Genomic DNA, 144,179 nt, shown 5'->3' on the forward strand with positions numbered 1-144,179 from the left:
GTGCCATCATGGATAAAAAAAGAAATCCTAAAAACAAGAAGCTCGGCAGGAAACCCAAAAAGGGGGCTGCGCAAAAATAAGAGCAAAAGACCCGCTAGGAATCCCACGAAAGGGTAACCTAGGCAAAAGTTAGGGTTGCAAAAATAAACAAAAACAAAGGTTCGCTAAGACACCACAAAAGGGTGTTTTAGGCAAAAATGAGGACAATCAAAAAGCGAAAATAAATCCATGATGGTACCATGAACCGAATTCAAAAAGAAAGGTTCAAGGGAAGCTATTTAAGTTGTCAAATCACAACGTCAATAACAAGATTTTCTTAACTTCATAAGTGTTTAATCAAACAAGCCTAAACACGTAAGCCTACCTTGGCCAGCCATTCTTACAAAAACCATTTTTGAAAAAATAATCCCCTCTAAAACACAAACTCCTGAACAAAAAATATCTTTCCTTTCTTTTCTCTCTTGTCCCAAACGATTTTAGAATAATCTAGTGGAAACATGGAGATATAGTGGTCAATAGGAGGGTTGACATGTCTTCTAAAGGAAGGAAAGGATCACTTGGTTGATGACACCAATCTCGATATAACACGCATCATTCCTCGGTTACATAAATTGGCAGCGCACAGCCCGTCTAGAGGAATGGCAAAATCCAAGCAAAGAAACGCATCGGTTAATTCTTTTGAAAAAATAAATCAAATAGAATTAGGTGCATCATACCGCATACATGCATACAGATGATAGGTGTACTGGAAGATCACTTATTCTCTGTTTATTGAAAAAACCAAAAATCAAAAAAAAAAAATCAAACTTCAGAAAAAACAATGCGCCCATACCATGTTCAGTACACCCATACTAAAATCAGGGTTATGAACAAATTTTCAACTCAATACGGGCGTACCGAAATGAATACGGCAGCATTGGCCATAACGTCCCCACCAATACGGGCGTATTGAATTCAATACAGCCCGTATTGGCCCATTCTCATTCATCACAACATCTTCATTCCTCTGCATACTTCATCTGTGAGTGTGTTTGAGATCCTTCCGTACAGAAAAAGCCAAAAATCAACAAAAAAGGCAAAAATACAGAAAAAGCCGAAATCAACAAAAAAGGCAGAAATTCAGAAAAAAAAATAAATCGTACAGAATAATTGAGCCTGGAGAGGCTTGCCGAAATAATACTCCCCAATCGTACAGAATAACTGAGCCTGGAGAGGCTTGCCGAAATAATACTCCCCAATCGTACAGAATAACTGATCCTGGAGAGGCTTGCCGAAATAATACTCCCCAAGAGACATCTCAGCTTGCACTCTTGGGCTGAACAGAAAATCAATAAATCGTACAGAATAACTGAGCCTGGAGAGGCTTGCCGAAATAATACTCCCCAGAGACTTCTCAGCTCACACTCTTAGACCAAATCCCCAGTAAGAGCTATCAAAGCAAGATCAGTAAGATCCCCCAATGGAAGCAATGATCATCCAAACGAAATATCCGAGTCAAAGGACTCAGACTTCCTCAGTGGAAGATAGCTTTCCAACTCGAGCGACGAGTGAAGCTAAGCCTGAAGAGGCTTTCTAAATAATACTCTGGGATACATAAGATCTTCAATCCCCATTTCGCCTACTCAGAGGCACTCCTTCAAAAAAAAGAAAAAAATAAAAAACATCAACAACCATTCCCCAAGCGGAATCCGACACTCAGCCGAACACCAAACATCAAGATAATTCGCCTACTCAGAGGCACTCCTTCAAAAAGAGAAAATAAAAAAAAAGATCAATAATCATTCCCCAAGCGGAATTCGGCGTTGAGCCAATCATTGTACGTCAAGATGATCCGGCTAACAGAAGAGGCTAATCAAAATTAACGACAGAATCCCCCAGCGGATAACAGCCTACGCAGAGGCAATAAAACCAGAAAATCAAAAAGAGTCACCCGAATAAGGATAACCGGGATACTCCACCACCGTCGAAAGGACGTCAGCCAACCATAAGGCACCGCTCACATCAGAAAGAGCATCTTTGTGTCTGCACCCCCAAGGAATCAGAAATTCCCCAGTGGGCACCAACTACGCAATGGAAAGTTGGGACACAAGAACCTATGAGTAACTGCACATCCCCTTGACGGATCCCTGCGTTATCTAGCCCTCAGTGGCACAAAAATCAAAAACAATCGTCGAAGCAGCATCGTGGACTGTGGAGACAAAATCATCACAACAGAATCCCCCAGCGGATAACAGCCTACGCAGAGGCAACAAAACCAGAAAATCAAAAGAGTCACCCGAATAAGGATAACCGGGATACTCCACCAACGTCGAAAGGACGTCAGCCAATCATAAGGCATCGCTCACCTCAAAAGGAGCATCTTTGTGTCTGCACCCCCAAGGAATCAGAAATTCCCCAGTGGGCACCAACTACGCAATGGAAAGTTGGGACACAAGAACCTATGAGTAACTGCACATCCCCTAGACGGATCCCTGCGTTATCCAGCCCTCAGTGGCACAAAAATAAAAAACAATCGTCGAAGCAGCATCGTGGACTGTGGAGACAAAATCATCACAAATCCCTGGAGAGGGCAAACTCACACTGCCAACGTCGTCAGAAACACGGAGGCAGACCCTGGGGAGGGCAAACCGCAGACCCTGGAGAGGGCAAACTCACGCTACCAAAGTGACTAGAAGCACGGAGGTACGTAACCCTGGGGAGGGCAAACCGCAGACCCTGGAGAGGGCAAACTCACGCTACCAAAGTGATCAGAAACACGGAGGTATGCAACCCTGGGGAGGGCAAACCGCAGACCCTGGAGAGGGCAAACTCAGCTACCGAGGTTGTCAGAAACACCAAGGTAGAGCCTGGAGAGGCGGTACTCACGCTACCCCCGTCGTCAGAAACACGGAGGTATGCAGGTTCCAGCTCGAGCGACGAGTGAAGCTAACCCTGGAGAGGGCAAACTCACGCTACCAAAGTGATCAGAAACACGGAGGTATGCACCCCTGGGGAGGGCAAACCGCAGACCCTGGAGAGGGCAAACTCAGCTACCGAGGTTGTCAGAAACACCAAGGTAGAGCCTGGAGAGGCGGTACTCACGCTACCCCCGTCGTCAGAAACACAGAGGTATGCAGCTTCCAGCTCGAGCGACGAGTGAAGCTAAGCCTAGAGAGGCGGTACTCAGCTACCGAGGTTGTCAGAAACACCGAGGTATGCACGAGCCTGGAGAGGCGACGACTAATACTCAACCTGGAGAGGCTACTCAACAATTTTCCACCGGAAGACACTACAAGTCAGAAGGATGGCTCATTCCCCGGACAATTGGGTCAACTCCTTTACTTGTCAACCGGTACACCAAAAGGCCGTTTGACTAAGTAAAGGGGGGGGCAGCTGTAGACCCCTAAAATTGTCCGGGTCGGAAATAAGACTCGAAGACTCTCGAAGACCGAAGGAAAGTCAGCCAGAAGGACTCCTGGAAGACCCTGGAAGACCCTAGGATGATTATTCGTAGGTTTAGAAGTCTTAGAGTAGCTTAAAATAAAGATGTGGGAGGATTGAAGCTCAATACGGCCTCCTAGAAGTTCAGTACGGCCGTACTGAACAATTTGAACTACAATACGGCCGTACTGAAACCAATACGGCCATACTGAAGTTTTTGAACTTCAGTACGGCCGTACTGAAACCAATACGGCCGTATTGAAGTTTTTGAAACTTCAGTACGGCCGTACTGAATTCAATACGGCCGTACTGTAGTTCAAATCTTCAGTACGGGCCGTATTGATGTCAGAGGCCGTACTGCGCCTCACTCCTATATATAGGACGTCATTTGGACGTCATTCCACACATTTGGACACCTTTTGGACTCTCTTGTTGAGAATTCTGGGGTTTTTGAGCAGTGTTCTGCCCTAGAAGTCTCTCCGAGAGCCGATCCGACGAAGTTCTTGAGTTCTGAGCATTTTGCTTGAGGATTCGAACTAGTCGAAGGGAAATCTTTCTGATTTCCATAGTAAAAATTAATTTTTAGGGAAGGAGCGAGCAAGCGTGTAGTGGGAAGGAGTGCCAAAAAGCCTCCTATTATTTGAATATATAAAAGCACGCTTCAAAGGTTTCTTCTTCAAAATCCTTCCTTTTACTGCTTTCTGATTGTTGCATCGCATGTTTAAATTATTCATCATGTAAATATTCCGCTTATAATCGTTTCTAATAAATAGGGGTAATTTAGTAATTTTACACTGTTATTTATGAAATAATCCGTCATAGGGAACCCGAAAGGGGCGTTGTGGGGTGCTAACACCTTCCCCGCACGTAACCGACTCCCTTACCCAACTCTGGTTGTAATGGCCAAGGTTGAATTGCCAAAAATAATAGATAAAACATATTATCATACAAGTGAGGGGTAATGAAGTAATTTTAAACTATCATTTTAGAAATAATCCATCACTAAATGGGACTGACTCTCGAGGCTTCCCCAGTGGAGTCGCCATCTGTCGCCACCCGCCGAAACGGACCTTGGCATTCGCGACGATGGTTGGACTCTTTTTAAACGTTTGAAAAAATGATGGATTGTTAGAACGACTTATTCTCAAACTGAGACCTCACCGAACTAACAATTTTATTAAATGATTCACCAATCCATGTTAATCCCAAGCGGGACCCTCCATGGATTAGTGGTTTTCGCAAAAAGAAGGGTTCTTGGAGTCGCCACCAATGTTTTACTCAAAACATTGGAAAAAGGGATAAGGCAATTGATTTTCGCAAATCAACCTTGGCCATTACAACCAGAGTTGGGTAAGGGAGTCGGTTACGTGCGGGGAAGGTGTTAGCACCCCACAACGCCCCTTTCGGGTTCCCTATGACGGATTATTTCATAAATAACAGTGTAAAATTACTAAATTACCCCTATTTATTAGAAACGATTATAACCGGAATATTTACATGATGAATAATTTAAACATGCGATGCAACAATCAGAAAGCAGTAAAAGGAAGGATTTTGAAGAAGAAACCTTTGAAGCGTGCTTTTATATATTCAAATAATAGGAGGCTTTTTGGCACTCCTTCCCACTACACGCTTGCTCGATCCTTCCCTAAAAATTAATTTTTACTATGGAAATCAGAAAGATTTCCCTTCGACTAGTTCGAATCCTCAAGCAAAATGCTCAGAACTCAAGAACTTCGTCGGATCGGCTCTCGGAGAGACTTCTAGGGCAGAACACTGCTCAAAAACCCCAGAATTACTCAACAAGAGAGTCCAAAAGGTGTCCAAATGTGTGGAAATGTCTGGAATGACGTCCAAATGACGTCCTATATATAGGAGTGAGGCGCAGTACGACCTCTGACATCAATACGGCCCGTACTGAAGTTTTGAACTACAGTACGGCCGTATTGAATTCAGTACGGCCGTATTGGTTTCAGTACGGCCGTACTGAAGTTCAAAAACTTTAGTATGGCCGTATTGGTTTCAGTACGGCCGTATTGTAGTTCAAATTGTTCAGTACGGCCGTACTGAACTTCTAGGAGGCCGTATTGAGCTTCAATCCTCCCACATCCTTATTTTAAGCTATTCTAAGACTTCTAAACCTACGAATAATCATCCTAGGGTCTTCCAGGGTCTTTCAGGAGTCCTTCCGGCTGACTTTCCTTCGGTCTTTGAGAGTCTTCGAGTCTTATTTCTGACCTGGACAATTTTAGGGGTCTACACACACAAGGAATTTCTGGTCACAAATTGCTAAGAAACAAATAGCAATTGAAGTTTACAAAAATTGACTCTAGAACATGTTAGGTCTAACAACATGCATTGGAATCATTTTATGAGCACTCTAAGAATTATTAATGTTAAACCAGAAATGACACCATATATGAACAGAGGTTAACACATTTATATTCAAAAATGAAAAGGCACAACAAGGATTTAATGACAAGTAAAACAACTACACATGACTCTAAGACAAAACTTGAAGATTAAGAAATGAAAAATGTTTGTATTCTTGTTTCTTTTTAGGAGTTTCTTTTTAGTCCGAAATTAATAGGAGTCCAATGGAAGATAAAAGCAGTCCTAAAACATTTAGAAAGACATACAAAGAATACCTAAGGCACACACAAAGATTGATTCACAAGAATTTAGAACATGAACCAAAAACAAACAAGACAAAGTGAGTGTGTTCTATAGATTTATGGATGTGACACAAGAACCACTCAAGGCACACAAACACAAGACAACAAAAGGAAATACATGGAGGAACAATATAGACACATTTTTATATGTTTTTGGACGAACAAGAATGAAAGAAAAAAGCTCAAAAACGAATTTACCAAGGAGACCTAGCTCTTGATACCAAATGATGGAAACTTGTTTGGAGAATCCGGATGGATGTGAATCCTCTTCAAGTTCCTCCCTAGATCTTCGGCTCCTTGATCCTTCCTAAGCTTGGCTAAGGTCTCTTATGGAGGAGGAGGCCTTAGAACCACCAAGGTTTGGTGGAGAACTCTCCCAAGAGGCGCCACTCCTTGATGATGAGATAAGCCTCTTCAATTCTCGCCACACTCTTCTAGTGAAGGGATAAGAGAATTGGATGAATATCAAAGAGGTTTAGGGACTTTTAGAAGAGAGAAATCTGAACAATATTTCAGAAATGAAATCTCAATACATCCAAAAATGTTTTACAATGAAGGAAAAACGAAAATATAGGAGTAGGAAGCTTGGATAGTAAGCTAGTCGTAACCATGGTTCACTAGGAACCATGGTAAGGTCTAGCTAACCACCCATGGTCTAGAGGCTTGGAGAGCAAGCTCCTCACTTAGCTTGCTTGGTAAGCTAGCTAAGGAGAAGCTTGTGCTTCAAGCTTCCAAGCTTGAGAAGAACCAAGCTATTTGGCCAAGTGTGAACACAAGTGTGAACACAAGTGTGAACACAAGTGTGAACACAAGTGTGAACACATCTAGGTGGGCGGCTCTTTGGACTTAATTTACTCCAACCGGTTTTGAAATTGATAATTTGTTTTAGTTAGGTTCATCCAATGTGAATGGAACCTAGCTAAATCAAATCTATGAAAAATTAGGATTAAAATGAGTCCAATATGTAAATTTTAGCCTAGGACCACCTTTTGGCTAAATTGCTAGTAACACTCTCTAGCTTGCTAATGGCACTCTCTAGCTTGCTAATGCCACTCCCAATCGTACTACTAGAAAACTAAGAAAAGAATGTATTTCTAGGTTAGGTTAAATGGAGTCAAAGTGCCCAAGTAACCTACCCTAGAAACAATATATAATAGCTACTAAAAAGGAAATAAAGTGCCTCACAAATACAAAGGCAAAAATACACCTATACAAGTATCTACTATATACAAGGTACAAGAAATCAAACTATACAATGTATTTACAATAGATACTATGAGACTAACAAGAGGAATCATACTCAATACTCATATTGAGCATATGTCTAAGAAGCACCTCCTCTCTAGAAGCCTCCTCTAGCCTCCTAACCATGGACCTAGTTAAAGGCCCAATGGTCTTCAAGTGTGAGCATCCTTGGATCACCCTTCACCCTTCTTGGTCATACCTTTTCCAAAGGGATCATTGGGGATTAGATTTCCATCAAGTGTTCTTTTGCTAAATCCTTTCCAGGCTTAGTCCCTTCCATTGGGGGTATTCTTTAGCTGAAGTATTGTTTATCTAAAGCCTCTTCAGGTATGGTGCATTCCATTGAGAGATATTTTTTGGTTTTTCGAGTATCGTTTGGGTTGAAGCCTCTCTAGGATTGACATACACTACTAGGGATTAAAAGCCGAATGATGCCTGTTGATGAGAAGCGGGGATACTCCCAATGCCCCTGGTGTTGACAACTATGTCTTTGTCAAGCGATTATCCAAATTGAGATCATACATTTGAGGTGTAAGTATTCTTTGACTAAAGCCTTTTCAGGCTTTGTCTGTCTATTGGTGACGTTTAGCGCGTGAGTTTTGTTTAACTAAAGCCTCTCTAGGCTTGGTAGGTGCTGTTGGGGAATAGGTTACTCTTTAGCCGAATCTTGCTCGCATGGGTCTTGGTTACCCGATTGTCAATCTGTCTTAACTAGGGATATGAGAAACTTTGCCCTTTGTTAAGATCTCAGATATATGATAGCCCACTTGGCCATTAATCTTTTCTTGGCTATGTTGTTTAGATAATGGAAATCGGTGCCATATGGGGATACCCTGGATGCCCCCCTAATGCTTTGCCTCTGATAGGCTAGTCTAGCTAAAACTGTGCAACTTGAAATGTGAGTATTCTTTCCCTAAAGCCTCTCCAGGCTTGGTCTATTCCATGGCGAGAAATCTGTAGTCGAGTATTCTTTGATTGAAGCCTCTTTATGCTTGATCTATACAATCATGTACACTGGGGATTTTAACTGAGTATTATTTACCAAAGCCTCTTAGGCTTAACTTGAGCTTACTAGGGATGTTGGTGAACTGAGTCACTTCCCTATGTGATGGACCATGTGCCAAGGGTCCAATCACTAGAGCTATGGCCAAGAGCATACAGGAAGAGTTGGACAACTTGAAGACCAATGGGCTTTCTAAGCCCAAGGTACTCTTCATTTGGACTACTCTATCATGAAGAGAAGCCATAGTTCTAATTGTATATAACTTGTACATAGTTTCCTTGTATAAGCCTATTTTTGCCTTTGTTTTGTGAGGCACTTTATTTCCTTTTATTTTTCATTGTATATTGTTTCTAGGGTAGGTTACTTGGAGCTTTCACTCCATTTAACCTAATTTATAAGTACACTTTTTTTATAATTTTTTAGTAGTAGAAGTGGGGTGGCATTTAGCAATGCTTGAGGGTGTGACTAGTAATTGGGCCAGAATTTGGCCTAGGAAAAATTTTACATATTGGACTCATTTTGCTCCTAATTTTTCATAGATTTGATTTATCTAGGTCTCATCATTTTTGGATGAACCTAACTAAACCAAATCAAGCATTTTTAAAATAATCCAAGTGAGCAAAATGGACCATGGCCGCCTAGCTTGCCTATTCCCTCTCTTTGGTCGAATTTCTCTTCTCCCTTCAAGGCTTTGAGAAGCTTGTGCTACAAGCTCCTCCTTAGCTTGCTTCTCAAGAAAGCTAAGTCAGAAGCTTGCTCCACAAGTTTCTTAACTAGCTTGGACGGTCAAGCAACCCAACCATGGTTCCTAGTGAACCATGGTTAAGGTTAGCTGGCTCCTTAAGCTACCTACTTCTATAAAATCCTAGTTCCTTCTATTGTAATCACTTTTGACATATATGAGAAATAGAATTCAGAAATTCTCTCTCAACTCAAGAGTCAAAACCGTGGAGAATCCTCCTTCTCCTAGAAGCTTCACAAAGGAACTTCTCCTTTGTGCTTGGTTCCTCAAGTTTCTCTCATTCTAGAGAAACCGAACCTTCCTTTGGTTGCATCTTCAAGCTTTGAAGCTTGAACCTCCTTCATTCATCCATTGGCGTGAAGAACCTCAAGAGAAGAAGGGACTTGGACGGTTCATTCTTGAAGAAACATCAATCTTCTTCAAGAGGTTCAATCATTTTTGGTATCTAGAGCCTTGGTGCTCTTGAGGTTATGTGTCTCTTTTCCTTACCTTGAATCCGTGTTGTTTCTTCCTTGTTCTATGTCAAATATTTTTTTTTCTGTTTGGATCTAGATTTAATTCATACTTTGATGGATCCTATATGTCACATGAGAGTTAATTGATTCATGTTTTTCTTGTTCCTAAATCCTTGAATCAATTCGGTTTGTGCTTAGGTTTCCTATACTTGTACGTTTTTGTTTTTGCTTGAGTCTTCTCTATTCCATAACATGAGTCCAAGACAACATTATATAGCATTTTTTTTTGCTTTTGAATCAAATGTTTTATCTAGAGTCATGCGTAGTCCTTTGTATGTCATAAATTCCTAGACTAGGTTGTTGAACCTTAATTTTTGTGTTGATTTTGTGTCTATTGTGGTGTGGTTTGTATGTTGTTATTCTTGTGCCTATTTATATATGCTTTTGTTTTACACATTTGAATTCCTAATTTTCTATTAGTTCTAGCAAATTTCTTAGAGTTAGGTTTCCATTATGTTTCCTTAAAACGTTTGTCAAGAAATTTTTCTAAAACACTTTCCTATTAGGTTTTCCTTGAATCTCTTATGTGGTTGAAACTTGTTCATATTTTGTGCTTTAAAAATAGAGGAAAAACATAGGTATTAGGTGTATAAAAGTTAAAGAAACTTCAAGAAAAGGTTTACCTAAAATTTCTTAACAAAGTAGTGATTAATTGTGAGCACTTGTGACACACACACCTATTTACCTCTTGTTTGTATTACTTGTGTATCAACTTTTGTTTACCTAAATCTGAGAGTCACATGTGATAAGAAAAAGGAATTAAACTCCTATGATTAAAAGAAAAATAAAGTGAAAAGAAGTTACCAAAAGAATTACAAAAAGAAAACAAAAGAAAGAACAATGAAAGAGCCAAAGGAGTTGAAAAACTAGTGTTGTTTGCTCTCAGTTTGCCTATGTTGCTATGTTCTAAAAAATTTCCATCCATGAACACTTGAGATTGTGTCTTATTTTTTTTTGTAATCTTAGATTTTATTTTGTAATATACTCTAGTGACATTTATAGGAGTGGAAGGCATCTAGGGTTTCATTTGGAGATTGCATCGCTGAAAATGCAATGCCAAATGCACACCAAATGAAATCCAAATTAACCCTAAATGCAACTTGGTGGCCAAGGATGGAATCTTTGGGTTTAGTTAGGCTACATCTAGGTGCATGATAATACCATGCAACCTTTGCCCTCCACTTGGGCCTAAGCCTTCCCAAGTCCAAAATAGGTCCAATAATCACCAAAAATGAATCTAGCCCTTTTCTCACCCTAATCAAATACCTTAGCCCAAAAAATAAAATCCTATGATCTAAAGCACCCCAAAATACAAGGGTTAAATGAGAAATACAAGTAAAATAAATCCTGTCTAAGATACCCAAAATCCAAGGGTGAAAATGGGAAAATTAAAGATAAGGGTAAAATAGGAATAAAAATAAAGTCTATGATAACAAGGCTTAGGAGTATGATCAATATGAGAAGCATGTCTTTAGGGTCCCACATAAAGTTCCAAGGATGGTCTTCAATCATCCCCTCCTTCTTGAGAAGGATTTGACCTCAAATCTTTAAGCTCATCCAATCCATGGGTCCCTTCAAAAGATGTGAGACCACAATTAGGGAAATAAACTAATGAAACTTAGCTATGCAATCCTTAAGTACACAATTTGTTGAATGAAAGTGTTAGGGGTATTTGAGGAAGCAAAAAGGCTTCACCAACCAAGCACTTTAGGCAAATTTGAAAAATTTAGTGACCCCATGCCATTCATTCATCAAACCATCTAGCTTAGGGATAGGGTGCCTATACTTTATTATTGATGGCTTTCTAAAATTGGTGCACATCCTCTATTTCCATCTTTCTTTGGCACCAAAAGAATGAGGATGGCACAAGGGTTAAGGTTCTCTTGAACCTAGCCCTTCTTTTTCTTCCAAGGGAGAATTTTTTTCTTTTCTTTTCTTTTTCTTTTTGTTTTTTCTTTTCTCCTCTTCATCTTTCTTAGCTTTTAATTTGAGTTGGTCCTCATTCACTTGAAAAGGTGATAGAGGCCACCACACAAACTTCTTACCCAAGTGTTGGAAACTTATTTTATTTGTGAGGCCATAATGGATTATTTTCTTGTCAAATTGCCATGGACTCCCAAGCAAGATATGACTAACCTCTAATGGCACTATGTCACACAAAACTTATTCTTTATATTTGCCAATGGATATTGGTATGCTTGCTTGTTGGTTAACTACAATACCTCTTTCCTCATTGATCCATTGCATTTTATAAGGTTTAGGATGAGGTTTTGTAGTTAAGGCTAGCTTATCAACCAATCTAGTACTACAACAATTGGAAGTAGACCCACTATCTACAATGAGAGAACAAGTGTTTTCTAGAACCTTGCATTTGGTTTGAAACAAGTTCTCTCTTTGAAATTGGTCAATTTCACTAGATTGATTGTTAAGGAGTCTTCTAACCAATAATAAGTCTCTTTAACAAGGCAAGATTTCTTCCTCGGAATCTATGGCTTCTTCTTCACTACTAGAGGAAGATGAAGTAGCTTCATCAAGGCTACTATAATGATCTTGGGCATTTAAAATCATAGTTTTCTTTGTAGGACATTGAGAAACAATATGTCCTCTTCCAAGACACTTGAAGCACTTAATTTCACTTGACTTAGATTCTTTGAAAGGTGCTTTGAAAAATGATTTTTCTTTTTATTTTTCTTTTTCTTTTTCTTCTTTTGGATAAGGTAGGGAAGAGTGGCCCTCCTTCTTAAAAATCATGGAATAAGAGGGAGTGGAGTCTTTTCAAAAAGATTTTCGCTTAAGTTGATGCTCCACCTTTGAGCAAAGTTGAACAAGTTCATTCAAATCTCTATAAGGAAAAAGTTCAACTTTGTCTCTTATCTCAAGATTAAGACCACTTTGAAATCTAGAAATGGTGGTTCTTTCTTCCTCCCTAATCCCAACCCTCATCATTAGAAACTCCATAGTTTGCATATATTCTTCCACACTAGATGACCCTTGTTTTAATCTTTGAATCCATAAGTTCTCGATCATAGTATGGAGGAATATGCCTCCTTCTCAAGGCACTACGGAGCTCATTCCAATATTGGATTGGGGTCTCATGATTTATTCTCCTTTCTTTTTCTAAGGAGGTACACCAATACATGGCATGCCCTTGGACGCTAAGGGTTGCCAAAGAAACCTTCCTTTCTTCACTCACTCCATGGCAAGAAAATAATTGTTCAACTTTCATTTCCCAATCTAAATAGGTTTCAACATTGTCTTTGCCATGGAATGGGGGAAGAGTGATGTTTGGTTCATTATTGGAAGACTCCCTATGTCTATGTTGTCTTGGGGGTCTTCGATAGTAATCATCATTGTGATGACTACTATAAAAGCTCTCACTTGGAGGTTAGGTATGATGCCCTTCCTCCTCATGTATGCTTGTAGGCATGTGGACCTCTTTGCCTTTTGAGGATTTAGGAGAAAAGACTCTTGGTCTTGATCCACTAGTCTCTCCTCCCACAACTAACCTAGCAAGCAACCTTTTTATTTCTTCATTGTTTTTCTCATTTTCTTTTTCTCTTCTTCTCAATTCTTCCTCTCTTTTTATATTTTCTTCCTCTTTTTTTCTCAAGTATTCTTTTAATTTTCTAAGCTCATCCCTAACACTAGACCTAGTACTATGTGACACCCTTACTACCCCAACACATATATAATATAATTTATTTAAGAAGAATAAAATTTCAAAGGGTTCGTAAAAGGGTTCACATAAAACTTCAAAACTGTTCTTTCTTCAATTTATGAAAATGACTGAAAATTAAATCTTGAAAGGTAAAATTTAAGAGTTTACAATTTTAAAATCATTTATTACAATACCAAATCCATATAAATATTCTGTCCTAGAAATCCTCTACCCCGATGTCACACTATCAGAGCATTCCCATAATTTAACTGTTGGCATTCTAGATGCCACTCGTAGCCGGATCTTCTTCACCTAAAATATCCACGGTTTATACGGTGAGAAAAGAAAATATCTATATGCAAAGTACATACAAACACATCACAATATAATCTCATCATAATTCATTATTTAATATAATATAATATATATATATATATATATATATATATATATATATATATATATCAATCATTCATCATCTTCACATCTCAATTCACATTTAACATATCTCATTTCACATACATATCTCAATCCATCATAATCCACACCAATTATACAATTTACAACATCATTTCCATATTCATAATTCATGTTAATCTTACAATTAACAATATCATATCCACATCTATAATTCACACCAATCTTACAATTAACATTATGCCAAGACCTCGCCACATCTGACACAAGTGATACGGGTTAATTGCCTCCCACACAAAACCAGGGTCACGCCCTCCCTGTAGCATCACTTACCCAGGGGCCGTGCCATCCCTAGTTATTAAGGAGTACGCTCGTCCCTGAAGCATCACCTACCCAGGGTTCGTATCATCCTTGATCATCCGGGAGTACGCTCGTCCCTAAAGCATCAACTACCCAGGGTTCGTATCATCCCTGATCATCCAAGAGTACGCTCGTCCCTGAAGCATCAACTACCAGGGTTCGTATCATCCTTGATCTTTTAGTGTGAGGAACCACAATCACATTACAATCCACACAATATCTTGCAATTAACCCTATGTCAGGGCTGCCATAATTGACATAAGTGGTGTGTGTTAACTGTCTTACTCATCCCACACCATGCTAGGGTCACGCCCTCCCTGTAGCACCACTTACCCAGGGGCCGTGCCATCCCTAGTCACTGATGTGAGGCTCCACAATCACAATCGTAATCACATCCATACAACATCTCATCTCATAATTCAAATTCACATCACGTACACAATTCCACCTCACATACACAACAGATAAGCCCAACAAAATAAGGGTTTACATACACCTCAAGCAATTCACATCTAAATCACCAATTTTTATCAAGTAATATAGCAATAACATTCATAATATAATGCTCAACAGAATTACCAATTTAATATAACTTTAACATAAACAATAAAACCCCCAATTCTTTCAAAACCTAACTCACAGGCACTTTTCTACAGTTTCGTTCTCCCTCTCAGATCATCATTCTTACAAATTAAATATATATTTCTATTCCTCAACACATACAGAATCTAATGGTATCATTAATTTCTCAAACAGAAATATTTCAATTTTTCCAAAACCTAGCCTACAGGCACTTTACTATAATTTCGTTCTCTCTCCCAGAGCATCATTTTTACAAATAAATCATATATTCATAATCCTAAATTCATACAGAATCAAATAAGACCAATAATTCTCCAAACAGAAATAATTATAAAATTGCTCATAATCCTAAAGGATTCTTCCTCTACCCAATTCCCTCATGTAACTCTACATATAAATAATTCCCTTTTTCCCCCGTACCTGGATAAACAACAGTTGAAACTACAACAGGGATCTCTTGATCTCCTCTTCTAAGTGCCCCCATGGTCTTTAGAGAGAAGAAGAGGGGAAGAAGAAAGAAAAGAAGAGAATAGGAAGAGAGAATGAGAGATGTGAGAAAATGAGAGGTAAGGCCTCCTATTTATAGGAATCTTCCTCAGGTAACCCGTAACGGCCCGTTCCAAAAGTGGAACGGCCGTTCTGGACCCTCCAGAACCAAGCAAAAATCTCAACTGGAACGGCCTGTTCCAAAATCGGAACGGCCCGTTCCAAAACCCAGCAGAACGGCCTGTTCTACTTTTAGAACGACTCGTTCTCCAACCGGAACAGCCCGTTCTCCAACCGGAACGGCCCGTTCTCAACTACATTTTTTAGGCAAATTCTTTATTCCGGAACGGCCCATTTCACTTTCGAAACGGCCCGTTCCAGGCAACGAATTGGGCCCACGGCCCAGTAAAAATTTGGGCTGTTACAATACTCCCATCCTTTAAGAAATTTCTTCCCCGAAATTTTTGCAATGGTAGACTCCTCGCTTCTTACTTTCTAATTCTTATGCAACCTCACTACCTTATTGATGTACAACTCTATCACTTTCACCAAAGGATATCTAAGGATAAAACAAGTAAATTTGGTGAGCCTATCCACTAAAACACAAATAGAATCGATCTCTTAAGCGTCTCAGACAAACCTACAATTAAAGTCTATCCACTCACCATTACAGTTCCAAAATGGGACGTCTAAGTGCTACACAAATTCCTAAAGACTTCTTGCATACTAAACACGAGCATACAATTTCTCTACTCCTCTCTTCACCTTAGGCCACCATGCTTCCGCTGCACCACTCTGATACATCCCCTAAGGTCCCAATACATCTCAGTAGCTCCTAAATGAATGTCCTTCCTCTAAAATCATTTTTCTTAATTGAAGGTTACTAAGCACTCAAATTTGTTCTTGCACCTCGAAACAACATCGATTCTACTCAGAAAAGTTATCTATACTCCTACCAATCTTTTCCACTTAGTTCTCTAAGAAAGGCTCTAACTCCTAGGCTTCTCTAATCTCATTCATTAATTCACTAGTCACTTTCAACATAATCAATTCAATGCTCCTAAGGATAATCTCACACACAAAGCATAAGTCTCTAAATTCTTCAATCAAATCCAACCCTTAAATCATCATAAATGATATACCAGAGGTCATCATAATCAAGGCATCTGCCACAATATTGGTTTTACTTCTATGATCATCTTTAAAGATTAAGCACCTAAGCGTAAGTTCACTAGGTATACATATCAGATCTCTAATTTCACCACTCCATCTACACCCAAGTCAAACTCTTATCCATCACCTTATCCTATAGCGTCATATCTTGTCACCAAAATTATGCCTCTCCAATTTTCTTCAACAATCCATTCATTACTCAAGTCATACTTAGTCTCACACTACTAAGGGTAACCTTATAAGCCAAACTTAAATCTCTAATTTGAGCCAAAAGGATTCATCTCTCTAATCATAAGGAAAGATAAATATAAAGGTTCCCTACACAAAACATCGGTCACCACAATGACTTTACTCAAATAACAACTAAGTTTGAAATATTAGTCCTCCAGAAAGTTAAACTATCTCTTTTGTCTAATAATTAACTCCTCCAGTCAACAGATAATTAAGGCTCTAATTATCAATAAATACCTCAAGCTTAGAATCATAAAGGCAGTATCTCTAAATATTACAACTGCTAACTTAAAAAAAATCATAGGTAAGGTAATTCCTTTAATGAGTTTTCAATTGCCTAGAATCACAAGCTACTACCTTTCCTTCTTGCATCAACACTCCACCCAAACCTATCTTAGAAACATCAACCCATACTACAAAAGGCTTACTAAGATCGGCCAATGCTCACACTAGTGCACTAGTCAATCTTTCCTTAAGAATTTGGAAACTACTCTCACACTTACTATCTCACACAAAAATAACACTCTTCTTACTCAATTTGTTCAAAGGTAATGATATCTTAAAAAGTTACTCAATCAATATCCAACAACAATGAGCTAATCCAAGAAACTCATAACCTCGCTAATAGACACAAGTATCTCTCACTTAAGCACAACTTCTATCTTAGATAGATCTACGTTTTACCTCCACAAGAAATTACATGGCTTAGAAAACTCTTCTCATACAACCAAAATTCATACTTAGATAACTTAGCCTAAAGCTATCTTGGATAAATCCTCACTCTCAATTCCAATTTGATGATAGCACACCTTAAGGTCAACCTTACTGAACACCCGCTAATTGATCCATAAGGTCATCTATCCTCATATCAACATACATTCATATCAAATCATATTAGGATACCTATTTAAACCTTCATATATATCCTTCCCAATCATATATATATGAATCTATCACTATTTTACACCATATAACATGTGCATGAACTTAACTTTACCACATAGCATCATACAACCTTTAACAACCTTACAATCCACATGACAACACCTAAGAACATCATAACAAAATCATTTTTATCCTTGCATTGCCTAGTAACTCAAAAACATCATGATAACATATACCTCCCTTCAACAATGACAAAGCAAATGACACATAAAGAGTTATACTCATCAAAATGATCTCAAACCTATTTCAAAAGAAATCTAAGGGAATAAGTTATAACTCTTATGAAGTCATAAGACTAAAAAAAATCATCTTCTTAGCAAAAAATTCAAAAACCATAACAAATATATTCAGCGCTTACAACTAGACTTTTGATCACCAAAGCAGATATAACTGAAGTTCTAGACCTCTGTTTTATCTTAATCCAGTTCCATTGAAAATATAATATCCAAAGCCACCACTTTCATGCAGACCACAAAATCTAATTCTATCAATACGATACTCATATTGGCACAACGAAACTGCAGCGAAAATATCCCTTATACCATACAGCGATAGTGTACTAACATTCCACAAAATACCTCAACCATTCCAAACTCACTCCTCAACTTCATATTCAAGCTTTCTACTACAATCCTTGATGGAGGACCATCCTTGGTACTTCATGTGAAACCCATCGCATGGTTCATGACCAATTTGAGAAGTATAGAATTTTATTACTTTATTCCAAATTTACCCTTGTACTTTGGGGTATTTTAGTCATAGAATTTATTTTCTTGTATTTCCAATTTTACCCTTGTATTTTGGGGTGTTTAGGACTTAGAATTTATTTTCCCTTGTATTTCCTATTTTACCCTTGTATTATGGGGTGCTTTAGATGATTAGGGTTTTTAATTTTGGGCTAGGGTGTTACATGAGGAGGTGACGCATTTTTTTTGGTGATCTTGGACCTATTTTTGGTGTTAGAAAGGCTTAGGCCCAAGTGGAGGGCAAAGGTTGCATGGTCTTATCATGCACCTAGATATAGCCAATCTAAACCCATAGATTCCATCCTTGGTCACCAAGTTGCATCTAGGGTTATTTGGCATTTCATTTGGAGTGCATTTGCCTTATGAATTTCGGCCATGCATGTCCCAAATGAAACCCTAGATGCCTCCCCTCCTATAAATACCCAACACCCCACCACTTGTAAATACTTTGGAATATATGAATTTGAGTGAGCCTTTTTGTGCCTCAAATCTTCTCCTTAGTCACTAGGTTAACTTTGGCTAACCTTCTCCTATCTCCACCCTTGGAGAGTGAGAACCCTAGAGTGGCCTCCATTTACCTTTGGAGTGAGCCAACCTTGTGAGCACCAAACACCTTAACCCTAAACATTTCCGCCAACCATCTATACCTCACGCCTATCTCCCTTTCCCATCAAAGTCATCCTTTTCTCTACCCTTTGGTGAGCCTAGATCAAGGGCAAGGTCTTCCCTTTCATACTCTACTTCAACCATGGAAGGAGGAAGCCATCAAGTGGTATCTAGAGCCAAGGATCATCAAGGGTAAAAACATTGTCTTCCTAGTCTTTTGTCATTTTCTTTGCATTCGGTTTTTGCCTTGTTTTCTTTGCCTTTCTTTGTTTGGCCGAATGCTTTGGGTTCATATTCTTGCTTCTTGTGAACCTTCCTTGAACACTTTAAGTTTCCATTGTTAGGTTTGTCATGCTTTTCTATTTTTAGGTTGAGTCTCATATGAACATGCTTTTTATTTTTGAATCCACCTTGTCGCCACCCGCCGAAACGGACCTTGGCATTCGCGACGATGGTTGGACTCGTTTTTAAGTTTTCGAAAAATGGTGGATTGTTAGAACGACTTATTAACTAACAATTTTATTAAATGATTCACCAATCCATGTTAATCCCAAGCGGGACCCTCTATGGATTAGTGGTTTTCGCAAAAAGAAGGGTTCTTGGAGTCGCCACCAATGTTTTACTCAAAACATTGGAAAAAGAGATAAGGCAATTGATTTCAAAAATCAACTTTGGCCATTACAACCAGAGTCGGGTAAGGGAGTCGGTTACGTGCGAGGAAGGTGTTAGCACCCCACAACGCCCCTTTCGGGTTCCCTATGACGGATTATTTTATTAATAATAGTGTAAAATTACTAAATTACCCCTATTTATTATAAACGGCTATGAATAAGATATCTACATGATGAATAAATTAAACATGCGATGCAACAATCAGAAAGCAGTAAAAGGAAGGATTTTGAAGAAGAAACCTTTGAAGCATGCTTTTATATATTCAAATGTTAGGAGGCTTTTTGGCGTTCCCTCCCACTACACGCTCGCTCGCTCCTTCCCTAAAAATTAATCTTTACTATGGAAATCAAAAAGATTTCCCTTCGACTAGTTCGAATTCTCAAGCTAAATGCTCAGAACTCAAGAACTTCGTCGGATCGGCTCTCAGAGAGAATTCTAAGGCAGAACACTGCTCAAAAACCCCAGAATACTCAAGAAGAGAGTCCAAGAAGTGTGAAAAAGTGTGAAATGACGTCCAAATGACGTCCTATATATAGGAGTGAGGCGCAGTACGGCCTCTGACATCAATACGGCCCGTACTGAAGATTTGAACTACAGTACGGCCGTATTGAATTCAGTACGGCCGTATTGAAGTTTCAAAAACTTCAGTACGGCCGTATTGGTTTCAGTACGGCCGTACTGAAGTTCAAAAACTTCAGTATGGCCGTATTGGGTTCAGTACGGCCGTATTGTAGTTCAAATTGTTCAGTACGGCCGTACTGAACTTCTAGGAGGCCGTATTGGGCTTCAATCCTCCCACATCTTTATTTTAAGCTACTCTAAGACTTCTAAACCTACGAATAATCATCCTAGGGTCTTCCAGGGTCTTCCAGGAGTCCTTCCGGCTGACTTTCCTTCGGTCTTTGAGAGTCTTTGAGTCTTATTTCCGACCCGGACAATTTAAGGGGTCTACAGCTGCCCCCCCTTTACTTAGTCAAACGGCTTTTTAGTGTACCGGTTGCGAAGTAAAGGAGTTGACCCAATTGTCCGGGGAGTAGGCCATCCTTCTGACTTGTAGTGTCTTCCGATGGAAAATTGTTGAGTAGCCTCTCCAGGTTGAGTATTAGTCGTCGCCTCTCCAAGCTCGTGCATACCTCGGTGCTTCTAACAACCTCGGTAGCTGAGTGTAGACCCCTAAAATTGTCCGGGTCGGAAATAAGACTCGAAGACTCTCAAAGATCAAAGGAAAGTCAGCCAGAAGGACTCCCAGAAGACCATAGGATGACTATCTGTAGGTTTAGAGGTCTTAGAGTAGCCAAAAATAAGAAAGTGGGAGGTTTGGAGCTCAATACGGCCTCCCTGGAGTTCAGTACGGCCGTACTGCACATTTTGTACTACAATACGGCCGTACTGAAACCAATACGGCCGTATTGAAGTTTCTGTATTTCAATACGGTCGTACTGAATTCAATACGGCCGTATTGAAGTACAAAAACTCAATACGGGCCGTATTGAACCCAGGGGCCGTACTGCGCCTCATCCCTATAAATAGGACGTCATTTGGACGTCATTCCACACTTTTCCACACAGTTTTGACTCCCTCCTTGAGTATTCTGGGGTTTTTGAGCAGTGTTCTGCCCTAGAAATCTCTCTGGGAGTCGATCCGACGAAGTTCTGGAATTCCGAGCATTTAGCTTGGAGATTCGAACTTAGTCGAAGGGAAATCTTTTGGATTTCCATAGTCAAAAATTATTTTTAGGAAGGAGCGAGCGAGCTTGTAGAGGGAGGGAGTGCCAAAAAGCCTCCTAGACTTCATTGATATATAAAAAGCACGCTTCAAGAGGTTTCTTTTCTAAAAATCCCTTCTTTTACCGCTTTCTGATTGTTGCATATTTAAATTTATCATCATGTAGATATTTAATTTACAATCGCTTATAATAAATAGGGGTAATTTAGTAATTTTGCGCTATTATTTAATAAATAATCCGTCATAAGGAACCCTAATGGGGCGTTGTGGGGGTGCTAACACCTTCCCCACACGTAACCGACTCCCTTACCCAACTCTGGTTGTAATGGCCAAAGTTGATTTATAAAATCAATTGCCTTAAATCTTTTTCCAATGTTTTGAGTAAAATATTGGTGGCGACTCCAAGAACCCTAATTTTTGCGAAAACCACTAATCCATAGAGGGTCCCGCTTGGGATTAATATGGATTGGTGAATCATTTAATAAAATTGGTAGCTCGACAAGGTCTCAGTTTGAGAATAAGTCGTTCTATCAATCCACCACTTTTCAAAACATTAAAACGAGTCATGACCATCGTCGCGATTGCCAAGGTCCGTTTCGGCGGGTGGCGACAGATGGCGACTCCACTGGGGAAGCCTCAAGAGTCAGTCCCATTTAGTGATGGATTATTTCTAAAATAATAGTTTAAAATTACTTTATTACCCCTCACTTGTATGATAACATGTTTATCTATTTGGCTTTAATAACTGTTGTTTGTTTAATTTTCCGCAATTGTTTGAAATAAAACCTGCACACAAACCTTTGCACACAACAGTTCCCTCTATACCCGGGGGCATGAGTGGTAAGCCATAGGGAGTGGATGTTAGTACGGCCGGTTGTCGAATGGGTCTATAGGTGCCCGTAGACCGTTGTCGGAAAACATCACTCAAGGTGATAACCACGAACTCGAGTCCGACAGTGCGTTGGAACTTTCCATCGACTTACGACGAGAGGAATTGGGTCCCTATAATGGGGGCACCTTGGGGGCCTCAGACCGGTGAGAACAGTTAGAACCACCTTGAATATGCACTTTTCTGCAGGATACCCCTACCTCGTGATTCGCTCGTGACTGTTCGTGGATGAGTGAATTGTTTGTGTATAGGTTTATGTGATATTGTTTGTGCATTAATAAAACCTCGTGATAAGGTCTAAAGAATAATCCCCATGCATGAAAAAACCATGACATGAGAGGAAAAACCATGTGCGAAAATATAATAAAAGTGAGGAGCATGTGCATCATTACCAATAAGACATCATGCATCCTCACAAACCATGCATTTTAGGTTCACCAATACCTCTTGACATGAGTAAAAGAGACCCATAATTATCGAGATTCTCCGTTGGGGAGGGATCATAAGTCAAGGAGGGTGGTAACACTCTGTTTTAAAAAGGCAGCGCCTTAAAAATGGAGGGTTATCAAGCTCATGTCAAGAGCGTATTCATTCCATAAAATAAACTAATTAAGCATTCATTTTAGAAAGTGGCTGGTCATCTCTCTGTCCTCACGCGCGCGCAGAAAATCAAGAAGATGGACGCGTTGGAGGAACAAAATAAGAAGCTTACAGCCGAGCTCTCACAGCTCAAGGAGAAAATGGCACAAATGATGGAACTCATGCGTCATCAAAACATGAATGGGGCTCACCACAGTGACCATGAGTCCCATCATGAGGAGGATCATGAGGAAGAACAAGACCCTCCGCGAGCTGTACCCCTTGGGGCGGGGATTACGATTAGAGAGCCTGAAATTTCAAAAGACCAATTCTGCGCTCTAGAAGATCGGCTGAGGGCTATGGAGGGGCATGATTTTGATATTAAAGATGCCGCCGACATGTGCTTAGTGAGGGACATCCAATTCCCTCCCAAATTCAAAGTGCCAGATTTCCCAAAGTATGTGGGATCGACTTGCCCCAAAAGTCATCTCACCATGTATTGTCGAAAGATGGCTGCATATGCCACTAACGAAAAGCTCTTAATTCATTGCTTCCAAGAGAGCTTGGCTGACACCGCACTCAACTGGTATATGCAGCTGGATGGAAATCAGGTGTGTACATGGAGGCAGTTGGCCGACGCCTTTCTCAAGCGCTATAAGTATAACATCGACCTAACACCCGATAGGTCCGATCTCCAAGCCTTGAGTAAGAAAAATGATGAATCCTTCAAGGCGTACGCCCAACGATGGAGGGAGTTGGCGACACAAATAGAGCCCCCGCTGTCGAATAAGGAGACGGTGTCCCTATTCATAAACTCGTTGACCGGTCCCTATTATGACAAGATGATAGGGAACACGACAACACTCTTCTCGGACATCATCACCATTGGCGAAAGAGTGGAACAAGGGCTGAAAAGTGGGAAGCTAGCTGGGCTTTCCCAATCATTTGAAGCCAAGAAGACCTACGGGAAGAAGAAGGAGGGAGGAGTCAATGCCGTAAATATTTCTTCATCTTCTTCCACTTCGAAGTCAGGAAAGTCGCAATACAACCCTGTGAAGAAGTTTGATAAACTTCCGACCACATATAGCGACCTCCTGCCGAAGCTAGTGGAAGCACGTCTTCTAGCTTACGTTCCACTAAAGAAGATTGATCCACCTCATCCCTATTGGTACAAAGCGCAAGACAAATGTCTATACCATTCGGGGGCATCGGGGCATTCAACGGAGAAATGTAGAGCTCTCAAAAATAAGGTCCAAGACCTTATCGATCCTGGGTGGATCACTTTTGATTCAACAGCGCCCGACGTGAGCAAGAATCCTCGGCCAAAGCAGGAATAGAGAGAAGAACAAGCCACGATAGGGCCCCTTCACATTTCTCTTTTAGGGACTCATGATCAGTACCCGAGATCATGAGAACCTTTTCATGTAAATAAGGGTTTTTGTACAGTTTTAATACATATCAATAAAGAGGCATTTTTCACATATCATTCTCTCTTTTGTTCTTTTCTCTCTTTCCTCATTAACATTAATAATTCTAAACCTAAACAGAACCAATAAAATAATTATGTCTGTAATTGTTCGCTCTGACCGGGATCCGAAAGTTAAGGATGAATGGGTTGAGTTGGACAGTGATGAGGAGGCCATCTCTCCGGATCTGCAAAGACTGCTAGATCAAGAAGCTCGTCTACTCCAACCGTATCAAGAAGAATTGGAGACCGTGAATTTGGGGCAGGGTCAAGAGTTGCAAGAGGTCAACATTGGGACCCATATCAGTGATGAAATAAGGACACATGTTTCCGCTATGATTATAATGAAATCATTCTTTTTGCTTCTTTTCTTGCTTATAATAAAATTCTAAACCACATTATTTTTAACCCTGTTTGAATAAACATGAATGAGGTTAAAATCATCTTAATAATAATAAACCCACGTCATTTTTATGTGGAAGTGTGTGTGACAACTTGGAGCACCTTCCCTTGGCCTCGACAAGTGCCATCATGGATAAAAAGAAATCCTTTATAATAAAAGAAGCTCGGCAGGAAACCCAAAAAGGGGGCTGCGCAAAAATAAGAGCAAAAGACCCGCTAGGAATCCCACAAAAGGGTGACCTAGGCAAAAGTTAGGGTTGCAAAAATGAATAAAAACAAAAGTCCGCTAAAACGCCACAAAAGGGTGTTTTAGGCAAAAATAAGGACAATCAAAAAACAAAAGAAATCCATGATGGTACCCCGAGCCGAATTCAAGAAAGGTTCAAGGGAAGCTATCTAAGTTGTCAAGTCACAACGTCAATAAACAAAGATTTTCTTAACTTCATAAGTGTTTAATCAAACAAGCCTAAACACATAAGCCTACCTCGGCTAACCATTCTTACAAAAACCATTTTTGAAAAATAAATCCCCTCTAAAACACAAACTTCAGAATAAAAGTATCTTTCCCTTCTTTTCTCTCTTGTCCCAAATGATTTTAGAATAATCTAGTGGAAGCATGGAGAAATAAATCATCACTGATAATGGATCTAATCTGAACAACAAAATGGTGGAAGAACTGTGCCAAGAATTCAAGATCCAACACCATAACTCTTCCCCATATCGGCCAAAGATGAATGGGGCAGTCGAGGCAACCAATAAGAACATCAAGAAAATAGTGCAAAAGATGGTTGTCTCATTTAAAGACTGGCACGAGATGTTACCCTTCGCTCCTCATGGCTATAGGACTTTAGTACATACATCTACAGGAGCTACTCCATTCTCCCTCGTTTATGGGATGGAGGCAGTTCTACCCGTCGAAGTCGAGATACCTTCTCTAAGGGTAATTGTAGACCCCTAAAATTGTACGGGTCGGAAATAAGACTCGAAGACTCTCAAAGATCAAAGGAAAGTCAGCCAGAAGGACTCCCAGAAGACCATAGGATGACTATCTGTAGGTTTAGAGGTCTTAGAGTAGCCAAAAATAAGAAAGTGGGAGGTTTAGAGCTCAATACGGCCTCCTTGGAGTTCAGTACGGCCGTACTGCACATTTTGTACTACAATACGGCCGTACTGAAACCATTACGGCCGTATTGAAGTTTCTGTATTTCAATACGGCCGTACTGAATTCAATACGGCCGTATTGAAGTACAAAAACTCAATACGGGCCGTATTGAACCCAGGGGTCGTACTGCGCCTCATCCCTATAAATAGGACGTCATTTGGACGTCATTCCACACTTTTCCACACTTCTTGGACTCTCTCCTTGAGTATTCTGGGGTTTTTGAGCAGTGTTCTGCCCTAGGAATCTCTCCGAGAGCCGATCCGACGAAGTTCTTGAGTTCTAAGCATTTTAGCTTGAGAATTCGAACTAGTCGAAGGGAAATCTTTTTGATTTCCATAGTAAAAATTATTTTTTAGGAAGGAGCGAGCGAGCTTGTAGAGGGAGGGAGCGCCAAAAAGCCTCCTAAACTTCATTGATATATAAAAAGCACGCTTCAAGAGGTTTCTTCTCTAAAAATCCCTTCTTTTACCGCTTTCTGATTGTTGCATATTTAAATTCGTCATCATGTAGATATTTAATATATAATCGTTTATAATAAATAGGGGTAATTTAGTAATTTTGCGCTATTATTTAATAAATAATCCGTCATAGGGAACCCTAATGGGGCGCTGTGGGGGTGCTAACACCTTCCCCACACGTAACCGACTCCCTTACCCAACTCTGGTTGTAATGGCCAAAGTTGATTTATAAAATCAATTGCCTTAAATCTTTTTCCAATGTTTTGAGTAAAATATTGGTGGCGACTCCAAGAACCCTAATTTTTGCGAAAACCACTAATCCATAGAGGGTCCCGCTTGGGATTAATATGGATTGGTGAATCATTTAATAAAATTGGTAGCTCGACAAGGTCTCAGTTTGAGAATAAGTCGTTCTATCAATCCACCACTTTTCAAAACTTTAAAAAGAGTCCAACCATCGTCGCGATTGCCAAGGTCCGTTTCGGCGGGTGGCGACAGATGGCGACTCTGCTGGGGAAGCCTCGAGAGTCAGTCCCATTTTGTGGTGGATTATTTCTAAAATAATAGTTTAAAATTACTTCGTTACCCCTCACTTGTATGATAACATGCTTTATCTATTTGGCTTTAATAACTGTTGTATTTTTAAATTCTTGCAATTGTTTGAAATACAAACTGCACACGAACCTTTGCACACAACAGTTCCCTCTATACCCGGGGGCATGAGTGGAAAGCCATAGGGAGTGGATGTTAGTACGGCCGGTTGTCGAATGGGTCTATAGGTGCCCGTAGACCGTTGTCGGAAAACATCACTCAAGGTGATAACCATGAACTCAAGTCCGACAGTGCGTTGGAACTTTCCATCGACTTACGACGAGAGGAATTGGGTCCCTATAATGGGGGCACCTTGGGGGCCTCAGACCGGTGAGAACAGTTAGAACCACCTTGAATATGCACTTTTCTGCAGGATACCCCTACCTCGTGATTCGCTCGTGACTGTTCGTGGATGAGTGAATTGTTTGTGTATAGGTTTATGTGATATTGTTTGTGCATTAATAATAAACCTCGTGATAAGGTCTAAAGAATAATCCCCATGCATGAAAATACCATGACATGAGAGGAAAGACCATGTGTGGAAATATAATAAAAGTGAGGAGCATGTACATCATTACCAATAAGACATCATGCATCCTCATAAACCATGCATTTTAGGTTCACCAATACCTCTTGACATGAGTAAAAGAGACCCATAATTATCGAGATTCTCCGTTGGGGAGGGATCATAAGTCAAGGAGGGTGGTAACACTCCGTTTTAAAAAGGCAGCGCCTTAAAAATGGAGGGTTATCAAGCTCATGTCAAGTGTGTATTCACTCCATAAAAAAAATTAGATTAAACATTCATTTTAGAAAGTGGCTGGTCATCTCTCTGTCCTCACACGCGCGCAGAAAATCAAGAAGATGGAAGCGCTGGAGGACCAAAATAAGAAGCTTACTGCCGAGCTCTCGCAGCTCAAAGAACAAATGGCGCAAATGATGGAGCTCATGCGTCATCATAATGTACATGGGTCTCACCACAGTGACCATGAGTCCCATCATCATGAGGAGGAGGAGCACGAGGAAGAACCTCCACGAGCTGTACCCCTTCGGGCGGGGATCATGATTAAAGAGCCCGAGGTTTCAAAGGAACAATTCCACGCCCTAGAGGATCGGCTAAGGGCTATGGAGGGGCATGACTTCGATATTAAAGATGCCGCCGACATGTGTTTAGTGAGGGACATCCAATTCCCTCCTAAATTTAAAGTGCCGGATTTCCCAAAGTACGTGGGATCGACTTGCCCTAAGAGTCATCTCACCATGTACTGTCGCAAAATGGCTGCATATGCCACAAATGAAAAGCTCTTGATCCATTGCTTCCAAGAGAGCTTAGCCGATACTGCGCTCAATTGGTATATGCAGCTAGATGGAAATCTAGTACATACATGGAGGCAGTTGGCCGACGCCTTTCTCAAGCGCTATAAATACAACATCGACCTAACACCCGATAGGTCAGATCTTCAAGCCTTGAGTAAGAAAAATGATGAATCTTTCAAGGCGTACGCCCAACGATGGAGGGAGTTGGCGACACAGATAGAGCCCCCGCTGTCGGATAAGGAGACGGTGTCCTTATTCATCAACTCGTTGACTGGTCCCTATTACGATAAAATGATAGGGAACACAACGACACTCTTCTCGGACATCATCACCATTGGGGAGAGAGTGGAACAAGGACTTAAAAGTGGGAAGCTGGCTAAGCCTTCCCAATCATATGAAGCTAAGAAGGCCTTCGGGAAGAAGAAAGAGGGAGGAGTCAATGCTATAACCATACCCTCGGCTACTTCCACTTCGAAGTCGGGTAGATCGCAATTCACTCCTGTGAAGAAGTTTGATAAACTTCCGACCACTTATAGCGATCTCCTGCCGAAGCTAGTAGAAGCCAAACTTCTAGCTTATGTTCCACCAAGGAAGATCGACCCACCTTACCCCGATTGGTATAAGCCACAAGACAAATGTTTATACCATTCGGGGGCACCAGGGCATTCAACAGAGAACTGCCTAGCTCTCAAACACAAGGTCCAAAGCCTTATTGATGCTGGGTGGGTCACTTTCGATTCGACAGCGCCCGACGTGAGCAAGAACCCTCTGCCAAAGCAGGAGTAGAGAGAAGGGCAAGCCACAATAGGGCCCCTCCTTAATTTTCTTTTTCTTTTTGGGACTCATGATCAGTACCCGAGATCATGAGGACCTTTCATATAAATAAGGGTTTTGTACATTTTACATATATCAATAAAGAGGCATTTTTCACATATCACTCTCTCTTTTGTTCTTTTCTCTCTTTCCTCATTAACATTAATAATTCTAAACCTAAACAGAACCATTAAAATAATTATGTCTGTAATTGTTGGCTCTGACCGGGATCCGAAAGTTGAGGATGAATGGGTTGAGTTGGACAGTGATGAGGAGGCCATCTCTCCGGATCTGCAAAGACTGCTAGAACGAGAAGCTCGCCTACTCCAACCGTATCAAGAGAAATTGGAGACTGTGAATTTGGGGCAGGGCCGAGAGATAAAAGAGGTCAACATTGGGACCCATATCAGTGATAAAATAAGGACACATGTTCCCGCTATGATTATAATGAAATCATTCTTTTTGCTTCTTTTCTTGCTTATAATAAAATTCTAAACCACATTATTTTTAACCCTGTTTGAATAAACATGAATGAGGTTAAAATCATAATAAACCCGCATCATTTTTATGTGGAAGTGTGTGTGACAACTTGGAGCACCTTCCCTTGGCCTCGACAAGTGCCATCATGGGTAAAAAGAAATCTTTTAAAATAAAAGAAGCTCGGCAGGAAACCCAAAAAGGGGGCTGCGCAAAAATAAGAGCAAAGAACCCGCTAGGAATCCCACAAAAGGGTGACCTAGGCAAAAATTAGGGTTGCAAAATAAACAAAAACAAAAGTCCGCTAAAACGCCACAAAAGGGTGTTTTAGGCAAAAATAAGGACAATCAAAAAAAAAAAAAAAGAGAAATCCATGATGGTACCACGAGCCGAATTCAAGAAAGGTTCAAGGGAAGCTATCTAAGTTGTCAAATCACAACGTCAATAAACAAAGATTTTCTTAACTTCATAAGTGTTTAATCAAACAAGCCTAAAGACATAAGCCTACCTTGGCCAACCATTCTTACAAAAACCATTTTTGAAAAATAAATCCCCTCTAAAACACAAACTTCAGAATAAAAGTATCTTTCCCTTCTTTTCTCTCTTGTCCCAAATGATTTTAGAATAATCTAGTGGAAGCATGGAGAAATAAATCATCACTGATAATGGATCTAATCTGAACAACAAAATGGTGGAAGAACTGTGCCAAGAATTCAAGATCCAACACCATAACTCTTCCCCATATCGGCCAAAGATGAATGGGGCAGTCGAGGCAACCAATAAGAACATCAAGAAAATAGTGCAAAAGATGGTTGTCTCATTTAAAGACTGGCACGAGATGTTACCCTTCGCTCCTCATGGCTATAGGACTTCAGTACGTACATCTACAGGAGCTACTCCATTCTCCCTCGTTTATGGGATGGAGGCAGTTCTACCCGTCGAAGTCGAGATACCTTCTCTAAGGGTAATCATGGAAACAAAACTTTCCGAGGTAGAATGGGTTCAAAGCCGATACGACCAGTTGAACCTTATCAAAAAGAAACGGCTGAACGCCATATGCCATGGTCAAGCCTATCAGAGGAAGATCAAAAAGGCTTTTGACAAGAAAGTCCACCCTCGAGTCTACCATGAGGGAGAGTTGGTAATGAAGAAATTGCTACCAACTCAAAAGGACAAAATCGGAAAGTGTGCCCCAAATCACGGAGGACCATACGTGGAAAAACGAGCCTTCTCAGGAGGAGCATTGATCCTCACAGACATGGATAGAAAAGAACTTTGATACCCAGTCAACGCTGACGTGGTAAAGAAGTACTATGCTTGAAGACGTTGCTTGCATAGGCCCGCTAGGATGAAAACCCAAAAAGGGCGTCCTAGGCAAAAGTTAGGGCAAAATAAAAAGCCCGCCAGTACAAGGGTACTAGGCAAAACAAAGGTGAATTTATCCCCGCTAGGATATGTCCTAGGCAAAAATTAGGGGCAAAAGAATAAGATACAAAAACAAAGCAAGCAACGATCACTTGAATCGAAAACTGAAAGGCGGCTCAAGTGATTATCTTCTAGAAGCAAGCGTCTTGCAGCATCTACACTCCTGGCTCAGGCATCTCACCCGAAGAAACTAGGGGAATGTAAAGAGCAACAATTACAGATATAATTGTTAAGCCCAATGTATATAGCCTACCCTGGCCAGCCATTCTTCAGAAATTCCTTCTGTATATCTTTCTGTAAAAACACTTGTGAATATCAATAAAATATCTATTCATTTTCTCTTCTCTCTTGACCATATGATTATGCCTATAAAATTGGTATTTCATAAAAATTGTACGAAATTCCTTTAATAATCAGTCAATAAAGAAAATTGGAGGGGTTCCTATAAAATCCGTAATCTCCTGTGAAAAAGGCTCACAAAGATATTCCCTCACGTCGACGATAGAAATTCCTCCAAGAAAAGGAGGATAGGGAGAGCCATCTATTTAAAAAAAAAAAAAAAAAAAAAGCATTAATAAAATAATCAAACTTGCATTTGTGCATCACACACACATTAGTTGCACATTCAAAGACCTTATCATGAGGCAATTGCATAAAATAGAAAAATAGAAAAATTGCTTGTGTATGACAACAGTCAACAGAAAAGGCCAAAAAAACGACAAAAAGGCAAAAATACAGAAAAAGCCAAAAAATCGACAAAAAAGGCAAAAATATAGAAAAAGCCAAAAATCAACAAAAAAGGAAAAATACAGAAAACCCAACAAATTGTACAGAATGACTGAGCCTGGAGAGGCTTGCTGAAATAATACTCTCTCAGAATAACTGAGCCTGGAAAGGCTCGCCGAAATAATACTCTCTCAGAATAATTGAGCCTGGAGAGGCTTGCCGAAACAATACTCCCTCTTAGGATAATTGAGCCTGGAGAGGCTCGCCGAAATAATACTCTCTCAGAATAACTGAGCCTGGAGAGGCTCGCAGAAATAATACTCTCCAGAGAAACCTCAGCTTAAGCTCATGGAACAAATCCCCAGCGAGAGCTATCAAAGCAAGATCGTCAAAATCCCCAATGGAAGCGCGATCATCCAAGCAAAATATTCAGTCAAAGGACTTGAAACTTCCTCAGTGTAAGATAGCTCTCTGACTCAAGCGCTGAGTGAGGCTAAGCCTGCAGAGGCTTCCTAAATAATACTCTGGGATACATAAGATCCCCAAATCCCCAGTCGCCTACTCAAGAGGCACCCCTACAAAAGGAGAAAAATAAAAAAAATATATCAATAAATATTCCCCAAGCGGAATTCGGCATCCAGCCAAACACCGAACATCAAGATGATTTGCCTAACATAAGAGGCCAGTCAAGAATTGAATGACAGAATCCCCCAGCGGATAACAGCCTACACAGAGGCTACAAAAATCAGAAAATCAAAAGAGACACCCGAATAAGGATAACCGGGATACTCCACCGTCGTCGAAAGGACGTCAGCCAATCATAAGGCATCGCTCACATCAGAAAGAGCATCTTCGTGTCTACACCCCAAGGAAACAGAAATTCCTCAATGGGTACCAACTACGCAATGGAAAGTTGGGACACAAGAACCTATGAGTAACTGCACATCCCCTAGACGGATCCCTGCGTTATCCAGCCCTCAGTGGCACAAAAATCAAAAACAATCGTCGAAGCAGCATCGTGGACTGTGGAGACAAACTTATCTCAAAACCCTGGAGAGGGCAAACTCAGCTGCCCATGTTGAGAGGCAACACCCTGGAGAGGGCAAACTCACCCTGGAGAGGGAAAACTCACCCTGGAGAGGGCAAACTCACCCTGGAGAGGGCAAACTCAGCTGCCCATGTTGAGAGGCAAAACCCTGGAGAGGGCAAACTCACCCTGGAGAGGGCAAACTCAGCTGCCCATGTTGAGAGGCAAAACCCTGGAGAGGGCAAACTCACCCTGGAGAGGGCAAACTCAGCCACCCTGGAGAGGGCAAACTCACCCTGGAGAGGGCAAACTCACCCTGGAGAGGGCAAACTCACCCTGGAGAGGGCAAACTCAGCTGCCCATGTTGAGAGGCAACACCCTGGAGAGGGCAAACTCACCCTGGAGAGGGCAAACTCACCCTGGAGAGGGCAAACTCACCCTGGAGAGGGCAAGACTCACGCTACCAAAGTGATCAGAAGCATTGAGGTATGCACAAGCCTGGAGAGGCGACGACTAATACTCACCCTGGAGAGGGCAAACTCACCCTGGAGAGGGCAAGACTCACGCTACCAAAGTAACTAGAAGCGCGGAGGTATGCACGAGCCTGGAGAGGCGACGACTAATACTCACCCTGGAGAGGGCAAACTCAACCTGGAGAGGCTACTCAACAATTTTCCCACCTGAAGACACTACAAGTCGGAAGGATGGCTTATTCCCCGGACAATTGGGTCAACTCCTTTACTTATCAAACGGTACACCAAAAGGCCGTTTGACTAAGTAAAGGGGGGGCAGCTGTAGACCCCTAAAATTGTCCGGGTCGGAAATAAGACTCGAAGACTCTCAAAGATCAAAGGAAAGTCAGCCAGAAGGACTCCCAGAAGACCATAGGATGACTATCTGTAGGTTTAGAGGTCTTAGAGTAGCCAAAAATAAGAAAGTGGGAGGTTTGGAGCTCAATACGGCCTCCTTGGAGTTCAGTACGGCCGTACTGCACATTTTGTACTACAATACGGCCGTACTGAAACCAATACGGTACGGCCGTATTGAAGTACAAAAACTCAATACGGGCCGTATTGAACCCAGGGGCCGTACTGCGCCTCATCCCTATAAATAGGACGTCATTTGGACGTCATTCCACACTTTTCCACACTTCTTGGACTCTCTCCTTGAGTATTCTGGGGTTTTTGAGCAGTGTTCTGCCCTAGGAATCTCTCCGAGAGCCGATCCGACGAAGTTCTTGAGTTCTAAGCATTTTAGCTTGAGAATTCGAACTAGTCGAAGGGAAATCTTTTTGATTTCCATAGTAAAAATTATTTTTTAGGAAGGAGCGAGCGAGCTTGTAGAGGGAGGGAGCGCCAAAAAGCCTCCTAAACTTCATTGATATATAAAAAGCACGCTTCAAGAGGTTTCTTCTCTAAAAATCCCTTCTTTTACCGCTTTCTGATTGTTGCATATTTAAATTCGTCATCATGTAGATATTTAATATATAATCGTTTATAATAAATAGGGGTAATTTAGTAATTTTGCGCTATTATTTAATAAATAATCCGTCATAGGGAACCCTAATGGGGCGCTGTGGGGGTGCTAACACCTTCCCCACACGTAACCGACTCCCTTACCCAACTCTGGTTGTAATGGCCAAAGTTGATTTATAAAATCAATTGCCTTAAATCTTTTTCCAATGTTTTGAGTAAAATATTGGTGGCGACTCCAAGAACCCTAATTTTTGCGAAAACCACTAATCCATAGAGGGTCCCGCTTGGGATTAATATGGATTGGTGAATCATTTAATAAAATTGGTAGCTCGACAAGGTCTCAGTTTGAGAATAAGTCGTTCTATCAATCCACCACTTTTCAAAACTTTAAAAAGAGTCCAACCATCGTCGCGATTGCCAAGGTCCGTTTCGGCGGGTGGCGACAGTAATCATGGAAACAAAACTTTCCGAGGTAGAATGGGTTCAAAGCCGATACGACCAGTTGAACCTTATCAAAAAGAAACGGCTGAACGCCATATGCCATGGTCAAGCCTATCAGAGGAAGATCAAAAAGGCTTTTGACAAGAAAGTCCACCCTCGAGTCTACCATGAGGGAGAGTTGGTAATGAAGAAATTGCTACCAACTCAAAAGGACAAAATCGGAAAGTGTGCCCCAAATCACGGAGGACCATACGTGGAAAAACGAGCCTTCTCAGGAGGAGCATTGATCCTCACAGACATGGATGGAAAAGAACTTCGATACCCAGTCAACGCTGACGTGGTAAAGAAGTACTATGCTTGAAGACGTTGCTTGCATAGGCCCGCTAGGATGAAAACCCAAAAAGGGCGTCCTAGGGAAAAGTTAGGGCAAAATAAAAAGCCCGCCAGTACAAGGGTACTAGGCAAAACAAAGGCGAATTTATCCCCGCTAGGATATGTCCTAGGCAAAAATTAGGGGCAAAAGAATAAGATACAAAAACAAAGCAAGCAACGATCACTTGAATCGAAAACCGAAAGGCGGCTCAAGTGATTATCTTCTAGAAGCAAGCGTCTTGCAGCATCTACACTCCTGGCTCAGGCATCTCAGCCAAAGCAACTAGGGGAATGTAAAGAGCAACAATTACAGATATAATTGTTAAGCCCAATGTATATAGCCTACCCTGGCCAGCCATTCTTCAGAAATTCCTTCTGTATATCTTTCTGTAAAAACACTTCTGAATATCAATAAAATATCTATTCATTTTCTCTTCTCTCTTGACCATGTGATTATGCCTCTAAAATTGGTATTTCATAAAAATTGTACGAAATTCCTTTAATAATCAGTCAATAAAGAAAATTGGAGGGGTTCCTATAAAATCCGTAATCTCCTGTGAAAAAGGCTCACAAAGATATTCCCTCACGTCGACGACAGAAATTCCTCCAAGAAAAGGAGGATAGGAAGAGCCATTCATTTAAAAAAAAAAAAAAAAAAAAGCATTAATAAAATAATCAAACTTGCATTTGTGCATCACACACACATTAGTTGCACATTCAAAGACCTTATCATGAGGCAATTGCATAAAATAGAAAAATAGAAAAATTGCTTGTGTATGACAACAGTCAACAGAAAAGGCCAAAAAAACGACAAAAAGGCAAAAATACAGAAAAAGCCAAAAAATCGACAAAAAAGGCAAAAATACAGAAAAAGCCAAAAATCAACAAAAAAGGCAAAATACAGAAAACCCAACAAATTGTACTGAATAACTGAGCCTGGAGAGGCTTGCCGAAATAATACTCTCACAGAATAACTGAGCCTGGAGAGGCTTGCCGAAATAATACTCTCTTAGAATAACTGAGCCTGGAGAGGCTTGCCGAAATAATACTCCCACAGAATAACTGAGCCTGGAGAGGCTTGCTGAAATAATACTCTCTCAGAATAACTGAGCCTGGAGAGGCTCGCCGAAATAATACTCTCTCAGAATAATTGAGCCTGGAGAGGCTTGCCGAAACAATACTCCCTCTTAGAATAATTGAGCCTGGAGAGGTTTGCCGAAATAATACTCTCTCAGAATAACTGAGCCTGGAGAGGCTTGCCGAAATAATACTCCCACAGAATAACTGAGCCTGGAGAGGCTTGCTGAAATAATACTCTCTCAGAATAACTGAGCCTGGAGAGGCTCGCCGAAATAATACTCTCTCAGAATAATTGAGCCTGGAGAGGCTTGCCGAAACAATACTCCCTCTTAGAATAATTGAGCCTGGAGAGGCTCGCCGAAATAATACTCTCTCAGAATAACTGAGCCTGGAGAGGCTCGCAGAAATAATACTCTCCAGAGAAACCTCAGCTTAAGCTCATGGAACAAATCCCCAGCGAGAGCTATCAAAGCAAGATCGTCAAAATCCCCAATGGAAGCGCGATCATCCAAGCAAAATATTCAGTCAAAGGACTTGAAACTTCCTCAGTGGAAGATAGCTCTCTGACTCAAGCGCTGAGTGAGGCTAAGCCTGCAGAGGCTTCCTAAATAATACTCTGGGATACATAAGATCCCCAAATCCCCAGTCGCCTACTCAAGAGGCACCCCTACAAAAGGAGAAAAATAAAAAATATCAATAAATATTCCCCAAGCGGAATTCGGCATCCAGCCAAACACCGAACATTCAAGATGATTTTCCTAACAGAAGAGGCCAGTCAAGAATTGAATGACAGAATCCCCCAGCGGATAACAGCCTACACAGAGGCTACAAAAATCAGAAAATCAAAAGAGACACCCGAATAAGGACAACCGGGATACTCCACTTACGTCAAAAGGACGTCAGCCAAACATAAGGCATCTCTCAACTCAGAGAGAGAGCATCTGTGTCTACACCCCAAGGAGTCAGAAATTCCCCATGGGTACCAACTAAGCAATCCAAGTTGGGGCACAAAAACCTATGAATGACTGCACATCCCCTAGACGGATCCCTGCGTTATCCAGCCCTCAGCGGCACAAAATCAGAAAAACAAACCGTCGAAGCAGCATTGTGGACTGTGGAGACAAACTTATCTCAAAACCCTGGAGAGGGCAAACTCAGCTGCCCATGTTGAGAGGCAAAACCCTGGAGAGGGCAAACTCAGCTGCCCATATTGAGAGGCAAAACCCTGTAGAGGGCAAACTCAGCTGCCCATGTTGAGAGGCAAAACCCTGGAGAGGGCAAACTCAGCTGCCCATGTTGAGAGGCAAAACCCTGGAGAGGGCAAACTCAGCTGCCCATGTTGAGAGGCAAAACCCTGGAGAGGGCAAACTCAGCTGCCCATGTTGAGAGGCAAAACCCTGGAGAGGGCAAACTCAACTGCCTCATGTTGAGAGGCAGGGCCTGGAGAGGCGATACTCAACTGCCTCATGTTGAGAGGCAGGGCCTGGAGAGGCAATACTCAACTGCCTCATGTTGAGAGGCAGGGCCTGGAGAGGCGATACTCAACTGACTCATGTTGAGAGGCAGGGCCTGGAGAGGCGGTACTCAGCTACCGAGGTTGTCAGAAACACTGAGGTATGCATGAGCCTGGAGAGGCGACGACTAATACTCAACCTGGAGAGGCTACTCAACAATTTTCCACCGGAAGACGCTACAAGTCAGAAGGATGGCACATCACGCGGACAATTGGGTCAACTCCTTTACTTGTCAGCCGGTACACCAAAAGGCCGTCCGACTAAGTAAAGGGGGGGCAGCTGTAGACCCCTAAAATTGTCCGGGTCGGAAATAAGACTCGAAGACTCTCAAAGATCAAAGGAAAGTCAGCCAGAAGGACTCCCAGAAGACCATAGGATGACTATTTGTAGGTTTAGAGGTCTTAGAGTAGCCAAAAATAAGAAAGTGGGAGGTTTGGAGCTCAATACGGCCTCCTTGGAGTTCAGTATGGCCGTACTGCACATTTTGTACTACAATACGGCTGTACTGAAACCAATACGGCCGTATTGAAGTTTCTGTATTTCAATACGGCCGTACTGAATTCAATACGGCCGTATTGAAGTACAAAAACTCAATACGGGCCGTATTGAACCCAGGGGCCGTACTGCGCCTCATCCCTATAAATAGGACGTCATTTGGACGTCATTCCACACTTTTCCACACAGTTTTGACTCCCTCCTTGAGTATTCTGGGGTTTTTGAGCAGTGTTCTGCCCTAGAAATCTCTTTGGGAGTCGATCCGACGAAGTTCTGGAATTCCGAGCATTTAGCTTGGAGATTCGAACTTAGTCGAAGGGAAATCTTTTGGATTTCCATAGTCAAAAATTATTTTTAGGAAGGAGCGAGCGAGCTTGTAGAGGGAGGGAGTGCCAAAAAGCCTCCTAGACTTCATTGATATATAAAAAGCACGCTTCAAGAGGTTTCTTTTCTAAAAATCCCTTCTTTTACCGCTTTCTGATTGTTGCATATTTAAATTTATCATCATGTAGATATTTAATTTACAATCGCTTATAATAAATAGGGGTAATTTAGTAATTTTGCGCTATTATTTAATAAATAATCCGTCATAGGGAACCCTAATGGGGCGCTGTGGGGGTGCTAACACCTTCCCCACACGTAACCGACTCCCTTACCCGACTCTGGTTGTAATGGCCAAAGTTGATTTATAAAATCAATTGCCTTAAATCTTTTTCCAATGTTTTGAGTAAAATATTGGTGGCGACTCCAAGAACCCTAATTTTTGCGAAAACCACTAATCCATAGAGGGTCCCGCTTGGGATTAATATGGATTGGTGAATCATTTAATAAAATTGGTAGCTCGACAAGGTCTCAGTTTGAGAATAAGTCGGTCTATCAATCCACCACTTTTCAAAACATTAAAACGAGTCATGACCATCGTCGCGATTGCCAAGGTCCGTTTCGGCGGGTGGCGACACTGAGTACCGCCTCTCCAGGCTTAGCTTTGCTCGCCGCCCGAGCCAGAAGCTGCATACCTCCGTGTTTGTAACGACGGGGGTAGCGTGAGTACCCGCCTCTCCAGGCTTAGCTTCGCTCGACGCCCGAGCCAGAAGCTGCATACCTCCGTGTTTGTGACGACGGGGGTAGTGTGAGTACCGCCTCTCCAGGCTTAGCTTCGCTCGACGCCCGAGCCAGAAGCTGCATACCTCCGTGTTTGTGACGACGGTGGCAGTGTGAGTTTGCCCTCTCCAGGGTTAGCTTCGCTCGACGCCCGAGCCAGAAGCTGCATACCTCCGTGTTTGTGACGACGGTGGCAGTGTGAGTTTGCCCTCTCCAGGGTTAGCTTCGCTCGACACCCGAGCCAGAAGCTGCATACCTCCGTGTTTGTGACGACGGTGGCAGTGTGAGTTTGCCCTCTCCAAGGTTAGCTTCGCTCGACGCCCGAGCCAGAAGCTGCATACCTCCGTGTTTGTGACGACGGTGGCAGTGTGAGTTTGCCCTCTCCAGGGTTAGCTTCGCTCGACGCCCGAGCCAGAAGCTGCATACCTCCGTGTTTGTGACAACGGTGGCAGTGTGAGTTTGCCCTCTCCAGGGATTTGTGATGATTTTGTCTCCACAGTCCACGATGCTGCTTCGACGGTTGTTTTTTTTTTTTTTTTGATGCCGCTGAGGGCTGGATAACGCAGGGATCCGTCTAGGGGATGTGCAGTTACTCATAGGTTCTTGTGTCCCAACTTTCCATTGTGTAGTTGGTGCCCATTGGGAAATTCTGTTTCCTTGGGGATGCAGACACAAAGATGCTCGTTCTGATGTGAGTGATGCCTTATGATTGGTTGACGTCCTTTCGACGTTGGTGGAGTATCCCGGTTATCTTTATTCGGGTGACTCTTTTGATTTTCTGATTTTTGTTGCCTCTGTGTAGGCTATTATCCGCTGAGGGATTCTGTCGTTGATTTTGATTAGCCTCTTTTGTTAGGCAGATCATCTTGACGTTCAATGATTGGCTGAATGCCGAATTCCGCTTGGGGAATGATTATTGATTTTTTGGATTTTCCTTTTTTGGAGGAGTGCCTCTGAGTAGGCGAATGTGAATTGAGGATTTTATGTATCCCAGAGTATTATTTAGAAAGCCTCTGCAGGCTTAGCTTCACTCTTCGCTTGAGTTGGAAAGCTATCTTCCACTGAGGAAGTCAGAGTCCTTTGACTCGGATATTCTGTTTGGATGATCATGCTTCCATTGGGGAATTTTGCTGATCTTGCTTTGATAGCTCTTATTGGGGATTCGACCCAAGAGTGCGAGCTGAGAAGTCTCTGGGGAGTATTATTTCGGCAAGCCTCTCCAGGCTCAGTTATTCTTTGATTTTTGGATTTTCTGTTCAGCCCAAGAGTGCAAGTTGAGATGTCTCTTGGGGAGTATTATTTCGGCAAGCCTCTCCAGGCTCAGTTATTCTGAGAGAGTATTATTTCGGCAAGCCTCTCCAGGCTCAGTTATTCTGAGAGAGTATTATTTCGGCAAGCCTCTCCAGGCTCAGTTATTCTTTGATTTTTGGATTTTCTGTTCAGCCCAAGAGTGCAAGTTGAGATGTCTCTTGGGGAGTATTATTTCGGCAAGCCTCTCCAGGCTCAGTTATTCTGAGAGAGTATTATTTCGGCAAGCCTCTCCAGGCTCAGTTATTCTGAGAGAGTATTATTTCGGCAAGCCTCTCCAGGCTCAGTTATTCTGTACGAGTATTATTTCGGCAAGCCTCTCCAGGCTCAGTTATTCTGTACGAGTATTATTTCGGCAAGCCTCTCCAGGCTCAGTTATTCTGTACGATGCGGTTGATTTTCTAAATCTTTTGCCTTTTTTGTCGAATTTTGACTTTTTCTGTATTTTTGCCTTTTTTTTCGTTTTTTGGCTTTTTCTGTTGACTGCTGTCATACACAAGCAATTTTTCTATTTTTCTATTTTATGCGATTGCCTCATGATAAGGTCTTTGAATGTGCAACTAATGTGTGTGTGATGCATAAAATGCAAGTTTAATTATTTTGTTAATGTTTTTAGAAAAATGAATGGCTCTCCCTATCCTCCTTTTCTTGGAGGAATTTCTGTCGTCGACGTGAGGGAAGATTTTTGTGAGCCTTTTTCGCAGGAGATTACGGATTTTATAGGAACCCCTCCAACTTTCTTTATTGACCGATTATTAAAGGAATTTCATACAATTTTTAAGAAACACCAATTTAGAGGCATAATCACATGGTCAAGAGAGAAGAGAAATGAATAGATATTTTATTGATATTCACAAATGTTTTTACAGAAAGATATACAAAAGGAATTTCTGAAGAATGGCTGGCCAGGGTAGGCTATATACATCAGGCTTAACAATTATATCTGTAATTGTTGCTCTTACGTTCCCTTAATTGCTTCGGGTGAGATGCCTGAGCCAGGAGTGTAGACTCTACAAGACGCTTGCTTCTAGAAGATAATCACTTGAACCGCCTTTCGGTTTTCGGTTCAAGTGATCGTTGCTTGCTTTGTTTTTGTGTCTTATTCTTTTGCCCCTAATTTTTGCCTAGGACATATCCTAGCGGGGATAAATTCGCCTTTGTTTTGCCTAGCACCCTTGTACTGGCGGGCTTTTTATTTTGCCCTAACTTTTGCCTAGGATGCCCTTTTCGAGTTTTCATCCTAGCGGGCCTATGCAAGCAACGTCTTCAAGCGTAGCACTTCTTTACCACGTCAGCGTTGACTGGGTATCAAATTTCTTCTCCATCCATGTCTGTGAGGATCAATGCTCCTCCTGAGAAGGCTCGTTTTACCACGTATGGTCCTTCGTAATTTGGGGCCCCACTTTCCGATTTTGTCCTTTTGGGCGGGTAGCAACTTCTTCATTACCAACTCTCCCTCATGGTAGACTCGAGGATGGACTTTCTTGTCAAAAGCCTTTTTGATCTTCCTCTGATAGGCTTGACCATGGCATATGGCGTTCAGCCGTTTCTCTTCGATAAGGTTAAACTGGTCATATCGGCTTTGAACCCATTTTGCCTCGGAAAGTTTTGCTTCCATGATTACCCTTAGAGAAGGTATTTCGACCTCGACGGGTAGAACTGCGTACTGAAGTCCTATAACCATGAAGAGCGAAGGGTAACATCTCGTGCCAGTCTTTAAATGAGACAACCATCTTTTGCACTATTTTCTTGATGTTCTTATTGGTTGCCTCGACTGCCCCATTTAACTTCGGCCGATATGGGGAAGAGTTGTGGTGTTGGATCTTGAATTCTTGGCACAGTTCTTCCACCATTTTATTATTCAGATTAGATCCATTTTCAGTGATGATTTATTTCTCCATGCTTCCACCAGATTATTCTAAAATTGTTTGGGACAAGAGAGAAAAGGAAGGAAAGATATTTTTGTTCTGAAGTTTGTGTTTTAGAGGGGATTTATTTTTCAAAAATGGTTTTTGTAAGAATGGTTGGCCAAGGTAGGCTTATGTGTTTAGGCTTGTTTGATTAAACACTTATGAAGTTAAGAAAATCTTTGTTTATTGACGTTGTGATTTGACAACTTAGATAGCTTCCCTTGAACCTTTCTTGAATTCGGCTCGTGGTACCATCATGGATTTTTTTTTTTTTTTCTTTCATTTTTGCAACCCTAACTTTTGCCTAGGTCACCCTTTTGTGGGATTCCTAGTGGGTCTTTTGCTCTTATTTTTGCGCAGCCCCTTTTTTGGGTTTCCTGCCGAGCTTCTTTTATTTTAAAGGATTTCTTTTTATCCATGATGGCACTTGTCGAGGCCAGGGGAAGGTGCTCCAAGTTGTCACACACACTTCCACATAAAAATGATGCGGGTTTATTATTATTAAGATGATTTTAACCTCATTCATTTTATTCAAACAGGGTTAAAAATAATGTGGTTTAGAATTTTATTATAAGCAAGAAAAGAAGCAATGAGAAAGAATAAAGTATGATTTTATTATAATCATAGCGGAAACATGTGTCCTTATTTCATCACTGATATGGGTCCCAATGTTGACCTTTTTTTATCCCTCGGCCCTGCCCCCAAATTCACAGTCTCCAATTTCTCTTGACACGGTTGGAGTAGACGAGCTTCTTGATCTAGCAGTCTTTGCAGATCCGGAGAGATGGCCTCCTCATCACTGTCCAGCTCAACCCATTCATCCTCAACTTCCGGATCCCGGTCAGAGCGAACAATTACAGACATAATTATTTTATTGGTTCTGTTTAGGTTTAGAATTATTAATGTTAATGAGAGAAAGAGGGAAAAGAACAAATGAGAGAATGATGTGTGAAAAATGCCTCTTTATTGATATGTATAAAAAACTGTACAAAAAAAAACCCTTATTTACATGAAAAGGATCTCATGATCTCGAGTACTGATCATGAGTCCCAAAAAGAAAAATGTGGAGGGGCCCTATAGTGGCTTGCTCTTCTCTCTACTCCTGCTTCGGCAAAGGGTTCTTGCTCACGTCGGGCGCTGTCGAATCAAAAGTGATCCACCCAGCATCGATAAGGTCTTGGATCTTATATTTGAGAGTTCTACAGTTCTCCGTTGAATGCCCCGGTGCCCCCGAATGGTATAGACATTTGTCTTGCGGATTGTACCAATCGGGGTAAGGTGGATCAATTTTCCTCGGTGGAATGTATGCCAGAAGATGAGTTTGTATTAGCTTCGGCAGGAGGTCGCTATATGTGGTCGGAAGTTTATCAAACTTCTTCACAGGGTTGTACTGCGACTTTCCTGACTTTGAAGCGCAGGAAGATGAAGAGATAGTTACGGCGTTGACTCCTCCTTCTTTCTTCTTCCCAAAGGTCTTCTTGGCTTCAAATGATTGGGAAGGCCCAGCTAGCTTCCCACTTTTCAGTCCTTGTTCCACTCTTTCTCCAATGGTGATGATGTCCGAGAAGAGCGTTGTCGTGTTCCCTATCATTTTGTCATAATAGGGACCGGTCAACGAATTTATGAATAAGGACACCGTCTCCTTATCCGACAGCGGGGGCTCTATCTGTGCCGCCAACTCCCTCCATCGTTGGGCGTACGCCTTGAAGGATTCATCATTTTTCTTACTCAAGGCTTGGAGATCGGACCTATCGGGTGTTAGGTCGATGTTATACTTATAGCGCTTGAGAAAGGCGTCGGCCAACTGCCTCCATGTACACACCTGATTTCCATCCAGCTGCATATACCAGTTGAGTGCGGTGTCAGCCAAGCTCTCTTGGAAGCAATGAATTAAGAGCTTTTCGTTAGTGGCATATGCAGCCATCTTTCGACAATACATGGTGAGATGACTTTTGGGGCAAGTCGATCCCACATACTTTGGGAAATCTGGCACTTTGAATTTGGGAGGGAATTGAATGTCCCTCACCAAGCACATGTCGGCGGCATCTTTGATATCGAAATCATGCCCCTCCATGGCTCTCAGCCGATCCTCGAGAGCGTGAAATTGTTCTTTTGAAACCTCGGGCTCTCTAATCATAATCCCCGTCCCAAGGGGTACAGCTCGTGGAAGATCTTGCTCTTCCTCATGATCCTCCTCATGATGGGACTCATGGTCACTGTGGTGAGCCCCGTGCATGTTTTGGTGACGCATGAGTTCCATCATTTGCGCCATCTGTTCCTTGAGCTGTGAGAGCTCGGCTGTAAGCTTCTTATTTTGTTCCTCTAACACGTCCATCTTCTTGAGTTTCTGCGCGCGCGTGAGGACAGAGAGATGACCAGCCACTTTCTAAAATGAATGCTTAATCTAATTAGTTTATTTATGGAATGAATACACACTTGACATGAGCTTGGTAACCTTCCATCTTTAAGGCGCTGCCTTTTTAAGACGGAGGTTTACCACCCTCCTTGACTTATGATCTCTCCTCAACGGAGAATCTCAATAGTCATGGGTTTCTTTTACTCATGTCAAGGGGTATTGGTGAGCCTAAAATGAATGGTTATGAGGATGCATGATGTCTTATTGGTAATGATGCACATGCTCCTCACTTATATTTTCACACATGGTCTTTCCTCTCATGTCATGATATTTTTCATGCATGGGGGTTATTCTTAGACCTTATCACGAGGTTTATTATTAATGCACAAACAATGTCACATAGACCTATACACAAACAATTCACTCATCCACGAACAGTCACGAGCGAATCACGAGGTAGGGGTATCCTGCAGAAAAGTGCATATTCAAGGTGGTTCTAACTGTTCTCACTGGTCTGAGGCCCCCAAGGTGCCCCCATTATAGGGACCCAATCCCTCTCTTCGTAAGTCGATGGAAAGTTCCAACGCACTGTCGGACTCGAGTTCATGGTTATCACCTTGAGTGATGCTTTTCGCCACCAATGTTTTACTCAAAACATTGGAAAAAGAGATAAGGCAATTGATTTCAAAAATCAACTTTGGCCATTACAACCAGAGTCGGGTAAGGGAGTCGGTTACGTGCGAGGAAGGTGTTAGCACCCCACAACGCCCCTTTCGGGTTCCCTATGACGGATTATTTTATTAATAATAGTGTAAAATTACTAAATTACCCCTATTTATTATAAACGGCTATGAATAAGATATCTACATGATGAATAAATTAAACATGCGATGCAACAATCAGAAAGCAGTAAAAGGAAGGATTTTGAAGAAGAAACCTTTGAAGCGTGCTTTTATATATTCAAATGTTAGGAGGCTTTTTGGCGCTCCCTCCCACTACACGCTCGCTCGCTCCTTCCCTAAAAATTAATCTTTACTATGGAAATCAAAAAGATTTCCCTTCGACTAGTTCGAATTCTCAAGCTAAATGCTCAGAACTCAAGAACTTCGTCGGATTGGCTCTCGGAGAGAATTCTAGGGCAGAACACTGCTCAAAAACCCCAGAATACTCAAGAAGAGAGTCCAAGAAGTGTGAAAAAGTGTGAAATGACGTCCAAATGACGTCCTATATATAGGAGTGAGGCGCAGTACGGCCTCTGACATCAATACGGCCCGTACTGAAGATTTGAACTACAGTACGGCCGTATTGAATTCAGTACGGCCGTATTGAAGTTTCAAAAACTTCAGTACGACCGTATTGGTTTCAGTACGGCCGTACTGAAGTTCAAAAACTTCAGTATGGCCGTATTGGGTTCAGTACGGCCGTATTGTAGTTCAAATTGTTCAGTACGGCCGTACTGAACTTCTAGGAGGCCGTATTGGGCTTCAATCCTCCCACATCTTTATTTTAAGCTACTCTAAGACTTCTAAACCTACGAATAATTATCCTAGGGTCTTCCAGGGTCTTCCAGGAGTCCTTCCGGCTGACTTTCCTTCGGTCTTTGAGAGTCTTCGAGTCTTATTTCCGACCCAGACAATTTTAGGGGTCTACACACCTAAGTTTTGTCATCCTATGTTTCCTATATCTTGTCTACAAAAAAAAAAAAAAAATTCCATCTATGTGCCAAACACTTTGCATGAATACATGAACCAAAAATACCATATTGCATGACATATAGTGGGCGTGACATTTAGCTACCATCTAGGAGTCATTCATGCATGCTATTTAGTTCTAGCATGTTCCTTGAGTTTCTTTGAGTTTCCATGTGTAAAATGCTTCCTTGCACATGCATATAAATTGCTGCCCAGTTTCCTTGCATTCTCACTTGATTTAGTCAACATTCTAAGCCTAAAGAAACCCTAAAAGAATCTAAGAGGTGTGCTGAAAAATTTTGTGCAAACAACTTGTACTAGATAGTACAAATCATTTTCCACTCAAAAGATACCCTAAACACCTCTAAAATCACGCCACTTGTCCTCCTCTCTCTCTTCTAAAATTTGACCTAATTTTCACCACCCACAAGTGCAAAACCTAAGCAACAAATGGGCTGAACATTAAAAAAAAAAATTTGGACCCAAGGAACATCAAACAAAAGTGACGTGAAAAAATAGAACAAAAAAAAAGTATCAAAAAAAATTTGGACCAAAAAGGACTTGTTGCTAGACTTGTGGACTTGGACCCTTTACCTAAGCATTTGGGAGTTGGACTTGTGACATTTTGACCTTATTTTGGGACCTTAATATTGGCTGGACCGAATCCTCTAAAAGACTTAATCAAGTGAGCTAAAACACTAATCCATTCTAGTACCTTTCTAGGACTACTCTTTTGTGTGCTTCCTTTTTGTGATTGAGTCTTAATTTTAGTTTGTCTTTTCTTTGGCCTCTTTTGTTTTGTCTTCATCAATTCCCTCTGAGTTTAGCCTTCCTAATTGTGCTTTTTCAGTTTTATTTTCTTGGACTCTTGCTCTTGGGTTGGTTTCATTTTGTTTGTAGGTGAAGAACCACTCTAGCAAACTTTCACACCTTTGGTGGATTTGAGTGGAGGAGTGAACCGAATCCAAACCTAGTCTTTGGAGGGAGATACACCAAAACAAAAGGAGTGTCTAAACACTTGGAGAGGACTAACAAGTTTGCTCTTTGTGAAGGAACCCCAAGTGGAGGAGTTTGAAGACCAAGACTTTTGTTTTTCATAATTTTTGCTTGAATTGTTATTTTCGGCCTCTTGTGTTCTTTGGCCTTGTTTTCATTCTTTTGGTTTGTAATTGGCCATTCTTAAACCTCTTCATTTTGGTTTAGCTTCGTGTAGTTGAAGGTGATTTGAAAACCTTCACCTAGGACTTTGACTAGACTATGCTTTAAGTGCTTTCCTTTTGCATGTTTTAGAGCTTTTGGTAGTATAATTGTTAGGTTTTTTTTTATCTTTACTCCAATTTACGTTTAGAAGGCTTGCTTTGCCTACTAGGGGTAACGTGCACACACACACCTTATTTTTGTGCCAACTTGTTTTGTGAGAAAAGTGGAAAGGGCTTAGTGATTTTTACTTGAGAAGGCTTGGTTTTTAAGTGATTCCTAGTAGTCCACCTCCCTTTGAAAGTTCACTTTGTACACTTAGGCCTTTTCCTACCTATCTTGCACTTTGAAAACCTTTTGTGAAAACCTTTTTATCACTCACTCTTTGTGAAAACTTTTTCAAACCTTTTGAAAAACAACTTTTTGAAAACCTTTTTGGATCAAAGATGAGTGATCATTCTAGTGTCCATGGTCATAATTCTCATAGTACTAGTTCTAGTGTTAGGGATGAAATTAGGCAACTCAAAGAGTACCTAAGAAAAAAAGAAGAGGAAAATATAAAAAGAAAGGAAGAATTGAGAAGAAAAGAAAAAGAGTTTGAAAGAAATAATGAAGAAATAAAAAGATTGCTTGAAAGACTAGTTGTGGGAGGAGAGGCTAGTGGTTCAAGACCAAGAGTCACTTCTCCTCAACCCTCAAGAGGAAAGGGGCATATGCATTCAAGTTTTCATGAGGAGGAAGGGCATTATACCCAACCTCCAAGTGATACCTTCTTTAGTAGTCATCACAATGATGATTACTATCAAAGACCCCCAAGACACCACAGACATAGGGAGTCTTCCAATAGGGAACCCAACATCAATCTTCCCCTATTCCATGGCAAAGATAATGTTGAAAATTATTTGGATTGGGAAATGAAAGTTGAACAACTTTTCTCTTGCCATGGAATAAGTGAAGATAAGAAGGTTTCTTTAGCAACCCTTAGCTTCCAAGGGTATGCTATGTATTGGTGGACCTCCTTAGAAAAAGAAAGGAGAATAAATCATGAGCCCCCAATCCAATATTGGAATGAGCTCCGTAGTGCCTTGAGAATGAGGCATATTCCTCCATACTATGACCGAGAGCTTATGGATAAGCTTCAAAGATTGAAACAAGGGTCCTCTAGTGTGGAAGAATATAGGAAATCTATAGAGTTGCTAATGATGAGGGCTGGGATTAGGGAGGAAGAGAGGACCACAATCTCTAGATTTCAAAGTGGTCTTAATCTTGAGATAAGAGACAAAGTTGAACTTCTACCTTATAGGGATTTGAATGAACTTGTTCAACTTTGCTCAAGAGTGGAGCATCAACTTACAAGAAAACCTTTTCGAAAAGACTCCACACCCTCTTATTCCAAGATTTTTAAAAAGGAGGGCCACTCTTCCCAACCTTCTCCCAATGAAGAAAAAGAAAAAGAAAAAGAAAAACCATCTTTTAAGGCATCTTCCAAAGACACTAAAATAAGTGACATCAAGTGTTTCAAGTGTCTTGGCCGTGGGCACATTGCTTCACAATGTCCCACCAAGAAAACCATGCTTTTAAAAGGCAAAGATCACTATAGTAGCCTTGATGAAGCTACTTCCTCATCTTCAAGTGATGAAGAAGAAGTTTTAGAATCCGAGGAAGAAATCTTACCTTGTGAAGGAGACTTATTGTTGGTTAGAAGGCTCCTTAACAATCAATCTAGTGAAATTGACCAATCACAAAGAGAGAACTTGTTTCAAACAAAATGCAAGGTCTTAGAAAGTACTTGTTCTCTCATTGTCGATAGTGGGTCTACTTCTAATTATTGTAGTACTAGATTGGTTGATAAGCTAGCCTTAACTACAAAACCTCATCCTAAACCTTACAAAATGCAATGGATCAATGAGGAAAGAGGTGTTGTAGTTAACCAAAAAGCAAGCATACCAATCTCTATTGGCACATATAACGAAGAAGTTTTATGAGACATAGTGCCATTAGAGGTTAGTCATGTCTTTCTTGGGAGGCCATGGCAATTTGACAAGCACATAATCCATGATGGCCTCACCAATAAAATAAGTTTCCAACACTTGGGAAAGAAGTTTGTGTGGTGTCCTCTATCACCCTCTCAAGTGAATGAGGACCAACTCAAACTAAAGGCTAAGAAAGATGAGGAGGAGAAAAGCAAAAACAAAAACAAAAAGAAAAGAAAAGAAAAAAAGAATTTTTCCTTTGAAGACAAAGGGCTAGGTTCAAGAGAACCTTAGCCCTTGTGCCATCCTCTTTCTTTTGGTGCCAAAGAAAGATGGCAATAGAGGATGTGCACCTTTTTTTAGAAAGCCATCATTGAATAAATGGCACCCAATCCCTAAATAGATGATTTGGTGAATGAATTGCATTGGGCCAATAATTTTTAAATGGTGATGCCTCTTTGGCTCCCTCCTTTCCCTAGCACTTTCATTCAACCAATTGTGTACTTAAGGATTGCATAGCTAAATTTTCGTATTTTACTTCCCTAATTGTGGTTTTACATCTTTTGAAGGATCAATGGAATGGAAGAGCTTAAAGATTTGAAGTCAAATCCTTCTCAAGAAGGAGGGGATGATGGAGGACCATCCTTAGTACTTCATGTGAAACCCATCGCATGGTTCATGACCAATTTGAGAAGTATAGAATTTTATTACTTTATTCCAAATTTACCCTTGTACTTTGGGGTATTTTAGTCATAGAATTTATTTTCTTGTATTTCCAATTTTACCCTTGTATTTTGGGGTGTTTAGGACTTAGAATTTATTTTCCCTTGTATTTCCTATTTTACCCTTGTATTATGGGGTGCTTTAGATGATTAAGGTTTTTAATTTTGGGCTAGGGTGTTACATGAGGAGGTGACGCATTTTTTTTGGTGATCTTGGACCTATTTTTGGTGTTAGAAAGGCTTAGGCCCAAGTGGAGGGCAAAGGTTGCATGGTCTTATCTGTAGACCCCTAAAATTGTCCGGGTCGGAAATAAAGCTTGAAGACTCTCGAAGACTGAAGGAAGATCAGCCAGAAGGACTTCCAGAAGGCCCAAGGAGGGTTCTCTATAGGTCTAGAGGTCTTAGGATAGCTAAAATAAGAAAAGTGGGAGGAAAGAAGCCCAATACGGCCTCCCAGAGGTTCAGTACGGCCGTATTGAACATTTTGAACTTCAATACGGCCGCACTGAACTCAATACGGCCGTATTGAAGTTTCTGGACTTCAATACGGCTGCATTGAATTCAATACGGCTGCACTGAACTTCAATACGGCCGCACTGAACTTCAATACGGCCGTATTGAAGTTTTTTGAACTTCAATACGGCCGTATTGAATTCAATACGGCCGTATTAGTTCAAAATTTCAATGTTGACCGTATTGACCCTCATAAACCGTATTGAGCCTCTTCCCTATAAATATGACGTCAATGGGACGTCATTTCACACTTTCACACTGAGTTTTAACCCTCTTCTTGAGTATTCTGGGTTTTTTTTGAGCAGTGCTCTGCCTAGAAATCACTCGGAGAGTTGATCCGACGAAGTTCTTGAGTCACGAGCCATTTGCTTGAGTCTCGAACCTAGTCGAAGGGAAATCCTCCGGATTTCCATAGTTAAAATTTTCTAGGAGGGAGCGAGCGGGCTTGTAGAGCGAGGGAACGCCAAAAAGCTTCCCAGTTTTACTTGAATATAAAAGCACGCTTCAAAGGTTTCTTCTTAAGACCTTCCTTTTACTGCTTTCTGTGTGCATATTTAAACTGTCATCATGTAGATAGTTAATTTATAATTGCTTAGAATAAATAGGGGTAATTTAGTAATTTTGCACTATTATTTTTTTAAATAATCTGTCATAGGGAACCCGAAAGGGGCGCTGTGGGGTGCTAACACCTTCCCCACGCGTAACCGACTCCCTTACCCAACTCTGGTTGTAATGGCCGAAGTCGATTTTTGAATCGATTGCTTTAAATTTCTTTTTCCAATGTTTTGAGTAAAACATTGGTGGCGACTCCATCAACCCTTCCTTTTTATGAAAACCGCTAATCCATGGAGGGTCCCGCTTGGGATTAACATGGATTGGTGAGCCTTTTAATAAAATTGCTCGTTTGACGAGGTCTCAGTTTGAGAATAAGTCATTCTAGGAATCCATATTTTTAAACAAATAAAAGAGTCCAACCATCCTTCGCGAATCCAGAAAGCCCGTTTCGGGCCGGTGGCGACAGATGGCGACTTCACTGGGGAAGCCTCGAGAGTCAGTCCCATTTAGTGACAGATTATTTTTAACAAATAATAGTTAAAATTACTTTATTACCCCTTGTTTGTATGATAACATGCTTTATTTATATGGCTTTAATAACTGTTGTATGTTTAATTTTCCGCAATTGTTTGAAATACAAACTGCACACGAACCTTTGCACACAACAGTTCCCTCTATACCCGGGGGCATGAGTGGTAAGCCATAGGGAGTGGATGTTAGTACGGCCAGTTGTCGAATGGGTCTATAGGTGCCCGTAGACCGTTGTCGGAAAGCATCACTCAAGGTGATAACCATGAACTCGAGTCCGACAGTGCGTTGGAGCTTTCCATCGGCTTACGACGAGAGGAATTGGGTCCCTATAATGGGGGCACCTTGGGGGCCTCAGACCGGTGAGAACAGTTAGAACCACCTTGAATATGCACCTTTCTGCAGGAAACCCCTACCTCGTGATTCGCTCGTGACTGTTCGTGGATGAGTGAATTGTTTGTGTAAATGCTTATGTGCAATTGTTTGTGCATTAATAAAAAACCTCGTGATAAGGTCTAAGAATAAATCCCCATGCATGAAAATGCCATGACATGAGAGAAAAGACCATGTGTGAAAATATAATAAAAGTGAGGAGCATGTGCATCATTACCAATAAGATATCATGCATCCTCATAAACCATGCATTCTAGGTTCACCAATACCTCTTGACATGAGTAAAAGAGACCCATAATTATCGAGATTCTCCGTTGGGGAGAGATCATAATTCAAGGAGGGTGGTAACACTCCATTTTAAAAAGGCAGCGCCTTAAAAATGGAGGGTTATCAAGCTCATGTCAAGAGCGTATTCATCCCATAAATAAACTAATTAAAATATTCATTTTAGAAAGTGGCTGGTCATCTCTCTGTCCTCACACGCGCGCAGAAAATCAAGAAAATGGAAGCATTGGAGGAGCAAAATAAGAAGCTCACAACCGAGCTTTCACAGCTTAAAGAGCAGATGGCGCAAATGATGGAACTCATGCGTCAACATAATGTCCATGGATCAAGCCACAGTGACCATGGGTCCCATCATGAGGAAGAGGAGGTGCATGAAGAAGAGCCTCCACACGCCATACCTATTGGGGCTGGAATTATGATTAAAGAGCCCGAAGTTTCAAAGGAACAATTCCACACCCTAGAGGATCGGCTAAGGGCTATGGAGGGGCATGATTTCGATATTAAAGATGCCGCCGACATGTGCTTAGTGAGGGATATTCAGTTTCCTCCTAAATTTAAAGTGCCAGATTTCCCGAGATACGTGGGATCGACTTGCCCCAAGAGTCATCTCACCATGTACTGCCGAAAGATGGCTGCATATGCCACAAACGAAAAGCTCTTGATCCACTGCTTCCAAGAGAGCTTGGCTGATACCACGCTCAACTGGTATATGTAGCTAGATGGAAATCTGGTACACACATGGAGGCAGTTGGCCGACGCCTTTCTCAAGCGCTATAAATACAACATCGACCTAACACCCGATAGGTCAGATCTTCAAGCCTTGAGTAAGAAAAATGATGAATCTTTCAAGGCGTACGCCTAACGATGGAGGGAGTTGGCAGCACAGATAGAGCCCCCGCTGTCGGATAAGGAGACGGTGTCCTTGTTCATCAATTCGTTGACTGTTCCCTATTATGACAAGATGATAGGGAACACGACAACACTCTTCTCGGACATCATCACCATTGGCGAAAGAGTGGAACAAGGGCTGAAAAGTGGGAAGCTAGTTGGGCTTCCCCAATCATTTGAAGCCAAGAAGACCTTCGGGAAGAAGAAAGAAGGAGGAGTCAACGCTGTAACCATTTCTCCATCTTCTTCCACTTCGAAGTCGGGAAAGTCGCAATACAAGCCTGTGAGGAAGTTTGATAAACTTCCGACCACATATAGCGACCTCCTGCCGAAGCTAGTGGAGGCGCATCTTCTAGCTTATGTTCCACCAAGGAAATTTGATCCACCATACCCCGATTGGTACAAACCACAAGACAAATGTCTATACCATTCGGGGGCATCGGGGCATTCAACGGAGGACTGTAAAGTTCTCAAATATAAGGTCCAAGACCTTATTGATGTTGGGTGGGTCACCTTCGATTCGACAGCGCCCGACGTGAGCAAGAATCCTCTACCAAAGCAGGAGTAGAGAATGGCAAGCCACGATAGGGCCCCTTCATATTTTTATTTTCTTCTTTTAGGGACTCATGATCAGTACCCGAGATCATGAGAACCTTTTCATGTAAATAAGGGTTTTACAGTTTTGTACATATCAATAAAGAGGCATTTTTCACATATCATTCTCTCTTTCGTTCTTTTCTCTCTTTCCTCATTAAAAATTCTAAACCTAAACAGAACCAATAAAATAATTATGTCTGTAATTGTTCGCTCTGACCGGAATCCAAAAATGAATGGGTTGAGTTGGAGAGTGATGAGGAAACCATCTCTTCGGATCTGCAAAGACTGCTAGAACGAGAAGCTCGCCTACTCCAACTCGTCAAGAGAAATTGGAGACTGTGAATTTGGGGCATGGCCGAGAGATATAAGAGGTCAACATTGGGACCGATATCAGTGATGAAATAAGGACACATGTTTCCACTATGATTATAATAAAATCATTCTTTCTCATTGCTTCTTTTCTTGCTTATAATAAAATTCTAAACCACATCATTTTTAACCCTGTTTGAATAAACATGAATGAGGTTAAAATCATCTTAATAATAATAAACCCACATCATTTTCATGTGGAGGTGTGTGTGACCACTTGGAGCACCTTCCCTTGGCCTTGACAAGTGCCATCATGGGTAAAAAGAAATCTTTCAAAATAAAAGAAGCTCGGCAGGAAACTCAAAAAGGGGACTGCGCAAAAATAAGAGCAAAAGACCCGCTAGGAATCCCACGAAAGGGTAACCTAGGCAAAAGTTAGGGTTACAAAAATAAACAAAAGAAAAGGTCCGCTAAAACGCCACAAAAGGGTGTTTTAGGCAAAAATAAGGACAATCAAAAAAACAAAAATAAATCCATGATGGTACCATGAACCGAATTCGAAAAGAAAGGTTCAAGGGAAGCCATCCAAATTGTCGAATCACAACACGATTTTTTTTAACTTCATAAGTGTTTAATCAAACAAGCCTAAACACATAAGCCTACCTTGGCCATCCATTCTTACAAAAACCATTTTTGAAAAATAAATCCCCTCTAAAACACAAACTTCAGAACAAAAATATCTTTCCTTTCTTTTCTCTCTTGTCCCGAAAGATTTTAGAATAATCTAGTGGAAGCATGGAGAAATAAATCATCACTGAAAATGGATCTAATCTGAACAACAAAATGGTGGAAGAACTGTGCCAATAATTCAAGATCCAACACCATAATTCTTCCCCATATCGGCCAAAGATGAATGGGGCAGTCAAGGCAACCAATAAGAACATCAAGAAAATAGGGCAAATGATGGTTGCCTCATTTAAAGACTGGCACGAGATGTTACCCTTCGCTCTTCATGGTTATAGGACTTCAGTACGCACGTCTACAGGAGCTACTCCATTCTCCCTCGTTTATGGGATGGAGGCAGTTCTACCCGTCGAAGTCAAGATACCTTCTCTAAGGGTAATTATGGAAGCAAAACTTTCCGAGGTAAAATGGGTTCAAAGCCGATACGATCAGTTGAACCTTATCAAAAAGAAACGGCTGAACGCCATATGCCATGGTCAAGCCTATCAGAGGAAGATCAAAAAAGGCTTTTGACAAGAAAGTCCACCCTCGAGTCTACCATGAGGGAGAGTTGGTAATGAAGAAATTGCTACCAACTCAAAAGGACAAAATCGGAAAGTATGCCCCAAATCACGGAGGACCATACGTGGAAAAACGAGCCTTCTCAGGAGGAGCATTGATCCTCACAGACATGGATGGAAAAGAACTTCGATACCCAGTCAACGCTGACGTGGTAAAGAAGTACTATGCTTGAAGACGTTGCTTGCATAGGCCCGCTAGGATGAAAACCCAAAAAGGGCGTCCTAGGCAAAAGTTAGGGCAAAATAAAAAGCCCGCCAGTACAAGGGTACTAGGCAAAATAAAGGCGAATTTATCCCCGCTAGGATATGTCCTAGGCAAAAATTAGGGGCAAAAGAATAAGATACAAAAAAAGCAACGGTCACTTGAATCGAAAACCGAAAGGCGGTTCAAGTGATTATCTTCTAGAAGCAAGCGTCTTGCAGCATCTACGCTCCTGGCTCAGGCATCTCACCCGAAGCAACTAGGGGAATGTAAAGAGCAACAATTACAGATATAATTGTTAAGCCCAATGTATATAGCCTACCCTGGCCAGCCATTCTTCAGAAAATCCTTCTGTATACATTTCTGTAAAAACACTTGTGAATATCAATAAAATATCTATTCATTTTCTCTTCTCTCTTGACCATGTGATTATGCCTCTAAAATTGGTATTTCTAAAAAATTGTATGAAATTCCTTAATAATCGGTCAATAAAGAAAATTGGAGGGGTTCCTATAAAATCCATAATCTCCTGCATAAAAGGCTCACAAAAATATTCCCTCACGTCGATGACAGAAATTCCTCCAAGAAAAGGAGGATAGGGAGAGCCATTCATTTTTCTAAAAACATTAAATAATAAAACTTGCATTTGTGCATCACACACATTAGTTGCACATTCAAAGACCTTATCATGAGGCAATTGCCTAAAATAGAAAATAGGAAAAATTGCTTGTGTATGGCAGCGGTCAACAGAAAAAGCCGCAAATCAACAGAAAAGGCAAAAATACAGAAAAAGCCAAAAAAATGACAAAAAAGGCAAAAAATACAGAAAAAGCCAAAAACGACAAAAAAGGCAAAAGATTTAGAAAATCGATCGCCTCGTACAGAATAACTGAGCCTGGAGAGGCTTGCCGAAACAATACTCATACAGAATAACTGAGCCTGGAGAGGCTTGCCGAAACAATACTCATGCAGAATAACTGAGCCTGGAGAGGCTTGCCGAAACAATACTCCCACAGAATAACTGAGCCTGGAGAGGCTTGCTGAAATAATACTCTCTCAGAATAATTGAGCCTGGAGAGGCTCGCCGAAATAATACTCTCTCAGAATAATTGAGCCTGGAGAGGCTTGCCGAAATAATACTCTCGCATAATAATTGAGTCTGGAGAGGCTCGCAGAAATAATACTCCCTAGAGAAACCTCAACTTCCACTCACGGGCCAAATTCCCCAGTGAAAGCTATCAAACCAAGATCAGCAAAATTCCCCAAGGGAGGCTTGATCATCTAAACAGAATATCCAAGTCGAAAGGACTTAAACTTCCTCAGTGGAAGGTAGCTTTCCAACTCAAGCAATGAGTGAAGCTAAGCCTGAAGAGGCTTTCTAAATAATACTCTGGGATAAATAAACTTTAAATCCCCACTCGCCTACTCAGAGGCACCCCCTCAAGAAAAATCACAAAAGACAAATAATCATTCCCCAAGCGGAATCCGGCACTCAGCCGAACACCAAACATCAAGATAATTCGCCTACTCAGAGGCACTCTTTCAAAAAAGAAAAAAAAAAAAAAAAAAAAATCCAAAAGATCAATAACAATTCCCCAAGCGGAATTTGGCTTTTCAGCCAAATCATTGAACATCAAGATGATATGCCTAACAGAAGAGGCTAATCAAAATCAACATCCAGAATCCCCAGCGGATAACAGCCTACACAGAGGCTACAAAAATCAGAAAATCAAAAGAGATACCCGAATAAGGATAACCGGGATACTCCACCAACGTCGAAAGGACGTCAGCCAATCATAAGGCATCGCTCACATCAGAAAGAGCATCTTTGTGTCTGCACCCTAAGGAATCAGAAATTCCCCAATGGGTACCAACTACGCAATGGAAAGTTGGGACACAGGAACCTATGAGTAACTGCACATCCCCTAGACGGATCCCTGCGTTATCTAGCCCTCAGCGGCATCAAAATAAAAAACAACCGTCGAAGCAGCATCGTGGACTGTGGAGACAAAATCAATGACAAAATCCCCAGCGGATAATAGCCTACACAGAGGCAACAAAACCAGAAAAACAAAAAGAGTCGCCCGAATAAGGATAACCGGGATAAGGATAACCGGGATACTCCACCACCGTCAAAAGGACGTCAGCCAACCATAAGGCACCGCTCAACTCAGAGAGAGAGCATCTGTGTCTACACCTCAAGGAGTCAGAAATTCTCCATGGGTACCAACTAAGCAATGCAAGTTGGGGCACAAAAACCTATGAGTAACTGCACATCCCCTAGACGGATCCCTGCGTTATCCAGCCCTCAGCGGCACCAAAATCAAAATCAAACCGTCGAAGCAGCATCGTGGACTGTGGAGACAAAATCATCTCAAAGCCTAAGAGGCAATACTCAACTACCCAGTTGTCGAGAGCACCGAGGTATGCACAAGCTTGGAGAGGCAATACTTAGCTACCTAGTTGTCGAGAGCACCGAGGTATGCACAAGCCTGGAGAGGCCATACTCAGCTACCCAGTTGTCGAGAGCACCGAGGTATGCACAAGCCTGGAGAGGCAATACTCAACTACCCAGTTGTCGAGAGCACCGAGGTATGCACAAGCCTGGAGAGGCAATACTTAGCTACCCAGTTGTCGAGAGCATCGAGGTATGCAGAAGCCTGGAGAGGCGGTACTCAGCTACCCAGTTGTCGAGAGCACCGAGGTATGCACAAGCCTAAGAGGCAATACTCAGCTACCCAGTTGTCGAGAGCACCGAGGTATGCACAAGCCTAAGAGGCAATACTTAGCTACCCAGTTGTCGAGAGCACCGAGGTATGCACAAGCCTGGAGAGGCGGTACTCAGCTACCCAGTTGTCGAGAGCACCGAGGTATGCACAAGCCTGGAGAGGCGGTACTCAGCTACCCAGTTGTCGAGAGCACCGAGGTATGCAATGAGCCTGGAGAGGCGACGACTAATACTCACCCTGGAGAGGGCAAACTCAACCTGGAGAGGCTACTCAACAATTTTCCACCGGAAGACGCTACAAGTCAGAAGGTTGGCACATCACTCGGACAATTGGGTCAACACCTTTACTTGTCAGCCGGTACACCAAAAGGCCGTCCGACTAAGTAAAGGGGGGGCAGCTGTAGACCCCTAAAATTGTCCGGGTCGGAAATAAAGCTTGAAGACTCTCGAAGACTGAAGGAAGATCAGCCAGAAGGACTTCCAGAAGGCCCAAGGAGGGTTCTCTATAGGTCTAGAGGTCTTAGGATAGCTAAAATAAGAAAAGTGGGAGGAAAGAAGCCCAATACGGCCTCCCAGAGGTTCAGTACGGCCGTATTGAACATTTTGAACTTCAATACGGCCGCACTGAACTCAATACGGCTGTATTGAAGTTTCTGGACTTCAATACGGCTGCATTGAATTCAATACGGCTGCACTGAACTTCAATACGGCCGCACTGAACTTCAATACGGCCGTATTGAAGTTTTTTGAACTTCAATACGGCCGTATTAGTTCAAAATTTCAATGTTGACCGTATTGACCCTCATAAACCGTATTGAGCCTCTTCCCTATAAATATGACGTCAATGGGACGTCATTTCACACTTTCACACTGAGTTTTAACCCTCTTCTTGAGTATTCTGGGTTTTTTTGAGCAGTGCTCTGCCTAGAAATCACTCGGAGAGTTGATCCGACGAAGTTCTTGAGCCACGAGCCATTTGCTTGAGTCTCGAACCTAGTCGAAGGGAAATCCTCCGGATTTCCATAGTTAAAATTTTCTAGGAGGGAGCGAGCGGGCTTGTAGAGCGAGGGAACGCCAAAAAGCTTCCCAGTTTTACTTGAATATAAAAGCACGCTTCAAAGGTTTCTTCTTAAGACCTTCCTTTTACTGCTTTCTGTGTGCATATTTAAACTGTCATCATGTAGATAGTTAATTTATAATTGCTTAGAATAAATAGGGGTAATTTAGTAATTTCGCACTATTATTTTTTTAAATAATCTGTCATAGGGAACCCGAAAGGGGCGCTGTGGGGTGCTAACACCTTCCCCACGCGTAACCGACTCCCTTACCCGACTCTGGTTGTAATGGCCGAAGTCAATTTTTGAATCGATTGCTTTAAATTTCTTTTTCCAATGTTTTGAGTAAAACATTGGTGGCGACTCCATGAACCCTTCCTTTTTATGAAAACCGCTAATCCATGGAGGGTCCCGCTTGGGATTAACATGGATTGGTGAGCCTTTTAATAAAATTGCTCGTTTGACGAGGTCTCAGTTTGAGAATAAGTCATTCTAGCAATCCATATTTTTAAACAAATAAAAGAGTCCAACCATCCTTCGCGAATCCAGAAAGCCCGTTTCGGGCCGGTGGCGACATTATCATGCACCTAGATATAGCCAATCTAAACCCATAGCTTCCATCCTTGGTCACCAAGTTGCATCTAGGGTTATTTGGCATTTCATTTGGAGTGCATTTGCCTTATGAATTTCGGCCATGCATGTCCCAAATGAAACCCTAGATGCCTCCCCTCCTATAAATACCCAACACCCCACCACTTGTAAATACTTTGGAATATATGAATTTGAGTGAGCCTTTTTGTGCCTCAAATCTTCTCCTTAGTCACTAGGTTAACTTTGGCTAACCTTCTCCTATCTCCACCCTTGGAGAGTGAGAACCCTAGAGTGGCCTCCATTTACCTTTGGAGTGAGCCAACCTTGTGAGCACCAAACACCTTAACCCTAAACATTTCCGCCAACCATCTATACCTCACGCCTATCTCCCTTTCCCATCAAAGTCATCCTTTTCTCTACCCTTTGGTGAGCCTAGATCAAGGGCAAGGTCTTCCCTTTCATACTCTACTTCAACCATGGAAGGAGGAAGCCATCAATCCTAAACCAAAACAACTCACATATTCCACACAAAAGACTTATATCTGAACTAAAATCCTCATGCAACCTAACCCCTAACTAGGTTAATATGCAAGCACTAAAACTTAAGGAAATCACCAAAACTTTGACCTTTCATCAAGAACGCTCAAAGCTCTAATGCTCAACACATAACCTCTTGGATTCAATCACTACAACTATGGCTTTCGGAAACTCCACCAATCGAAACCTCTTAATACACTCGACAAATGAATGTCTTACCCACATCCAAGGTTCTAACAGTTCTAGTTGGCTAGCACAAGGCTTTGTCCACTACTACTGGCACATATGCTCGCAACACGAGCAATACCACTCAACAACTACTTCTTACGTAAGCAAGAAGTATCAAAACAAATAAGCAATCATGACTAGCATCAACTAAGCTATATCATGTCTTTTAGCCAAACTATGAGAAAACAATATAAGTGCATGTCGCCACCGGCCCGAAACGGGCTTTCGGCATTCGCGATGGATGGTTGGACTCTTTTATTTGTTTAAAAATATGGATTGCTAGAATGACTTATTCTCAAACTGAGACCTTGTCAAACGAGCAATTTTATTAAAAGGCTCACCAATCCATGTTAATCCCAAGCGGGACCCTCCATGGATTAGCGGTTTTCATAAAAAGGAAGGGTTCATGGAGTCGCCACCAATGTTTTACTCAAAACATTGGAAAAAGAAGTTTAAGGCAATCGATTCAAAAATCGACTTCGGCCATTACAACCAGAGTCGGGTAAGGGAGTCGGTTACGCGTGGGGAAGGTGTTAGCACCCCACAGCGCCCCTTTTCGGGTTCCCTATGACAGATTATTTAAAAAAATAATAGTGCGAAATTACTAAATTACCCCTATTTATTCTAAGCAATTATAAATTAACTATCTACATGATGACAGTTTAAATATGTACACACAGAAAGCGGTAAAAGAAGGGACTTTAAAGATATAAACCTTTGAAGCGTGCTTTCTTATATATCTTGATAGAAATTGGGAAGCGTTTTGGCGTTCCCTCCCTCTACAAGACCGCTCGCTCCCTCCTATAAAATTTTAACTATGGAAATCCGGAGGACTTCCCTTCGACTAGGTTCGAGACTCAAGCAAATGGCTCGTGACTCAAGAACTTCGTCGGATCAACTCTCCGAGTGATTTCTAGGCATAGCACTGCTCAAAAAAACCCAGAATACTCAAGAAGAGGGTTCAAACTCAGTGTGAAAGTGTAGAATGACGTCCAATTGACGTCATATTTATAGGGATGAGGCGCAATACGGCCTCTGGGGGTCAATACGGTCCTTATTGAAGTTTTGAACTACAATTCGGCCGTATTGAATTCAGTACGGCCGTATTGAAGTTCAAAAAACCTCAATACGGCCGTATTGAAGTTCAGTGCAGCCGTATTGAAGTTCAGTGCAGCCGTATTGAATTCAATGCAGCCGTATTGAAGTTCAGAAACTTCAATACGGCCGTATTGAGTTCAGTGCGGCCGTATTGTAGTTTAAAATGTTCAATACGGCCGTACTGAACTTTTGGGAGGCCGTATTGGGCTTCATTCCCTCCACTTTCTTATTTTTTGCTACTCTAAGACCTCTAAACCTACAGATTGTCATCCTAGGGTCTTCCAGGGTCTTCCAGGAGTCCTTCCGGCTGACTTTCCTTTGGTCTTCGAGAGTCTTCAAGCTTTATTTCCGACCCGGACAATTTTAGGGGTCTACAGCTGCCCCCCCTTTACTTAGTCGGACGGCCTTTTGGTGTACCGGCTGACAAGTAAAGGAGTTGACCCAATTGTCCGGGTGATGTGCCAACCTTCTGACTTGTAGCGTCTTCCGGTGGAAAATTGTTGAGTAGCCTCTCCAGGTTGTTTGCATACCTCGGCGCTTCTGACAACCTCGGTAGCTAAGTTTACCCTCTCCAGGGTCAACTTCACTCGACGCCCGAGCCAGAAGCTGAACACCAACGTGCCTCTGACGACGCTGATGGTTGAGTACTGTCTCTCCAGACCTTGAGTACCGTCTCTCCAGACTCTGAGTACCGTCTCTCCAGACTTTGAGTACCGTCTCTCCAGACTTTGAGTACCGTCTCTCCAGACTTTTGAGTACCTTCTCTCCAGACTTTGAGTATCGTCTCTCCAGACTCTGAGTACCGTCTCTCCAGACTTTGAGTACCGTCTCTCCAGACTTTGAGTATCGTCTCTCCAGACTTTGAGTACCGTCTCTCCAGACTTTCTTTGAGTACCGTCTCTCCAGACTTTCTTTGAGTACCGTCTCTCCAGACTTTCTTTGAGTACCGTCTCTCCAGACTTTGAGTACCGTCTCTCCAGACTTTGTTTGAGTATCGTCTCTCCAGACTTTGAGTACCGTCTCTCCAGACTTTCTTTGAGTACCGTCTCTCCAGACTTTCTTTGAGTACCGTCTCTCCAGACTTTGTTTGAGTACCGTCTCTCCAGACTTTGTTTGAGTACCGTCTCTCCAGACTTTGTTTGAGTACCGTCTCTCCAGACTTTCTTTGAGTACCGTCTCTCCAGACTTTCTTTGAGTACCGTCTCTCCAGACTTTGAGTACCGTCTCTCCAGACTTTGTTTGAGTACCGTCTCTCCAGACTTTCTTTGAGTACCGTCTCTCCAGACTTTGCTTTGTCTCTGACGACCTAGGCAACTGAGTTTGCCCTCTCCAGGGTCTGCGTCCGTGTCTTCTGATCACTTCGGCAATGCGAGTTTACCCTCTCCAGGGATCTGAGATGATTTTTTTTGTCTCCACAGTCCACTATGCTGCTTCGACAGTTGTTTTTGATTTTGATGCCACTGAGGGCTGGATAACGCAGGGATCCGTCTAGGGGATGTGCAGTCATTCATAGGTTTTTGTGCCCCAACTTGCATTGCTTAGTTGGTACCCATGGAGAATTTCTGACTCCTTGAGGTGTAGACACAGATGCTCTCTCTCTGAGTTGAGCGATGCCTTATGTTTGGCTGTCGTCCTTTCGACGTTGTGGAGTATCCCGGTTATCCTTATTCGGGTATCTCTTTTGGGTTTTTTTGATTTTTGTCGCCTCTGTGTAGGCTATTATCCGCTGGGGGATTTTGTCATTGATTGTGATTAGCCTCTTCTGTTAGGCAGATCATCTTGACGCTTGATGTTTGGCTGAAAAGCCAGATTCCGCTTGGGGAATTGTTATTGATCTTTTGGATTTTTGCTTTTTGTAGGAATGCCTTTGTGTAGGTGACTGGGGATTTGAAGTTCTTATGTTTCCCAGAGTATTATTTAGAAAGCCTCTTCAGGCTTAGCTTCACTCTTCGTTTGAGTTGGAAAGCTATCTTCCACTGAGGAAGTCTAAGTCCTTTGACTTGGATATTTTGTTTGGATCATGCTTCCGTTGGGGAATTTTGCTGATCTCGCTTTGATAGCTTTCACTGGGGAATTTGGCCCGTGAGTGGAAGTTGAGATATCTCTGGGGAGTATTATTTCGGCGAGCCTCTCCAGGCTCAGTTATTCTGAGAGAGTATTATTTCGGCAAGCCTCTCCAGGCTCAGTTATTCTGTACGAGTATTGTTTCGGCAAGCCTCTCCAGGCTCAGTTATTCTGCATGAGTATTGTTTTTTGTTCAGCCCGAGAATGCGAGCTGAGACGTCTTTTGGAGAGTATTATTTCGGCAAGCCTCTCCAGGCTTAATTATTTTGTGGGAGTATTTTTTCAGCAAGCCTCTCCAGGCTCAATTATTCTGTGGGAGTATTATTTCGGCAAGCCTCTCCAGGCTCAGTTATTCTGTGGGAGTATTGTTTCGGCAAGCCTCTCCAGGCTCAGTTATTCTGCATGAGTATTGTTTCGGCAAGCCTCTCCAGGCTCAGTTATTCTGTACGAGGCGATCGATTTTCTAAATCTTTTGCCTTTTTTGTCGTTTTTGGCTTTTTCTGTATTTTTTGCCTTTTTTGTCATTTTTTTTGGCTTTTTCTGTATTTTTGCCTTTTCTGTTGATTTGCGGCTTTTTCTGTTGACCGCTGCCATACACAAGCAATTTTTCCTATTTTCTATTTTATGCAATTGCCTCATGATAAGGTCTTTGAATGTGCAACTAATGTGTGTGATGCACAAATGCAAGTTTGATTATTTTATTAATGCTTTTTAGAAAAATGAATGGCTCTCCCTATCCTCCTTTTCTTGGAGGAATTTCTGTCATCGACGTGAGGAAATATTTTTGTGAGCCTTTTATGCAGGAGATTATGGATTTTATAGGAACCCCTCCAATTTTCTTTATTGACCGATTATTAAGGAATTTCATACAATTTTTAGAAATACCAATTTAGAGGCATAATCACATGGTCAAGAGAGAAGAGAAATGAATAGATATTTTATTGATATTCACAAGTATTTTTTACAGAAAGATATACAGAAGGATTTTCTGAAGAATGGCTGGCCAGGGTAGGCTATATACATTTGGCTTAACAATTATATCTGTAATTGTTGCTCTTTACATTCCCCTAGTTGCTTCGGGTGAGATGCCTGAGCCAGGAGCGTAGATGCTGCAAGACGCTTGCTTCTAGAAGATAATCACTTGAACCGCCTTTCGGTTTTCGATTCAAGTGACCGTTGCTTGCTTTGCTTTTACATCTTATTCTTTTGCCCCTAACTTTTGCCTAGGACGTATCCTAGCGGGGATAATTTTGCCTTTGTTTTGCCTAGTACCCTTGTACTGGCGGGCTTTTTGTTTTGCCCTAACTTTTGCCTAGGACGCCCTTTTTGGGTTTTCATCCTAGCGGGCCTATGCAAGCAACGTCTTCAAGAATAGTACTTCTTTACCACGTCAGCGTTGACTGGGTATCGAAGTTCTTTTCCATCCATGTCTGTGAGGATCAATGCTCCTCCTGAGAAGGCTCGTTTTACCACGTATGGTCCTCCGTGATTTGGGGCCCACTTTCCGGTTTTGTCCTTTCGAGTTGGTAGCAATTTCTTCATTACCAACTCTCCCTCATGGTAGACTCGAGGGTGGACTTTCTTGTCAAAAGCCTTTTTGATCTTCCTCTGATAGGCTTGACCATGGCATATGGCGTTCAGCCGTTTTTCTTCAATGAGGTTCAACTGGTCATACCGGCTTTGAACCCATTCTGCTTCGGAAAGTTTTGCTTCCATGATTACCCTTAGGGAAGGTATTTCGACTTCGACGGGTAGAACTGCCTCCATCCCATAGACGAGGGAGAATGGAGTAGCTCCTGTAGATGTATGTACTGAAGTCCTATAGCCATGAGGAGCGAAGGGTAACATCTCGTGCCAGTCTTTAAATGAGGCAACCATCATTTGCCCTATTTTCTTGATGTTCTTATTGGTTGCCTCGACTGCCCCATTCATCTTTGGCCGATATGGGGAAGAGTTGCGGTGTTGGATCTTGAATCCTTGGCACAGTTCTTCCACCATTTTATTATTCAGATTAGATCCATTTTCAGTGATGATTTATTTCTCCATGCTTCCACTAGATTATTCTAAAATCTTTTGGGACAATAGAGAAGAGAAAGGAAAGATATTTTTGTTCTGAAGTTTGTGTTTTAGAGAGGATTTATTTTTCAAAAATGGTTTTTGTAAGAATGGATGGCCAAGGTAGGCTTATGTGTTTAGGCTTGTTTGATTAAACACTTATGAAGTTAAAAAGTCGTGTTGTGACTCGACGACTTGGATAGCTTCCTTTGAACCTTTCTTGAATTCGGCTCGTGGTACCATCATGGATTTATTCTGTTTTTCGATTGTCCTTATTTTTGCCTAAAACACCCTTTTGTGGCGTTTTAGCGAACCTTTGTTTTTGTTTATTTTTGTAACCCTAACTTTTGCCTAGGTTACCCTTTCGTGGGATTCCTAGCGGGTCTTTTGCTCTTATTTTTGCGCAGTCCCCTTTTTGAGTTTCCTGCCGAGCTTCTTTTATTTTGAAAGATTTCTTTTTACCCATGATGGCACTTGTCAAGGCCAAGGGAAGGTGCTCCAAGTTGTCACACACACCTCCACATGAAAATGATGTGGGTTTATTATTATTAAGATGATTTTAACCTCATTCATGTTTATTCAAACAGGGTTAAAAATAATGTGGTTTAGAATTTTATTATAAGCAAGAAAAGAAGCAATGAAGAATGATTTTATTATAATCATAGCGGAAACATGTGTCCTTATTTCATCACTGGTATGGGTCCTAATGTTGACCTCTTTTATCTCTCGGCCATGCCCCAAATTTACAGTCTCCAATTTCTCTTGACGAGCTTCTTGATCTAGCAATCTTTGCAGATCCGGAGAAATGGTCTCCTCATCACTGTCCAACTCAACCCATTTATCCTCAACTTTCGGATCCCGGTCAAAGCGAACAATTACAGACATAATTATTTTATTGGTTCTGTTTAGGTTTAGAATTATTAATATTAATGAGGGAAGAGAGAAAAGAACAAAAGAGAGAATGATATGTGAAAAATGCCTCTTTATTGATATGTATTAAAACTTGTACAAAAACCCTTATTTACATGAAAAGGTTCTCATGATCTCGGGTACTGATCATGAGTCCCTAAAAGAAGAATATGGAGGGGCCCTATTGTGGCTTGCTCTTCTCTCTAATCCTGCTTTGGCCGAGGATTCTTGCTCACGTCGGGTGCTGTTGAATCAAAAGTGATCCACCTGGCATCAATAAGGCTTTGGACCTTGTGTTTGAGAGCTAGGCAGTTCTCTGTTGAATGCCCTGGTGCCCCCGAGTGGTATAGGCATTTATCTTGTGGTTTGTACCACTCGGGATAAGGTGGATCCATCTTCCTTGGTGGAACGTAAGCTAGAAGACGTGCTTCCACTAGCTTCGGCAGGAGGTCGCTATATGTGGTCGGAAGTTTATCAAACTTCTTCACAGAGTTGTATTGCGACTTTCCTGACTTCGAAGTAGAGGAAGATGAGGAAATGGTTATGGCACTGACTCCTCTCTCCTTCTTCTTCCCAAAGGTCTTCTTAGCTTTAAATGATTGGGAAGGTTTAGTTAGCTTCCCACTTTTCAGCTCCTGTTCCACTCTTCCTCCAACATGATGGGACTCATGGTCATTGTGCTCAGCCCCTTGTATGTTGTGGTGACGCATGAGTTCCATCATTTGCGCCATTTGCTCCTTGAGCTGTGAGAGCTCGGCTGTAAGCTTCTTATATTGTTCCTCCAACGCGTCCATCTTTTTGATTTTCTGTGCGCGCGTGAAGACAGAGAGATGACCAGCCACTTTCTAAAATGAATGTTTTAATTAGTTTATTTATGGGATGAATATGCTCTTGACATGAGCTTGATAACCCTCCATTTTTAAGGCGCTGCCTTTTTAAAACGGAGTGTTACCACCCTCCTTGACTTATGATCTCTCCTCAACGGAGAATCTCGATAATTATGGGTCTCTTTTACTCATGTCAAGAGGTATTGGTGAACCTAAAATGCATGGTTTATGAGGATGCATGATGTCTTATTGGTAATGATGCACATGCTCCTCACTTTTATTATATTTTCGCACATGGTCTTTCCTCTCATGTCATGGTTTTTTTTTTTCATGCATGGGGATTTATTCTTAGACCTTATCACGAGGTTATTTATTAATGCACAAACAATTGCACATAAGCATTTACACAAACAATTCACTCATCCACGAACAGTCACGAGCGAATCACGAGGTAGGGGTTTCCTGCAGAAAGGTGCATATTCAAGGTGGTTCTAACTGTTCTCACCGGTCTGAGGCCCCCAAGGTGCCCCCATTATAGGGACCCAATTCCTCTCGTCGTAAGTCGATGGAAAGCTCCAACGCACTGTCGGACTCGAGTTCATGGTTATCACCTTGAGTGATGTTTTCCGACAACGGTCTACGGGCACCTATAGACCCATTCGACAACCGACCGTACTAACATCCACTCCCTATGGCTTACCACTCATGCCCCCGGGTATAGAGGGAACTGTTGTGTGCAAAGGTTTGTGTGCAATTTTTATTTCAAACAATTGCGTAAAATTAAACATACAACAGTTATTTAAAGCCAAATAAATAAAACATATTATCATACAAACAAGGGGTAATAAAGTAATTTTAACTATTATTTGTTAAAAATAATCTGTCACTAAATGGGACTGACTCTCGAGGCTTCCCCAGTGGAGTCGCCATCTGTCGCCACCGGCCCGAAACGGGCTTTCGGCATTCGCGATGGATGGTTGGACTCTTTTATTTGTTTAAAAATATGGATTGCTAGAATGACTTATTCTCAAACTGAGGCCTTGTCAAACGAGCAATTTTATTAAAAGGCTCACCAATCCATGTTAATCCCAAGCGGGACCCTCCATGGATTAGCGGTTTTCATAAAAAGGAAGGGTTCATGGAGTCGCCACCAATGTTTTACTCAAAACATTGGAAAAAGAAGTTTAAGGCAATCGATTCAAAAATCGACTTCGGCCATTACAACCAGAGTCGGGTAAGGGAGTCGGTTACGCGTGGGGAAGGTGTTAGCACCCCACAGCGCCCCTTTTCGGGTTCCCTATGACAGATTATTTAAAAAAATAATAGTGCGAAATTACTAAATTACCCCTATTTATTCTAAGCAATTATAAATTAACTATCTACATGATGACAGTTTAAATATGTACACACAGAAAGCGGTAAAAGAAGGGACTTTAAAGATATAAGCCTTTGAAGCGTGCTTTCTTATATATCTTGACAGAAATTGGGAAGCGTTTTGGCATTCCCTCCCTCTACAAGACCGCTCGCTCCCTCCTATAAAATTTTAACTATGGAAATCCGGAGGACTTCCCTTCGACTAGGTTCGAGACTCAAGCAAATGGCTCGTGACTCAAGAACTTCGTCGGATCAACTCTCCGAGTGATTTCTAGGCAGAGCACTGCTCAAAAAAACCCAGAATACTCAAGAAGAGGGTTCAAACTCAGTGTGAAAGTGTAGAATGACGTCCAATTGACGTCATATTTATAGGGATGAGGCGCAATACGGCCTCTGGGGGTCAATACGGTCCGTATTGAAGTTTTGAACTACAATACGGCCGTATTGAATTCAGTATGGCCGTATTGAAGTTCAAAAAACCTCAATACGGCCGTATTGAAGTTCAGTGCAGCCGTATTGAAGTTCAGTGCAGCCGTATTGAATTCAATGCAGCCGTATTGAAGTTCAGAAACTTCAATACGGCCGTATTGAGTTCAGTGCGGCCGTATTGTAGTTTAAAATGTTCAATACGGCCGTACTGAACTTTTGGGAGGCCGTATTGGGCTTCATTCCCTCCACTTTCTTATTTTTTGCTACTCTAAGACCTCTAAACCTACAGATTGTCATCCTAGGGTCTTCCAGGGTCTTCCAGGAGTCCTTCCGGCTGACTTTCCTTTGGTCTTCGAGAGTCTTCAAGCTTTATTTCCGACCCGGACAATTTTAGGGGTCTACAGTGCAAGCACAACACTAACAACGCAAGTGAAACATCATCATCATTATCATTATCTTCACCATAAAGCAAAACATTATTAGAGTACACACAATTAAATAAACAACAAACATAGTGGTTCATCATTAGCACATCAATAAGTTCCACAATTCATTTCATCATTCATCTACCAAACAAGCATAGTAGACTCATAACTCACGGCCGATTAGATCGACCTGCTCTGATACCACTAAATGTGACATCACAATATAATCTCATCATAATTCATTATTTAATAAAATATATATATATATATATATATATATATATATATATATATATATATATATATATATCAATCATTCATCATCTTCACATCTCAATTCACATTTAACATATCTCATTTCACATACATATCTCAATCCATCATAATCCACACCAATTATACAATTTACAACATCATTTCCATATTCATAATTCATGTCAATCTTACAATTAACAATATCATATCCACATCTATAATTCACACCAATCTTACAATTAACACTATGCCAAGACCTCGCCACATATGACACAAGTGATACGGGTTAATTTCCTCCCACACCAAACCAGGGTCACGCCCTCCCTGTAGCATCACTTACCCAGGGGCCGTGCTATCCCTAGTCATTAAGGAGTACGCTCGCCCCTGAAGCATCACCTACCCAGGGTTCGTATCATCCCTGATCATCCGGGAGTACGCTCGTCCCTAAAGCATCAACTACCCAGGGTTCGTATCATCCCTGATCATCCAGGAGTACGCTCATCCCTGAAGCATCAACTACCAGGGTTCGTATCATCCTTGATCTTTTAGTGTGAGGAACCACAATCACATTACAATCCACACAATCTCTTGCAATTAACCCTATGTCAGGGATGCCATAATTGACATAAGTGGTGTGTGTTAACTGTCTTACTCATCCCACACCATGCTAGGGTCACGCCCTCCCTGTAGCACCACTTACCCAGGGGCCGTGCCATCCCTAGTCACTGATGTGAGGCTCCACAATCACAATCGTAATCACATCCATACAACATCTCATCTCATAATTCAAATTCACATCACGTACACAATTCCACCTCACATACACAACAGATAAGCCCAACAAAATAAGGGTTTACATACACCTCAAGCAATTCACATCTAAATCACCAATTTTTATCAAGTAATATAGCAATAACATTCATAATATAATGCTCAACAGAATTACCAATTTAATATAACTTTAACATAAACAATAAAACCCCCAATTCTTTCAAAACCTAACTCACAGGCACTTTTCTACAGTTTCGTTCTCCCTCTCAGATCATCATTCTTACAAATTAAATACATATTTCTATTCCTCAACACATACAGAATCTAATGGTATCATTAATTTCTGAAACAGAAATATTTCAATTTTTCCAAAACCTAGCCTATAGGCACTTTACTATAATTTTGTTCTCTCTCCCAAAGCATCATTTTTACAAATAAATCATATATTCATAATCCTAAATTCATACAGAATCAAATAAGTCCAATACTTCTCCAAACAGAAATAATTATAAAATTGCTCATAATCCTAAAGGATTCTTCCTCTACCCAATTCCCTCATGTAACTCTACATATAAATAATTCCCTTTTTCCCCTGTACCTGGATAAACAACAGTTGAAACTACAACAGGGATCTCTTGATCTCCTCTTCTAAGTGCCCAATGGTCTTTAGAGAGAAGAAGAGGGGAAGAAGAAAGAACAGAAGAGAATAGGAAGAGATAATGAGAGATGTGAGAAAATGAGAGGTAAGGCCTCCTATTTATAGGAATCTACCTCAGCTAACCCGGAACGGCCCGTTCCAAAAGTGGAACGGCCGTTCTGGACCCTCCAGAACCAAGCAAAAATCTCAACTGGAATGGCCCGTTCCAAAACGCAACAGAACGGCCTGTTCTACTTTTAGAACGACCCGTTGTCCAAACCAGAACGGCCCGTTCTCCAACCGGAACGGCCCGTTCTCAACTACATTTTTTAGGCAAATTATTTATTCCGGAACGGCCCGTTTCACTTTCGAAACGGCCCGTTTCACTTTCGAAACGGCCCGTTCCAGGCAACGAATTGGGCCCACGGCCCAGTAAAAATTTGGGCTGTTACATACTACAAGAATTATGACCATGTTGACTAGAATGATCACTCACCTTTGATCAAGAAAAGTTTTCAAAAATAGAGTTCCAAAGATTGGCTAAAAAAAAGGTTTTCACAAAGAGTTAGTGATAAAAGGTTTTCACAAAATATTTTGAAGGTGTAAGATTAGTATTAGAAGCCCTAAGTGTACAAATTGAACTATCAAAGGAGGTAGACTATAAGGAATCACTTAAAAACCAAGTCTTTTCAAGTAAGAATCCCTAAGCCTCCTTATACCTTTCTTACAAAACAATTTTTGCACAAAAGTTATGTGTGTGTGTGCATGACCCCCTTAGTAGGAAAATTGAAGCCTTCTAAACGAAGCAAATAGACAAAGTAAAGACCTAGGCAATTATGCTACAAAAGCTATAAAGCATACAGAGGAAAGCACTGAAAGCATATACTAGTTGAATTCCTAGGTGAAGGTTTTCAAATCACCTTCCAAATACATGAAGTTACTACCAAAAATGAAGAGGTTTAAAATGACCAATTACAACCCAAAATAAAAGAAACAAGGCCCAAATACAAGTGGCCCAAAAGAAATTAAGCAAGAATTAAGAGAAAAGAAAATTAGGTCTTCAACTCCTCCAATTGGCTTCCTTCACAAAGAACAAACTTGGTTAGTCCTCTCCAAGTGTTTAAGAACTCCTTTTGATAGTGGAAATCCCTCCAAAGGACTAGGTATAGGTTCGGTTTGCTTCTCCACTCAAATCCACCAAAGGTTTGCTAGTTGTCTAGAAATGTTCTTCACCTACACTTAAAATGAAACCAACCCAAGAGCAAGAGTCCAAGAAATAAAAAATGAAAAGGCACAATTAAGGGAAGGCTAAACTTAAAGAGAATTGATTGAGACAAAATAAAAGAGGCCAAAAAATGACAAACTAAAATTAAGACACAATTTAAAAAGGAAGCACACAAAAGAGTAGTCTTAGAATGACACTAGAATGGATTAATTGTTTAGTCCACTTGATTAAGTCCTTTATGAGGTTTGGTCTAGCCACATTTAAAGTCTCAAAAATAGGTTCAATAAGGTCTTAAGTGCAACTCCAAAAAGCATAGGTATTGGTCCAAGTCCACAAGTCTAGCAACAAGTCCTTTTTGGTCCAAAATAAGCTAGAGGTTACCCTTAATGAACCTTGGCTCTAGATACCAAATGATGGAGAACTTCCTTCCATGGATGAAGTTGGCGTCTTGAAGAGCATCACCTTTGCCCAAGGATCTAGGCTCACCAAGGAAATGAGATGGAGAGACGTTTTAGGGTGGAATTAATTTAGACGTGAAAATGGATGAAGGTGTGAAGTGTTTGGGCGTTTAGTGGGGATGCTCAAAGTAGGTTGGCTCACTCCAAGATGAAGATGGAGGCCACTCTAGGTTTCCTACTCTATAAGGGTGGAGATAGGAGGAGGTTAGACGAATCAAACCTAGTGACTAAGGATAAGATGTTGAGGCATGAAATGATCACTCAAAATCAATATAATCCAAAGTGTGTACAAGGTGCTAGGCTATGGGTATTTATAGGGGTGGAAGGCATCTAGGGTTTCATTTGGAGAGTGCATGGCCGAAAATGCAAGGCCAAATGCACACCAAATGAAATCCAAATTAACCCTAAATGAAACTTGGTGGCCAAGGATGAAATCTTTGGGTTTAGTTAGGCTACATCTAGGTGCATGATAAAACCATGCAACCTTTGCCCTCCACTTGGGTCTAAGCCTTCCTAAGTCCAAAAATAGGTCCAATAATCACCAAAAATGCGTCTAGCCCTTTTCTCACCCTAATCAAATAACTTATCCCAAAAAATAAAAGACTATGATCTAAAGCACCCCAAAATACAAGGGTAAAATGGGAAATACAAGTAAAATAAATCTTGTCTAAGATACCCAAAATACAAGGGTGAAAATGGGAAAATTAAAGACAAGGGTAAAATAGGAATAAAAATAAAGTCTATGCTAACAAGGCTTAGGAGGATGATCAATATGAGAAGCATTTCTTTAGGGGTATTAGCTCCCCTATCCTTTTCCAATCTCCTAGCCATGGGCCTAGTGATGGGTCCCACATGAAGTTCCAAGGATGGTCTTCCATCACTTTGGTAGGAAGCTCTTGGTGGAAGACCAAACACCTCGGAATAACCAACATCAAGGTTTTTCCTAAAAGAGGAGAGATACACTTGGAGAGGTTGCTGCAGCTGGGAGAAGCTTGGAAGGACACAATAAAAATTTTGAGAAAATTTTGGTGAAAACTAGAGACTAATTTAGAGATGGAAATTTTGTGTCTCAAAATTTTTCCTTGTAAAATCCATCTCTAAATTTTTCACTAACTTAGTGGCTGAGTTTTGTTTTCTTAAAATTAGGTGCGGCCACTACTTTCATTTAGTGTGAATTTTCATTTTATTTGGTGTAAATTTGCATTTCATTTCTTATAAAATTTTCATTACTTTCATTTCTTGTACAAGGCCTTTTTAGGAGTGTCTTGGAGTACCTTTGGTGTATCTCCATCTCTTCTTAGTGTTTTCAATTAGGTAAATCCGTTTAGAGCTTGTGAGAGAGGTCCTTGGAAGTCTTTGGTACTTTCCAAGCTCTCACTTAGGTTTATAGTCTTAAACGCCAAGTTTATGTTTTCTTGTCTTTAAGTCTTCATGAAATTTATGTTTTAAGCAATTTATGTTTTCAGAAATTTAAATTTCAAGCAATTTATGTTTACATGCCATTTATGTTTTCAAGAAATTTATGATTTCAAGCCTTGATTAATTGTACACATTAGGCACTTGTTTGTTATTTTTTTTAAAAGATCTTTGCGAAAATTATTTTGTGCAAGACAAAAGTACAAGGAGGTTTAGAGATTTTTACTTGAATAGGCTTGGTTATTAAGTGGCTCTTTGTAGCTCACCTCCCTCCATAGTTTAATTTTTACTCTTAGACCTCTAAGTTCCATGTCTAGCACTTCAAAAAAAAAGTTTATTTTCCTAAAAACTATTTTTGTGTGAAAATACTTTTTGTTTAAAAATGTCTCAAAACTCTGACTATAGTGAAAGTGATGGCTCTCCAAAAAGTCTTTCTTATATCACTAAAAAGCTAAAAAGAGAAGGATAAAATTGAAGGAGAGGCTCAACTTGCTATCCTTGAAGAGAATTTGAGAATTCTTAGACAACAAGAGGAAAAGATTAAAGAAGAAATGAGAAAACAAAAGAGAAGGAGTAGGAGCTCACATTCTCAATATTCTTCTCCCAATGAGAGTCTAAATATGGGAGACCATTATCAACCCGCCCCTAGGAGGACCATTGAACCTAGAGAAGTCAAAGTTGACCTCCCACAATTCTTTGGGAAGGATGATGTAGAATTATACTTAGATTGGGAGATGAAAGTTGAGCAACTCTTTTCTTGCCACAAGGTGAGTGAAGAGAGGAAAGTTCCTCTGGCTACCCTTAGCTTCCAAGGGCATGCCATGTATTGGTGGACGACCTTACAGAGAGAAAGGCGCCTCCATAATGACCCTCCTATCCAATATTGGAATTATCTTAAGAGTTCCATGAGGAGGAGACATATTCCCACCTATTATAGAAGGGAGCTTATGAATAAGCTCCAAAGGCTCCAATAAATAGATATGTCTGTAGAACAATACAGGCAACAAATGGAGATTTATATGATGAGGGCATGTATAAGGTAAGAGGAAGCTACTACTGTAGCTAGATTCTTGAGTGGTCTTAACTTTGAGATAAGAGACCAAGTGGAGCTACTACCCTACAAGGACCTAAATGACTTGGTCCAACTTTGTGTAAGGGTAGAACAATAGAAAATGAGAAAATCCTTTTTTAAAAGAGAAAGCTCCAACTCTTCATCTCTAAGGAAAGATTACAAGAAGGAGGGAAAATCCATTGAAAAGAAAAAGTTTTTGAACCCTCCAAGGATCTAGCTAAAGAAAAAGACAAGGGAAAAGGGAAGGTCACTCCACACACTAGTTTTAGGACTAGTGATATTAAATGCTTTAAGTTTCTAGGGAGAGGCCACATTACCTCCCAATGTCCCACAAAGAAAGTTATGATCATGAGGGGACATGACACTTATAGTAGTCAAGAGGAGACTACTACTTCCTCTAGTGATAGTGAGGAAAAAGCAAGTGAACACGAGAAAAATGTGGAGTTAACTTTTCCTTGTGAAGGGGAGCTCTTAATTATTAGGAGACTCATTAACAACCAACCTAGTGGTACTCTATCACAAAGGGAGAACATTTTTCATACTTGTAGACACCCAATTTCATCCGGGGGCACACAAACAAGGAAATGGACCTCCGTTACAAAGGGAAGAAGCTCTGGAAGTAGGCAAACAACAAGACAGGACATCAGAAGGCCTAAAGGCCAAATAAGGTGGTTTTAGTAGCTCGGAACGTGCTGTTCCAAAATCGGAATGGGCCGTTCCAAATCCCGAAACGGGCCGTTCCAACGTCACTAAAATCCTAAAGAGTCCTAGGCTGGAATGGGCCGTTGCAAAACAAGTCAAATTTGGAACGGGCCGTTCTGGAAAAGGGAACTTTGTGCTACTTTCCACTCTAGAATGGGCTGTTCCATTTTCAGAACGATCCATTAAAGGGTGCGTAATTTGCACATAATGACTGGCCCAGAATGGCCTGTTCTGAATCCAAAACGGGCCGTTCTGGCCCCCTTCTGATTCCTATAAATAGAAGCCTCGGGCACAGTTCTCAGGGCAACCAGAGAAATTTTGAATAAGACTCCTTTGAGCACGAAAATTCTCTATCTCTCTCTCTTCTATTATATTTCTTAAGATTTGTGTCACATCTCTATCTTCTCTCTCCCTCCTATTGTATTTCTTGAGATTTGTGAGGCATACTGTAGTGTGAAAGGTCGCCACAAAGCACCTTTTCCATATTTAACTTCATCATAGGGTACCGATTGAGGGCGCTGTAGGGATGCTTAATACCTTCCCTACACATAACCGACCCTCGAACCCAATTTTGGTTATCAAGGTCATTGTTGGATCTTTAAAAACCTTTTCTTTTTCCAATGTTTTGAGTAAAATATTGGTGGCAACTCCATGAACCTATTTTCAAAACCATTAATTAAGAATTAGTCTAGTGTCCGGGCATTCCTTAATTAATGAGACTTTTAAAAGGATGTCTAAACCATAGGTCGCGAGATCGAAAATTTTAGGGTTGCGACAATACTAGATGCAAAGTTTCAAATAATGCATGTTCTCTTATTGTTGATAGTGGGTCATGGTGCAACTATTATAGCACTGGGCTGGTTGATAAGTCGGGTTTAACTACTAGTCCCCATCCTAAACCTTATGAACTCCATTGGCTTAATGAGGATGGTTACTTGGTAGTTAGCCAACAAGTAAAGGTCAAGCTTTACATTGGGAACATGAAGATGAGGTACTATGTGATGCAGTACCAATGGAGCCTTGTCATATCTTATTAGAAAGGCCATGGAAATATGATAAGAAAACCATGCATAATGGCCTTACTAACGAGATAACCTTTACACATAAGGAGAAGAAATTTGTGCTTCATCATCTTTCTCCTCAACAGGTAGCTGAGGATCAAGCACATATGAAACTCAAAAGAGAAAATGAAAAAAGGTTTAAAAAAAAAGAAGAAAATAGAGAAAAAAAGTCTATGAAAACTAGGACTAAAGAGAAATCTAGGGAGAAAGGTGTTCCCTCCCTAGAAGTTATTGATCAAGAGAAAGAAATTTCAAAACAAACCCTTTTGATCAAATAACCCTCTTTTATCCTTCTATGTACAGGAACTCTAACTTGCACTGCCACATCTAGTGGACATGAGACTCTACCAAAGGGGATCAAAATTATTTTAAAGGAATTTGATGATCTATTTCCTCCCGAGGGTCCAATGGGCCTTCCTCTTTTAAGAGGAATAGAACATCAAATTGACTTGGTTCCTGGGGCTAGCCTACCCAATAGGCCAGCCTATAGGACCAATCCCCAAGAGACTAAAGAAATAGAGTCTCAAGTTTAAGAGTTGTTGGAGTAGGGATGGGTTTGAAAGATCTTAAGTCCTTGTGTTGTACCAGTGTTGTTGGTTCCTAAGAAAGATGACAAGTGGAGAATGTGTTGTGATAGTAGGGCCATCAACAACATCACTGTTAAGTATATGCATCCTATCCCTAGGCTTGATGATATGCTAGATGAGCTTCATGGAGCCATTATATTTTCTAAAGTTGATCTTAAAAGCGGATATAATCAAATTAGAATTAAAGAAGGTGATGAATGGAAAACTTCTTTGAAGACCAAGTTTGGATTATATGAATGGCTAGTCATGCCCTTTGGGCTCACCAATGCTCCTAGTACCTTCATGCGCCTCATGAATCATGTCCTAATGGATTGTATAGGGAAATTTGTTGTAGTTTATTTTGATGACATTCTTATATATAGTAGGTGCCTAAGTGATCACATAGGACACTTAAGGAAATTTTTTAACATTCTTAGGAAAAACCATCTTTTTGAAAATCTAGAAAAATGTACCTTTTGTGTAGATAGTGTTGTATTTTTAGGTTTTATTATTAGTAAAAAAAAGGGGTTCATGTAGACCTCGAGAAAATCAAGGCCATCCAAGAATGGCCCACTCCTAAGAGTGTTGGAGATATTAGGAGCTTCCATGGATTGGCTAGCTTCTATAGGAGGTTTGTACCTAATTTCTGCACACTCGCCTCCTCATTGAATGAGTTAGTAAAGAAGAATGTGGAGTTTATATGGGGAGAGAAACAAGAGAGAGCCTTCCTAGCTTTAAAGGATAAGCTCACCCATGCACCACTTCTAGCTCTTCCAGATTTTTCAAGAACTTTTGAGCTAAAATATGATGCCTCTAGGGTTAGCATAGGGGCGGTTTTGTTACAGGGTGGGCACCCAATTGCTTATTTTAGTGAAAAACTTAAAGGTGCTCCCTTAACTACCCTACTTATGACAAAGAGCTCTATGCTTTGGTTAGGGCCCTTCAAACTTGGGAACACTACCTTATTCCCAAGGAGTTTGTCATTCATAGTGAGCATGAGTCACTTAAATATTTGAGGGGTCAAGGAAAACTTAATAAAAGCCATGCTAAATGGGTAGAGTTCTTAGAACAATTCCCATATGTGATCAAATACAAGAAAGGGAAAAATAATGTTGTAGTTGATGCCCTTTCTAGGAAACATACTTTACTAGTCTCCCTTGGCTCTCAAATCTTGGGATTTGATCATATTAAGGAGTTGTATTCCAATGACTCTGAGTTTAATGATTATTATACCCAATGTTTGGCTAAGCCTAAAGGAGGTTTCTATATTTCTGAGGGGTACTGAAGTTAGCAGAAAAACACATAGAAAGGGGCGTTGAATATGTGTGTGTATGTACAAAGGAATTTTAAAATCATTTTTGCAAGAGTAATATACTTCGTCCAAAGAACTTTCGGATATCAGACGGTTAGCTAGAATTGATTAACATAAGGTCATTGCGTCTGACAGGTTTATCGACTGTTGAGGAAAATGGTTTCTAATAATAAGTATTGAAGTTGTCACACTTTCCTTTTCAAGATAGTTTTGTTTAAAGTCAAGCAGTAAATAAACCTTTTTCATTGTAATATACTTGTTAAACAAAATTGGGTCTTCGTCTGAAAAATGGTTTTAATGATATGTAGATATTGGAAGAAGTCTTTCACAAAGGTTTACTTAGTAAAGAAAATTTATTCCTAGTTAGACAGGAAAAGAAATGCAATCATTTTATATTGTTTCGCTCAACTGAGCTACGTCCAGTCTCTTTCAACTGAAGGTTTCCACTAGATATCAAAATGAAGAACATTTAGTATTATCGTCCACTCCTGGACCTGAGTATTTTTTACCACTCCTAGTCCATTGGCTTCACTCACCAATGCTAGTATTCTTAAACGACTTCTGGTTCCCAAGTATTCTCGACCACTCCTGGCCCGTTGGTTTCACTCACCAACGCTAGTATTCTTAAACTACTTCTGGTTCCCCAAGTATTCTCGACCACTCCTGGTCCGTCAGCTTCACTCACCAACGCTAATATTCTTAAACCACTTCTGGTTCCCAAGTATTCTCGACTACTCCTGGTCCGTCGGCTTCACTCACCAATGCTAGTATTCTTAAACCACTTTTGGTTCCCAAGTATTCTCGACCACTCTTGGCATGTGGGCTTCACTCACCAACGCTAGTATTCTCTTATCAGCCACTTTTGGCTAGTAGTGAGTATTCTTTGACAAACCTCTTCGGGGCTTCACATGTATTCTTTCCCTAGCCTCTTTAGGCTTTACAACTGATAGATGTATAGTCGAGTTCGAGTGTTTTGGGTTACTCTCACAAAGAGGATACATATATGATCTACACTCACTAAGGTTTCGCTTTCTAGGATGTACACATTTAGAATTCCTTAGTTTATAGAGATAATTACACTAAGGTACATTTGACTCTACTTGCTCTATCTCCGATTTTGTTACTTCATGGGCTGAATATAGATTTTCTTCATGCTTGCACTATTTCAGGCCAAACAACCAGCCTTTTAAGGTTTGATGTTGAGGCTTATATATAGTCTTGTGAAATCTGCCCGTTGCAATTGTCCGTTGAAGCAAATATAGTCGTTCACGATCGGTTTGATCTTCTCATTTAATGCTCAGATTCTTGCATTAAATGTTGCTTCCTATGCTAGACCTTGTGTGAAGTATTCTCTGTCTTGGTAGCAGTAGTGTCTAAGTTTAGCAGAGACCTAGGAACCTTTTTGTTCGTTTCTGGTCTCATAGTTGTGAAGTTTTGTCCTTGTATGAAAAAGTAACGTACTTTTTCCTGACACGTGCATGCTTCTAGTTCTACGCTTTGATTTTCTCCTTTCCTCTTTTCTTCTTGCAATTCAGATGACTCCGTGTGTTTTCTTGTGAGTGTGGACGATATTCAAATTGTCTTTTAAAGCTTGATTTCTTAGGTGATTGCTTGACATTCTTCGTCTACGTTTGGTAGTCAACATTTAGTTCAATACTTCGACATTTGTCTGATCATTAACGTATTGACTTTTCCTTTCATCTTGATCAACCTTGTATATAGTTAGACTTTCAATCTTTTCTAGAATTTATTCTTGGTCGTTGACCATCTTCTGCCTGAGTCTGTATGTGTTACCTTAGATTATGCTTGGCATGGTCTTGTTCTTGATTTGGCTTGTTGAATGCTTATGTTGGCCTTTCTTCTTGTATCTTCTAATGCTTATGCTTATTCTTCATTTTACCTATTCTTATGTTTTTCTAAAACACTAACGCACTTGTTAGAGATAACCACATATATTATATTTGTCTCACTCAAAAACCTTTTTGAGAATTTCTTCATCTGACTTAACAATCTCTCCTCTTTTTGATGATGACAAATATAATTATTCAAAATTGTTTTAGATAAACCTTGGAAACTTGAGACAAAAACTTGAAGACTTGAAGTGCTTGATTTTAGTTATAACCCCATTGTTTATTATGTTGTTCATTAAACGTAACTCTCCCCTTGAGTGTATGCTCCCCCCCTTACTCGATTATCCCTTACTTTTTATTCAATCATTAACACATATAATTGATTAATTTATTTTCTATCTCCCCCTTTGTGATCATAGAAAAAATATGAAATAGATGAAAATACCAAGAATGAGGTACGAAAAAAAATGTGCATTGAATAACAATAAGTGTGTACAAAAGAAATGTTCAAAAAGAAATACACATTGTTTTCCTCTTCCTATCATGACTAATCCTGCACGAGTTATCCTGTCTTCCCTGAATATGATCCTCAAGATGGAGAGAGATCCTTGGAAAGCTTGGATGCGATCAGATTAAACAAGTTGTCAAACTTGTTGTCTAGGTCTGTTCTGAACCTGTTGAATTCCTCAACTAAGACATATTGTTGTGCTGGTTCAGTAGAGATAGGCTTGGACGTGGGTGATTTAGACCATGCATCTTTAGAAGGGGCATCCCAAGGCATAGGCATACCAGGTTTCCATGGTGGGATGTCCTTGCACCATTTATATTCAACCTTATACCATGTGTCTGTAACTGCCTTCCACTCATACTTGTATAAATCAAGATTGAATAGCACAGAATGGATGAAATATCTTTTGCTAAGTGCGTCAAGGTCAGGTCCTCGTTGTCTAAGAAGAAAGGCAGCAGATGTGTCACTGAAATGTATAACTTTGCATGGAGTCATCCAGCGATACCCACGCAGCATGAGAGTCATGGCCTTTTCTTCATCTGAGAGACCAGAAAAACTAGCTTCCTGACTACATTTGTACATGAAGCTCAGATAGAGCTTCTTAGCATCATCTTCGATGTAGATCAGTGCTCTAACAGGGTCTTGTTGCCAATTTGATTTTACTCCTTTATAATAACGAACCTCAACCTTTGATGGCTTGGGCATTGGCCCCATATATAGTACAAGTTCCTTCATCTTATTTTGATCAATTGGAAGAAGAAGCGGGCAGATACGATCAGGATAGATATAAATTTATGTTTCTGTTGGAGTATATAGAGAGGGAGGTATGTACAAGTGTAATGGTGTATCTATACATAGGCGTAGGTGACCAAATGTTGAAAGGTCTGATGCAGAAAGGGAACAATAGTGGCCAATATGTACAGGGAATTTTTTTTTAGGAGAATTAAATAATTCTACCTTTGGTAGACGAGATGATCGTGTTCTTGGTTAGGTGGAAGGTATGGATTGTTGATGGAGAGGAAGAATGAGTTAAGAATCCCCCTGTGGTGGAGTCCATGAGAGTTTGGACTTAATCACCCCTCCTGGATATATCTTTCTCTTGAAGGTTGGTGAGGGAAGCGCAGTAATGGCATTGGGTGGAAGAGCTAGATAGGCCTTAGACGGAGAGAAAGGTACATCTGGGCAATATGGTGTGCACTCGTACGCTTCTTCCTCATACTCATATTCTGGCATAGGAAGAGCATTTGGATAGGTTGGGGAGGAGTCTTCAACTATTTTACCGTGAGGGTCAGTGACAGTAAGTGGAAGAAAGTGTTTCAATAGAAAATACACAGACAGAGGATGTCTGGGTGGATCTTTTACAGTCTAGAAGGAGGGCAAAGAGGATGAGTATGATTCTTGCTTGAGTCCAAAAGTAGGTGGTTGAGCAAGAATGGAGAATGGAGATGGAGGAGGAGACTGCTCTAGGTAATAGTACTCAAGTCCATATGTTGGCTTGCCGGATAGAATGGCTTCATATTTATGAGTATTCCCTTACGAATCACGTAGAGGGTTCCCTGAAATGTCCAAAATGGTTGAACCTTCCTTAAGCCAAGAGTACATTGGTCTGTAGTACCCCAGGACGTGTGTAGTAGGTGTTTGAAAAATATAACGTATGGCCCAGTCGATGGGATAGCGAACACAAAGCACATTTATTGTCTTATCAATTACATATGGTCGTGGCTTTGGACGCAGACCAACGTTGTTTTTCATCATGATGTCCCTATCGGTGGTGAGGTGGATGGATTGAAGCAACTCTATCTTTCCCTCAGGATTTGCTGCCCCATGATAAATAAGTGAGTATTCATCAGTGTTTGGAGGCATCCCTTCTAGAAGTAGTGAGTTTGTGGGTTTAGGGAGGGAGAATGATGGAAAGGAAGAAGGCCTTGGAGGCAACATCATACTATCACTCTGGATTGCCATTTTTCTATTTCTCAATGTTGCCGTATCTACAGTGACAACCTATGAAGAAATTTATGATTAGTAAGTTTTACAAGAGATTGAGAGAGAGAGAGGGTGATGTGAGAGTGTCACTTACGAAGGGAGAATGTATAGTGACTAGAGGGGAGGAAGGAGCGTCTACTTGAGTTCTTGTTTGAGCCGAGAGACGGTGACTTCAGCTGCTGGTCCAGCAATGACTACCTGTTTTGCCACAGGTGGAGGGGTGCAAGCTGACCTCTCAAGTACATCCACCTTTGATGCAAGCCTCATAATCGTTTTTCATTTAGACTGAGGTGGTGCGTCAGAAGGTAGAGGAGCCTTTCTTTTCAAGTCCATCCTAATGGGTTGATTGTCTTCACCATCAGACGTAGAGTCTTTGTCTGATATGAGGATTATCCTTCTTTTAGCTGGTTATGCTACAACAACCAAAGATTCTTCTTCTTTGGGAGACGAAGGATGAGAACGCTTCCTTGTTGAGCGTGTCACAGCTTGTCCTTCTCTGATCTCCACCTTAAATTTTAAGGCAACTGTGGGGTCAGAGATTTTGAAGCTAACAGGAATCTTCCCCAGATTAGCTTTTCCAAAGACAATGGGTTGTAATCTCTTATCTCTCCCCATTGCCAATATCTTCTGCTTTTCACCTTCTTTAAGAGAGAAGAGGGTGTGATAGACGTTGTGATCCTAAAGGATTTTATTGAGGAGCATGGTGTGAACCACAAAGTCCTTGCAGTCCTTCAAGCACCCTCTCTAGTGCTGATAAAGAATTTGTGGTAAGTTGAAGGCTCCTCAAGTCATCATCTGAAATACGTAGAATTTGTGCATGTCTGAGATGCTATCCTTGGCTCTCACTTTGGGAATAATAGACTTGTTTAAAATTTGTTGAAAGATTTTGGCTTTGTCGTCAAGTTTGCTGTAGATAATGGGTCTGATGGAGGACCATCCTTGAGGACACATGTGGGCCCCATCACTAGGTCCATGGCTAGGAGAGTGGAAGAGGGAGGAAGGAGCTCACACACCAAGGGACATTTTCCTCATGATCATAGAGTATTAATTCTCTCCTAAGCTTCATTAGTATAGGGTTTATTTTATTTGCCAATTTTACCCTTGTATTTTGGGGTGTTTAGGACTTAGAATTTATTTTCTTTTGTATTTCCCATTTTACCCTTGTATTATGGGGTGCTTTAGATCATAGGGTTTAATTTTGGGCTAGGGTTTTTTATTAGGAGAGCTAGGCGTATTTTTGTGGCTATTGGACCTATTTTTGGTGTTAGAAAGGCTTAGGCCCAAGTGGAGGGCAAAGGTTGCATGGTTTTATCGTCCACCTAGATGTAGCCTAACTAATCCCAAAGATTCCATCCTTGGCCTCCAAGTTGCATCTAGGGTTAATTTTCATTTCATTTGGTGTGCATTTGGCTTGTGAATTTCGGCCATGCATTCTCCAAATGCAATCCTAGATGCCTCCCACTCCTATAAATACCCTAGGCTATGCATCATGTAAATACTTTGGATTATATGATATTGAGTGAACATTTTTTGCCTCAACATCTCTTCCTTAGTCACTAGGTTATCTTTGGCTAACCTTCTCCTATCTCCACCATTGGGGAGTGAGAAACCTAGTGATGGAGGACCATCCTTGGTACTTCATGTGAAACCCATCAAATGGTTCATGGCTATGACCAATTTGAGTAGTATAGTATTTTATTGCTTTATTCCAAATTTACCCTTGTACTTTAGGGTATTTTAGTCGTAGAATTTATTTTATTTTATTTTCCAATTTTACCCTTGTATTTTGGGGTGTTTAGGACTTAGAATTTATTTTCCCTTGTATTTCCTATTTTACCCTTGTATTATGGGGTGCTCTAGATGATTAGGGTTTTTAATTTTGGGCTAGGGTGTTAATTAGAGGATGACGCATGTTTTTGGTGTTTTTGGGTCTATTTTTGGTGTTAGAAAGGCTTAGGCCCAAGTGGAGGGCAAAGGTTGCATGGTCTTATCATGCACCTAGATATAGCCAATCTAAACCCGAAGATTCCATCCTTGGCCACCAAGTTGCATCTAGGATTCATTTGCATTTCATTTGGAATGCATTTGCCTACTCCAAATGCAACCCTAGATGCTTCCCCTCCTATAAATACCCAACACCCCACACCTTGTAAATACTTTGGATTATATGAATTTGAGAGAGCATTTCTTTGCCTCAAATCCTATCCTTAGTCCCTAGGTTAGTTCGGCTAGCCCCCTTCATTCTCCACCCTTGGAGAGTGAAACCCTAGAGTGGCCTCCACCTACACTTGGAGTGAGCCAACCTTGAGCAACCCTAAACCATACACCATACACTTCCGCCCAAACACCACCTTTTCATGCCTATCTTCCTTTCTCCAACATAAACATCCCTTTGTCCAACCTTTGATGAGCCTAGATCAAGGGCAAGGTGTCTCCCTTCAATCACTATCATCAACCATGGAAGGAGGGACTCCATCAAGTGGTATCTAGAGCCAAGGATCATCAAGGGTAAAACGTAGTCTTCCTTGTCTTTGTGTCATTTTTTCCATTCGGTCTTTGTCTCTCTTTTTGCCTTGCTTTGTATGACCGAATGCTTGTGGTTCATGTTTTTGTTCCTTGTGAACCTTCCTTGCCATTTTAGGTTTCCATTGTTAGGTTTTTGCCATGCTTTTCTAATTTTAGGTTGAGTCTCACATGAACATGAAGAACATGCTATGAACATGCTTTTGATTTTTGAATCCACCTAAGTTTTGTCATTTTATGTTTCCTATATTTTGTCAAAAAAAAAATTCCATGTATGTGCCAAACACTTTGCATGACTACATGAACAAAAAAATATACCATATTGCATGACATAGTGGGCGTGACATATAGCTATCATTCTAGGAGTCATTCATGCATGCTACCTAGTCCTAGCATGTTCTATGTGATTTTTGATATCCATGTGTAAACATTTCCTTGCACATGCATAACCGCCCACTTTCCTTGCATTCTCACTTGATTTAGTCAACATTCTGTGCCTAAAGAAACCCTAAAAGAATCTAAGAGGTGTGCTGAAAAATTTTGTGCAAACAACTTGTACTAGATAGTACAAATCTAATTCCACTCAAAAGATTCCCTAAAACACCTCTAAAAACTTGCCACTTGTCTCCTTTCTCTTTCTCCTAAATTTGACCTAATTTTTCCCACCCACAAGTGCAAAACCTAAGCAACAATGGGCTGAACATAAAAAAGAAAATTGGACCCAAGGAATATAAAAAAAAAAAATTGACGTGAAAATAGAAACAAAAAAAAAGGATCAAAAAGATTTTGGACCAAAAAGGACTTGTTGTTAGACTTGTGGACTTGGACCATTACCTTTGCTTTTGGAGTTGGACACGTGACATTATTGAACTACTTTGAGACCTTAAAGGTGGCTGGACCAAATTCATAAAAGACTTAATCAAGTGGGCTTAAACACTAATCCATTCTAGTGCCTTTCTAGGATTACTCTTTTGTGTGCTTCCTATTTTTGATTGAGTCTTAATTTTAGATTGTCTTTTCTTTGGCGTCTCTTGTTTTGTCTCCATCAATTCTCTCTGAGTTTAGCCTTCCCCTAATTGTGCATTTTCATTTTTTATTTTCTTGGACTCTTGCTCTTGGGCTGGTTTCATTTTGTTTGTAGGTGAAGAACCTATCTAGCAAACTAGCAAACCTTTGGTGGATTTGAGTGGAGGAGTGAACCGAATCCAAACCTATCCTTTGGAGGGATTTCCACCATACAAAAGGAGTGATTAAACACTTGGAGAGGACTAACAAGTTTTCTCTTTGTGAAGGAACCCAAGTGGAGGAGTTTGAAGACCTAGAACTTTTGTTTTTCATAATTTTGCTTGGAATTTTCTTTTCGGCCTCTTGTATTTTTGGGCCTTGGTTTCATTCTTTTGGTTTGTAATTTGGCCATTTCTAAACCTCTTCACTTTGGTTTTAGTTCGTGTAGTTGAAGGTGATTTGAAAACCTTCACCTAGGACTTCGACTAGAGTATGCTTTAAATGCTTTCCTTGTTGCATGTTTTAAAGTTTTTGGTAGTATAATTGTTAGGTTTTTAACGTTGCTTCCAATTACGTTTAGAAGGCTTGCTTTGCATACTAGGGGTAACGTGCACACACACACTTTATTGTTGTGCCAACTTGTTTTGTGAGAAAAGTGGAAAGGGCTTTGTGATTTTTACTTGATAAGGCTTGGTTTTTAAGTGATTCCTAGTAGTCCACCTCCCTTTGATAGTTCACTTTGTACACTTAAGCCTTTTCCTACCTATCTTGCACCTTGAAAACCTTTTTGAAAACCTTTTATCACTCACTCTTTGTGAAAACTCTTTCAAACCTTTTTGAAAATAACTTTGTGAAAACCTTTTCTTGATCAAAGATGAGTGATCATTTTAGTGTCCATGGTCATAACTCTTGTAGTACTAGGTATAGTGTTAGGGATGAACTTAGGCAACTCAAAGAGTACCTAAGAAAAAAAAAGAGGAAAATATAAAAAGAGAGGAAGAATTGAGAAGAAAAGAAAAAGAGTTTGAAAAAAATAATGAGGAAATAAAAAGGTTGCTTGAAAAACTAGTTGTGGGAGGAGAGGCTAGTGGTTCAAGACCAAAAGTCACTTCTCCTCAACCCTCAAGAGGAAAGGGGCATATGCATTCAAGTTTTCATGAGGAGGAAGGGCATGATACCCAACCTCCAAGTGATACCTTCTTTAGTAGTCATCACAATGATGGTTACTATCAAAGACCCCCAAGGCATCATAGAAATAGGGAGTCTTCCAATAGGGAACCCAACATCACTCTTCCCCCATTCCATGGCAAAGATAATGTTGAAAATTATTTGGATTGGGAAATGAAAGTTGAACAACTTTTCTCTTGCCATGGAATAAGTGAAGATAGGAAGGTTTCTTTAGCAACCCTTAGCTTCCAAGGGCATGCTATGTATTGGTGGACCTCCTTAGAAAAAGAAAGGAGAATAAATCATGAGCCCCCAATCCAATATTGGAATGAGCTCCGTAGTGCCTTAAGGAGGAGGCATATTCCTCCATACTATGACCGAGAGCTTATGGACAAGCTACAAAGATTGAAACAAGGGTCCTCTAGTGTGGAAGAATATAGGCAATCTATGGAGTTGCTAATGATGAGGGCTGGGATTAGGGAAGAAGAGAGGACCACAATCTCTAGATTTCAAAGTGGTCTTAATCTTGAGATAAGAGACAAAGTTGAACTTCTACCTTATAGGGATTTGAATGAACTTGTTCAACTTTGCTCAAGAGTGGAGCATCAACTTACAAGAAAACCTTTTCGAAAAGACTCCACTCCCTCTTATTCCAAGAGTTTTAAGAAGGAGGGCCACTCTTCCCTACCTTATCCCAAAGAAGAAAAAGAAAAAGAAAAAGAAAAAACATCTTTTAAGGCATCTTCCAAAGACACTAAAACAAGTGGCATCAATTGTTTCAAGTGTCTTGGCCGTGGGCACATTGCTTCAGAATGTCCCACCAAGAAAACCATGCTTTTAAAGGGCCAAGATCACTATAGTAGCCTTGATGAAGCTACTTCCTCATCTTCAAGTGATGAAGAAGAAGTTTTAGAATCCGAGGAAGAAATCTTACCTTGTGAAGGAGACCTATTGTTGGTTAGAAGGCTCCTTAACAATCAATCTAGTGAAATTGACCAATCACAAAGAGAGAACTTGTTTCAAACAAAATGCAAGGTCTTAGAAAGTACTTGTTCTCTCATTGTCGATAATGGGTCTACTTCTAATTGTTGTAGTACTAGATTGGTTGATAAGCTAGCCTTAACTACAAAACCTCATCCTAAACCTTACAAAATGCAATGGATCAATGAGGAAAGAGGTGTTGTAGTTAACCAACAAGCAAGCATACCAATCTCTATTGACACATGTAGACCCCTAAAATTGTCCGGGTCGGAAATAAAGCTTGAAGACTCTCGAAGACTGAAGGAAGATCAGCCAGAAGGACTCCTGGAAGGCCCTAGGAGGGTTCTCTGTAGGTCTAGAGGTCTTAGAATAGCTTAAAATAAGGAAGTGGAGGGAATGAAGCCCAATACGGCCGTACTAAACTTAATACGGCCGTATTGAAGCTTCAATATGGTCGCAGTGAACTCAATACGGCGTATTGAAGTTTCTGAAACTTCAATACGGCCGTACTGAAATCAATACGGCCGTATTGAAGCTTCAATACAGCCGCAGTGAACTCAATACGGCCATATTGAAATTTCTGAGCTTCAATACGGCCGTATTGAACTCAATACGGCCGTATTGAAGTTCAAAAATTTCAATACGGCCGTATTGCTCCTGTAGGCCGTATTGCGCCTATTCCCTATAAATATGACGTCAATTGGACGTCATTTCACACTTTCACACTGAGTTTTGACTCCCTCCTTGAGTATTCTGGGGTTTTTGAGCAGTGTTCTGCCCTAGAAATCTCTCTAGGAGTCGATCCGACAAAGTTCTGGAATTCTGAGCATTTAGCTTGGAGATTCGAACTTAGTCGAAGGGAAATCCTCCGGATTTCCAAGTCAAAAATTATTTTTAGGAAGGAGTGAGCGGGCTTGTAGAGCGAGGGAACGCCAAAAAGCTTCCCAGTTTTACTTGATATATAAAGCACGCTTCAAGAGGTTTCTTTTCTAAAAATCCCTTCTTTTACTGCTTTCTGTGTGCATATTTAACTGTCATCATGTAGATAGTTAATTTATAATTGCTTATAATAAATAGGGGTAATTTAGTAATTTTTGCGCTATTATTTTAGAAATAATCTGTCATAGGGAACCCGAAAGGGGCGCTGTGGGGTGCTAACACCTTCCCCACGCGTAACCGACTCCCTTACCCAACTCTGGTTGTAATGGCCGAAGTTGATTTATAAAATCAATTGCCTTATCCCTTTTTCCAATGTTTTGAGTAAAACATTGGTGGCGACCCCATGAACCCCTCCTTTTGCGAAAACCACTAATCCATGGAGGGTCCCGCTTGGGATTAATATGGATTGGTGAATCATTTTAATAAAATTGCTCGTTTGACGAGGTCTCAGTTTGAGAATAAGTCATTCTAGCAAACCATTTTTTTTTAAACAAATAAAAGAGTCCAACCATCCTTCGCGAATGCCGAAAGCCCGTTTCGGGCCGGTGGCGACAGATGGCGACTCCACTGGGGAAGCCTCGAGAGTCAGTCCCATTTAGTGACAGATTATTTTTAACAAATAATAGTTAAAAATTACTTCATTACCCCTTGCTTGTATGATAACATGATTTATTATATGGCTTTAAATAACTGTTGAATGTTTAAATTCCGCAATTGTTTGAAATAAAAATTGCACACAAACCTTTGCACACAACAGTTCCCTCTATACCCGGGGGCATGAGTAGTAATCCATAGGGAGTGGATGTTAGTACGGCCGGTTGAATGGGTCTATAGGAGCCTACGAGACCGTTGTCGGAAAAACATCACTCAAGGTGATAACCATGAACTTGAGTCCGATAGTGCGTTGGAACTTTCCATCGACTTACGACGAGAGGAATTGGGTCCCTATAATGGGGGCACCTTGGGGGCCTTTGACCAAGTGAGAACAGTTAGATCCTCCTTGAATATGCACTTTTCTGCAGGAGACCCCTACCTCGTGATTCGCTCGTGACTGTTCGTGGATGAGTGAATTGTTTGTGCATTTTTATGTGACATTGTATGAGCATACATTGCACCTTTTAAACATACAACATTCTTTTTTAAATAAAAAAAATATATAATAAATAAGAATAAGGATATTCTAAGTACATGGTGTTAACATCTACCTTCATTGCATTCATATAGGTAGTTTCCCTTTTCACCCAAAAATACAAAAAGATACAAAATATCAAAAAAATAATGATATTTACCCAAACCAAGCAATATCATGCATCATGTTAGGAAAATCCCAAAAACATGATAATGCTTAGTTAAATAAACACAATGCATGCATATTCAACGTCATCATCTCATGTCATGCATTCTTATCAAAGATCATGAAGGGATCTAAGTTTACATTTCATACATCCCTCCTAGTAAATCATTAATAAACATTAATAAAAAGAAAGAAATAATCGATGCGTATGTTCAAGATGGATCGCACGCCATTTGTTATTAAGTGTAAGCCAACAACCGCGCCAAGCGAGCGCACATCAACTCCGTTGTTGGTAATCAAGACGAATAAAGGGGAAGGTCCGACACCATTAAGGATCACCGCTCCAAGACCTTTCCCTTACGAATCAAATAAGGCTGTGCCGTGGATATACGACATCCACTCTTCTGCCGACAGCGATATCTCCAATATCGCTGGACTTGGGGGCATGACTAGGAGTGGCAGGATCTACACTCCCGAAGATCTTCATGATAAAGCTCCCAAGAATAAAGAAAAAGGAAAAGATAAAACCGAGGAAAAAGAATCCGAGGAGGAGACTGATGAGCTGTTAAAATTCATCAGACAGAGCGAGTACTCCATTGTGGATCAACTTCACAAGACACCAGCGAAGATCACTTTGTTGTCGTTGATCCTAAGCTCCGAACCGCATCGGCAAGCTCTGTTGAAAGTCTTGAACGAGGCGTATGTATCACACACCATATCCCAAGACAAATTTGAGGGGATTGTTAGTCACATCACGGCTAATGATCACCTCACCTTCATCGATGAAGAAATCCCCGCCGAGGGATCAAACCACAACAAGCCCTTGCACATCTCTATAAAGTGCAAGGAGTATCACATCGCTAAAGTCTTGGTAGATAATGGATCTTCCTTGAATGTGATGCCAAAAAGAACGCTCAAGCAATTGGCAATCAAGGGAGTCCAAATGCGCTCGAGCAACATGATCGTTCAAGCCTTCGATGGTTCTAAAAGAGAAGTGGTGGGAGAGATCAATCTTCCAATCCAAATTGGACCCACTATCTTTAATGTCGAATTCCAAGTGATGGACATTACTCCCGCATACAGCTGTCTCCTCGGCCGACCTTGGATTCATGATGCGAAAGCTGTACCTTCTACGCTCCACCAGAAAGTCAAATTCATTGTGGGTGACAAGCTGGTGACTGTACAAGCTGAAGATGATATACTCATCAGTTAGCCATCCACCATACCTTACGTGGATGCAACGGAGGAAGCTTTAGAAACCGCCTTCCAAGCATTGGAAATCGCCAATGTCGAAACGTTTCCCCGAGAAATGAAGAAGGTAGCCTCCATGCTCACCAAGAACGGATACTTGCCAGGACAAGGATTAGGCAAGGACTCCCAAGGAATCCCGGAGCTACCCATTATCAAGGATAATCCGGGGAAACAAGGGTTAGGATACAACCCTTATAAAGATCAAAGAACGAAGAGGAATCAAGATCCTTCTCGACGTTCTTTAAGCCAGATCTTTAGGAAGGCCGGTTCACAAGCGTCAAGGCCGGTCGTCGTCGTCAAAATGTTTTTCTCCTTCTAATAGGGATGTGTAAATTCAGTGACTATTAGAGATCACTCCTCGGGGACAGCCCGACCCCCGAGCCTCGATAGGGCACATGTTTCCATTATGATTATAATAAAATCATTCTTCATTATTTCTTTATTGCTTCTTTTCTTGCTCGCAATAAAAATCTAAACCACGTTATTTAACCCTGTTTGAATAAACATGAATGAGGTTAAAATCATCTTGATAATAATAAACCCGCATCATTTTTATGTGGAAATGTGCATAACGACTTGGAGCACCTTTTCTTGGCCTCAATAAATGCCGTCATGGAAAAAAGAAATCCATTCAGGACAAAAATCCTAAAAAATAAAAAAAGCTCGGCAGGAAACCCAAAAAGGGGGCTGCACAAAAATAAGAGCAAAAGACCCGCTAGGAATCCCACAAAAGGGTGACCTAGGCAAAAATTAGGGTTACAAAATAATGAACAAAAACAAAAGCCCGCTAAGACATCACAAATGGGTGTTTTAGGCAAAAGTTAGGGCCGTCAAAAAAAGAAAAACAAAATAAATCCATGATGGTACCATCAATTGAATTCAACAAGGGGCTCAAGAAAAGCTATCCAAGTTGTCAAAACACAATCATTAATAACAAAGATGTGCTTAACCTCATAAGTGTTTAATCGGACAAGCCTAAACACATAAGCCTACCATGGCCAGCCATTCTTACAAAAACCATTTTTCAAAAAATAAAATAATCCCCTCTAAAACACAAACCTTTGAAAATATATCCTTTCCTTCTTTTCTCTCTTGTCCCAAATGATTTTTGAATAATCTTGTGGAAACATGGAGATATAGTGGTCAATAGGAGGGTTGACACATCTTCTAAAGAAAGGGAAGAATCATTTGGTTGATGACACCAAAATCAAATATGCATCATTCCTCGGTAACAGAAATCGGCAGAGCACAGTCCGTCTAGAGGAATGGCAAAATCCAAACACAAAAACGCATCGGTTAATTCTTTTGAAAAAAGAATCAAATAGAATTAGGTGCATCATACTGCATACATGCATACAGATGATAGGTGTACTGGAAGATCACTTATTCTCTGTTTATTGAAAAAACAAAAAAATATATATATAAACTTCAGAAAAACAATACGCCCGTATCATGTTCAGTATGCCCGTACCAAAATTAGGGTTATGAACAAATTTTCAATTCAATACGGGCATACTAAAATAACGGCCGTATTGGCAATAACAGAAGTCCTCCCTCACATCAATGACAAAATTTCTCCAAAAAGAAGAGGATAGGGGGAGCCATTCATTTTTTCCAAAAATAAAATAATTAAACTTGCATTTTGTGCACATTCAAAGACCTCATCATGAGGCAATTGCATAAAATAGAAAAAATAGAAAAAATTGCTTGTGTATGACAGCAGCAAACAAAATGCAAAGATTCAGAAAATCAACAGCGTCATACAGAATAACTGAGCCTGGAGAGGCTTGCCGAAAGAATACTCTCAGAATAACTGAGCCTGGAGAGGCTTGCCGAAAAAATACTCGTACAAAATAATTGAGCCTGGAGAGGCTCGCCGAAATAATACTCGTACAGAATAATTGAGCCTGGAGAGGCTCGCCGAAATAATACTCTCAGAATAATTGAGCCTGGAGAGGCTTGCAGAAATAATACTTCCTCAAAATAACTAAAGCCTGGAGAAGCTTGCCGAAATAATACTCTCTCATAATAACTGAGACATTTCTGTACAGAAAAAAGCCGAAATCAATAAAAAAGGCAAAAACACAGAAAAAGCCAAAATCAATAAAAAAGGCAAAAACACAGAAAAAGCCAAAATCGAAAAAAGGGCAAAATACAGAAAATCCAACAAATCATACAGAATAATTGAGCCTGGAGAGGCTTGCCTAAATAATACTCCCGCAGAATAATTGAGCCTGGAGAGGCTTGCCGAAATAATACTCCTTCAGAATAATTGAGCCTGGAGAGGCTCGCCGAAATAATACTCTTTCATCATAACTAAAGCCTGGAGAGGCTTGCAGAAATAATACTCTCTCAGAATAAATGAGCCTGGAGAGGCTCGCAAAAATAATACTCCCCAGAGAAACCTCAACTCAAGCTCACGGAACGAATCCCCAGCGAGAGCTATCAAAGCAAAATCGACGCAATCCCCAATGGAAGTGCGATCATCCAAACAGTATATACAAGTCAAAGGACTTAACACTTCCTCAGTGGAAGATAGCTCTCCGACTCAAAGCGCTGAGTGAGGCTAAGCCTGCAGAGGCTTCCTAAATAATACACTGGGATACATAAGATCCCTCATTCCCCAATCGCCTACTCAGAGGCATCCCTGCAAAAGGAGAAAAATCAAAAAAATATCAATAAATATTCCCCAAGCGGAATTTGGCACTCAGCCGAACACTGAACTTCAAATCCCCAGTCGCCTACTCAAGAAGCACCCCTTCAAAAAGAGAAAAAATCGAAAAGATCAATAATCATTCCCCAAGCGGAATCCGGCTCTCAGCCTATCATTGAACATCAAGATGATCTGCCTAACAGAAGAGGCCAATCACAACCAATGACAAAATCCCCTGGCGGATAACAGCCTACACAGAGGCAACAAAATCCAAAAATTAAAAAGAGTTACCCGAATAAGGATAACCGGGATACTCCACCAACGTCCAAAGGACGTCAGCCAATCATAAGGCACTGCTCATCTTAGAAAGAGCATCTTCGTGTCTACACCCCAAGGAAACAGAAATTCCTCAATGGGCGCCAACTACTCAATGGAAAGTTGGGACACAAGAACCTATGAGTAACTGCACATCCCCTAGACGGATCCCTGCGTTATCCAGCCCTCAGTGGCACAAAAATCAAAAACAATCGTCGAAGCAGCATCGTGGACTGTGGAGACAAAATCAACATCCAGAATCCCTAGTGGATAATAGCCTACACAGAGGCTACAAAATCAGAAAATTGAAAAGAGTCACCCGAATAAGGACAACCGGGATACTCCACCAACGTCAAAGGACGTCAGCCAAACATAAGGCATCGCTCAACTCAAAGAGAGAGCATCTGTGTCCACACCCCAAGGATTCAGAAATTCCCCATGGGTACCAACAATGCAATGCAAGTTGGGGCACAGGAACCTATGAATGACTGCACATCCCCTAGACGGATCCCTGCGTTATCCAGCCCTCAGTGGCACAAAAATCAAAAACAATCGTCGAAGCAGCATCGTGGACTGTGGAGACAAAATCCAGAATCCCCAGCGGATAACAGCCTACACAGAGGCAGCAAAAATCAGAAAATCAAAAAGAGATACCCGAATAAGGATAAACCGGGATACTCCACCTACGTCAAAAGGACGTCAGCCAAACATAAGGCATTGCTCAACTCAGAGAGAGAGCATCTGTGTCTATACCCCAAGGAGTCAGAAATTCCCCAAGGGTACCAACAATGCAATGCAAGTTGGGGCACAGGAACCTGTGAATGACTGCACATCCCCTAGACGGATCCCTGCGTTATCCAGCCCTCAGCGGCACAAAATCAGAAAAAACTGTCGAAGCAGCATAGTGGACTGTAGAGACAAAAATCATCTCAAATCCCTGGAGAGGGTAAACTCGCATTGCCGAAGTGATCAGAAGACACAGACGCAGTCCCTGGAGAGGGTAAACTCACCTGCCGATGTTAAGACGCAGACCCTGGAGAGGGCAAACTCAACTGCCAAATGTTAAGCGGCAGAGCCTGGAGAGGCGGTACTCAATCATCAGGGTGATGTTAACACACTGGTGTCTAGCTTCCGGCTCGGGCGTCGAGTGACGCTAGGTCTGGAGAGACGGTACTCAACCATCAGCGTCATCAGAGGTGCGTTGGTGTCCAACTTCCGGCTCGGGCGGCGAGTGAGGTTGGGCCTGGAGAGGCAATACTCAATCATCAGTGATGTTAAAACACTGGTGTCTAGCTTCCGGCTCGGGCGTCGAGTGAGGCTAGGCCTGGAGAGGCGGTACTCAACCATCAGCGTCGTCAGAGACACGTCGGTGTTCAACTTCCGGCTCGGGCGTCGAGTGAAGTTGACCCTGGAGAGGGTAAACTCAGCTACCGAGGATGTCAGAAGCGCCGAGGTATGCACCCACCTGGAGAGGCTACTCAACAATTTTCCGCCGGAAGACATTACAAGTCAGAAGGTCGGCATATCACCCGGACAATTGGGTCAACTCCTTTACTTGTCAGCCGGTACACCAAAAGGTCGTCCGACTAAGTAAAGGGGGGGCAGCTGTAGACCCCTAAAATTGTCCGGGTCGGAAATAAAGCTTGAAGACTCTCGAAGACTGAAGGAAGATCAGCCAGAAGGACTCCTGGAAGGCCCTAGGAGGGTTCTCTGTAGGTCTAGAGGTCTTAGAATAGCTTAAAATAAGGAAGTGGAGGGAATGAAGCCCAATACGGCCGTACTAAACTTAATACGGCCGTATTGAAGCTTCAATATGGTCGCAGTGAACTCAATACGGCGTATTGAAGTTTCTGAAACTTCAATACGGCCGTACTGAAATCAATACGGCCGTATTGAAGCTTCAATACAGCCGTAGTGAACTCAATACGGCCATATTGAAATTTCTGAGCTTCAATACGGCCGTATTGAACTCAATACGGCCGTATTGAAGTTCAAAAATTTCAATACGGCCGTATTGCTCCTGTAGGCCGTATTGCGCCTATTCCCTATAAATATGACGTCAATTGGACGTCATTTCACACTTTCACACTGAGTTTTGACTCCCTCCTTGAGTATTCTGGGGTTTTTGAGCAGTGTTCTGCCCTAGAAATCTCTCTAGGAGTCGATCCGACAAAGTTCTGGAATTCTGAGCATTTAGCTTGGAGATTCGAACTTAGTCGAAGGGAAATCCTCCGGATTTCCAAGTCAAAAATTATTTTTAGGAAGGAGTGAGCGGGCTTGTAGAGCGAGGGAACGCCAAAAAGCTTCCCAGTTTTACTTGATATATAAAGCACGCTTCAAGAGGTTTCTTTTCTAAAAATCCCTTCTTTTACTGCTTTCTGTGTGCATATTTAACTGTCATCATGTAGATAGTTAATTTATAATTGCTTATAATAAATAGGGGTAATTTAGTAATTTTTGCGCTATTATTTTAGAAATAATCTGTCATAGGGAACCCGAAAGGGGCGCTGTGGGGTGCTAACACCTTCCCCACGCGTAACCGACTCCCTTACCCAACTCTGGTTGTAATGGCCGAAGTTGATTTATAAAATCAATTGCCTTATCCCTTTTTCCAATGTTTTGAGTAAAACATTGGTGGCGACTCCATGAACCCCTCCTTTTGCGAAAACCACTAATCCATGGAGGGTCCCGCTTGGGATTAATATGGATTGGTGAATCATTTTAATAAAATTGCTCGTTTGACGAGGTCTCAGTTTGAGAATAAGTCATTCTAGCAAACCATTTTTTTTTAAACAAATAAAAGAGTCCAACCATCCTTCGCGAATGCCGAAAGCCCGTTTAGTGCCATTAGAGGTTAGTCATGTCTTGCTTTGGAGACCATGACAATTTGACAAGCACATAATCCATGATGGCCTGTCGCCACCCGCCGAAACGGACATTGGCATTCGCGACGATGGTCGGACTCTTTTTAATGTTTTGAAAGATGATGGATTGTTAGAACGACTTATTCTCAAACTGAGACCTCATCGAACTAACAATTTTATTAAATGAATCACCAATCCATGTTAATCCCAAGCGGGACCCTCCATGGATTAGTGGTTTTCGCAAAAAGAAGGGTTCTTGGAGTCGCCACCAATGTTTTACTCAAAACATTGGAAAAAGGGATAAGGCAATTGATTTTCGCAAATCAACCTTGGCCATTACAACCAGAGTTGGGTAAGGGAGTCGGTTACGTGCGGGGAAGGTGTTAGCACCCCACAACGCCCCTTTCGGGTTCCCTATGACGGATTATTTCATAAATAACAGTGTAAAATTACTAAATTACCCCTATTTATTAGAAACGACTATAAACGAGATATCTACATGATGAAAAATGCAATGCAACAATCAGAAAGCAATAAAAGGAAGGATTTGAAAAAGAAACCTTTGAAGCGTGCTTTTATATATTCAAACAGACGTTAGGAGGCTTTTTGGCGCTCCTTCCCACTACACGCTTGCTCGCTCCTTCCCTAAAGATTAATTTTTACTATGGAAATCAAAAAGATTTCCCTTCGACTAGTTCGAATCCTCAAGCTAAATGCTCAGAACTCAAGAACTTTGTCGGATCGGCTCTCGGAGAGACTTCTAGGGCAGAACACTGCTCAAAAACCCCAGAATACTCAGCAAGAGGGTCCAAAAGTCTGGAAAAAGTGTGGGAGGACGTGCAAATGACGTCCTATTTATAGGATTGGGGCGCAATACGGTCTGGGAGGTCAATACGGCCCGTACTGGGTTTTTGAACTACAGTACGGCCGTATTGAATTTGGTACGGCCGTACTGAAGTTCAAAAACTTCAGTACGGCCGTATTGATTTCACTACGGCCCGTACTGAGCTTTTTTGAACTACAGTACGGCCGTATTGAATTTGGTACGGCCGTACTGAAGTTCAAAAACTTCAGTACGGCCGTATTGAGTTCACTACGGCCGTATTGCAGTTCAAATGGCTCAGTACGGCCGTACTGAACCTCTGGGAGGGTGTATTGAGCTCCAATCCTCGCACACCCTTATTCTAAGCTACTCTAAGACTTCTAGACCTACAAAGAATCATCCTAGGGTCTTCCAGGAGTCCTTCCGGCTGACTTTCCTTCGGTCTTCGAGAGTCTTTGAGCTTTATTTCCGACCCGGACAATTTTAGGGGTCAACAGCTGCCCCCCCTTTACTTAGTCAAACGGCTTTTTGGTGTACCGGTTGACAAGTAAAGGAGTTGACCCAATTGTCCGGGGAACAGGCCACCCTTCCGACTTGTAGTGTCTTCAGGTGGGAAAACTGTTGAGTAGCCTCTCCAGGTTGAGTATTAGTCGTCGCCTCTCCAGGATCGTTGCATACCTCGGTGTTTCTGACAACCTCGGTAGCGTGAGTTTGCCCTCTCCAGGGTCTGCATGCCTCCATGTTTCTGACGATGTTGGCAGCTGCATACCTCCGTGTTTCTGACGACGGGGTAGCTGAGTACCGCCTCTCCAGGCTCGTGCATACCTCGGTGTTTCTGACAACCTCGGTAGCTGCATACCTCCGTGTTTCTGACGACGGGGTAGCTGAGTACCGCCTCTCCAGGCTTGTGCATACCTCGGTGTTTCTGACAACCTCGGTAGCTGCATACCTCCGTGTTTCTGACGACGGGGTAGCTGAGTACCGCCTCACCAGGCTCGTGCATACCTCGGTGTTTCTGACAACCTCGGTAGCTGCATACCTCCGTGTTTCTGACGACGAGGTAGCTGAGTATTAGTCGTCGCCTCTCCAGGCTCGTGCATACCTCGGTTTTTCTGACAACCTCGGTAGCGTGAGTTTGCCCTCTCCAGGGTCTGCGGTTTGCCCTCCCCAGGGTTGCATACCTCTGTGCTTCTGGTCACTTTGGTAGCGTGAGTTTTCCCTCTCCAGGGTCTGCGGTTTGCCCTCCCCAGGGTTGCATACCTCCGTGCTTCTGGTCACTTTGGTAGCATGAGTTTGCCCTCTCCAGGGATTTGTGATGATTTTGTCTCCACAGTCCACGATGCTGCTTCGACGTTTGTTTTTGATTTTGGTGCCGCTGAGGGCTGGATAGCGCAGGGATCCGTCTAGGGGATGTGCAGTTACTCATAGGTTCTTGTGTCCCAACTTTCCATTGCGTAGTTGGTGCCCACTGGGGAAATTCTGATTCCTTGGGGATGTAGACACAAAGATGCTCTTTCTGATGTGAGCGGTGCCTTATGGTTGGCTGACGTCCTTTCGACGGTGGTGGAGTATCCCGGTTATCCTTATTCGGGTGACTCTTTTTGATTTTCTGGTTTTATTGCCTCTGCGTAGGCTGTTATCCGCTGGGGGATTCTATTGTGATGATTTTGTCTCCACAGTCCACGATGCTGCTTCGACGGTTGTTTTTGATTTTGATGCCGCTGAGGGCTGGATAACGCAGGGATCCGTCTAGGGGATGTGCAGTTATTCATAGGTTCTTGTGTCCCAACTTTCCATTGCGTAGTTGGTGCCCACTGGGGAAATTCTGATTCCTTGGGGATGCAGACACAAAGATGCTCTTTCTGATGTGAGCGATGCCTTATGATTGGCTGACGTCCTTTCGACGTTGGTGGAGTATCCCGGTTATCCTTATTCGGGTGACTCTTTTTGATTTTCTGGTTTTGTTGCCTCTGCGTAGGCTGTTATCCGCTGGGGGATTCTGTCGTTTTGATCTTGATTGGCCTCTTCTGTTAGGCGGATTATCTTGACGTTCGGTGTTTGGCTGAATGCCGAATTCCGTTTGGGGAATGGTTATTGATGTTTTTGATTTTTCTCTTTTTGAAGGAGTGCCTCTGAGTAGGCGAATGATCTTGATGTTCGGTGTTTGGTTGAGTGCCGGATTCCGCTTGGGGAATGGTTATTGATCTTTTTGATTTTTCTCTTTTTGAAGGAGTGCCTCTGAGTAGGCGAATGGGGATTGAGGATCTTATGTATCCCAGAGTATTATTTAGAAAGCCTCTTCAGGCTTAGCTTCACTCGTCGCTCGAGTTGGAAAGCTATCTTCCACTGAGGAAGTCTGAGTCCTTTGACTCGGATATTTTGTTTGGATGATTATTGCTTCCATTGGGGGATCTTACTGATCTTGCTTTGATAGCTCTTACTGGGGATTTGGTCCAAGAGTGTGAGCTGAGAGGTCTCTGGGGAGTATTATTTCGGCAAGCCTCTCCAGGCTCAGTTATTCTGTATTTTCTGAATTTTGCCTTTTCTCTTTTTTTGTCGATTTTTTGGCTTTTTCTGTACAGAAGGATCTCAAACACACTCACAGATAAAGTATGCAGAGGAATGAAGATGTTGTGGATGTACAAAAGAATGGGCCAATACGGGCCGTATTGATTTCAGTACGCCCGTATTGAGTTGAAAATTTGTTCATAACCCTAATTTTAGCACGGGTGTACTGAACATGGTACGGGTGCTTTGTTTTTTCTAAAGTTTATATGTTTTTTGCTTCTTTTTTTTTTGTTTTTTGTTTGTTTTTTCAATAAACAGAGAATAAGTGATCTTCCAGTACACCTATCATCTGTATGCATGTATGCGGTATGATGCACCTAATTCTATTTGATTTATTTTTTCAAAAGAATTAACCGATGCGTTTCTTTGCTTGGATTTTTGCCATTCCTCTAGACGGGCTGTGCGCTGCCGATTTCTGTAACCGAGGAATGATGCGTGTTATATCGAGATTGGTGTCATCGACCCAGTGATCATTCCCTTCCTTTAGAAGATGTATTAACCTTCCTATTGACCACTATATCTCCATGTTTCTACTAGATTATTCTAAAATCGTTTGGGACAAGAGAAAAGAAAGGAAAGATATTTTTTGTTCAAAAGTTTGTGTTTTAGAGGGGATTATTATTGTTTTGAAAACGGTTTTTGTAAGAATGGCTGGCCAAGGTAGGCTTGTGTGTTTAGGCTTGTTTGATTAAGCATTTATGAAATTAAGAAAGTTTTGTTATTGACGTTGTGATTTGACAACTTAGACAGTTTCCCTTGAACCTTTGTTTTTGGATTCAGCTCATGGTACCATCATGGATTTCTTTTGCTTTTTTGATTGTCCTTATTTCTTGCCTAAAACACCCTTTTGTGGCGTCTCAGCGGACCTTTGTTTTTGTTCATTTTTGCAACCCTAACTTTTGCCTAGGTCACCCTTTCGTGGGATTCCTAGCGGGTTCTTTGCTCTTATTTTTGCGCAGCCCCCCTTTTTGGGTTTCCTGCCGAGCTTTTTTTTTGTTTTTATGATTTTTGTTTTTAAAGGATTTCTTTTTTATCCATGATGGCACTTGTCGAGGCCAAGGAAAGGTGCTCCAAGTTGACACGCACACTTCCACATAAAAATGATGCGGGTTTATTGTTATTAAGACAATTTTAACCTCATTCATGCTTATTCAAACAGGGTTAAAATAATGTGGTCTAGAGATTTATTGCAAGCAAGAAAAGAAGCAATAAGAAATAATAAAGAATGATTTTATTATAATTCTAGCGAAAACATGTGCCCTATCGAGGCTCGGGGGTCGGGCTGTCCCCGAGGAGTAATCTCTAACAGTCATCAGGTCTATACATCCCTATCGGAAGGAGAAGAGCACTTGATGACGACGACCGGCCTTGACGCTTGTGAACCGGCCTTCCTAAAGATCTGGCTTAAAGAACGTCGAGAAGGATCTTGGTTCCTCTTCGTCCTTTGATCTTTATTAGGGTTGTATCCTAACCCTTGTTTCCCCGGTTTATCCTTGATAATGGGTAGCTCGGGAATTCCTTGGGAATCCTTGCCAAGTCCTTGTCCAGGCAAGTATCCGTTCTTGGTGAGCATGTAGGCTACCTTCTTCATTTCTCGGGGAAACGTTTCGACATTGGCGATCTCCAATGCTTGGAAGGCGGTCTCTAGAGCTTCCTCTGCTGCATCCACATAAGGTATGGCAGATGGCTTGCTGATGAGTATGTCATCTTCAGCTTGTACGGTCACCAGCTTGTCACCCACTATGAATTTGACTTTCTGGTGGAGCGTAGAGGGAACAGCTTTCGCATCATGAATCCAAGGTCGGCCGAGGAGACAGCTGTATGCGGGAGTAATGTCCATCACTTGAAATTCGACATTAAAGATGGTGGGTCCAATTTGGATTGGAAGATTAATTTCTCCCACCACTTCTCTTTTAGAACCGTCGAAAGCTCGGACGATCATATTGCTCGGGCGCATTTGGATTCCCTTGATTTCCATTTGATCGAACGTTCTTTTCGGCATCACATTCAAGGAAGATCCGTTATCCACCAAGACTTTAGCGATGTGATATTCCTTGCACTTTACAGAGATGTGCAAGGGCTTGTTGTGATTCGGTCCCTCAGCGGGGATCTCTTCATCGGTGAAAGTGAGGTGATCATTAGCCGTGATGTGACTAACAATCCCCTCAAACTTGTCTTGGGAGATAGTGTGCGACACATATGCCTCGTTCAAGACTTTCAACAGAGCTTGCCGATGCGGTTCGGAGCTTAGGATCAACGACAACAGAGTAATCTTTGCTGGCGTCTTATGAAGTTGATCCACGATGGAGTACTCGCTCTGTCGGATATACTTTAACAGCTTGTCTGTCTCCTCCTCGGATTCTTTATTTTCCTCGGTTTTTTCTTTTTCTTTTTCCTTTTCTTTATTCTTGGGAGCTTTATCATGAAGATCTTCGGGAGTGTAGATCCTGCCACTCCTAGTCATGCCCCCAAGTTCAGCGATGTTAGAGATATCGCTGTCAGCAGAAGAATGGATGTCGTATATCCATGGCACAGCCTTATTCGATTCGTAGGGAAAAGGTCTTGGAGCAGTGATCCTTAACGGTGTCGGACCTTCCCCTTTATTCGTCTTGATTACTAACAACGGAGTTGATGTGCGTTCGCTTGGCGCGGTTGTTGGCTTACACTTAATAACAAATGGCGTGCGATCCATTCTGAACATACGCATCGATTAATTCTTTCTTTTTATTAATGTTTATTAATGATTTATTGGGAGGGATGTATGAAATGCAAACCTAGATCCCTCCATGATCTTTGATAAGAATGCATGATATGAGATGATGACGTTGAATATGCATGCATTGTGTTTATTCAACTAAGCATTATCATGTTTTCGGGATGCTCCTAAGATGATGCATGATATTGCTTGGTTTGGATAAATATATTTTTCTTTTTTCTTTGAGTATTTTGTTTTTTTGTTTTTTTTTTGGGTGAAAAGGGAATCTACCTATATGAATGTGATGAAGGTAGATGTTAACACCATGTAACGGAAGATTCTTATTCCTATTTATTCTTATTTTAAAAAGGAATGTTGTATGTTTAAAGAATGCAATGTATGCTCAAACAATGTCACATAAACAATGCACAAACAATTCACTCATCCACGAACAGTCACGAGCGAATCACGAGGTAGGGGTATCCTGCAGAAAAGTGCATATTCAAGGAGGTTCTAACTGTTCTCACTGGTCTGAGGCCCCCAAGGTGCCCCCATTATAGGGACCCAATTCCTGTCGTCGTAAGTCGATGGAAACACTGAATGTGATGAATTGAATCTTGAAGTCTCAGAACAAAAGGTTGAAAAATTAGCTGGTTTTGTGGCTAGCACTTGGTTCTTAGTATTGAGGCTTGAAATGATCGAGAATTATAAAAATAGTCTCTTGAAGATAAATTCTTTTTAATTCGTGCTTAAAAGCTTTTGGGGGGTAAAAAAAATAAAATAAAATAAAATAAAATAAATAAAAATAAATAAAAATAAAAAAAAAATAAATAAATAAATAAAAAAAATCACCTAGCACCCCTTTGAGGTCATAGGTTAGAGGGAGAATATTCTTAACCTTAGAAAACTAAGGGAACTAATTAGCTACTGGGGAATTGTTTAGTAAAATAGCTAGCCCCCCTTTGAGGCTACGTGTTCTTGAAATTATCATCCTCTCTACACTGATTGGCTACTCGGGAAATGTTTTAGGTGAGACAAAAACAAAAATAAAAATATTACCCCTATTTGTGTCACAAGCATTGAAAAATTATTTCTGTTAAATTATCTTCATTTGACTAATGAGCTTTACAAGATTTGACATCATGAAACTCTTAGAAACTAAGAGTTGGCGCTAGTAATGAAAGATTAAGATTCTAATTGGACCTTGTGAGACTAAGAGTGAAGATTTTAAATGCTCAGTTAATTCTTGATGATTTTTTTTTTTTCTTTTTTCAAAGTGCTAATTATTGTTTGAGGACAAACAAAAGTTCAAGTTTGGGGTTATTTGATGTTGTGTATTTTACTCGTATTTTAGCACTTTAATTCACAAGAATTCATAGCATAATCATGCATATCTTTCATGTTTTTAATAAATTTTTATATCATTTTCCTATTTTATGCTTTTCTTGGTATGTGTTGTGTTTTCTCTGAGCAGGATCAAGATTTAAGAATTAAAGAGGAAATGCTGAGCTACAGGGAAAATCACGGCCGTGATTCTAAATCACGGCCGTGATTCTAAATCACGCCCGTGATTCTAAATCACGCCCGTGATTCACCAGAGAAAATCACGACCGTGATTCCCAATCACACCCGTGAACGCCACTGACCCTTCATAGATGTGCTCCAGAGAAGATCACGGTCGTGATTCTCAGTCACGGCCGTGATTCACTTCGCGTCCCAGCTTTTTAAGTTTTATGTTTTATTTTTATTTTATCTTTGTAATTTTTATCTTGGTAGTTTTACCTTTTTACCCTTTTAGGTTATAAATTAGATGAGGTTAGCCTAGAACGGGGATTTTTGTTTCGGAGACAGTTTTTTAGTTTTTGACACTTGGAGAAGGTTGGGTGCCTGTGCCATCGACTCTAAGGTTTGCTTTTCTTTTATTCTTTTTTTTTTCTTGGAGAACTACTATGAACTCCTGTGAGTAATTTCCCTTTTTCTGGGATCAGGGCTTAGCCTCTGAGAACCTCTTTATTAATGCATTATTCAGTTTCTTAATTTTATTCCAATTCTTGATCTGTTCTTTTATATTGTATATATGAACTTTAATATTATTGTTTTCATAATAACATTAATTAAGGATGAACTGAGAGGAGAACTTGATTATAATTATGATAAACAATTAATCTTAATTTTCATAATCATAGATAATTAGGGATGAACTGAGAGGAGAACCTAATTATCGGAACCTAAAGGAACAGACTTGAGTGTTAAATCACGAGAGTTGATTTAAGCTTTCGAGGAGCAATAGATTAACAAAGATCTTAATGGGTTTAATTGAACGTAATTACCACGAGAGTAGAGATTAATTTTAATTAAACATGTCCTCGTAGCCTGAGAAGGTGCAAAGATTAAATTAGGTTAAGACTACCTTCAAGATGGAATAGAATTAATTAATGAAAATAATAATTCAATAATGTTGGAACTCTTTGTGCGAACCCTAGATTCCCGGAAATCTCCTTATCTTATCTTAAAGTTTTATCTTATTCATTAATTGCATTACTATCTCTTTTACCATCGAATCTGATCTTATCATCTCAAAACAAAAATTCCATCTGTTTTAAAATTCAAATTAAAATACTAGTAATTCTAGGTCAAACAAGTAGTCCCTGTGATTCGATATTTATTACTTGACGACAACCGTACACTTGCGGTCTTCCATACATCAAGTTTTTGGCGCCGTTGCCGGGGACTACGTCTCTTGATTTAAATTACAATTATTTTAATTCGAATTTAAAAAAAAAAAAAAAAAACTATTAAATAAATAAATAATTTATTTTTTTAGTGTTACTTCTCCAATTCAGATTTCACGGGTCACTTTCTTTTTTTTTTTTTGGTGCCTTAGGGTTAATGCAAAAGAGATCTCTACGTCTTGGGAAACCAACACCACTTGATCCTGAGATTGAAAGAACTCTCCTGAGAAGGAAAAGAAACCTTTCTAGAGAATTTGACATGGCTGCACAACGAGATAATTTACCGCTTCGGGATTACTCTGCACCCGTAGCTCGTGGGATACCTGGAGGGGAGATGCAAACTGGAGCTACTGTACCAGCTTCTCTGGTGAATATGCTCAAACAGAACACCTTTGGAGGACTACCATCAGAAGATCCTAATGACCACTTAGAGGGGTTCTTGGAAATCTGTGAGACCCAGCAATTTGATGATGAAGTTTCTGATGGAATGCGACTCCGCTTATTCTCACTCACCTTGAGAGATAAGGCAAAGGTGTGGCTAAGAACAGTGCCTAGAGAAAAGATAGCAACTTGGGAATTATGTGAAAGAGCTTTTCTAGAGAAATTCTTTCCTCCTTCTAAAACTAAAGAATTGAGGAAGAAAATCACTAATTTCCAACAAGGCACTGGAGAGACTATTTATGAAGCATGGGAGCGGTTCAAAGGATATCTTCAAGCATGCCCACAACATGGCTTCAACCGTTGGCTTACCATCCAATTTTTCTTTGAAGGATTGGACCAACAAAGCACCATGATATTAGACTCAGCAGCTGGAGGATCTTTCATGGGGAAACCTATTAATGACTGCATGATTATTTTGGAAAATGTAGCCTCAAATCACAGCCAATACAGTGAAAGAGAAGTCACAGCAAGGAAAGGAACTCCGGGGCGATATGAAGTGAACAATATTGAGTTACTCTTAGCAAAATTTGATACTCTTAATCAAAGATTAGACAAGATGGAAAAAGCTAAGGTTAATTCAGTGGCTACAAATCAAGTATGTGACCTTTGTAGGGAACAAGGGCACACTGCAGTAGATTGTACCTCAATTTTTACTGGAGAAAAAGAAGATACTACTGAACAAGTGGCAGCTTCTCATAATTTCTATGACACTCCTCGAAGAGAGAAGAGTAATCCATATTCCAACACATACAACCCTGGTTGGAAGAATCATCCTAACTTTTCTTGGAAGAATAACCCAGTTCAAGGAAGTAGCAATCAGCAACCTAATTTCCGTCCGTCCAATCACTTCATTAATGGGCAAGGAAATCCAGTACAGACACCCTCAATTCAACAAAGTGTTTCAAGATTAGAAAACCTTATGGAGAATTTTGTCACTAATCAAAAACAGACCAATGATTCAATGGCAAATTCTATTCAAAACCTTGCTGTCAAGGTTGAGAATATTACTCTCCACAACAAGATGCTGGAAAATCAAATTGCACAGTTGATGCCTAGTTCAAACAATTCTCCAGGTAAGTTCCCAGGTAAAACAGTTGCAAACCCAGCTGAAAATGTTAATGCTGTTACTTTAAGGAGTGGGAAGAAATTAGACAGACCTGTGTCTAATCAAAATGATAATATTGAGATTGATGAAGACGCTTCTCCTATGGTTGAAAAACCTGAAAAAGAGAGATTAGAAAAAGAAAAAGTATCTTCATCAAAGCCTCAAACTGTTTATCACCCTCCAATTCCTTTTCCTCAAAGGTTAGCAAGGACTAAACTTGATAGACAATTTGAAAAAATTTTAAATATGATCAAACAAGTGTATGTAAACATTCCATTTGTAGAAGCTCTACAATAGATGCCTACATATGCTAAATTTCTTAAGGATCTTTTAGCTAACCGAAGGAAATTGGATGATAGAGAGACTGTTACATTGATCCATCATAATTTGCCCAAAAAACTTAAGGATCCTGGTAGTTTCTCTATACCTTGTCTCATTGGAAATCTAAGGTTTGAAAAAGCCTTATGTGACCTTGGGGCAAGTATCAGTTTAATGCCTTTATCAATTTGCAAGAAATTAGATATGGGAGAATTAAAGCCTACAGCAATGTCAATCTAGTTAGCAGATAGATCTATAAAATATCCCATAGGAATTTTAGAAGATGTTCCAGTTAAGATAGGTAAATTTTTAATTCCGGGAGATTTTGTTGTTTTAGAAATGGAAGAGGACAAACAAATACCAATCATACTAGGTAGACCATTTTTGGCTACAGCAGGCGTGATAGTAGACGTCAGACATGGAAAATTGTCCTTATCCATTAATGATGAAACAATGGAATTTAATATTGCTAAATCTGTTAGACAACCTTCTCTTGAAAATATTTGCTGCAGGGTTGATATATTGCCTAAAGACATGGAGGAAGAAGTCATGAGATCTATTTTGAGGGATCCCTTGGAGAATTTTCTAGTTGGAGGAAAGCACATAGATCTTGAGGGGATTCAACCTAATTATGCTTGCTTGATCGATTCAAGTCCCCCGTGTAAAGAAAAAGATCCTCTAGTAGAAAGTCTTCTTGAGTCTTCAACAGATTGGCAAGAAGAAAACTCTCCAAAGTTAGAACTTAAACCACTTCCTTCATCTTTAAGGTATGAGTTTTTGGGGGCTAATTCCACTTATCCAGTCATAGTAAATTCAGCTTTAAATGAAAAAGAAACTGAAAAACTTCTCAATGAGTTGAGAAAATTTAGAAAAGTTATTGGATATACTATGGCTGATATAAAGGGAATTAGTTCTTCATTTTGTATGCATCGCATCTTCTTGGAGGAAGGATCCAAACCTTCTGTTGAAGCTCAAAGAAGACTAAATCCCAAGATGAAAGAAGAGGTAAAGAAAGAAATTTTGAAATTATTGGATGCTAAGGTAATTTATGCTATATCTGATAGTCCTTGGGTAAGTCCAGTTCATGTGGTTCCTAAGAAAGGTGGGATGACAGTAGTTAAAAATGATAATAATGAATTAATTCCCACAAGAACTGTGACTGGGTGGCGTATGTGTGTTGATTATAGAAAATTAAATAATGCCACTAGAAAGGATCACTTTCCCTTACCTTTTATTGATCAAATGCTTGAAAGGTTAGCAATGCATTCATACTTTTGTTATTTGGACGGATACTCCGGTTTTCATCAAATCCCTATTCATCCATTAGACCAAGAGAAAACTACTTTTACATGTCCCTATGGTACTTTTGCTTATAGGAGAATGCCTTTTGGCCTATGTAATGCACCTGCTACCTTTCAAAGATGTATGACTGCAATCTTTAGTGATTTATTAGAAAAAGAGATGGAAGTTTTCATGGATGACTTTTCAGTTTATGGTATTTCCTTTGATGACTGTCTATTAAATCTAACTAAAGTATTGCAGCGTTGCTCTGAAGTGAATTTAGTCTTAAATTGGGAAAAATGTCATTTTATGGTACAAGAAGGAATTGTCTTAGGACACCTAATATCTGGGAGAGGAATTGAGGTAGATAGAGCAAAAATAGAAGTAATTGATAAATTGCCTCTTCCAATTGATGTTAAAGGTGTTAGAAGTTTCTTAGGGCATGCCGGTTTCTACCGAAGGTTTATTAAAGATTTTTCAAAAATCTCTAAACCATTATCTAATCTACTTGTGAAAGAGGTACCTTTTAACTTTGATGTTTTTTGTAAGAATGCATTCTACAGGTTGAAAGAAGCTCTCACTACAGCTCCTATTCTGCAAACTCCTGACTGGAGCCTTCCTTTTGAAATCATGTGTGATGCAAGTGACTATGCTATAGGAGCTGTATTGGGACAAAGAAAGGACAAGAAGGTTCATGCTATATACTATGCCAGCAAGACTCTTGATGAAGCCCAAGCCAATTATGCAACAACAGAAAAAGAATTGTTAGCAGTCGTCTATGCTTTTGAAAAGTTCAGATCTTATCTTGTGGGGTCTAAGGTTATTGTTTACACAGATCACTCTGCCCTAAAGTATCTTTTTAATAAAAAGGATGCTAAACCTAGGCTCCTCAGATGGATTCTCCTTTTACAAGAATTTGATTTAGAGATTGTGGACAGAAAGGGAGTAGAAAATGTAGTAGCTGATCATCTCTCTCGACTTCCACAAGACCAAGCAACAAAGGAGGAACTCCCTATTAATGACAGCTTCCCAGACGAAAAGCTTTTAGCAGTTGTTGTGAAAAACAGTCCCTGGTATGCAGATTATGTGAATTACTTAGCATGTGGAGTCCTTCCTGACGACTTTAATTATCAACAAAAGAAGAAATTCTTTAGTGACCTTAACAGCTTTATTTGGGATGAACCTTACCTATATAAGAGGTGTAGAGATGGTATCTACAGAAGGTGTATCTCAGAAGAAGCAGCTCCTCACATCATTCACTCATGTCATTCTTCCGCATATGGAGGGCATGCTAGTACGTCAAAAACTGCAGCTAAAATTCTACAATATGGTTTTTACTGGCCAAACTTATTTAAGGATACTTGGAAGATGGTAAATTCTTGTGACCAATGCCAAAGATCAGGGAATATATCTAGGAAACATGAAATGCCATTAAATGGGATTTTAGAAGTAGAAATTTTTTATGTATGGGGAGTAGATTACATGGGACCATTCCCAAGTTCTAAAGGTTACAAGTTCATATTAGTTGCAGTTGATTATGTGTCCAAGTGGGTAGAAGCGATTCCCGCTCAAACGAGTGATTCAAATACTGTCATTAAACTCTTCAAAAGAATTATATTTCCAAGATTTGGGGTCCCAAGAGCTGTGATCAGTGATGGAGGCTAACATTTTATTGAAAGAAAGTTTGAATCTCTCTTAAAAAAGTATGGAGTCACTCACAAGGTTGGTACACCGTATCACCCTCAAACAAGTGGACAGGTAGAAATATCCAACAGAGAAATCAAAAAGATTCTTGAGAAGACTGTATCTACAACAAGAAAGGACTGGTCTTTAAGATTAGATGAAGCTCTTTGGGCCTACAGGACTGCTTACAAAACACCTATTGGCATGTCTCCATTTAGGCTGATTTATGGCAAATCTTGCCATCTTCCTGTAGAGCTAGAACACAAGGCTTTGTGGGCAATAAAATACTTCAACTATGACCTAAAGGATGCTGGAGAAAAAAGGAAATTGGAACTCAATGAGCTTGATGAAATCAGATTAGACTCATATGAAAATGCTAAGATTTACAAAGAAAGAACAAAGAGGTGGCATGACAAGCATATACATAGAAGAGAATTCAAGCAAGGGGACTCGGTGCTATTATTTAATTCCAGACTCAGATTGTTTCCTGGAAAATTGAAGTCAAGATGGTCAGGGCCTTTTACAGTTCAAAAAGTATATCCCTATGGAGCTGTAGAAATCAGAAACGATAAAGGCGACATATTCAAGGTCAATGCACAGAGATTGAAGTTATATTTCCATGGGGAACACTTGGAAAAATTATACTCTATGGTTCTTCAGGAACCTACTCAAGCATCATGAAAAAAAAATAAAAAATAAAAAAAATAAAAAATAAAAAATAAAAAATAAAAAATAAAATAATAATAATAATAATAATAAAATAATAAAATAAAATTTCAGAGTTCCAGAGAGAATCACGACCGTGATTCTAAATCACGGGCGTGATCTTCTCTGGAAAATTTTTGGAAAACCCCAGAGAGAATCACGACCGTGATTATAAATCACGGGCGTGATCTCCTCTGTTTGAATTTTTGAAAACTCACAAAGAGAATCACGGCCGTGATTTCCAATCACGCCCGTGATTCCCTGCTGACGCTCAACAGATACAACCCGTGATTTTTGAAATTCCCCTTTCCCTTATATATTTTTCCCCCTCCTTTTACATTCTCACTTCTCTCAAACTTACGAACTCTGCCCATTCTCTCTTTTCTTCTCTCCCAAACCCTAGCTTCTCACTTCTTCTTCCTCTTCTTCCCTCTTCCTCCCACATTCACTCCTTCCGTTCATCCATGGCTCCCAAGCGCACCCGTACCGTTGGTTCGTCCTCCACCGCTTCCGATACCCACAGTTACGAGGAAGAAGCAAGTGAAATTCCGCACCTTCCTCCGAGGTTCTATCGGAACGATGAACAGCGTGAGCGGAACGAGGTATTACGCTTCCGCACTATCCATCCTACCAGGTATCTCGACTTCCCATTTATTCGTAAGTTGGGTTTACGTGCTGATATCAATTTCATGTTAACTAACATTGGGTGGACAACCTTTGCTACCATGCATAATGATGTTGTTTATTGATGGAAAACTTGTTGGAGACCCGGATTGATGTTGAGTTTCCTTCAAGCTCCTCCCTAGATCTTGAACTCCTTGATTCTTCCTATGCTTGGTTAAGGTCTCCTATGGAGGAGGAGGCCTTAAGACCACCACGGTTGGTGGAGAAACTCTCCCAAGAGGCGCCACTCCTTGTTGAAGAGATAAGCCCCTTCAATTCTCACCACACTCTTCTATGAAGGGATAAGAGAATTGGATGAACTCAAAGAGGTTTAGGGACTTTTGGAAGAGAGAAATCTGAACTCTATTCAGAATATACAATCTCAATTACATCAAAAGTGTTTTACAATGAAGGAAAAACGAAAATATAGGAGTAGGAAGCTTGGAGAGCAAGCTAGTCTTAACCATGGTTCACTAGGAACCATGGTAAGGTCTAGCTAACCATCCATGGTCTAGAGGCTTGGAGAGCAAGCTACTCACTTAGCTTGCTTAGTAAGCAAGCTAAGGAGAAGCTTGTGCTTCAAGCTTCTAAGCTTGAGAAGAACCAAGCAATTTGGCCAAGTGTGAACACAAGTGTGAACACAAGTGTGAACACAAGTGTGAACACATCTAGATGGGTGGCTCTTTGGAATTAATTTACTCCAACCGGTTTTGAAATTGTTAATTTGGTTTAGTTAGGTTTATCCAATGTGAATGGAACCTAGCTAAATCAAATCTATGAAAAATTAGGAGTAAAATGAGTCCAATATGTAAATTTTAGCCTAGGACCACCTTTTGGCTAAATTGCTAGTAACACTCTCTAGCTTGCTAATGGCACTCTCTAGCTTGCTAATGTCACTCCCAATCCTACTACTAGAAAACTAAGAAAAGAATGTATTTCTAGGTTAGGTTAAATGGAGTCCAAGTGTCCAAGTAACCTACCCTAGAAACAATATACAATAGCTACTAAAAAGGAAATAAAGTGCCTCACAAATACAAAGGCAAAAATACACCTATACAAGATCTACTATATACAAGGTACAAGAAAACAACTATACAAGTATGTACAATGGAAACTTAAGAGACTAATAAGAGGAACTATAATCAATGCTCATGATGAGCAAAGGTCTTTGAAGCACCTCCTCTTTAGAAGTCTTCTCTAGCTTCCTAACCATGGACCTAGTTAAAGGCCCAATGGTCTTCATGGGTGAGCCTCCTTGGATCAACCTTCACCTTTCTTGGTCTTACCTATTCCAAATGGATCCTTGGGGATTAGATTTCCATCATACCCTCCCCCTTCGAAAGGATTTGTCCTCAAATCCCGTGGCCCTTCCACAAGGATAGCATCACCTACAAAAATAAGAAGCAAAGCATTAGTAATAAAATATGCATATAATACATGTGGAAAGTGCACCCTATGAGGAATCCCTTCTATAGTCCTACCAAGGGTTCTTAGACTTGGATGGATGGGTTCTCTAAGCATAATAATAGGATCCTCACTATAGTGTAGTCTAAGTGTAAAACTAAATCCTAAAAATGTTAAAATACTAAAACTATAAGAAACTAGTGAAGTACTCCTACATTCTAAGGTATCTTGCCTAAAGTACCCTATTTAGTAACCTAGGCTTCTACAAGAAAACAAAGTGAATATAATAAGGAAACTACCTAGACAACCTTTGATCATATTATATGTTAGATACATCATGGATGAGGGTGTAAAGAGTTTAAAAGAGTCATAGACTCTAATTTGGTCTTGAAGGGAAGTAGTCAAGTTAAGTTCAAAGAAGTTTGAACTTCCCTTAAGATCAAAAATAGAAAATAAAACACCTTGAGATGTATCTAATAAACAATATAAACCAAAGGTTGGGTGCTTTATTAGAACAACTAAAGAAAGAGAAGTCCTAAATAAACAATGGTTGTCTACTTTGGGCACCACCAAAGTAGTAGCATAAGAAGTAGAACTAGGTGAAATCCACTCCTTCTTCACAAGACTAAGAACTTGAGATCCTTTATTTTCAAAAATGTTTAGGTTGTGGATCTTAAGCTCTAAGGTTGTGGCAGCATTAGAAAAAGAGCTAAAATCTTTGTGAAGAAGAAAAGTCTTTTTGCAATCATTTTTAATAGAAAAGTGACTTGCCTTTATCACAAGATTTTTGGAGGAGACACTATCCTCCTTACTCTTTTCCAAGATTAGTGTCTTTTTAACATAGAGAAGGAAAAGAGTTTGTTCAACTAGAAGACATTGTTTTATTGAATGATTTATTGAAAATTGACTTCTAGGAACAACTTCCTTGGAAGGGACACTTCCTTCCAACTCTATAAACTTTTCTTCCTCCTTTTCAAGACTTAGGAGGTTTTTATTTTCTAATTTTTCTTTTTCTAGTGGTCTATCCTTTGAATATGAGGATTGACCCTCCTTCTTGAAGTCCTTCCTAGGGTATGAGGTAGATTCCTTCCTAAGGCTAGGATTTCTCCTAAGTTGTTGCTCTACCCTCACACAAAGTTGAACTAGTTCATTTAGGTCTCTATAGGGTAGTAGTTCAACCTTGTCCCTAATTTCTAGGTTTAGACCACTTTGAAACCTAGCAATGGTGGTTCTCTCTTTTTCCCTAATTCCAGCCCTAAGCATAAGAAACTCCATTTTTTGCCTATATTCCTCCACACTAAGGTTCCTTTGTTGGAGTCTTTGGAGCTTGTCCATTAACTCCCTCTCAAAATAAGGAGGAATGTGCCTTCTCCTTAAGGCACTCCTAAGTTCATTCCAATATTTAATGGAGGGCTCTCTCATAATTTGTTTTTCTCTCATTAGGGAAGTCCACCAATGCATGGCACTCCCTTGAAAACTAAGGGTGGCCATGGGAACCCTTCTTTCTTCACTCACATTGTGGCAAGTGAAGAGTTGTTCAACCTTCATCTCCCAATCTAAGTAGTCATCAACATTGTCTTTTCCATGGAAGGGAGGAAGGTCAAACCTAGGTTCTCTAGAAGAGGTTGTTTCATGCCTAGGCCTATGATGCCTAGGGGGTCTTTGATAGAAGCCATCATCATGGTGACTACTATAAAACCCTTCACTTGAGGATGAGTGAGTGTGTGATTGATGACTATTGGGCCTAGATGTTTCTTCTTCATGTTTATGCCTATGAGACCTAGAAGGCCTTTCACCATCATGTCTTTTGGGCTTGGAAGGTTCATGACCCTTATTGCCATGGGGTTTGCTAGTCTTACCCCCCACCACAAGCTTATTCAACAACTCTCTTATTGTTTCATTATTCTTTTCATTTTCTATTTCTTTTCTCCTAATATATTTCCTAAGTTCTCTAAGTTCATCTTTAGTGCTTTTATGACTCTTAGGAGAATGATGACCATGCACACTACTCTTATGAGAATGATCACTCATTTTTGCAAGAGAAAGGTTTTCAAAAATCTTAAGAATTTTGTAAATGAGTGATAAAGAGTTTCACAAAAGATTTTCTCTTTTTGGTGCAATACTAAGTACTTGGAGGTCTAAGTATACAAGTTGCACTATCAAGGGAGGTGAGCTACAAGGAGCCACTTAATAACCAAGCCTTTTCAAGTGGAAATTACTAAACCCCCTTATACCTTTCTTACAAAACAAATTTTTCACACAAACAAGTTAAGTAGTTGTGTGTGTGTGAACGTAACCCCTAGTAGGCAAATGAAGCCTTCTAAAACGAACTTAGTAGCTAAACAAGTAAAAATGAAAGCAAGTAAAGCATATACTAGTCGTAGGGTCCTAATGTGGAAGTCCAAGTGGCACTTGAAGCTTTTTGGGACACTTCCACAAGTCTAAACGAATTATGAAAGCAATAAAGCTAGGCGTGTCCTAATGGAAACCCAAATGGAACTTAAAGCCTTTGGGGACCCTTCCACATGTACTAACCGAGTATATTAGACTTTATTTAGAACTATTTAGGAAGTGGTGGAACTTAAACAATGTTCCAAACAACCACTCCTAAATGTAGGTTTGTATACAATAGCAAAATTAAACAAAACTAACCCAAGGTAGGGTTAATGAGTTACAAGACAAGGAAACTAAACAAAACAAAATCTTCTTGAAGAATTTTCCACCAAGGGCAGCTAGGACAGGTTTGGAACAGCCTTGAAGTCAAGGGGAAGCTTCCCAAATTGGTCTCCACCAAGCCTTCACCAAGTTAGCCAAATCCGTCACTAATGGCTTCAAATCCGTCACTAGTTTTGTTTCCAAATCCGTCTCTAATTTGTGACCTAAAATGAAAACAAGTCTTGGCTGCAAAACAACAAACAAATTAGCCTATCCAAAGGTGTTTCACTCAGGTTGGGTGTACCTCAATCTCCTTCAAGTATAAACTCCTTTGAGATGATCCAATATGTCTCAATTAAGCCTTCCTTCCAAGTGTGATGGCTTGAAGAAAAATTATGTCTCACAAGGAATAGCAACCAAACAAGAGAGAATAGAGGCCAATGAATGAAAACTGAAAAGCACAATTTAGAAAAGGCTATACTCTAATAGGAATTAGTGTGACAAAACAAAGAGAGCCAAGAAGACACAAAGCAACAAATAAAGGCAAATTTCAAAGGCTAGCACACAAAGGATTAAACCTAAGAATGGCACTAGAATGGATTACAAAAATTAAAATAAAATTTGTGCAATTGTTTTGAAGGTTTAAAGGTCTTTTTCCAACCACTGGACAGCAAGAAAACCTCACAAAAATTCACACAAAAATTCAAGGCCAAGTGCTACAAAATTTGTTTAGTTTTCACTTTGATTTTTCTAGAATTTTTCTTTTGTTTTGTTTTTTTTTTCTTCTATTTTTGTCTCTTTTCTTTTTTTCTTTTCTTTCAATACAGTGAGTAAGCACTTCAAACAGAGGCCAAACAATTAATAAAGAGGTTTCCAAGTGGTGGAGAAAAGAAGAACAAGAAGAGTAGAAGTGTAAGTGTACTAGTCAAAAATTTCAACACAAAATGTTACTAGTTTTTGTACTAGTTTGTTAACTTCTTTTGTACACTTTAATTTTCGTTTTCAATACACTTCTACCTCTGTTTTCTTTTGTCAAAACAAGCACAAGACACACAAGGAATTGCTGGTCACAAATTGCTAAGAAACTATTAGCAAAAGAAGTTCACAAAAATTGACTCTAGAACATGTTAGGTCTAATAACATGCATTTGAATCTTTTTATGGGCACACTAAGAGTTATTTAATGTTCAACCAGCAATGACACAATCAAGAACAGAGGTTAACACAATAAGATTCAGAAAGAAAAAGGTACAACAAGGATTTAATGACAAGTAAAAGAACTACACATGACTCTAAGACAAAACTAGTAGATTAAGAAATGTAAAAAGCTTGTAATCTTGTTTCTTTTTAGGAGTTTTCTTTTAGTCCGAATTTATAGGAGTCCAAAGGGAGATAAAAGCAATCCTAAAACAATCAAAAAGACATACAAAGAATACCTAAAGGCACATACAAGGATTGATTCACAAGAAATTATAAAATGAATCAAGAAAAGCAAGACAAGGTGAGTGTGTTCTATAGATTTATATATGTGACACAAGAACCACTCAAGGCACACAAACACAAGACTCAAAAAGGAAATACATGGAGGAACAGCAAAGACACATATTAGGATGATATTGGACTAACAAACACAAGACAAAAAGCATAGGAATGAATTTACCAAGGAGACCTAGCTCTGATACCAAATGATGGAAAACTTGTTGGAGACCTGGATTGATGTTGAGTTTCCTTCAAGCTCCTCCCTAGATCTTGAACTCCTTGATTCTTCCTATGCTTGGTTAAGGTCTCCTATGGAGGAGGAGGCCTTAAGACCACCACGGTTGGTGGAGAAACTCTCCCAAGAGGCGCCACTCCTTGTTGAAGAGATAAGCCCCTTCAATTCTCACCACACTCTTCTATGAAGGGATAAGAGAATTGGATGAACTCAAAGAGGTTTAGGGACTTTTGGAAGAGAGAAATCTGAACTCTATTCAGAATATACAATCTCAATTACATCAAAAGTGTTTTACAATGAAGGAAAAACGAAAATATAGGAGTAGGAAGCTTGGAGAGCAAGCTAGTCTTAACCATGGTTCACTAGGAACCATGGTAAGGTCTAGCTAACCATCCATGGTCTAGAGGCTTGGAGAGCAAGCTACTCACTTAGCTTGCTTAGTAAGCAAGCTAAGGAGAAGCTTGTGCTTCAAGCTTCTAAGCTTGAGAAGAACCAAGCAATTTGGCTAAGTGTGAACACAAGTGTGAACACAAGTGTGAACACATCTAGATGGGTGGCTCTTTGGAATTAATTTACTCCAACCGGTTTTGAAATTGTTAATTTGGTTTAGCTAGGTTTATCCAATGTGAATGGAACCTAGCTAAATCAAATCTATGAAAAATTAGGAGTAAAATGAGTCCAATATGTAAATTTTAGCCTAGGACCACCTTTTGGCTAAATTGCTAGTAACACTCTCTAGCTTGCTAATGGCACTCTCTAGCTTGCTAATGCCACTCCCAATCCTACTACTAGAAAACTAAGAAAAGAATGTATTTCTAGGTTAGGTTAAATGGAGTCCAAGTGTCCAAGTAACCTACCCTAGAAACAATATACAATAGCTACTAAAAAGGAAATAAAGTGCCTCACAAATACAAAGGCAAAAATACACCTATACAAGTATCTACTATATACAAGGTACAAGAAAACAACTATACAAGTATGTACAATGGAAACTTAAGAGACTAATAAGAGGAACTATAATCAATGCTCATGATGAGCAAAGGTCTTTGAAGCACCTCCTCTTTAGAAGTCTTCTCTAGCTTCCTAACCATGGACCTAGTTAAAGGCCCAATGGTCTTCATGGGTGAGCCTCCTTGGATCAACCTTCACCTTTCTTGGTCTTACCTATTCCAAATGGATCCTTGGGGATTAGATTTCCATCATTTATCCTCGACTAGTTCTTGAGTTCTTGAGCTCTCTCCACACGGAAATATTATCTGGGCCAAATTGTTCTGAAGGTTTGATTTCTTTCCGTATGTTTAACCAAGAACACGAATTAACCCTGGCTCAGTTCAATAATATTTTTGGATTTCCCACTGGAGGGAGCACGAGAACCCCAAGTTCTTTCAACCCTGGTTCTTTTTGGTATAGTTTGACAGGTACAAGTAATTGGGTCGCTGGAAAATGTAATTCCTCTGCTTTCCGCCATCCCGCCATCCGTATTATGCACCGCTTTATTGCCTCTACTGTTTTGGCCCGAGGTGATTCTGAAGGAAAGGTTCGTTTGAGCGACCTTTTACTTTTATGGGCTATGATGGAAAACAGAGAGGAGCCTATTGATTCTGGCAGTCATTTGGCACGACAGTTCCAGAGTATTTCCAATACCAGCCACGGTGCGATTGTGAATGGCGGCCTCATTACCACTATAGCCAAACACCTTGGCTATCACGCTTGGCTGGACCAGTTAGAACCACTCCCTGGAAGCCGTACTATTAATTTTGCTACCTGCTCTTCTATGAACTGCATTGCGAAAGATGAAGATGATAAATACTACTTTGTAGTAACCCAGTCGGGAGTGCACTACCAGTTACCAAATCCAACATACACCGTGAAGAACCGGGCTACACGGCAGTTTCCACTGGAGCCATTAGAGGACCTACCTCCAGCAGCTGAGGAAGCGGCTCCTGCAGATGAGGAAGCAGCTCCTGAACAACCCCCTCTACATCCTGGACCTGAGGTGGACAATGCTGCTATCCTAGCAGCTATTCAATCAATGGATAACCGGCTTAAACAAATGGATGAACGCCAGCAGCATTATAATTACATGGTTGATCAAATGTATCAATGGCACATTCAACGGTATCCAGATGATTTTCCACCACAGTGAGATCTTTCTTATTCCTTATTTTACTCTGATGCTTAGGGACAAGCATTCCTTTCTGTTGTGGGTTGGTTGCATATTCATGCATTTTATAATTTTGTCAAAATAATCTGTCATGCATTCATTAGCTCTTTGCTTCGGGACAAGCAAATCTTTAAGTTTGGGGTTAGGAGGATGTACGCATTTCATTCATTCATGCAAAAAAAAAAATAAAAGATAAAATAAAATAAAATAAAAAAAAAAAATCATGCATATATACATATTCAGTTAATCCCAGCTTGAATTTGTGTTTGAAAAGTAAATATTTTTAATGAAATTGTTCGTCTTTGAAAACACTGAATGTGATGAATTGAATCTTGAAGTCTCAGAACAAAAGGTTGAAAAATTAGTTGGTTTTGTGGCTAGCACTTGGTTCTTAGTATTGAGGCTTGAAATGATCGAGAATTATAAAAATAGTCTCTTGAAGATAAATTCTTTTTAATTCGTGCTTAAAAGCTTTTGGGGGGTAAAAAAAAAAAAATAAAATAAAATAAAATAAATAAAAATAAATAAAAATAAATAAATAAAAATAAATAAATAAAAAAATCACCTAGCACCCCTTTGAGGTCATAGGTTAGAGGGAGAATATTCTTAACCTTAGAAAAATAAGGGAACTAATTAGCTACTGGGGAATTGTTTAGTAAAATAGCTAGCCCCCCTTTGAGGCTACGTGTTCTTGAAATTATCATCCTCTCTACACTGATTGGCTACTGGGGAAATGTTTTAGGTGAGACAAAAACAAAAATAAAAATATTACCCCTATTTGTGTCACAAGCATTGAAAAATTATTTCTGTTAAATTATCTTCATTTGACTAATGAGCTTTACAAGATTTGACATCATGAAACTCTTAGAAACTAAGAGTTGGCGCTAGTAATGAAAGATTAAGATTCTAATTGGACCTTGTGAGACTAAGAGTGAAGATTTTAAATGCTCAGTTAATTCTTGATGATTTTTATTTTCTTTTTTCAAAGTGCTAATTATTGTTTGAGGACAAACAAAAGTTCAAGTTTGGGGTTATTTGATGTTGTGTATTTTACTCGTATTTTAGCACTTTAATTCACAAGAATTCATAGCATAATCATGCATATCTTTCATGTTTTTAATAAATTTTTATATCATTTTCCTATTTTATGCTTTTCTTGGTATGTGTTGTGTTTTCTCTGAGCAGGATCAAGATTTAAGAATTAAAGAGGAAATGCTGAGCTACAGGGAAAATCACGGCCGTGATTCTAAATCACGCCCGTGATTCACCAGAGAAAATCACGGCCGTGATTCCCAATCACACCCGTGAACGCCACTGACCCTTCATAGATGTGCTCCAGAGAAGATCACGGTCGTGATTCTCAGTCACGGCCGTGATTCACTTCGCGTCCCAGCTTTTTAAGTTTTATGTTTTATTTTTATTTTATCTTTGTAATTTTTATCTTGGTAGTTTTACCTTTTTACCCTTTTAGGTTATAAATTAGATGAGGTTAGCCTAGAACGGGGATTTTTGTTTCGGAGACAGTTTTTTAGTTTTTGACACTTGGAGAAGGTTGGGTGCCTGTGCCATCGACTCTAAGGTTTGCTTTTCTTTTATTCTTTTTTTTTCTTGGAGAACTACTATGAACTCCTGTGAGTAATTTCCCTTTTTCTGGGATCAGGGCTTAGCCTCTGAGAACCTCTTTATTAATGCATTATTCAGTTTCTTAATTTTATTCCAATTCTTGATCTGTTCTTTTATATTGTATATATGAACTTTAATATTATTGTTTTCATAATAACATTAATTAAGGATGAACTGAGAGGAGAACTTGATTATAATTATGATAAACAATTAATCTTAATTTTCATAATCATAGATAATTAGGGATGAACTGAGAGGAGAACCTAATTATCGGAACCTAAAGGAACAGACTTGAGTGTTAAATCACGAGAGTTGATTTAAGCTTTCGAGGAGCAATAGATTAACAAAGATCTTAATGGGTTTAATTGAACGTAATTACCACGAGAGTAGAGATTAATTTTAATTAAACACGTCCTCGTAGCCTGAGAAGGTGCAAGGATTAAATTAGGTTAAGACTACCTTCAAGATGGAATAGAATTAATTAATGAAAATAATAATTCAATAATGTTGGAACTCTTTGTGCGAACCCTAGATTCCCGGAAATCTCCTTATCTTATCTTAAAGTTTTATCTTATTCATTAATTGCATTACTATCTCTTTTACCATCGAATCTGATCTTATCATCTCAAAACAAAAATTCCATCTGTTTTAAAATTCAAATTAAAATACTAGTAATTCTAGGTCAAACACGTAGTCCCTGTGATTCGATATTTATTACTTGACGACAACCGTACACTTGCGGTCTTCCATACATCAATGGGGCCAATAAATTTTCAAATGGTGATGCCTCTTTGGCTCCCTCCTTTCCCTAGCACTTTCGTTCAACAAATTGTGTACTTAAGGATTGCATAGCTAAATTTTTGTATTTTACTTCCCTAATTGTGGTTTTACATCTTTTGAAGGATCCATGGAATGGAAGAGCTTAAAGATTTGAAGTCAAATCCTTCTCAAGAAGGAGGGGATGATGGAGGACCATCCTTGGCACTTCATGTGAAACCCATCACATGGTTCATGGCTATGACCAATTTGAGTAGTATAGTATTTTATTGCTTTATTCCAAATTTACCCTTGTACTTTAGGGTATTTTAGTCATAGAATTTATTTTATTTTATTTGCCAATTTTACCCTTGTATTTTGGGGTGTTTAGGACTTAGAATTTATTTTTCCTTGTATTTCCTATTTTACCCTTGTATTATGGGGTGCTCTAGATGATTAGGGTTTTTAATTTTGGGCTAGGGTGTTAATTAGAGGGTGACGCATGTTTTTGGTGTTTTTGGGTCTATTTTTGGTGTTAGAAAGGCTTAGGCCCAAGTTGAGGGCAAAGGTTGCATGGTCTTATCATGCACCTAGATATAGCCAATCTAAACCCAAAGATTCCATCCTTGGCCACCAAGTTGCATCTAGGGTTCATTTGCATTTCATTTGGAATGCATTTGCCTACTCCAAATGCAACCCTAGATGCCTCCCCTCCTATAAATACCCAACACCCCACACCTTGTAAATACTTTGGATTATATGAATTTGAGAGAGCATTTCTTTGCCTCAAATCCTATCCTTAGTCCCTAGGTTAGTTCGGCTAGCCCCCTTCATTCTCCACCCTTGGAGAGTGAAACCCTAGAGTGGCCTCCACCTACACTTGGAGTGAGCCAACCTTGAGCAACCCTAAACCATACACCATACACTTCCGCCCAAACACCACCTTTCACGCCTATCTTCCTTTCTCCAACATAAACCTCCCTTTGTCCAACCTTTGATGAGCCTAGATCAAGGGCAAGGTGTCTCCCTTCAATCACTATCATCAACCATGGAAGGAGGGACTCCATCACCTAGAGTGGCCTCTATCTACCTTTGGAGTGAGCAAACCTATCTTGAGCAACCCACACATTCCGCCTGAACCACCATCATTTTAACATCCAAAACCTTCCCACTTTAAACAGCTCCAACCATTTCCCTTTTCTTAACCTTTGGTGAGCCTAGACCATGGGCAAGGTGACCCTCTTCAAGACGCCATTGTGAACCATGGAAGGGAGGTCTCCATCAAGTGGTATCTAGAGCCAAGGTTCATCAAGGGTAACATCTTGTCTTCTTGATTTTTTTTCCTATTCGGTCATTTCTTCTCCTTCTTGTCATTCTTGTGTGATCGAATAGTTTTGGGTTCATATTTTGTCCTTGTGAACCTTCCTTGAACATTTTAGGTTTCCATTGCTAGGTGATATCCATGCTTTTCTATTTTTTTTAGGTTGAGTCTCATATGAACTTGAAGAACATGCTATGAACATGCTTTTGATTTTTGAATCCACCTAAGTTTTGTCAAATTTTGTGTTTCCGATAATTTGTCTACAAAAATTCCATGTATGTATGCCAAACACCTTGCATGAATACATGAACAAAAAAAATACCATGATGCATCATTCTAAGTGGGCGTGACATATAGGATTCATCTAGGAGTCATTCATGCATGTTACTTAGTCCTAGCATGTTCTATGTGATTTTTGATATCCATGTGTAAATGTTTCTTGCACATGCATGACCGCCCACTTTCCTTGCATTTCCACTTGATTTGGTCAAATTTTTTATGCTTGTTAACCCTAAAAGAATCTAAGAGGTGGCTGAAAATTTGTTACAAAACAACTTGTCCTAAATAGTACAAACCAATTCCACTCAAAAAGATTCCCTAAAGGCCTCTTAAAAAATGCCACTTGTCCTCCTCTCCTTATCTTAAAATTTGACATAATTTTTTCTCTCCACCCACAAGTGCAAAACCTAAGCAACAAATGGGCTAAATTAATTAAAAGAATTTGGACCCAAAAAAAAAACAAGAAAAAGTTGACTTGAAAAAAGAAACAAAAAAAGAGATCAAAAAAAATTTTGGACCAAAAAGGACTTGTTGCTAGACTTGTGGACTTAGACCATTACCTTTGCTTTTGGAGTTGGACTTATGACATTTTGAACCTATTTTGAGACCTTAAAAGTGGCTGGATCGAATTCACAAAGGACTTAAATCAAGTGGACTAAACACTAATCCATTCTAGTTCCATTCTAAAATTACTCTTTTGTGTGCTTCCTTTTTAATTGTGTCTTAATTTTAGTTTGTCATTTCTTTGGCCTCTTTTGTTTTGTCTCCATCAATTCTCTATGAGTTTAGCCTTTTCTAATTGTGCATTTTCAGTTTTTATTTTCTTGGACTCTTGCTCTTGGGTGGTTTCATTTTGAATGTAGGTGAAGAACCTATCTAGCCAACTAGGAAACAAAAGACTCGAACGAAATGTCTATGTCTTTACTTGCCTTTGGAAAATCATCATTTAGCCATCAAAAGGACAAGTAAAGAGAGACAGCTATAGACACTCGATTTCATCCGGGGTACCCAAACCAAGGACAAAGGTCTACTAGAGCGAGACAAACAACTCTTGAGAGGCCCAACACATTGGGAAGCAGTTTTGTTATGATAATATCTCTCGTTACAGAACTATTTTTGATGATCGAACCATTGAGATTAAAGATCAATGTATTGATAAGATATCATCAAAATTCTAGCATGATCCAACATTTAACGATTTCTCTAGAAGCCTTACACTGCAGCTGGAAAAAGTAGCACGTATGGCTCCTAAGGGCCCAACAGAGCACCTAAACGGGCCAAGATGGCTCCAGAAGGCCCAGAAAACTAAAAAAAAAACTGATTTGGGGTGCGTAACAGACGTTCCCAAATTATAACGGGTCAGAAATTGGAACGGCTCGTTCCCCTTTTCAGAAAATTTTATGATGGGTAGCGTTTTAGTTCTGATAATATCTCTCTCTAAAGACAAAATTTTCACGATCCAATCGTTGAAGCTAAAGATCAATGTATTAAGAAGATGTCATCAAATGTTTAGGATCATCCAACGGTTAATTATTTCTCAAGAAGACTCGCATTGCAGCTGGAAAATATGAATCCTATACCAGACAACGTTCTTGTTATGATAGTTTCTCTCACTATAGACCTAATTTCAACGATCCAACCATTGAAATCGAAGATCAATATATTTTGAGGAAACCAAAAACAAACCAGCATGACCCGACGGTTAACAAGTTCTCTATAGGTCCTGCATGGTGCCTAGGAAAAAATTGTATTTTTATAAAATTTAGTTCCACATCGGATAGCTCTCTTATGCTTCTGTCTCCTGGTTGGCTGTATAAGAAACCCTATAGCCAAGAGATTAAGGACAAAAAAGCTACATAGCTTCCCCCCTCTCTATATAAAGCTTTGAGTGATAGTGAGGTTTTTGTAGAGTGAAGGGATGCCAAAACGCGCCCCACACGCATTTGGGAAGATTCCCTTATAAAAGGCTTACTTTAGAGGTTCTAAATTTTTCTCTTTTATTTATTCTTTTACTTATTTTATTTGTTATTTTATTTATTGTTTTATTTATTGTTTTATTTATTATTTTATTTATAATTTCATTTATTATTCTATTTATTATTATTTTTCTTTATTTATCATTTTATTTGTTTTATTTATAATTTTTATATATGAATAAATAATCATGTAGATAATAGGTATTTTACGTCATGTAAATAATGTTAAATAATAAAAGGGGATAATATATTTAAAATATTATTTATTATTATGCTAATTTTATCATAGGGTACCCATTTAGGGCATTGTAAGGGTGCCTAATACCTTCTCTATACGTAACTGACCCCGAACTCAAATTTGGCAATGAAAATCTTTATTTTAATTTCAAAATCTTTTCTTTTTCAAATATTTTGAGTAAAACATTGGTGGCGACTCCATGAACTCATTTTTCAAAACCATTATTTGAGGATTAGTCTAGCGTCTGAGCATTCCTTAATTAATGAGATTTTTCAAAAAGGTAGTCCAAACCATTGGTCGTAAGATTAGAATTTTTCGGGTTATGACAAGTTAGTCATGAGCTTCTGGACCACTCGCACAGCCAGGTCCCTAAGTCTAAAAGCCTTTACCGTCCTTAGCATGGTGGCCTCTCCAATGAGCTCTAGCCATAAGGCATTGACTGATGTCCTTGGTGGCTTGGCCAGAATGGCCTCCTTATACTCTCTAGTATCTAAATTCTCCTCTGGCACGAAACTGGCATTCTGGTTAAAATCCTTCAAAGACATAGACCTATAGATTCCCTTCATCTAGAAGGAAACCATAAGGATGTCACACCATGTGGAGACTTCACATTGTACTGTGTCGATGATGCCAAGAACTCCACGGTACCATTGCTTAGTGTCAGCTTTATGATGTGCAGTAGGAACTCCCAGCCAATGCCAATCAAAAGGTCTTTAACTCTATCCTAGAGTTCGACCTCCTCCAATATATTATGTTGAGTACCCTCTTTGGGACGAACTCAAAAGACTCAAGACGCTCATACTTCCACTGGACATCTTCACTCATGACCATCGGGACGATAGAAGAAGGGACCCGAGGGCGTTTTCCTACTCTCTTCTGGGATGACTCCTCTTGACTCAATGTTGCAAAAATGAAAAATCATAGAATGTAGATGATGGAAATCTAATCCCCAACGATCCCTTTAGAAGAAATAAGACCAAGGGTGAAAGTTGATCCATAGAAGAGCTCACACTTGAAGACCATTGGGCCTTTAACCAGGTCCATGGTTAAGAGGCTAGAGGAGGCTTCTATAGAGGAAGTGCTTCATAGACCTATGCTCAATATGAGCATTGAGTATTATTCCTTATTTTAGTCTCACTGTCTTTATCGTACATACCTTGTATAGTTTGAATTCTTGTACCTTGTATATAGTAGATAATTGTATAGGTGTATTTTGCCTTTGTATTTGTAAGGAACCTTTTTCGTATCTTATAGGTCATCCCTTTAGGATTTTTGGGTATGTTATTTGGAGACTTTTTCTCAATTTGACCTTGTCTTAAGGGTCACTGATTTTCATATTTTTAGTAGTAGAAGTAGGGTGACAAATAGTAAAGTGTGTAGGTGAAGCTAGCAATTGGGCCTATAGTGGGCCTAGGCTAGCTAATTTTTACATATTGGGCTTGTTTGTTCCATTTAATCCAAGAAATTGATTTAGCTAGACCCTTAATAGGTGAAACTAACTAAACCAATTCTAACATTTTTGGATTAGATAAAGTGAAGTGTGCAAGAAAATACACACAAAAGTTTTGATGATGCCAAAACATTGAAGAAAATTACAGGTCAAGTTAAAAGCAAGTTGATCAAGAAACAAGATCTCAAGTATCAACTAGATAAGTCTTGTCAACTTAGCTAAATATGTAAAAAAGAAGCTTTAGAAAATTGCAAGTTTACTTGGCAATTAAAATAAGGATTTCAAGAAAACCTAAATTTAGTCTTTTTGAATATAACAATAAGTTTTTGAAAAAGAAAGTAGAAAGTAAAGTTTTCAAAAAGACTATATAAAAATAATTTTGACTGGTAAGTAAAAGCATCTAATTTCATAAGTTTTGAAAAAGAAAAACTTGTAATATTTGTCTGGTAATCGATTACCAGAACAAGAAAACTTCTTGGTTCAAAATTCAAATGCTAAAACGTGTTCTGGTAATCAATTACTAGCTCTTGTAATTGATTACCAGAAGAGGGAATTTCAAAATTTCAATTTAAAAATACAATGTTTCAAATTATTTTGAACTTAAAACCGTTGTAATCGATTACCAATTCCTTGTAATCGATTACCAGTGTATCTTTTATGGAAATTATAAAGAGTTACAACTCTTCATAAAAAGACACAACCTAAGAGATAATTGTCTATAAATACCTATAATTTTTCAGAAGAAGGTTACGAACTCTATTGTGAAAAAGATATTTACAAAAGTTATTGGCCAAAGTCATTTGCATTATTCTCTAGAGAGTTCATTAAGATCTTAAAAGTGTAATATCTACTCTTCAAAGAGAGTTACTTGTTTTACCTACTTGATCATTTGATCTGTAAAGGAGAAAGAGTTGTTCTCCTTGTTGGTTTTTGAATATCAACACAAAGAAAGGGAATTCTAAGGTGTTGGAGGATTAAAGTCTTGTAAGTACTACAAGAATAGTGGAAATCTCAAGTTGGAGACTTGAGGACTGAACGTAGGCAAGATTGGCCAAACCAGTATAAAACAAGTTTGCAATTCCTCTTTCCTTACACTTTAATTACTTGTTATTTAATTGTGTTTGAGTAGTTTTGCATCAATAAACTTTATATATAATTTGTCTAAGAAATTGAATTTATAAGAAAGCATTTCTAAATACTCATAGGGGAAGAAAAAAATTGGTTAACTTAATTCACCCCCCTCTTAAGTTATACGAGGATACTTGACTGGCAAGTGGTATTAAGAGCAGGTTTCTTGAATAAGGCTTAAAAGTTTCAAGATTAAAAATGGCCTCATCAAATTTTTTATTTCCCAAAAGAAACTCTATTAATAGACCTCCTATATTCAATGGTGAAAGTTATCATTATTGGAAATCTTAGATGCAAATTTTTATAGAAGCCATAGATTTAAACATATGGGATGCTGTTGAAAATGGTCCTTTCATTCCCACTATTGTAGTAGGCAATGAAATCAAAAATTTACCTAAAGATTAATGGAATGATGATGACAAAAGAAAAGTTCAATACAATTTGCAAGCCAAAAATATAATTACTTCTACATTAGGAATAAATGAATATTTTAGAATTTCAAATTGTATAAATGCAAAAAAAATGTGGGATACATTAAAAGTAACACATGAAGACACAAATGATGTTAAAAGATCTAGGAGAAACACTCTCACTCATGAATATGAATTATTTAGAATGAATCAAAATGAAAGCATAGAAAACATGCAAAAGAGATTTACACATATTATTAATAATCTTTCATCTCTAGGAAAAGTGTTCCCTAACGAAGATCTTATTAACAAATTTTTAAGATGTTTGAGTAGGGAATGACAACCGAAAGTGACTGCAATTACGGAATCAAAAGATCTGACAACCATGTCTCTTACCTCACTATTTGGAAAACTTCAAGAGCATGAAATGGAACTAATGAGACTAAATCAAAATGAAGAAAGTGATAAAAGAAAGAAGGGCATAGCACTCAAAGCATTATCATCTATTCATGAAGAAGATGAGAAAGAAGAAAATATTGAGGAAGATGATTTAGAGGATGATGAGGATTTTAGCTTCTTCATAAAAAGATTCAATAAATTTCTTGGAAACAAAGGAAACCGAAAAAGATCCAAATTTAACAATAAGAGAAACAATATAATCCAAAATTGTTTAGGAAGTTTTCTAGTAGTATTTTCTTTCTTTTCTAGGAAATGCCTAGGTCACTATATAAGGTACCTTAGACAAGATGTTTTTGTTGTTAGGAATAACTCTTTCAATTATTATAGTCTTACTTTAACCACATTTTTGGGTTTTAGCTACACATAGACTTTGCTTAGGTGAGGATCCTATCCCTAACCTTAGAGAGTCTACTTTCATTAGTGTAAATTTCTTTGATATGATTTATAGAAGGATTCCTCTTAGGGTGTATCTTTCATACTTACCATTTGAATATGTCACTTCTCATGTATGGTATTTTATTATTGTAGGTGATGATGTTTATCATAGATACCCTCGTGATTTGAGGACAAATTATTTTCAAGAGGGAGGGGATGATGGAATCATGCCAAGGAGTTCAAAAGGTGACATATTGAAAGACCAAAGAGGAATGGGCTAGACATGAAGATTTGGTTGTTTTAGAGCTTGGTGGGCCCGGTGGGCTTGGTAGGCCCAAGCTGATCTTCTTTTGGGCCACACTCTGAGACATACTATTTGTGTGACACCCTTACTACCCCAGAACATATATTGTAATAATGAAAACTTACAAATAAATTTTTCAATTTCGGTAAAAGGGTTCACATGAGAATCTTCAAAATTATTCTTCAATAACCACAGTAATAAAAATGAAACGCAAGAGATTACAAATTGTTTTCAAAAATAATATTTACAATTCCAAATCCATATAAAAATCTATGTCCTAAAAATCCTCTGCCCTGATGTCACAATATCATAGCATACCCAAAATTTAACTGTTGGCATTCCAGATGCCACTCGTAGCCAGATCTTCCTCACCTAAAACATCCACAAATTTTACGGTGAGAAAAAAACATTTATATATAAAGCACACAAGGAAATCCACAACATCAACTCATCATAACTTGGAATGTTATTTACAAGCATTTCTGTAGATATATCATCATTCTATTAATCATTTATCTTCACATCTCAAATTCACAATTACACCAATCCATCACAATCCACACAAATCTTACAATTAACACTATGCCAAGGCCACACCACATCTGACACAATTGATACGGGTTAATTGCCTCACTCATCCCACACCATGCTAGGGGCACGCTCGTCCTCGTAGCATCACTTACCCAAGGTTCATCTCATCCCTGGTCATTAGTGTGAGGAACCACAGTCACATTACAATCCACACAAGTCTTGCAATTAACCCTATGCCAAGGCTGCCATATTTGACATAAGTGATGCGTGTTAACTGTCTCACTCATCCCACACTATGTCAGGGGCATGCTCGTCCTTGAAGCATCACTACTCATGGTTCGTCTCATCCCTGGTCATTAGTGTGAGGAACCACAATTACAATCATAATCATATCCACACAACATCTCATCTCATATCTCAATTCCATATTATATACACAATTCCATATCACATACACAACAGATAAGTCCAACAAAAATAAGGGTTTACACACCCCTCAAGCAATTCACATATAGATCGTCAATTCTTATCAAGTAATATAACAATAACATTCATAAACTAATATAATAATCAATGGAATTACCAATTTAATATAATTTTAACATAAACAGTAAAAGCCCCAATTATTCTAAAACCTAGCTCACAGACACTTTTTTACAGTTTCGTTCTCTCTCCCAAATCGTCATTCTTACAAATTAAATATATATTTCTAATTCTTAACACATACAGAATCTAATGGTATCATTAATTCCTCAAACAGAAATAATCTAATTTTTCCAAAACCTAACTTACAGGCACTTTTCTATAATTTCGTTCTCTCTCCCAGAGCATCATTTTTACAAATTAATCATATATTCGTAGTCCTAAACATATACAGAATTACATAAGACCAATAATTCTCCAAACAGAAATAATTATAAAATTACTCATAATCCTAAGGGTTCTTCCTCTACCCAATTCTCTCATGTAACTCTACATATAAATAATCCTTTTTTCCCCCATACCTGGATATGTAGAAGCTAAACCTACACAAGATCTGGTTGATCTCCCTCGCTGGGTTCCCCTCGGTCTGAAGCAGAAAGTAGAGGGAAAGAAGAGAGAGCAGAAGAAAAGAAATAAAAAAATGAGAGTTGTGCTTTTTGGGAGTGGCAGAGAGCTCAATTTATAGGCATCAGGCTTCGCCAGAACGGCCCGTTCTGGACCCTTAAATCATGGGTAAAATCACATCCAGAACGGTCCATTCTCAAACCAGAACGGCCCGTTCTGGTGTGCATTTATTACTCACAACGGCCATATTTTGGAAACGGCCCGTTCCAAGCCCGTTCCCATTTAGGATTATAGGCAGTTTTTAATAGTCCGGAACGACCCGTTTCAACTTGAGAACGGCCCGTTTTGGGCAACTAACTCACATACATTTTGATAGTTTGGAATGGCCCGTTCCAATCCCAGAATAGCCCGTTCCAAGCTACTAAATCACCCTTATACATTTATTAAAATTACCAAAATACCCTTAATAAAATAAAATAAAAATGAAATAAAAACTAGGGTGTTACAATTCTCCCCTCCTTTTAAAAATTTCGTCCTCGAAATTACCTGAAGCAAATAAAAATGGATATGATGCTTTCATCTTCTCTTCTAACTCCCAAGTAGAACTTTCAGGTGTAACTCCTCCCCAAATAACTTTCACCAAAAGAATTTCCTTACCCCTAAGTTGCTTTACCATTCGATCCTCAACTCTCACCGGGGTAGCTTCCACAGTTAAGTTCTCCTTAACCTCAAGATGATCCGACTCAATCACATGCGAAGGATCATGGATGTATTTCTGAAGTTGGGAAATATGGAAAACATCATGGAGATTTGACAGATTAGGAGGCAAAGAAATTTGGTAGGCAACACTACCGACTCTTTTTAGAATTTGGAAATGACCAATAAATCGAGGAGTAAGTTTTCTGGATTTCAATGCCCTGCCAACCCCAGTCCATGGAGTGACTTTCAAGAACACATGGTCACACCAACACAAAAGGGTCCTACACCTCGTACCATACAAGGCTTCATAAGGTGTCATACCTATACTAGAGTGGTAACTATTATTATAGGTAAACTCTATCAAAGGTAAACGATTATCCCAACTAACCCCTTGGTCCCAACACACAGGCTCTAAGCAAATCCTCTAAAGATTGAATAGTCATCTCAGTCTGACCATCAGTTTGAGGATGATAAGCTGAACTAAGTCTAAGTTGGGTCCCTAAAGCTTGTTGTAGGCTCTCCCAAAACCTAGAGGTGAATCTAGGGTCTCTGTCTGACACTATGCTAGATGGTATCCCATGCAATCTCACAATCTCATCAATATATAGTCTAGCCAATCTCTTAAGAGAATACCTAATGTTAATAGGTAAGAAATGTGCACTCTTAGTCAACCTATCAACTATAACCCAAATGGAATCATTGTCGCCACCCGCCGAAACGGACATTGGCATTCGCGACGATGGTCGGACTCTTTTTAAATTTTGAAAAATGATGGATTGTTAGAACGACTTATTCTCAAACTGAGACCTCATCGAACTAACAATTTTATTAAATGATTCACCAATCCATGTTAATCCCAAGCGGGACCCTCCATGGATTAGTGGTTTTCGCAAAAGAAGGGTTCTTGGAGTCGCCACCAATGTTTTACTCAAAACATTGGAAAAAGATATAAGGCAATTGATTTCATAAATCAACTTTGGCCATTACAACCAGAGTCGGGTAAGGGAGTCGGTTACGTGCGGGGAAGGTGTTAGCACCCCACAACGCCCCTTTCGGGTTCCCTATGACGGATTATTTCATAAATAACAGTGTAAAATTACTAAATTACCCCTATTTATTAGAAACGACTATAAACGAGATATCTACATGATGAAAAATGCAATGCAACAATCAGAAAGCAATAAAAGGAAGGATTTGAAAAAGAAACCTTTGAAGCGTGCTTTTATATATTCAAATAGACGTTAGGAGGCTTTTTGGCGCTCCTTCCCACTACACGCTTGCTCGCTCCTTCCCTAAAGATTAATTTTTACTATGGAAATCAAAAAGATTTCCCTTCGGCTAGTTCGAATCCTCAAGCTAAATGCTCAGAACTCAAGAACTTCGTCGGATCGGCTCTCGGAGAGATTTCTAGGGTAGAACACTGCTCAAAAACCCTAGAATACTTAGCCAGAGGGTGGAGAAATGCTCCAAATGTGTGGAATGACGTCCAAATGATGTCCTATATATAGGAGTGAGGCGCAGTACGGCCTTTGACATCAATACGGCCCGTACTGAAGTTTTGAACTACAGTACGGCCGTATTGAATTCAGTACGGCCGTACTGAAGTTCAAAAACTTCAGTACGGCCGTATTGGTTTCAATACGGCCGTACTGAAGTTCAAAAACTTCAGTACGGCCGTATTGGTTTCAGTACGGCCGTATTGTAGTTCAAATTGTTCAGTACGGCCGTACTGAACTTCTAGGAGGCCGTATTGAGCTCCAATCCTCCCACATCCTTATTTTAAGCTACTCTAAGACTTCTAAACCTATGAAGAATCATCCTAGGGTCTTCCAGGGTCTTCCAGGAGTCCTTTCGGCTGACTTTCCTTCGGTCTTCGAGAGTCTTCGAGTCTTATTTCCGACCCGGAAAATTTTAGGGGTCTACAGCTGCCCCCCCTTTACTTAGTCAAACGGCTTTTTGGTGTACCGGTTGACAAGTAAAGGAGTTGACCCAATTGTCCGGGGAATAAGCCATCCTTCCGACTTGTAGTGTCTTCCGGTGGAAAATTGTTGAGTAGCCTCTCCAGGTTGAGTATTAGTCGTCGCCTCTCCAGGCTCGTGCATACCTCGGTGTTTCTGACAACCTCGGTAGCTGAGTACCGCCTCTCCAGGCTCTGCCTCCATGTTTCTGACGACGTTAGCAGTAGCACACCTCCGTGTTTCTGACGACGTTGGTGGCTGAGTACCGCCTCTCCAGGCTCTGCCTCTGTGTTTCTGACGACATTGGCAGTTGCATACCTCCGTTGTTTCTGACGACGGGGTAGCTGAGTACCGCCTCTCCAGGCTCTGCCTCGGTGTTTCTGACAACCTTGGCAGCTGAGTTTGCTCTCTCCAGGGTCTGCGGTTTGCCCTCCCCAGGGTTGCATACCTCCGTGTTTCTGACGACGGGGTAGCTGAGTACCACCTCTCCAGGCTCTGTCTCGGTGTTTCTGACAACCTTGACAGCTGAGTTTGCCCTCTCCAGGGTCTGCAGGTTGCCCTCCCCAGGGTTGCGTACCTCCGTGCTTCTAGTCACTTTGGTAGCGTGAGTTTGCCCTCTCCAGGGTCTGTGGTTTGCCCTCCCCAGGGTTGCGTACCTCCGTGCTTCTGGTCACTTTGGTAGCGTGAGTTTGCCCTCTCCAGGGTCTACGGTTTGCCCTCCCCAGGGTTGCGTACCTCCGTGCTTCTGGTCACTTTGGTAGCGTGAGTTTGCACTCTCTAGCGTCTGCGGTTTGCCCTCCCCAAGGTTGCGTACCTCCGTGCTTCTGGTCACTTTGGTAGCGTGAGTTTGCCCTCTCCAGGGTCTGCGGTTTGCCCTCCCCAGGGTTGCGTACCTCCGTGCTTCTGGTCACTTTGGTAGCGTGAGTTTGCCCTCTCCAGGGTCTGCGGTTTGCCCTCCCCAAGGTCTGCCTCCGTGTTTCTTACGACGTTGGCAGTGTGAGTTTGCCCTCTCCAGGGATTTGTGATGATTTTGTCTCCACAGTCCACGATGCTGCTTCGACGATTGTTTTTTATTTTTGTGCCACTGAGGGCTGGATAACACAGGGATCCATCTAGGGGATGTGCAATTACTCATAGGTTCTTGTGTCCCAACTTTCCATTGCGTAGTTGGTGCCCACTAGGGAATTTCTGATTCCTTGGGGGTGCAGACACAAAGATGCTCTTTCTGATGTGAGCGGTGCCTTATGGTTGGCTGACGTCCTTTCGACGGTGGTGGAGTATCCCGGTTATCCTTATTCGGGTGACTCTTTTGATTTTCTGATTTTGTTGCCTCTGTGTAGGCTGTTATTCGCTGGGGGATTCTGTCGTATGATTTTGATTAGCCTCTTCTGTTAGGCGGATTATCTTGACGTTCGGTGTTTGGTTGAATACCGAATTCCACTTGGGGAATGGGTATTGATCTTTTTGGATTTTCCTTTTTTGGAGGAGTGCCTCTGAGTAGGCGAATGGGGATTGAGGATCTTGTGTATCCTAGAGTATTATTTAGAAAGCCTCTTCAGGCTTAGCTTCACTCGTCGCTTGAGTTGGAAAGCTATCTTCCACTGAGGAAGTCTAAGTCCTTTGACTTGGATATTTTGTTTGGACGATCATGCTTCCATTGGGGAATCTTGCTGATCTTGCTCTGATAGCTTTCACTGGGAATTCAGCCCAAGAGTGCAAGCTGAGATGTCTCTAGGGAGTATTATTTCGGCAAGCCTCTCCAGGCTCAATTATTCTGTATATTTGTTGGATTTTCTGAATTTTGCCTTTTTTCGTTGATTTCGGCTTTTTCTGTTGGCTGCTGTCATACACAACAAATTTTTCCTATTTTTTCTATTTTTATGCGACTGTCTCATGATAAGGTCTTTGAATGTGCAACTAATGTGTGTGTGATGCACAAATGCAAGTTTAATCATTTTGTTAATGTTTTTAGAAAAATGAATGGCTCTCCCTATCCTCCTCTTCTTGGAGGAATTTCTGTCGTCGACGCGAGGGAATATTTTTGTGAGCTTTTTACGCAGGAGATTACGGATTTTATAGGAACCCCTCCAACTTTCTTTATTGACCGATTATTAAAGGAATTTCGTACAATTTTTTAGAAACACCAATTTAGAGGCATAATCACATGGTCAAGAGAGAAGAGAAATGAATAGATATTTTATTGATATTCACAAATGGTTTTACAGAAAGATATACAAAAGGAATTTCTGAAGAATGGCTGGCCAGGGTAGGCTTATGTACATCAGGCTTAACAATTATATCTGTAATCGTTGCTCTTACGTTCCCCTAATTGCTTCGGGTGAGATGCCTGAGCCAAGAGTGTAGATACTGCAAGACGCTTGCTTCTAGAAGATAATCACCTGAACCGCCTTTCGGTTTTCGATTCAAGTGATCGTTGCTTGCTTTGTTTTTGTATCTTATTCTTTTACCCCTAATTTTTGCCTAGGACGTATCCTAGCGGGGATAAATTCGCCTTTGTTTTGCCTAGTACCCTTGTACTGGCGGGCTTTTTATTTTGCCTTAACTTTTGCCTAGGACGCCCTTTTCGGGTTTTCATCCTAGCGGGCCTATGAAAGCAACGTCTTCAAGCATAGTACTTTTTTACCACGTCAGCGTTGACTGGGTATCGAAGTTCTTCTCCATCCATGTCCGTGAGGATCAATGCTCCTCCTGAGAAGGCTCGCTTTACCACGTATGGTCCTTCATAATTCGGGGCCCACTTTCCGATTTTGTCCTTTTGAGCTGGTAGCAATTTCTTCATTACCAGCTCTCCCTCATGGTAGACTCGAGGGTGGACTTTCTTGTCAAAAGCCTTTTTGATCTTCCTCTGATAGGCTTGACCATGGCATATGGCGTTCAGCCGTTTCTCTTCGATAAGATTCAATTGGTCGTATCGGCTTTGAACCCATTCTGCCTCGGAAAGTTTTGCTTCCATGATTACCCTTAGCGAAGGTATCTCGACTTCAACAGGTAGAACTGCCTCCATCCCATAGACGAGGGAGAATGGAGTAGCTCCTGTAGATGTGCGTACTGAAGTCCTATAACCATGAAGAGCGAAGGGTAACATCTCATGCCAGTCTTTAAATGAGACAACCATCTTTTGCACTATTTTCTTGATGTTTTTATTGGCTGCCTCGACTGCCCCATTCATCTTTGGCCGATATGGGGAAGAGTTGTGGTGTTGGATCTTGAATTCTTGGCACAGTTCTTCCACCATTTTGTTGTTCAAATTAGATCCATTATCAGTGATGATTTTATCGGGAATACCGTATCTGCATATAATGTTCTTCCTGATGAAGGATGTTACCACCTTTCGGGTCACATGAGCATACGATGCCGCTTCTACCCATTTGGTGAAATAGTCAATGGCCACAAGGATGAATCTATGTCCATTGGAAGCTTTTGGCTCGATGGGTCCAATAACATCCATGCCCCACATTGCGAATGGCCAAGGTGAAGCCAATACATTTAGTGGAGTCGGTGGGACATGAATGTTGTCGGCGTATGCTTGACACTTATGGCATTTTCGCACGTACTGGTAACAATCCCTTTCCATGGTCGACCAATAGTATCCCGCCCTGAGGATCTTTTTAGCCATTGCAGGCCCAGGGATATGGGTACCGAAAACCCCCTCATGTACTTCTTTGATCATATTTTGAGCTTCGACTTGGTCTATACATCTCAACAAGACCGAGTCATAACTTTTCTTGTAGAGGGTTTCACCAACTAGCAGAAATCCCATGGCCCTTCTTCGGATATGCTTCTTGTCATTATCGCTGGCCGCATCAGGATATTCCCCTTTTGTTAAATATTGCTTGATGTCATGGAACCATGGACGATCATCGACAACTTCATCTATTAGAAGGCAGAACGCTTGCTTATCGTGCCGCCGGATATTGATGATGGGCATTTCATGCTCACTACCCAAGGCGAACATCGACGAGAGCGTAGCAAGAGCGTCGGCAAACTGATTCTCCTCCCTTGGAATGTATTCAAAGATGACACTTTGGAAGAGATGTGTCAAATCTTTGATGTGCTCAACATATGGTATCAGTTTAGGATTTCGGACTTCCCAATCACCTCGTAGTTGGTAGATGACTAGGGCTGAATCACCAAACACTTTGAGCTTTAGGATACCATTGTTGATGGCTGCTTGGATTCCCAACGTGCAAGCCTCGTATTCAGCCATGTTATTTGTACAATCGAAGTTGAGTCTTGCCGTTATGGGAATGTATTTTCCTTGTGGAGAGATTAGCACTGTGCCAATCCCTCGTCCAAGCATGTTGGAGGCTCCATCAAAATACATGGTCCATGCATCATCTTTAGGCTCCTCATGTTGTAGATTCATTATATCCTCACCGGGGAAATCATCCTGAAGGGATTGGTAGTCGTTGGTCGGCCCGTGTGCTAGGTAATCAGCTAGGGTACTACCCTTGATGGCCTTTTGTGTGACATGTATGATGTCGAATTCTGATAACTGTACTTGCCATCGGGCAATCTTCCCAGTGATTATTGGTTTGTCAAACACGTACTTAATTGGATCCATTTTGGAAACCAACCAAGTAGTATGCCTAATCATATACTGCCTGAGCCGTTGTGTTGCCCATGCTAACGCACAACATGTCTTTTCTAACGGCGTGTAGCGGGTTTCATAGTCAAGAAATTTCTTGCTCAGGTAGTAGATGGCTCGTTCTTTCTTTCCCGTTTCATCTTGTTGTCCTAGCACACATCCCATGGACTCATCAAGCACGGTTAAATAGAGGATTAATGGTCTTCCCTCGACAGGTGGCACCAATACTGGTGGATTGGCCAAGCACTGTTTGATCTTGTCGAAAGCTTGTTGACAATCCTCATTCCAAGATTCGGAATGATTCTTGCGCAACAGCCTGAATATTGGTCTACACGTGTCGGTCAACTGTGCGATGAACCTTGCGACATAGTTCACCCTGCCGAGGAATCCTCTTATCTCTTTCTCGGTCTTAGGAGGAGGCATTTCCATTATTGCCTTCATTTTATCGGGGTCCACCTCTATGCCTTTTTCACTGACGATGAACCCGAGAAGCTTACCCGACCGAACTCCGAAAGTACACTTAGCCAGATTTAGCTTAAGCTGATACTTGCGAAGTCGGTTGAATAATTTTCTCAAATATTGGATATGGTCCATTTCGTTCTTTGACTTCGCGATCATGTCGTCCACGTATACCTCGATTTCTTTGTGGATCATGTCGTGGAATAACGTCACCATCGCTCGTTGGTAGGTGGCACCCGCATTTTTGAGTCCAAAAGGCATCACCCTGTAGCAGAAAGTGCCCCAGGGTGTAATGAAGGAAGTTTTCTCGCGGTCTTCCACATTCATCTTGATTTGGTTGTACCCAGAGTACCCATCCATAAAGGAATAGAGTGTGTTCGTGGCTGTATGATCCACTAGTGTATCGATGTGTGGTAAGGGAAAATCGTCCTTTGGACTGGCACGATTCAGATCCCTGTAGTCAACACAAACTCTAACCTTTCCATTCTTTTTAATGACTGGCACGATGTTAGCCAGCCATTCGGGATACTGAGATACAACCAAGAATCCCGCGTCTAATTGCTTTTCGACCTCCTCCTTGATCTTTAAAGACCACTCGGGCTTGATTCGTCGGAGCTTTTGTTTGACGGGTCGAAACCCTTCTTTCAATGGTAACTTGTGCTCGACGATGTTAGTGTCCAAACCGGGCATATCACGGTACGACCATGCAAATACGTCCTTATATTCCCTTAACAATTGGATCAATTGTGCCCTTATTTCATCACTGATATGGGTCCCAATGTTGACCTCTTTTATCTCTTGGCCCTGCCCCAAATTCACGGCCTCCAATTTCTCTTGATACGGTTGGAGTAGACGAGCTTCTTGATTTAGCAGTCTTTGCAGATCCGGAGAGATGGTCTCCTCATCACTGTCCAACTCAACCCATTCACCCTCAACTTTCGGATCCCGGTCGGAGCGAACAATCACAGACATAATTGTTTTATTGGTTCTGTTTTTGGTTTAGAATTATTAATGTTAATGAGAGAAAGAGAGAAAAGAACAAATGAGAGAATGATGTGTGAAAAATGCCTCTTTATTGATATGTATAAAAAACTGTACAAAAAAACCTTATTTACATGAAAAGGATCTCATGATCTCGGGTACTGATCATGAGTCCCAGAAAGAAAAGAAAAATGTGGAAGGGCCCTATCGTGGCTTGCTCTTCTCTCTACTCCTGCTTCGGCAGAGGATTCTTGCTCACGTCGGGCGCTGTCGAATCAAAAGTGATCCACCCAGCATCGATAAGGTCTTGGACCTTATATTTGAGAGCTCTACAGTTCTCCGTTGAATGCCCCGGTGCCCCCGAATGGTATAGACATTTGTCTTGCGGTTTGTACCAATCGGGATAAGGTGGATCAATCTTCCTTGGTGGAATGTAAGCTAGAAGATGAGCTTGCTCTAGCTTCGGTAGGAGGTCGCTATATGTGGTCAGAAGTTTATCAAACTTCTTCACAGGGTTGTATTGCGACTTTCCCGACTTCGAAGTGGAAGAAGATGAAGAAATAGTTACGGCATTGACTCCTCCCTCCTTCTTCTTCCCATAGGTCTTCTTAGCTTCAAATGATTGGGAAGGCTTAGCTAGCTTCCCGCTTTTCAGCCCTTGTTCCACTCTTTCTCCAATGGTGATGATGTCCGAGAAGAGCGTTGTCGTGTTCCCTATCATCTTGTCATAATAGGGACTGGTCAACGAGTTTATAAATAGGGACACCGTCTCCTTATCCGACAGCGGGGGCTCTATTTGTGCTGCCAATTCCCTCCATCGTTGGGCGTACGCCTTAAAGGATTCATCATTTTTCTTGCTCAAGGCTTGAAGATCGGACCTATCGGGTGTTAGGTCGATGTTATACTTGTAGCGCTTGAGAAATGCGTCAGCCAACTGCCTCCATGTACGCACCTGATTCCCATCCAGCTGCATATACCAGTTGAGTGCGGTATCAGCCAAGCTCTCTTGGAAGCAATGGATTAAGAGCTTTTCATTAGTGGCATATGCAGCCATTTTTCGGCAATACATGGTGAGATGACTTTTGGGGCAAGTCGATCCCACATACTTTGGGAAATCGGGCACTTTAAATTTGGGAGGGAATTGGATGTCCCTCACTAAGCACATGTCGGCGGCATCTTTGATATCAAAATCATGCCCCTCCATAGCCCTCAACCGGTCCTCGAGAGCGTGGAATTGTTCATTTGAAATCTCGGGCTCTCTAATTGTAATTCCCGCCCCAAGGGGTACAGCTTGCGGAGGCTCTTGCTCTTGCTCCTCCTCATGATGGGACTCATGGTCACTGTGTTGAGCCCTGTGTATGTTTTGGTGACGCATGAGTTCCATCATTTGCGCCATTTGCTCCTTGAGCTGTGAGAGCTCGGCTGTAAGCTTCTTATTTTGTTCCTCCAACGCGTCCATTTTCTTGAGTTTCTGCGCGCGCGTGAGGACAGAGAGATGACCAGCCACTTTCTAAAATGAATGCTTAATCTAATTAGTTTATTTATGGAATGAATACACTCTTGACATGAGCTTGGTAACCTTCCATCTTTAAGGCGCTGTCTTTTTAAGACGGAGGTTTACCACCCTCCTTGACTTATGATCTCTCCCCAACGGAGAATCTCAATAGTCATGGGTCTCTTTCACTCATGTCAAGGGGTATTGGTGAGCCTAAAATGAATGGTTTTGAGGATGCATGATGTCTTATTGGTAATGATGC

The 144,179-nt window shown here is 40.5% G+C and overlaps 1 non-coding gene across 1 annotated transcript; it reads right to left on the reverse strand.

The window, feature by feature from the left end:
- Window positions 1–108,315: 108,315 nt before the first annotated feature.
- On the reverse strand, window positions 108,316–108,422 carry LOC145949442 (small nucleolar RNA R71). The gene has a single exon (XR_014427649.1). It is a non-coding gene; the product is annotated as a small nucleolar RNA R71 (small nucleolar RNA).
- Window positions 108,423–144,179: the final 35,757 nt, after the last annotated feature.

This window comes from Cajanus cajan, chromosome 6 (genome assembly GCF_000230855.2).
Source record: "Cajanus cajan strain Asha chromosome 6, NIPB_CcT2T_4, whole genome shotgun sequence".
Taxonomy (NCBI): domain Eukaryota; kingdom Viridiplantae; phylum Streptophyta; class Magnoliopsida; order Fabales; family Fabaceae; genus Cajanus; species Cajanus cajan.